The 127,969-nt window shown below is 39.3% G+C and overlaps 9 protein-coding genes across 11 annotated transcripts; 8 read left to right on the top strand and 1 right to left on the bottom strand.

The window, feature by feature from the left end:
- Positions 1-6,191: 6,191 nt before the first annotated feature.
- LOC121512017 (cytochrome P450 2J4-like) lies at positions 6,192-11,457 on the top strand. The gene is made up of 9 exons (XM_041790966.1): positions 6,192-6,453; positions 6,588-6,750; positions 7,010-7,159; positions 7,246-7,406; positions 7,490-7,666; positions 7,865-8,006; positions 9,202-9,389; positions 9,489-9,630; positions 11,232-11,457. The coding sequence occupies exons 1-9, from the start codon at positions 6,244-6,246 to the stop codon at positions 11,405-11,407; spliced, it is 1,509 nt and encodes a 502-aa protein (XP_041646900.1). The 5' UTR covers positions 6,192-6,243; the 3' UTR covers positions 11,408-11,457.
- Positions 11,458-13,794: 2,337 nt separating this feature from the next.
- LOC121512246 (cytochrome P450 2J4-like) lies at positions 13,795-18,555 on the top strand. Its single transcript, XM_041791416.1, has 9 exons — positions 13,795-13,998; positions 14,095-14,257; positions 14,600-14,749; positions 14,838-14,998; positions 15,164-15,340; positions 15,635-15,776; positions 16,217-16,404; positions 16,500-16,641; positions 18,380-18,555. The coding sequence occupies exons 1-9, from the start codon at positions 13,795-13,797 to the stop codon at positions 18,553-18,555; spliced, it is 1,503 nt and encodes a 500-aa protein (XP_041647350.1).
- Positions 18,556-23,197: 4,642 nt separating this feature from the next.
- On the top strand, positions 23,198-43,147 carry LOC121512018 (cytochrome P450 2J6-like). 2 transcript variants are annotated; one of them, XM_041790968.1, is made up of 9 exons: positions 23,198-23,435; positions 23,553-23,715; positions 26,962-27,111; positions 27,193-27,353; positions 28,799-28,975; positions 31,115-31,256; positions 31,518-31,705; positions 32,064-32,205; positions 43,084-43,147. In XM_041790968.1, exons 1-9 carry the CDS (start codon positions 23,232-23,234, stop codon positions 43,113-43,115), a joined length of 1,359 nt encoding a protein of 452 aa, XP_041646902.1. In that variant the 5' UTR covers positions 23,198-23,231; the 3' UTR covers positions 43,116-43,147. The 2 variants fall into 2 exon arrangements, with proteins under 2 accessions (XP_041646902.1, XP_041646901.1); XM_041790967.1 differs by lacking the exon at positions 43,084-43,147 and adding an exon at positions 35,792-36,078.
- Positions 43,148-43,716: 569 nt separating this feature from the next.
- Positions 43,717-50,748, top strand: LOC121511921 (cytochrome P450 2J4-like). Its single transcript, XM_041790783.1, has 9 exons — positions 43,717-43,920; positions 44,031-44,193; positions 44,416-44,565; positions 44,653-44,813; positions 45,074-45,250; positions 46,129-46,270; positions 46,496-46,683; positions 47,008-47,149; positions 50,093-50,748. The coding sequence occupies exons 1-9, from the start codon at positions 43,717-43,719 to the stop codon at positions 50,269-50,271; spliced, it is 1,506 nt and encodes a 501-aa protein (XP_041646717.1). The 3' UTR covers positions 50,272-50,748.
- Positions 50,749-54,821: 4,073 nt separating this feature from the next.
- Positions 54,822-65,422, top strand: LOC121511920 (cytochrome P450 2J6-like). Its single transcript, XM_041790782.1, has 9 exons — positions 54,822-55,104; positions 55,217-55,379; positions 55,638-55,787; positions 55,878-56,038; positions 56,291-56,467; positions 58,079-58,220; positions 58,527-58,714; positions 60,183-60,324; positions 63,875-65,422. The coding sequence occupies exons 1-9, from the start codon at positions 54,901-54,903 to the stop codon at positions 64,051-64,053; spliced, it is 1,506 nt and encodes a 501-aa protein (XP_041646716.1). The 5' UTR covers positions 54,822-54,900; the 3' UTR covers positions 64,054-65,422.
- Positions 65,423-71,403: 5,981 nt separating this feature from the next.
- Positions 71,404-81,736, top strand: LOC121512338 (cytochrome P450 2J6-like). Its single transcript, XM_041791559.1, has 9 exons — positions 71,404-71,802; positions 71,913-72,075; positions 72,859-73,008; positions 73,091-73,251; positions 73,504-73,680; positions 74,608-74,749; positions 75,005-75,192; positions 76,134-76,275; positions 79,272-81,736. Exons 1-9 carry the CDS (start codon positions 71,599-71,601, stop codon positions 79,448-79,450), a joined length of 1,506 nt encoding a protein of 501 aa, XP_041647493.1. The 5' UTR covers positions 71,404-71,598; the 3' UTR covers positions 79,451-81,736.
- LOC121512340 (cytochrome P450 2H2-like) lies at positions 81,706-100,751 on the top strand. Of its 2 annotated transcripts, none has more exons than XM_041791562.1 (9): positions 81,706-81,820; positions 85,335-85,439; positions 85,518-85,622; positions 87,380-87,492; positions 87,605-87,767; positions 88,026-88,175; positions 88,266-88,421; positions 88,673-88,849; positions 100,639-100,751. In XM_041791562.1, exons 1-6 carry the CDS (start codon positions 81,763-81,765, stop codon positions 88,169-88,171), a joined length of 690 nt encoding a protein of 229 aa, XP_041647496.1. In that variant the 5' UTR covers positions 81,706-81,762; the 3' UTR covers positions 88,172-88,175; positions 88,266-88,421; positions 88,673-88,849; positions 100,639-100,751. The 2 variants fall into 2 exon arrangements, with proteins under 2 accessions (XP_041647496.1, XP_041647495.1); XM_041791561.1 differs by having other exon boundaries at positions 88,261-88,421.
- Positions 100,548-109,522, top strand: LOC121512339 (cytochrome P450 2J6-like). Its single transcript, XM_041791560.1, has 9 exons — positions 100,548-100,751; positions 100,864-101,026; positions 101,277-101,426; positions 101,512-101,672; positions 101,924-102,100; positions 104,010-104,151; positions 105,670-105,857; positions 107,444-107,585; positions 108,661-109,522. The coding sequence occupies exons 1-9, from the start codon at positions 100,548-100,550 to the stop codon at positions 108,837-108,839; spliced, it is 1,506 nt and encodes a 501-aa protein (XP_041647494.1). The 3' UTR covers positions 108,840-109,522.
- Positions 109,523-110,255: 733 nt separating this feature from the next.
- Positions 110,256-127,102, bottom strand: si:ch211-221n20.8 (latent-transforming growth factor beta-binding protein 2). Its single transcript, XM_041792015.1, has 22 exons — positions 126,994-127,102; positions 125,290-125,430; positions 125,147-125,204; positions 124,893-125,072; positions 122,617-122,742; positions 122,336-122,476; positions 121,915-122,040; positions 120,621-120,743; positions 120,328-120,450; positions 120,036-120,158; positions 118,351-118,473; positions 118,058-118,180; positions 117,579-117,704; positions 117,223-117,351; positions 117,020-117,112; positions 116,525-116,620; positions 116,206-116,301; positions 115,889-115,984; positions 114,860-114,961; positions 114,672-114,777; positions 112,465-112,581; positions 110,256-110,620 (listed from the first exon to the last, which is right to left on the bottom strand). The coding sequence occupies exons 2-22, from the start codon at positions 125,419-125,421 to the stop codon at positions 110,542-110,544; spliced, it is 2,418 nt and encodes an 805-aa protein (XP_041647949.1). The 5' UTR covers positions 125,422-125,430; positions 126,994-127,102; the 3' UTR covers positions 110,256-110,541.
- Positions 127,103-127,969: the final 867 nt, after the last annotated feature.

The raw sequence follows: 127,969 nt of genomic DNA, 5'->3' as shown, positions 1-127,969 counted from the left end.
TTGAAACAGCAAACACACTTATGCTCTCATTGGTACCAGTTGGTTTGTGGATTTTAAAATAAGGAGGATGCAGAAATGTTTGATTTATAATAATTCTTACACATAATACACATGAATATTACTCACCTGAGTGAACAAACATTATGGCCTGTCAATGTTAATACAAACAGTCCTGTGCCCTTTACGCATGTATTACTGAACGCAGCCAGGGAACACCAGAAAAAATAAGAAAATTCCTGTTTTCAGCATTTGTTTGATGTTGAATTCACAATATTAATCAACACAAATCCTGTCTAGTTTTACAGTGGGTATGGAGATTTAATAAATAATAAAGTTAGTCTTTTGTTTGTAATGCAGGAATGCCTTAGACATCCCACAATTGTTGTGCACAACAAACCACAGACAGTGAGTTTCATGCAGTCGAACTAGAACCCTTAATAGTTTCCCTGCCTGGTGGCCTTTGTACCAGCAGCCTGCAGTCTCTCCATGCCAAAATAAACTCAACCATTCTGACATTTGTTGGTCTTTAAATCCTGCCTGAACCAAGGCCATCCATAATGGGGGACAAAGGGAAGAGCTTTTTGGGTCTAGCCAAATGGGGAGTCCATGGGGGTCAGGGAAATCCTGAACCATGGTAAAATTAATCTGTGATACCCATATTTCATTTTTAACCTGAATACTGATCACTCTTATCAGGGCAACGAAAATTAATTTTATTTACTAATGCTGTGATACAATATAGCCTTTTTCAAGATGTATACCCCTTTTCTTAAGACAGAATTATCTGTTTATTAGTGATGTTAATGTGGATGGACACACTGAACTAAATGATTAGGAAAATAATGTCAGACAGCAGGCTGCCAGAAAATTGTGAAGAGGAAAGTAAGGCAATTTTAGAGGCTAAATGATTACATTATTGCAAAATGATGGAAAGCTGAGCAACAAGTCATGGATTGGATTAAAAGTAGGTAAAAAGAAAGTGGCAAAACTGGTGAAAATGGGTTAATACTGAAAAAAGTGGCAAAAAGAGGTTAAAATTGGCAAAAGAAGAGGGGAAATAGGTTGAAAGTGGAAAAGATTAAAGAGTGATAAACTGGTGTTATAGGTGACAAAAAAGTGATGAGAGTGGACTAACAGTGGAAAAAAAATGACAGAAATGAGATAAAAGTGACCAGAAGCAATGAAGACCGGTTAAAACTGGTAAAACTGGTAAAAGTGGCAAACATTGGTCAATAAAGGTGCCAAAAGTGGTATTAATGGGTTTAAAGAGGCTGAAAATGGGGAAAAAAGGGTCTAAAAGTGGCAGAAAAAGTGAGGGAAAAAACGGAAAAAATCCTTCTGAAATGGCGTAAGAGTAGAGGTGTGACGAGATGAGATCCCGCAAGATCGAAACCAACAAGATGTCTCGTTGAGGTGAAAATCATCTTGCAAGATCAATATTGCCCAGGCCTCAGACACCAGGATCAGCAGCTCTCCTGACAGAAAACAATACCTAACTGGAATTTATAAAAGATCACAAAGATAGCGCAACAGGCCGTCGGATACTGCAGATATAGCAAAACAAAGTGTGTCTGAGCGCCATAGAGTCCACTGTTAGCTCCAAAAAGCAAAGTTCTAGCCCCAGTTAAATGTACTGTTTGTTGTCTGACAGCAGACGGAGCAGAGACACACACTCGCTCACCAACGCACACACATTAACGTTAACGCTCACCTGTGCATCATGTCCACCACTGTCATAGCTCATATGAGAAAAAAAAACACGAATGATAAGATAAGCTATTTCTCTAAACTACTGTAAAAAACAAACAAATGTATTATTGACAGAAATATTTCTTTTGAGTGTTTTAAATATGGATGTCTTTAAGGGGATGAGAAATAGTTTGATTTTATTGATGCAGCTCTTTATATTTCAGTCTGTTGTAAACAGTGCTTAAAGTACTTTCAAAATAATCTAAATGCCTTCATCATTATTGTAATTAAACAATGAGTGCGTAGTGTAGTAAAATAAAGATGACTTAAAATCAAAATTAAATGTCTGATTTGAAGAGCATTAAAATGTACAGTTTGAGTCAGAGTTAGACAAGACATATTATGTTAGCATTAATAGCCTATTCAGTACAAGAGGAGTTTAAACATTTCTGAATAGACCTGAATGCTTCGCAATAATGACTTCAGCTGTAAGGACATATTCCCCACTCATATATATTTTCCAAAATAAAATAAAAGTGTAAAATCTTGTCTCATCTTGTCTCGTCTCGCGGGATAAGCGTCTCGTCATACCCCTAGTTGAGAGTGGTCAACAAAGTGGAGAAAATTGGTTAAAAGTGGCAAAAATTGGCAAAAAGGATTAAAGTGGAAAAAGATAATAGAAGTGGCAAACATTTGTGAAAAGTGGCAAAAAGTGGCAATAAGTGACAAGATAAGCTGCACAAATGGGTTAAGAGTCTCAAGAAAGCAGAGAAAATGGGTTAAATGTGACAAAATGTGTTACCATTGGCAAAAGCATGGTGAATGGGGGTTATTGGAGGCAAAAATGGGTGGAAAGTGGTGAAAAAATGCCAAACAAAAGAAAAAAAATAAGTAGCATGATTAATCAATCTCTACATCAGACCCAATAACAGCTTGACACACTTTCCAGCTCCAAAATGAGGTCACTGTTTGTCAGGACGCTGGCACCAATACTGACCCAACAAACATACATTGACATTGTAGGGCAAATCCGCTTGGTTTTTCAGGAGCCCAGCAAATTCTGTGGGCAGGCCTGGCTGTAACTTCACTATATAATTTTCCTTTGAATGATCTTAACATTTCTTAAATAAAAACAATGTCTTTCCTGTGCAAACAACAAACTCTCAGAAAAAGAATATCCTTAGGATTCCCACTGATTGGTTCTGATGTAGTCGCAAAAGACCTACATACGGCACAATAGATGTAACTGCTGATGTTCATCTAAAGAGAAAGACTGAGTATGAAAAGGCACAAAGTTAAGTAGTGAACGACTTGTCCAGTGTATCTCATGAATTTCACCTCTTTTAACTCAAACAAAAGACAGCATAAGCACTGACTTCCAGCCATCATTTTAAAGTCCACTTTTGAATACTTCAAAGGATGGGGCTAAAAAGTACCAGGCACATTTGGAAGGTATCTGGATGGAGCACTTGATTTGGACAAGAGACGCGGCACCACTTGTGAAATGCAGGACCAGGGGTTGCTGTCAAACAACCTTCCCATAATTAGCTGTATGACAAGCAGATGCAAATAGTTTCAGTAAAAACCCAAATGAATCAAAAAGTTCCTCATGTAGCTGAGTAAATGTGGCTCTCAATAAACTTAGACGACCAAAAGAGTTTCCATTTGCTCACAGTGTTCTGTAGGAAGGCCAAATTCACTGCCACAGGGCAGTTTTAAAATTCACTAGGGGTCTTATGGGGAGGGGTGTGGAGAGGACCCTAGCATACTGAAAAGGACTTGGATGGTCAAAGGATGAAGCAGCTACAGTACTAGCTGGTACACTTGTCCAGCTTGCACTGCTAATGCCTGTCTCAACAACATTTGGCCAATGTATCTCCTTTTGCATGAAGTCAGCACCACCTTGTGCTGCTGGACACTATCCTTAAACCTCTGAAAACCTTCCTGTGATGTTCCACAACGCATGGTCTATTAGGGCATGTGCACTAGACAATCCATACTGTGTCCAAACATGCTCAAGCCCAAAAGCCTAGTTTGTTTGACCAGAGTGAGTGCAATACTGATCTCTGGTATGGTACACTTTGGCCTGAATTGGATGTAAGAGGTGAGATTCATTGTGGTATGATTTCTCAAGCATAGGTGTGCAGCATGAACTTGACATTGAATCGATGTGACTGTCCCTCATTTTTAAACAATGGCAGAGTTTCAGAGACTATCAAACTAAAACAACTCAAAAATAAGCCACTGAGTAAAGTCATGAATGTGTTATTTCCATTGTGCTAACTCTGTAAAGCTGAGTGTCTTGTATTTTGCATGCCATATTATGACATCCATGCCCAGGTGTGGGTTGACCTGGAGTAATGACCAGCAGGGAACTGGGGAGAATAAGTTTGCTTCAGCACAGTAGAGGGAAACTGGGTCTACTGCACATGTGCCCGTAGTCTCTGGAACTGGGGACTTGGTCTAGTGGATCAGGGCACAGATGAGTGTGGTGATAACAGACTGCTCACTCACATTGCAAAAGATACACAGAGAGCAGGACTGAGATACAACGGCTAAATTATTGACTCACTGTCAATGATTTAATGTTGGAGTGAATAGATGGATCAGAGTTCAGTTCAATCAGTAGACTTTTTTGGTGTTGCCAAGAGCCAATAAAAAGGTTTCTCCCTCACAATAAAGAGCAAGGTTACATTATACAGTTTACTGCAATACAGGACTTTTTTCTCATTGAAGAAGCACAGAATGCATCATAATATGTATTCATTAAGACATTCCTTTTTGCTTCGAAAGGTTTCTAAATGAGTGAAAAAACCCCAGAAGTATTTCAGTGCTGGCCATGATAAGGGCTTCTCTAAATGAGATGGAAAGGAGCCTCATTGCTTCCTTTATTATCTTCTTTAGCATAGGAAACACTGGACCACCTTTAACCGAAGCAGGGGAAAAAAGAGGACCCACAATTCTTTGTGAAGACTCAATTTAAAGTGACACACCTGTTGACTGTTCATCAAAACAAGTGATCATTATCGCTGTAACTTTACCTTCACTTAATTAAACAATAAATTCAATTGTCAAACTGATCATTCATGTGATAAATGTGGGAAAATAGGGATGTGCAGCAGAATGCAAGGCTGTCAAAAAGGGGGAATGAAGTTTCCTGGGGCCCAGCCAAACTTGGGGCCTATAGAGGTCAGCAAAATCCTGGTCCATAATAAAGTTAAGCTGTGATAACCATGTCTGTTTTTGACCTAAATTATAACCACTCTTGTCAAAGCAACAAAAAAAGAATTTAATTTATTTATGCTGTTGTCCAAAAGTGCCTTTTTCCAAAATGTAAACCCCTTTTTCTCAAAGATAAATCTCCTTTTTGTTATTGATGTAAACAATGTGGATGGGCAGATTGAACAAAAGGGTTAGGAGAGTAATGTCAGACTTCATAGAAATCATCTGCACAAATATCAGGATGCATAGCGTAGAAAAAACTGAGACGTTTTTGGAAAGGAATAGAAAAATTGTGAATAGAGAAGAAAAAGAGTAAAAAAAGAAGTGGCAACATGGGGTGATGAAATAGTCAAAAATGACATAAATGGATTAAAGGTGGCAAACGGGGCAAAAACGGAAAAAAAAAAGGTTGAAGAAATGGGTAAAAAGTGGCAAAATTGGTGCACATGCAGGTGGCCTAGTGGTTTAAGGTGCTCCCTGTGTACACGAGCAGCCCAGGTTCGAATTCAGACTGTGGAACTTTACCGGATGTCTCTCCTCAAATCTCTCATTACTGTTTACAATTCTCTCCACTATCCTCCTCTAACAATAAAAAGCATAAAAAACCCAAAAATAAATCTTAAAAAAAAAACAAACAAAAAAAACAAAAAAAAAAAAAAAACAAACAGAAAAAAAAACAAGTGGCCAAAAAACAGTGCAAAAAGGGGTTAAAGTAGCAAAAATTGTTTAAACAGCAAAAATAATGAAGATGGACAAAAATTCATTAAAGGCAGCAAAAATAAGGCATATTGCAAAAAGCTGCTGCAGAAATGGGAAAAATGGAAGAAATGCAAATATAATAAGACCTGTTTGTGGTTTATAGTGCTTCTCATTTTATAAACGCGTTAGAAGAAAGAAAGAATCAGAGTAGATTCTAATAATGAACAGCTTAGGGCTGTTAGAGAATAAAAAGTAATTGTTTTAAAAATAACAGGACCTGAAGATCATACTCAAACTGACTGAAGAGAGTTTAGATTAGAAGATATCCAACCTTTTAGCTGGTTTGGATGTTCACTTTCACTGCTGCTAAAAGCTGCTACAAAAACTTAATGAGCTCTTATTATCTCAAAGGTTTTCATGTTCGTTACTCTAACACAGACACACGGGGAACGCAAACATGTGACAGCCCCCCCCCCCCACCACGTCCCCCGGTTGTCCTTAGATGCCCTCTTTCTGCCCCCTTTGCTGGACCCTGTGACGTTTTTAAACAGGGTAACGAAAAAGAGAATTAGGAAGGGCTTGAGTGTTTACCTTTTCACTTTTCGGATGCATCCTTGAGCTCTGGTTTGCAGGATGGACTCGCTGTTTTCTGTAGTTGGAACTTATGTAAACTGGGATGTCAAAAGTCTGCTTGTTTTCATCACGATTTTTGTCCTCACTATAGATTACATAAAGAACCGCCGGTCGGCTAGCTTCCCTCCAGGACCCTGGGCTTTACCGATTCTTGGCAACTTGTTTTCTTTAGACCTTGACCGTAACGGGACTCATGAGAATCTGACGCAGGTAAATTCATAAGTGCAAAAAAAAACCCTTCAGATCTAAAAAAAAAAAAAAAAAAAAAAAAAAACCTCTCATATTTACGTCTTTCATGTAAATTGAGCGTTAAGGTGCCCCTCCTCTCTTAAATCCACTCACAGTTCGCAGAGAAATATGGAGACGTGTACAGCCTGAGAATGGGTCAGGAGTGGATGGTGGTCTTGAACGGCTTTGAGGTTTTGAAAGAGGCTCTTGTAAATCAAGGAGACTGTCTGGCTGACCGTCCACCCCTCCCTCTCTGCATTGATGCTTGCCATGGACTCGGTGAGTGCCCTTAACCACAACTACAGATCTACTAGATGGGTACTCTTTTTGCTTGTTGATGAGCATTTCATTTCAATATATGAAAAATACTGCGTGTATTTGGTCGACAAGTTCTGTGTAATTGTTCTTGTGTTATTGAAGAGCTCTGATTATGCATAAACAAACTGAACATTCTAAAGTCAGAAAAAATGTTGAAAAACTGCTGCCCTATTTTTTTTAACCATTTTCTTTTACTTCACTTTCATTTATCTTCCATCAGGTATCATTTTTAGTAATGGGCACTCCTGGAAGCAGCAGAGGCGTTTTGCTCTTTCAACCCTCAAATACTTTGGATTTGGAAGGAGGTCCCTTGAACCTGTGGTTTTGGATGAGTTAACATTTTGTTTAAAACAGCTAAAGAGCTTTAAAGGTATAAATCAAATACACTGTCACCTGATCTGTAAGAGAAAATGCCTTGCACAAAAATAACTTGACTTTATTTGTGTTACTGTGGAGGTAAACCCTTCAATCCACACCTTCCCATACACAATGCTGTCTCCAACATCATCTGCTCTCTGGTTTTTGGGCATCGCTTTGAGTACAATAATGAAAAATTCAGAAAACTGATAGGCTGGTTTGAGTCAGCTCTCCAGATTGAGGCCTCAATTTGGGCACAGGTAACAATTTTCCAAAGAATTTTCAAAATGAGGAAAAACTGTCAAAATTTTCTGCTGTCATCTCAATCTGCTCTGCTCTGCAGTTGTACAACTCATTCCCTTGGCTGATGAGATGTTTGCCAGGGCCACACAAGACAGTCCTGCAGATGTGGGAAGATGTACGAGAGTTCATAAGAGAAGAGCTGAAGGAGCACAAACAAAACTGGGACCCAGCTGACCCAAGAGACTACATCGACTGCTACCTGAAAGAGATAGAGATGGTGACTGACCCTTAAAAGGCTTTCATTGTTTACATGGTGCTGTTTAAGAAAATACAATTAATGCTGAGTATTGAAAGCCATACCTCCTTCGTTTTGTGTGGACTGACAGTGTGACATCTAACACACATACTGACATGCAACTGTTCTGCAGTTCTGCTGTTGTGTTTTTACAACAAATGCATTTGTACATATTTCCAGGCTAAGGGACAGTTTGACAGCACTTTTGATGAAGAAAACCTGGAGTTGTGTGTAATGGATCTTTTTGTGGCTGGTTCAGAGTCCACATCCACCACCCTCCGCTGGGCGTTTCTCTACATGGCAAAGTACCCAGAGATCCAGGGTAAGAGCTCTGATCAAGCCAGTTCTTACCCACCAATTTGACAATAGCAAACAAAGACTTAACTTTTAGTCCAAGCATTTATTCTCTTGACGAAATCTGGTACGAAGTCATGGTAGTGTGTTCTATGCACTCTGTCAAACCTGGGGTTCCTGCTTTCTACAGCTGAGAGGCAAAAAAGATACAGATGCAATGGGTTTTGAAAGATTTACCAACAGTGAAGAAATATCGATTTGGAATGTATGACAAAAACTATATTACATTGTAGTCTCGTTTAAGTCATCTTGACGAAAACTAAACATACTTTGTGTCGGTTTTAACTATGATAGATCTACATTTTTGACATAGTTTTAGCTGAGGATATTAACACTGCTCTCATAACTAAAATGCTTTAAAAATCAAAGCCATAAGCCAAATACATGACAAAGTGCCCCCACACACACATCCTCCATAAAACCATACATTTTATTGTCTTCTTAAGAAAAACAGCTAACTGCTGTAAATGTCATAGAATGGAATTTGCTCCTCCTCTGCATTAAATGAATATCTCCTCACTGCTCTCTTCAACACAAAATGAAATTAACATTCTCCACATCAGTCACATCTGCACTGTTAAGTGTAGTCTGTAGCAGTAGGAAATGCTGTTAATATTCCAAGTTAATATAAATTTGCTGTTAAAAGTAATATATTCTTTATTTGCACAGCAGGAAGTTTAACATCATAAAGAACAATTTCTCTTAGCCAATAACACACTTTCTGGAATATTGTAACAATAGCGGAGGAGCCTGTGTAGTAGTTGCATTTTTTGTTGTTTTTTTAGTGGGAGTGTGTGTGACATCTGCACATTTATCATTGATTTCCTATATTGATAGAGACAATACAGGATAAAAGTGTGCTGGGGGGTGTAAGAGCAGGATTATGATTGGCGAAAATTATTGTATTGGTATGGTCCAAAAGCGAAAAGAAAATAGGGTAAATAGCAGACACCAATTGTGCGCAAATCCATGTTCAATACATTCTTTGTGGAGCTGTCCATGTGAGTAACATAAACTCTTCTCAAAATCTATGGCCAACTTTGAGAGCAATAGTTAGGTAAACTGTTCTGGTCAGATAAATGTTACATAATTCTCTTAGGAAGTCTTTACTTTTAGCCTGCCAAGGAAATTCTTTGTCAATTCCCGTGTTTGCCCCCTCCCAGCAAAGGTCCAGGCTGAGATAGACGCAGTGATTGGTCAGTCCAGACCACCCTCAACAGAAGATCGTGTGAACCTGCCATATACAGACGCTGTCCTTCATGAGATCCAGAGAATTGGCAACGTAGCTCCTCTCAGCTTGCCTCATATGACCAACAAAGATCTCCAGCTGGGGGGCTACACAATCCCAAAGGTCACTTATCCCTGATACAGTCTGAATGTGGCAAACCCCACCATGTAGGTTCATTATACAGAATTGTGTTGTATTATATTATATTATTTTAATCAACAGGGTGTTATGATCATTCCAAATCTGACCTCAGTGCTTCTTAACAAGAAAGAGTGGGAGACGCCCTACACCTTCAACCCAGGACACTTCCTGAATAAGGAGGGCAAGTTTGTGAAGCCAGCTGCTTTCATGCCTTTCTCTGCAGGTGAAGATCCACACAGTTATTATGGTACCCTACAATGTTCTTCATTTTTTATGTCTTCACACAGCCAATGGCCTGTGCTGGATGCATTATGATTTGGGTTGTCCATCCATTCAGGTAATGATTGTGATATCTCACAATATGGGATACCTCAAGAATGTTGTAAGGGATTTTCTTCAGACTTTGTGCAAATGTATAAATGTCCACTTAGGAATTAAGTGAAAACATTTTAGAGGTCAGGGCCACTGTGATCTAAAATCTTGTGAACAACATCAATAAAAATGCAAAGAAGAAATTTCTTCAAACTTTGCACAAACCCACAATTGGACTACAGGTTGAACTGATTAGATTTTGGTGGTCAGAGGCCAATGGCACCTTGCACGTGTTAGATATAAAAGTGCATCTCAAAAAATTAGAATATCATGAAGAAGTGCAATATTTTTGTCACTCTTTTCTGAAAGTGAAACACATATATTATATAGACTTGTTACACGTAGAGTGAAATATTTCAAGCCTTTAGTTCTTGAAATGTTGATGATTATGGCTTACAGATAAGAAACCCCAAAATTCAGTGTCTCAAAAAATTAGAATATTACATGAGATCAATTTAAAAAAGGATATTTTAAACAGAAATGTCAGGCCTCTGAAAAGTATGTTCATTTTTATGCCTTCAATACTTGGTTGGGCCTCCTTTTGCATGAATTACTGCATCAGTGTGGCGTGGCATGGAGGCGATCAGCCTGTGGCACTGCTCAGGTGTAACGGAAGCCCAGGTTGCTTTAATAACGACCTTCAGGTCATCTGCATTGTTGGGTCTGGTGTCTCTCATCTTCCTCTTGACAATACCTCGTAGATTCTCTATGGGGTTCAGGTCAGGTGAGTTTGCTGGCCAATCAAGCACAGTAACACCATGGTCATTGAACCAGCTTTTGGTACCTTTGGCGGTGTGGGCAGGTGCCAAGTCCTGCGGGAAAATGAAATCAGCATCTCCATAAAGTGCTCTAAAATGTCCTTGTAGATGGCTGCATTGACTGTGATTTAGGCTGCCATGGCATCTGATGGTGTTGGTCCACTGTGTTTTCTGAAGTCCACAGTCAACGTAGCTACTACCAGGACATAGAGAAATACAAATGGCTGGGTGAAGACATCCACCATTGACAACTACTGTAGAGCAACTGGCAAAGCTTAGAACATTTATACAAATAGATTCTCAAAATGCTAAAGATTCTTGCACTCAAAAGCCATGCAAGGAGAAGCACAGAGAGCCTTTCACTATGGTGATATAATAAGTTAGCACAGTGCTGAAACCCAAGAGTATGCAGAATATAAAACCCGGCCAAACCTGGCCCCAATCGGGGCAGTAAGCAACATACACACCTGGCACTGCTATGAGATGGTACATTGAAATTTTTGCCTTAAAAGCCAATGTAACCGACAGAACAATAACATTTAATGAAAGAAAGCAAGTCATTATTACCTTTTATAAAGTCACCAATATGATCGAAATGAATCACTTGGTATTTTTTTCCTCTATTCTTTCAGGGCATTTGTACATAATCTTTTCCGATGGATATTCAAGGATTTTTTTTCTTCTCTTGTTTCAGGGAAGCGGATATGTCTTGGTGAGAACCTTGCAAAGATGGAACTTTTCCTCTTCTTCACCTCCTTCATGCAAAACTTCACCTTCTCCATGCCTGCTGGAGTGAAGCCAGTGTTGGACAGCTGCTTTGGTGTCACTCTGGCACCACATCCATATGAAATCTGTGCAACCTCACGTTAAGCAATAATCAGACTGTCACACATAACAAATAAAGACAAATTAATCAGTAATAAATTTGCACAACGTTCTCTGATATCTTATGAGCACTGATAATCCTTATAGTTTGTATCTGCCATTTCTATTTCATATGTGCTAGACTGAAAGCGTTGGAGGATTTGTCCATATAATGTTATTGATGTGCCTTTACTGCATTCATGAATCTACTCACTGAAAAAGACTCTAGATCAGTGATACTCAACATGTGGCTTTTGAGCCACATGTGACTCTGTCATGAAGACTTGTGGCTCTTGTAAGACTTGTAACATTTTGTAATTTTTTTTGTAATTTTTTTTAAATTGTTTTTTTGCATTTCCATCAGACTTGTGCAAGAAAGAACCTGCAAGATAAATATCACTGATTCTTGAGTAAAGTAGAGGGGTTTGGCTGTAGACCACTGATCTCTGACAGCCACTCTCACAGACCGTTGACACTGTATATCTCAGAGAGGAAGGGCCAAAATTTTCTGTTACTGGTATTTCCAGTTTTTGATTGTTTTTTAAATTAAACTTTACAGACTTTTCTCACATTACAGACTAAGCAATATTTTATAAATAAAATATGGAAAAAGGTCTAATTCAGGATTAAATAATGGATAGTGTGAGGGAATATTAATCATATTTTCTTGATGTTAAGGGTTTTTAGCCATGGGAGTTTTCAGGATGGTGGTCAGGACAGCAATTCACATGATGTGTGTACAACTGTATGTTGTAAAAGGTCGTAAAGACCACCCTGTGAGGAGATCACTATTGCATGTGGAGTTGTAAAAGTAAATAAGTGGCAGAAAATAGATGTATGATGGGGATGACCTTTTTTGGAGTGTGTTCAATGCCTATAAAAGGAGTTTTGTGAATGACAGCCGAGAGTGCTTGGGACTTTCTCTCCATCCTGCAGTGTGCGAATAAAGGAAGAGACTTGATTCATACACCGTGCTATTCATTTTTTGGAAAACCTTTCTGCCAGTTTTCCAGAGTTTAAGTAGACCTGTTTAAGAAGTAGTAACAGGAATGGTGGCTCGCTTAAACTTAATTATCTTTAGAGAAAGCTAACATAACTAAAGCTAATGTAGGTATGTAGATAATGTCTTTACATAGCTTGCTGCTTTGTGAGCTTAGCTTTGGAGGACGAGCATTTTCCTGTAAGCCAACTGTTTAGTCAGCTTTATTAAATGTTTTGTAATCAGATTTTGCAGGTCAGGCTTTAAATTTTTACCTTTTGGCATTCTTAATGCTACCTTAACTCATACCCCAACCCTATACAGAAGTTTAATCCAAGGAACAGATTTTTAATTTAATTTTTTTTCCAAATCATAATTTTTGTCATCTAACTTCATCAGACACAGTAAAATGTATTTCATTTTTATTTAATTGATTAAAGCTAAATGTCAAGTTTTCAGTTAGCTTATACTAGAAATCAGTAATGATATTTAGTAATAAAATACATTATTTTCACTTTTCGATTTATGTTTTCAATCAACTGAATTATCCTTTCTGATTTTCTAACTTTATCTTTAGTATTAACCATACTAAACAAATCTTTAAAAATAAATGAGTTATTATTGCACATAGATTATACGGTATTTTAGCAAATAAGCAGATTAAAATGAACAGAGAGTAATGCATTGTAAAAGAGTAATGGCTTAAACCAGTGCTGTAACTCAAATAATTGTGCTGTTACATGTTTTTATGTATTCTTACGTGTTCTATGTGGCTTGTGTGTTTCTTATGCTCCCCATATTTTTGCACACTGAATCGCCCTGACTGGGGACAAATAAAGTTCTTGATTGATTGTCTTCATTGACTACAGATAAAGAAAAATGATGAAAATAAAAGGTGGAACAAAGCTCACTGCCACTCTGATTTATATATATACACCTGTTTTAATAATCGTTTTTACACAGCCAGGTTTGGATTTCAGCTTTTGCAAAAGTACATTTTCAGCAATTTGGCTCCATGATTTTAGTACGCAGGGTTGAATGACACTATCCTAGATTCATCTCCTGGCTGATGACAGCAATGCAACACTATTTACTTATTTGTGCCCTTGTTACCTCCAGTTTAACCTTGAAAGAGCAGAGAACCTTTGAGGACACTATTTTTTCCAGTGGTAACCTTTGATGGCTTTTTTGTGGAAATACTTTCTATGGTGAGTGCAAATAAATTCTGTGAAAAACAGGCCATGGTCAGATGATGTAAGCTGCAAAAGTCAATATATATATCTCTAGTTTTACCTCACAGGAGAGAGAGAGAGAAGAGGGTGACAAAATCTTTGGTAACACAGCGCAAGCTTTTAGTATCCCAGGAGGAACAAGGAAAGCACTTGTTTTAGTTCGACACAGTTGTGCTCTTATGATGGAGTCAGTCTTGTTTAACATAGCATCTTATTGGGACTGGGATGCCAAAAGTCTGCTACTTTTTGCAGCAGTTTTTTTCCTTACTACTGATTATCTCATAAACTTCCATCCAGCAAGCTTCCCTCCAGGACCTCGGCCCTTTCCCATCGTGGGTAGCCTATTTTCTGTAGACCACAGCAGGACCCACGAGAGCATGATGCAGGTAAATCCAGAAGTGTTCAGACCAGAATGTACCTCATCATTCTATTATTTGGTGTGTTGAGCATAGTTTTTCCTCCTTTCTTGAATCCACTAACAGTTGGCAGGAAAATACGGAGATGTGTACAGCATGCGTATGGGCAAGGTGTGGGTTGTGGTTTTGAACGGATTCAAGAATTTTAAAGAAGCTCTTGTAAATCATGGACAAAGCCTGGTGGAGCGCCCAGTCCTCCCTATGATCTATGAACTAAACTCTGGAATGGGTGAGAGCATTTTTAGCTGCCAGAAAGCTTTTATTTCCACATTTCTTAACCTACTTTTACTCTGAATCCTGATTTTAATTTCGAGAATTGATTCTACAGGAAACCATGTGTTTGTAAAGTGTGTCTCAGTTCTGTGAATTCTTAAATATTGCTCATGTCTGCTTTATTTTAAAATCTCTAGTGTGAATGTTAACAAACTTTTCAGAACTTCCTTATTTCTTAAAATTGATAAAGATTTGGCTTGATTGTACATCTTAAATTTGAGATGTTACAGAATATTTCAGCAAATCCAAGGCTCCTTATCTCTTAATCATTGACTGCTTCTGATGTTTTTCCCATCAGGTATAATTGGCAGCAATGGGAACTTATGGAGGCAGCAGCGCCGTTTTGCCCTTTCAACCCTCAGAAATTTTGGACTTGGAAAGAGGTCTCTTGAACCAGTCATCTTGAATGAGTTCACCTATTGTTTAAAAGACTTTCAAAGCCTTAATGGTGATTATTAAAGGCATAGTGACAAATTTACAAAGCTCAACCATAACACGCTTACAATTATCATGTTATTTTCTGTGTAACCTTGGAGGTAAGCCATATAATCCACGCCTCATCATCAACAACGCTGTCTCCAATGTCATCTGCTCCATGGTTTTTGGCCATCGCTATGAGTACAGCAACGAGAGGTTCAGGAAACTGATAAGCTACTTTGAAACATCACTTCAGATTCAGATCTCACTTTGGTCATGGGTAAGGGATTTTTAAGCAATTATTTGTTTAAAAAAACACACATGGTTTCTCACAAATGGGATTGCAGTGTCAAGTATACATTGTTGCACACAGAGAATCTATTAAATTTTGGAAAATCCAAATGTCTCCCTATGTAATGCTGCTCCAATCTTCTCTACTTTGCAGTTTTATAACTCCTTCCCTCTGCTGATGAGATATTTACCTGGGCCACACTACACGCTACGACACATCTTTGATGATATTACAGCCTTCATCAGAGAAGAGCTCAAGGAGCACAAACAAAACTGGGATCCTTTAGTACAAAGAGACTACATCGACTGCTACCTGAATGAGATACAGATGGTGATGGCCACTAGATGAAGCTTTGGGATGCTAACAATGTGCAGTTTAGTTTGTGTGAAGCTCTCCATTGGCTTTGCCTTTTTTTTTTTGTACTGACATAATTCTTTATTATTGCATTACTCTCTTTATTGATTGTTGAAAGGTGCATTTTTGTGACTGCCTTTCCCTTACAGCATGTTTACAGCTATCTATCAAAATTAACCAGTTATGAGCTGATGAGGCACTTTTCTAAACACAAGTCTGTTAAAGAAAAACTAACTGTGCTTTCAAACATCTTTTTGGATTAATTCCCAGAGTGAGGTGCAGGCCAACAATACTTTCAGTGAGGAAAACCTGGTATTTTGTGTCTTGGATCTGTTTGTGGCTGGCACTGAAACCACGACCAGCACTCTGCTCTGGGCTTTCCTTTATATGGCACAGCATCCTGAAATCCAGGGTAGGCCAGCTCTACACTAATGTGCATACAGATGATACAAAAACAAAATGATTAGTCATATTTTTGTAGTTTAATAGATAAGCCGCACACAGTGCTTATGAAAGTATTTACCCCCTTGGATGCCCCCCCCCCCCAAAAAAGGCAAAACATCTAAGGGGTAAATACTTTTTATAGGCACTGTATATCACATAATTCCTTTTAGTCCAGGATGACAGAAACTGAGCCAAAACCGTTTTACCATTCACAACAAATTACGTGACGTTTACTGAAATACAAATAGGTTTGTGTTCATTGTTTTAAATACACAGAAACATTAATTTATTCATCCATTAATGTGAGCTATATCAGCTCCATGTCTCTGAAAGTCTTTGTTACCTGCTCTTGCAGCCTGTTGATGAAGTCTGTTTTAACTCCTGTGTATTCCCCTCCCTGTTGCACAGCTAAAGTACAAGCTGAGATAGATGAAATGATTGGACAGTCAAGACCGCCATCACTGGAAGATCGTGTGAATGTGCCCTACACTGACGCAGTCATTCATGAAGTCCAGAGAATGGGCAACACAGTTCCTCTCAGTTTGCCTCATTTCACAAACCAAGAGATCGAGCTGGGAGGATACACTATCCCAAAGGTCAGGAATCATGTTTTCAAATTTCATGTTTCATTAATCTCTAGACTTCATCATAACTCCAATAATTAAATTACATGAAATGCTCTTATTACTAGGGGATCACAGTCATTCCCAATTTGACCTCAGTGCTATACGACAAGAACGAGTGGGAGACGCCCTTCACCTTCAACCCAGGACACTTTCTGAACAAGGAGGGCAAGTTTGTGAAGCCAGCTGCTTTCCTCCCTTTCTCTGCAGGTGAGAAAGATCACAATGTTGTTTATGTAGTCTCTTATTTAATAGAAGCCTAGATCCTGGGCCAGCATACATACAGATCCTACAGATGCCCTGATGATTTCAAAACAGGCCAGAGGAAACTGACTAATCAGAAAAGCACAAACCTGAAGACAAGGATAGCAATTATTCAAGTAGATTACCGTCACTGATCACCGCAATGGCATTTGTGCACTAAGAGGCTGTCAGTTTTCATTAGTTATGGGAGAATGACACCGGAGCTCCAAAGCTTGTGCCGGTCTAATGAACCGCAGTGCTTCAGTATTTTGTGTTAAAGCCTGTTTCTAATGACAACTGTCATGTGACTGATGATGTTCGGAGCATTGAACGTTACTGGCACTTCATTAAGTATTACTTGGTGCCTTCATGTAATGCCTCAGTGGCAACTTTTTAATCAATTTTTGGCACTTTCATTTGTCACTTTTTATCCTTTTTTTTGGCACTTTCAGTCTATTTTTTTGCCACAATCCCTTTTCATCATTTTTTTTCCTGCTCATTTTGCCATGTTCAAATTCCCATTCATCACCTTTTCCTCCCATTTATGCAATGTTTAACTAACTTTTGCCGCTTTTGAACCCCTTCCCACCCCTTTTCCTGCCTGTTTTTGCCACTTTTAAAATCCCACTTCACCACTTGTTCTGCCCATTTTTGCCCCATTTAATCCATTTTTCACCACTTGTTATTTATTAATTTTTTCTTAAACGTGTCTCAGCTTCTTCTTCACCATTTTCTGGCATCCTGACATTTATGAACATCATGGCTTAGCAATGAAGTGTGAACTTACTTTCCAAATGGTTTAGTTTTATGTGCCCATCCACTTTGTTAACAATTTCAAAGAAAGGTCATTCTTTTTTTATTCATTTTTACATTTTTAAGAAGGCTATATACTACTGCATAGATAAAATAAAACACGTATTTGTTGCTTTGATAAGGGTGGGTATTATTCAGTTAAAAATAATATAAGGTTATCACATCTTAACTTTACAATGGACCATGATTTGCTGACCTCCATTGGCCCCCCAGTTTGGCTGGGCTACAGAAAGCTCTCCTCTCTATCCTCTCAAATGGGCAGCCATGATGTTGTGCCAGTGCTGTGGTCCCTCTACTGAACAGTGGCTGTTATTTTAGTATGCCACCAGATGTCACTGTTTTACTGAGAATGAACTCCCAAAGCTTTGAATTGATTGAAAAGGAAACCCCAATGCTTGATGAGGCTCCATCTGCCCATCACTAGCTTATCCAGACATCATCATTATGTTCTATTGGAAACTCCAAAACACTTTGGCCAGATTAGTCATTTCTGTTATGGATTCAAGAAGGTAATGTTGTTTTTGTAGCTTGTTTTTGACATAAACAAGGAAGACATTAAAATAGATAAGTAGTGGGAGCTGCTATTTAATAGGAAACTGCAAAAACTTTTTAACATTAAATCAATCCCTTTGACTAGTCCTTGTCATTTCATGGTGATCCATTTTCAAGGTGATTATTGTTCTTTTATTTGAAACGCCTCAAGAAGAGCTGGATTTTTTTACTATAATAGTTTTTCCATTTCATCACTACAAAACAAGAAACCTACCAAAAAAAGAGGAAAGGTCAGATTACATCTAATGCATATGAAATGTTTTATTAGTTTCATGGTATGCTTTTAGTGGTATTCATGCCAAAGCTAGTTTCAGCTTGTTTGTTTGTTCCCCTGTCTCAGGTAAGCGGCTGTGCCCAGGGGAAGGTCTAGCAAAGATGGAGCTTTTTCTCTTCTTCACCTCCTTCATGCAGCACTTCACCTTCTCCATGCCTCCTGGAACCAAGCCTGATATGAACTTTAATTTTAGCATTGTTCTGTCTCCACATAAGTATAATATCTGTGCCACCCCACACTAGGAGACACTCACAGGCTAAAAGAGCATTAACTTAATTTTCTGTTGTATTTATCTTTTCTTCTGTGAACAATCTATAGTATAGAGATCATATCAATATGGTATCTGACTATTATTATCAGTAGCATTGCATGGCGTTTTTGTACTGAAATTGTTTTAAGGCTGTGAAATGAATGTCTACCTATGATATTCAAATATTTATCTCCAACTGTTAACCAAAGTCTTTGATGTTTGACATCTCACAATTAATATGAGGTACATTTTGTTTATCTAAGACCTATTGTAGTATCAGTCACATAGTTATGTCTTGAACTAGGTGTATCTTAAAATAATTCCAATATAATTAGCATAGTGTGTTGTTAAGCTCACTCTGCCATCAAAAATTGATTAACATGTGTTTTTTAAAATCTAGAATTCTTAAGAGTTAGTGTTCTCTAGTTAGTGAATTTGACTTGAGGCTTGCAAAAGAACTGTACTCACATGTTTTGATAAGATAGCTAAACAGTTACTTAAAATGTCTACTTATGTGTTTCAGCCCTAAGCTTAATCCTAGAGATCCTACAGAGACCCTAACTCCCGCTGTCACTTCACCAGAGGTAATTTTGTACAGTTTGTGATAATAGATTTTAGAAGATATTTTTTCTGCCTTTAACATAAGAGCTGGCATCTCAAAAGTAGCCCTAAAAAGTCTGGATGATTTGGCCATAAACCTGGAGATTATTAATTCTCCCTTTGCTTTTGTGGTCAATCACCTAATCATTGAAGCTATTTGTTACTTTTCAATCTGAAGCAGGGCGTTTCAATTTCAAATTCAGCCGGGCCAAATTTCACAATTAAGAAATGTAGCTGGGCCAGATATGTCTGGCCTCCAATAAGCAGCTGGTAATGTCAAAATTTCAACCAATAAAGATCAATCTGATGAAAAATATGCACTTTTTATTCATGGTCTCCCTTTTAAATTTTGCAACATGACAAAAACACATGAAAAAGTGCATTAAATAAATAAATAAATTTAAAGAATGAAATTCTGTAAATAATGATTTTAGTCACATTTTAGGCATATCTTAAAGTGCATAAAAACTCAAATTGCACAGTTGTAGCTACAGTTGAGAAAAACACATTTTATACTTGGTATCTTGGAGCTACTTCTGTCAGCATCGCTAGCAACACAATGCATTGTAGGTAGACTGTTGCTAGGTTACGCAGCTGTTGCATTCACAGTCAGAAAGACTGTGGGAATTTAGGAAAATTTATGAAACCCTCTGCATCTCTGGCATGACCACAGGCTGGGCCACTTGGGGGTTGGTTCTGGGCCGAATGTGGCCTCCGGGCTGTTAATTGAATAGGCCTGATCTAAAGGCTAAAGAGCCAGCAAAACATCATAACCTGGAGTCTTTTAAAGATTAGGATAGTACAAAGCAGGCTTAATGAATTTACAAATAGACCTGAAGTAAAGCTGCAAAGATTGTTTCAGAATTGTTCCTTTTGGCTACCTGATATACAGTGCCGCATCCTGTATGAATTTATACTGAGATTATTGTGTTTTAAAGTAGCATGACAAGTCATTGGCAGCTCTGTTTGATCTGTATATAATAACAGAGAGAAGATATGTGTATTTTTTGTTTAAAAAAATACTGTTAAAAATAAATTCAATGTCCTCCATTGCAAAAATAGCTACATGTTCTTCTTATGGGAATTTATCCTGATTAACTACATATGTATCTGTCTGACTACTGTTAATATTCTTTTTCAAAATAAACTCAACCATTCAGCAGGTTATCATCTGTGTTTTGGTCGTTACCTCCTGCTTGAACTATGCTACATGGATTTCCCCAACAAATAATTAAGAACTAAAGGTTTCTTTAAAGGATCTTTAATCAAATTCATTTCTTTCCTGTGCAAACAAGGAACTTTCAAGATAAAAGAAAACTCTCAGTTTTCCTACTGCTTGGCATTGGCCACGGATATGCATAACATCTGTATAAGGCAAAACATATGTAACTGCTGACACTAATCTTACGAGAAAGACTGGGTATAAAAAGGCACAATGCCAATAGGGGAATAATAATAATAATAATAATAATTTGTATAACAGCTTTGTAAATAAACATACAAGTATGCAGGTCACGTCTCACAGAGATCGACAACCATCCAACCTTACTGTAAAGGATGCAGGGATGAGTGTTATCGGCATCACTTGTAATGAACCTTAGCACAGAATAGAAATCCACATCAAGGGTTTTAAAGTTGCAACTGAAGCATGCCTATGCAAAATTTCACCGTAATCCAGCACTGATAAAAAGTTGCCTCAACCTGGGTTTTTCTACAATGCAGAGGAAAATCTGACTTATTTCTGATGAAAAAGCCATTTTTAGAGACATGATTTTAAAATGTAATCTTGTCAATCCTAATGTCAAGATACACATGCTGTCATTTTTTCTCCAGTAGTAGGAACGACACTCTCAAAATCATAGGTTTTTTTTAGCTCTGGAAAAGAGCATACATTTTGTTTTCTCTGCATTCAGAACTAACCTGTGTTTTTATGAGAGCAACTTCCTAATCATAAAAGCAGCTCTGAAGATAACACACAGCAGACTGTACATTATCAGCAGTGTGATACAAAATTGTGTCATCTGCATAAAGATTAATTTTACAATTGGAAACCACTGACACAGTAACACATATTAAGAGTAAAAGGCCCTGGGCCAAGGACAGAGCCTTGTGGAACACCATTTGTGAGAGCAACAAATTCCGATTTTACATTTCCCATGAAAAGCCACATTGGGTCAACCTAACATTCCTTGGAGAAAATTTGGTACAAACCATGATGATAGTGATGCACTATATTATCTGCATGATAGAGGTATTGGTAGATATGGAAATGTCTAATGATGTTTACATGAATATACTGAACGACATAACTATATTGCCAAAAGTATTCACTCACCCATCCAAATAATTAAAACAAGGTGTTCCAATCACTTCCATGGCCACAGATGTATAAAATCAAGCACCTAGGCATGCAGACTGTTTCTACAAACATTTGTGAAAGAATGGGTCGCTCTCAGGAGCTCAGTGAATTCCAGCGTGGTACTGTGATAGGATGCCACATGTGCAATAAGTCCAGTCATGAAATTTCCTCGCTCCTAAATATTCCCCAGTCAACTGTCAGTGGTATCATAACAAAGTGGAAGCGACTGGGAACGACAGCAACTCAGCCACAAAGTGGTAGGCCACGTAAAATGATGGAGCGGGGTCAGTGGATGCTGAGGCGCATAGTGCGCAGAGGTCGCCAACTTTCTTCAGTCAATCGCTACAGACCTCCAAACTTCATGTGGCCTTCAGATTAGCTCAAGAACAGTGCATAGAGAGCTTCATGGAATGGGTTTTCATGGCTGAGCAGCTGCATCCAAGCCATACATCACCAAGTGCAATGCAAAGCGGCAGATGCAGTGGTGTAAAGCAGGCTGCCACTGGACTCTAGAGCAGTGGAGATGCAGTCTCTGTAGTGACGAATCGCGCTTCTCCATCTGGCAATCTGACAAGTCTGAGTTTGGCTGTTGCCAGGAGAACGGTACTTGCCTGACTGCATTGTGCCAAGTGTAAAGTTTGGTGGAGGGGAGATTATGGTGTGGGGTTGTTTTTCACTTGACTGACTGGCCTGCAGAGTCCTGACCTCAACCACATAGAACACCTTTGGGATGAATTAGAGCAGAGACTGAGAGCCACACCTTCTCGTCCAACATCAGTGTGTGACCTCACAAATGCGCTTCTGAAAAAATGGTCAAAAATTTCCATAAACACACTCCTAAACCTTGTGGAAAGCCTTCCCAGAAGAGTTGAAGCTGTTACAACTGCAACGGTTGAACTGACATCATATTAAACTCTATGGATTAAGAATTGGATGTCACTTAAGTTAATTTGCGAGTCAAGGCAGGTGAAATGAAATGAATTAAAATGTTACTTAAGTAGTGTTCCAGTGAATGCAATTCTAAGATGGCCAAGGGGGTGTCCATTTGCTCTCCATGTTTTGTAAAGCAAAATTCACTACCGCAGTGAAAAGGAATTTAACTGTGAGCAGCAATTCTCATGGATTTACATGCGTTTATAGGGCCCTGTGGAGAAGACCCTCGCATTCTGGATGAACATAAAGGTTGCTGCTGGATGCTGAACCTTGTCGCTTGCACCGTTAACACCTGTTCCTAAGAAAAGGCGGCCCAATGTGCCTCCATCTGCATTGAAGTCAGCATCACCTTATGCTGCTGGACACCATTTGTAAATCTTTACCTGTTGTTAACCCATATACACTGGGTCAGTGTGTACAGGCTCTCTGTACAAGTTTTTGGAACTGGCACATGCCAAAAGGCCTGCACAAGACAAAAGGAGGGTGTAGCATGGTGATAAAATATAAGACTTAGAGCAGGACTAAGACACACAGTGGAATTGCAGACTCTCTTTTAATGATTAACACTGCTGGATATTCCTTTTCAGTGAATAAATAGGTCAGAGCTCACTTTTAAGTAGAGGAACTTTGTGGTTTTCCATTAGCCAATCAAAAAAGGCCTCTCCCTCATAAAGGAGGGAAAGGTTACATAATGTGGTTCATGGCATTAGATGACTTGTTCTCATTGAAGAAGCAAGGAAAGCATATTCACTAAGACTTTAGCTCCGGTTTGCAGGATGGATATACTGTCTTCTGTAGTTGGAACTTATGTAAACTGGGATGTCAAAAGTCTGCTTCTCTTTATTGTAATTTTTATTCTCACTGTAGATTATATTAAGAACCGGCAACCGGCTAGCTTCCCTCCAGGACCATGGGCTCTACCTATCATTGGCAACATTTTCTCTGTAGACCACAGCAGGACCCATGAGAGTCTGACACAGGTAAGAGCAAGTCTTACATAAACAAACTATATGAAAAAGTTAACGCTGACACACATATTTCCGTTTTCCATGCAAATCCAAACTGAAGTTTTCCTCCTCTCCTAAATCCACTCACAGCTAGCAGGGAAATATGGAGATGTGTTCAGCCTGAGAATGGGTCAGGAGTGGATGGTGGTCTTAAATGGGCATGAGGTTCTGAGAGAGGCTCTTGTAAATCAGGGGGACAGTCTGGCTGACCGCCCACCCCTCCCTCTTTTAATGGACATGTGCCATGGTCTTGGTGAGTGCACATTGCAATAAAGGTAATACTGTATGGGAATCCCAAGATGGGTACTTTGCTAGTTGATGAACATTTCATTTTGATAACTAACAAAAACTACATGTAGCCTATTTGATCTACATCTTCTGTTTAATTGTTTTTTGAGTTAATCGAAGTTCTCCTGGAAATGATGACTGGAAAAAGGAAGAAAGATCCTAAATGGTCACTGAAATAACTTGAAACTGACAAAAGTAATAATTACAAATTACTTTAAATTAACAAATGAAAATCAGACATTGCTTTTGAATTTTAGGTCAACAAAATCAATTTTAAAACAAACTAATGAAACAGGCCTGGACAAAATTGATGGTACCGTTAATGTATTGCTAAACCTTTCCTGCTTCGGCGCCCCGACCATAGTCAGAACGCACAGGGGAGACTGAAGGCCCAAACCATAGACTGTAGAAAGAACTGGACAAACCCCGTGTGACATCAGTCGTCTGCTTACAATAGGCGGACTCAAATGGCTTTTGAAGCCAATCCATGGACACTTCCATATTGAAATCGCAATCTCAACCGAACTTTTGATCAACCTAATGGCCCGCCCACTAAGCGTGACTTCCTGTCAGCCTGCTAGCTAGCATTCCGGTTGACAGAAACAGAGCCTGCCGAGCTATCTGTCAATCAAATGAGATGCGCCAATCAGCTTTCATCCTAAATATAATCCAAACGATCGCAGTACAAAAAAATTCACCCCCGTACAGTGGGAGAACAATAAGACACTAGCTAATGAGACACGTTTGGTGTTTTGAACCAGGCTGTAAACCAGTTTAATTTGTGTGTCAAAACCGGCTGTTTGACATGTGTGCAGACGGAACTTCTGGTGTTCCTGCAGCCAGCCTCAAGTGGGCACTCGCGGTATAACAATTTTTTGCACTCCCGCATTGGCTTCAGTTTTTAGGACCGGAGGTTGCCGCTTGGCCCAAAAATACTCGGGCGGAACATACACAAAACGAACTCTGCGGAGGTCCGTGCAGACTCAAAGCGGACGTCCGCAATGCCCATGCGGTCAAAGCTCAAATTTTACGACCGCTAGGACTCCACTCCGCGTACTGGTGTCATACAAAACACTGCTTGGTATGTATTTTTCCAATCGACCTGCATTAAATATGACACCGACCTGCATTTTTTTCCTCTGTGCAGCGTTGACGGGTGAGCGGTGACTCCCAGAGTGGAGAAGGAGTGGGGCTAGGCGCCCAACTAGATCTTTTCATGTGTCATTCGGAAGTATTGAAAATGTTTTTCCACGTCAATACTTCGCATTTCACAGGAAACTTCTATGCGGCAGTGCGCTCAACCATGGAAGCTCTGATGACTGCGGACATTCCTCCGCTCACAGTACGCTTAAGTATGCTCGGGCCTTTAGTGGTCTGCAGCAGGACCGAGGCTAACATTAGCTCCGCAGTTAACTCCCTTCACTTTGTACTGGACAGCAGCAGAGGTAAGCAGACACAGGGAATCCGGCTGCATCTTTAGGAAGTTGGGGTTTTATTGTCAGCCACACTGAGCTCAAACAGTACATAAACAGCACTTTAACTGCTCCGGTATAAATAAACTCACACTCTGACATGACAGGACTCAGACCCGACTCAGACTGTACTCAACTAGCGCACCTTTCGCTATCGCTCTCTCTCTCTCTCTCTCACTCTCACTCGCCCCAACCACACATATGCACACAGCCATTCACAGACAGACATACGCCACTAGTTTAAGAGTATGGTTTGTTGCACAACCTTTTGAGGCAATCACTGCAATCAAGCGATTTCTATAACTGTCAATGAGACTTCTGCACCTGTCCACAGGTATTTTGGCCCACTTCTTTGAGAGCAAACTGCTCTAGGCTGTCTCAGGTTTGAAGACTGCATGTTTCTGCTCCTTCCATAAATGTTCAATAGTTTTTTGTTCAGGGCTTACAGAGTGCCACTTCAGAATAGTCCAGTTCTTTGTTCTTAGCCATTTTTGGGTGTTTTTAGCTGTGTTTTGGGTCGTTATCCTGTTGGAGGACCCATGACTTTGACTGAGATCAAACTTTCTCACACTGGGCAGCAAATTTCCTTCCAGAATGGCTCAATAGTCTTGAGAGTTCATTGTAGCCTGCAGACACCCTGTGCCAGATGCAGCAAAGCAGCCCCAGAACATAAACAAGATTCCTCCATGTTTCACAGTAGGTACAGTGCTCTTTTCTTTGTTCGCTTCATTTTTGCATCTGTGAACATAGAGCTGATGTCACTTGCCAAAAAGCCCCAGTTTTGTCTTATCTACCCTAAGGACATTCTCCCAGAAGTTTAGTTGCTTGTCAGTATGCATTTTGGCAAATTCCAGTCTTGTTGTGTGTTTTTTTTAATGATTTGCTCTCAACAGTGAAGTTGGACCTCTTACAGCCAAATCCAGGGAGGATGGCTGAAATTCCGTGGACCTTAAACTTCTAAATAATGTGCAACTATAGTCTCAGGAACTTCAGGCTGTTTGGAGATGGTCTTATAGCCTTTACCTTAAACGTGCTCATCTATTGGGGCTGCATGGTGGCGCAGGGGTTAGGTGTGAATGTATGCATGCCTGGTTGTCTGTCTCTATATGTCAGCCCTGTGATTAACTCCCAACCAGTCCAGGGTGTACCCTACCTCCTGCCCTATGACAGCTGGGATAGGATCCAGCCCCCTGCCAACCCCAGCGGGATAAGCGGTATAGAAAATGGATGGATGGATGGATGCTCGTCTTTCATTTTCTTTCTAATCTCCTGGGACAACTGTCTCCTTAGCTTTCTATGGTCCATGTTCAGTATAGTACACACCATGAAACTTAACAGCACAGTGACTACTTCTCACGCTTTAAATAGGCAGACTGACTGATTTCAAGTTTGAAGACACCTGTGATGCTAATTTTGGGACACACCTTAGTTTAACATGTCTCTGTGGTCAAACAATGTTTTCTTGGGGTACTATCAATTTTGTCCAGGCCAGTTTCGTTAGTTTGGTTTTTTAAAATGATTCTGTTGAACCTTAATTTTAAAACAATGTCTATTTTTCACTAGTTGAATTTCAATATTTTTTAATCTTTACTTTTGTCAGTTTCAAGTTATTTTAGTGACCATAAGGATACCTAAACATGTTCACGTGTGTATATAAAACTGATAGACTTATAATTACAACAGTTGTTCTGCAACCTTGCTTTTCTGTAATTTTTCTCCATTTCCTCACTTCCCATCAGGTGTTATTTTAAGTAATGGACACTTGTGGAAGCAGCAGAGGCGTTTCGCTCTTTCAACTCTCAGAAATTTTGGACTTGGCAAGAAGACACTTGAACCTGTGATTCTGGATGAATTAACATATTGTTTAAAGGAATTAAAGAGCAATGAAGGTACAAAATCAAATATAAAGTGGCTGATTCTGTAAGAAAAAATGCTTTAACAAAATTAACTTTTGACTTTTTTGTGTGGAGGTAAGCCTTTCAATCCACACCTCCCCATAAACAACGCTGTCTCCAACATCATCTGCTCTCTGGTTTTCGGGCATCGCTTTGAATACACTGATGAGAAGTTCAGGACACTGATAAGGGACTTTGAAATGCTGCTTCACTGTGAAACATCAATTGACTCACAGGTATCACATTTTCAAGCTTCTGCTGAAATATTCACATTCTGCACTGTTGTTTTTATATATTTCAGTGAATAATAATCATTGATGCAAATGGATTGATAATAATGAATTAAAATAAACAACTCCATCCATTCAACCATTTTCTATACGCTTATCCCGTTCAAGGTTGTGGGGGGGCTGGAGCCTGTCCCAGCTGTCATTGGGCAAGAGGAAGGGTACAACCTGGACTGGTCGTGGGTCAATCACAGAGCTGACATATAGAGACAGACAACAAGGCACGCTCACATTCACACCTACGATCAATTTAGAGTGATCAGTTAACCTAACAGGCAAGGAAGCTTGAGTACCTGGAGAGAACCCACGCATGCACGTGGAAAATTAAAATTATAATTTTAACTACTACTATTTACTTGCATTTTTGTTTGAGATAAATTAGTACAAGTATGGTATTTAAATGAAGAAATATTAAACAAACTAGAGTTTTTAAACTTATTTGTGGAGTGTCAGAGTGTCTTAATTTACTGAGCAATAATATTTACAAACTGCAAACGAGCCCAGCAGACAAACACATCAGGTACAAAATAACTTCTGCTGTAAAGTTAATGATCAGGTGTCTGTTACCCCGAGGTAGCTGTGTTTGCTGGCTGATGTCCAGTGGTCTCTCGTTAGTGTAATAAATGTAGCACGGGCCAGCTGCTCCACTTTGATGCCTTTTTAGCTGTCATGCAGTTCATGGATTCTTGTGACAGTAGTTCTCGTAGGTGTTTTGTGGTATGGGTCATCTGAGGTGACACGGGTGATGTCTTGAAGCCCCTTGTCATCAACGATGTCGATGATCTGAAGTATCTGGCGATCCATTAGTGATCGCTTTAATCAGCTTAGATGTTATCTTTTTGGGGAAAAATCCAGGTCTGCTGGACTGCGTCGGTGTCGCTTGGCTTTATGGCTTAGTCCCGTGTTGTTGTTAGCGTCTTTGCTAACATTAGCAAAGATGCGTTTTGCCCGGAGTTGGAACTTCAGACTTGTGCTTCAGCGTAAAGACAGTTCATCAATGCAGTATGTACATGTAACTTTTGTTTCATCCAGACTTCGGCAGCTTTTTAATGGAAATTTGCCCTGATGCAGACCTGGGTCTGTCTCCTCACTCGTCACTGCTTTTGACCCCGGTTTTAACCTTTTCACCCCAGGGATGTAAACATCTGTGCAGGAGGACTACGGGAGGAAGTTGTGGTCAAACTTAGTCATCTGATTAAATTGCCTTATTTTTCTTTTAATGCTTCAAGCTTTCCAGATTAATCACAAGCGTTAATGCGTTCATATTACCAGGCATAGTTTTTACGTGATTGAACTGTTTACAGACCCAATCTTAGACATTGCTTTTGATTTAAAACATGATAATGTTGAAATTTCTTCTCAATCTATTACATTTGATCTGCTGTCCTTTGCAGTTTTACAACTCATTCCCTAAGCTGATGAGATATATACCAGGGAAACATCAGACGTTCCTGAACTTGTGTAGTGATGTAAAGGCCTTCATAAGAGAAGAGCTTAAGGATCACAAGCAACACTGGGACCCTTCAGACCAACGAGACTACATCGACTGCTACCTGAATGAGATACAGATGGTGAGTGGTACTGAAGTATGTATCACTGGTTGATTTATAAAGATTTTAACTGTTCTTGTGAAGACCTGGGCCAATTTTTAAGACATAAGGTGTGGTAACCAGGATGGGTAGTACAATTTGATTATCCTGTTACGTCCTGCTAGTCGGGTGCAAATTCCAGTGCAAAGAGGGTGGAATAAATTACTTGACTGAGGATAGATGTGTTTTGGACATAATGTAAAGCAATCAGATCTCTCTCATTCCCTTTGAGAGACAAGTGCACCTGCATTGTCTGTACAGGGACATCGTTAGGCTGTTTTGGGGGGCTGAAGCCACCCTAAAATGTTCCTCAGCCCCCCTAACAATAATTACAGTAAAAACAGTGATGAAATTAAAAAAGGAATGCACCACAGCGTTATGTTACTCTCTGCTTAATGTATAGAGCAGAGCTACACAGACCATGGCTCTCCAGTCACCTGTGGCTCTTTAGTGCCAAGTCTAAATAAAAGCTTTTATTTACTTTCAATCTGTGTATTATTATCATCTGGTGCACGCAACGGAGGAACGTGCATAAGAGACCAGAGGAAGTCCGCTGGTGGTGCATCTCTTCAGTAAGGTCTTTCATTGAGGTATGCTGTCTTGTGTTCAAACTAAAACTTCTGTCCTCGTTTTAACAAGTTTCTTCAGTCTCTTCCTGCCCATGCTCTCCCACAATCATATTTCATGATGATCATTGCGATATGTGTCGTTGGTCATTAGTGACCCACACACACACGGATCACATGTTGAGATAACGTAATATCTGGTGAAACTTGTCCAAACGTGCATGTTTCACTTGATCTTTGATGCACTGATGATAATAAATACTGTCAAAGGAGCAGAAACAGGAAACCAAAGCTACAGAATGACCCGAAGTGGAACGATGTAGAGAGCTGAAGGTGTGAGGCAGGGCCGGTTTTAGTCATTTCGAGGCCCAGGGCAAAGACCAATATGAGGCCCCTCCACCTTTAGCTAAAAGCATCAATAATGAGTGGGGAAAAAATAGAAAACATCTCTTTTATGTTAACAAAACAACAGAACTATAATAAATGTCCCAATGTCAGAGATAAATATCCAAATAACCAACAGTAATTCATCAGCTCTCTGAAGCTCTCTCTCAGAGCTCAAACTAATATTTTAAAATGTCATTAGACCAAGTGGAACTTACATAAATGAAAAAAAAATGCTCTTTATTAGTAACATATCCTTTCCTCTAAACACTATAGACATCTTTATGTAGCCTATTGTATCCCATTTAATTACAGAATAATCCAACAATTCACGGTTTCATTTATTTCATCTATGGATCTTCTTACATCCCTGGTTTTGGACTGTGGCTCTTGCTGAAGTATTTTAAGACAGTGTGGCCCTTTGGTAGACTAAGGTTGAGGACCACTGGTATAGACTGTCTTCAGACACAGAGAAATATCAGTGACAGGCAGAGATAAACTAAATTAGTTTGATCTGGAAAGCATGAACAGCCTGAAAGAAGAAAGAGAGGAGTTTTGAGACTATATATTTTTAGATATTATAAACCACATTTGTATTTTAGTAAATGCATTAATGGATATGCTTACCAACATCTTTTCCATGAACTCACTCCAGCATATAGACCTTTAAATACCAACTCATAAACTCAAGCTGTTATTAGAAAAAAGGAAGACCTCCTGAAGGCTCAGGAAAGGACAGACTTCTAAAGAAAAGTGAGTGAGGCAGATTATAGGTCCTGATAAATGCTCTACAACTATTAATTAATTAATTAATTAATTAATTAATTAATTAATTAATTAATTAATTAATTAATTAATTAATTAATTAAGCATTTTAAGGTGTGGAGAAAAAAATTGGTATGTGCTCTATATGCCAAGCATTACCTGCAACCATTGGGACTAAGCCCCCCGTCTTTCATTCCTAGTGATGGCCCTGAGACTGTACTCCAGGATTTTTTCTATATTTTTTTGCATTTTTACCCTCTATCTTCACAAGCCTTCCAGGCCTGGTTGCAGAGAGGCATCCCCACACCATGATGCTGCCACCAACATGCTTCACAGTTAGCATGGTGTGTTTGATGGTTTTTTCTACACTGATTAATTTTTTACACTTTTCTTGTTATACTCTCAGAACAAGGGGAGGGCAGACAGCACTTTTGATGAAGAGAACTTGGTAGAATGTGTCTTAGATCTTTTTGTGGCCGGTTCTGAAACCACATCCACCACTCTCCGCTGGGCTTTCCTCTTCATGGCAAAATACCCTGAAGTCCAGGGTAAGAGTAATTTCTTTTAATGCAAAAAAACATTGTGCCAACACCAGTGCCCTTGATTTATACTTTATATATCCACTTTTCCCACAAGCATAAAAAAGAAATAGAAATGCTCATACAATTTTCTCTGTTAAATAAACAGAAACACATATTTCTTCATTCACTTATACTGCAAAAGCCAACCTCTTTCATCTCTCACTGAATCTTTGAAATTTTCTCTTGCAGTGGGATGATTAAATACTCATCTTTCTCTACTAATTACAGCTAGAGTCCAGGGTGAAATAGACAGAGTTATTGGACAGTCCAGGCCACCATCAATGGAAGATCGTGTAAACCTGCCCTATACTGAAGCAGTCATCCACGAGGTCCAGAGAATGGGCAACATAGTTCCTCTCAGTGTCCCACATATGACCAACAAAGATATTCAACTGAGAGGCTACACTATCCCAAAGGTATTGTTTACATAAATGTAATTTATATATAAATTATGATGGCACTACAGGTGTATTTCCTAAAACAAAAACTTTACATAATCCAGCATTTCCCGGCTCCCAATGCAATGACATTTACAAATTTATTAAACAACAAATCACAAAAACATATCAAAACACTTTATGTAAACATTATCAGACATTTTAGAAAAGATAATGGGAAAAATATATATCATGGAATAAAAACAGAAACTCACATTTTTTAAGACAGAAAGCATTCTGATCAGATTACATTAAAGCTATGAAATTATTTTTTGTTTTGTTGTGTCCTGTTGTATTTTCACCTTAAGAGAAATATCATTGTTGTTTGTATCAACAGGGGATCACAGTCATTCCCAATTTGACCTCAGTCCTATTTGACAAGAACGATTGGGAGACACCCTTCACCTTCAACCCCAGACACTTTCTGAATGAGGAGGGCAAGTTTGTAAAGAAAGCTGCTTTCATCCCTTTTTCTGCAGGTGAGGAACAACACAATGTTTTACTCTATTAATTCACTTCCTGCTATCACAGGAGCTGGATTTTGCGAACATGAAAACACTGTAATGGTCCTTACAGTTATTTCTATTGGCTGAGATTTGTGCCACTAGAAACTGAATTTGAATAATGATATTGAATTTGAATAGCATGATTTGAATTTGAATTTAATGTTTTGAAACAGGATTTAATGTTTTGAAATTTAATTTATTTGCTTTTAAACTGAATTTATTTTCTTTGAAATTGAATTTGTTGGCTATGAAATTGTATTTTATTCACTTGAGCATTCAACTCTATATATTCCTTTAATTCAAAAATAAAAAAAAAAATGTCAGTGCATTCAATTCAATTTCAGTTCAGCGTTGCACACCATATACGTCCATAGACATTATGTAGACGCCTCATTGACTGTTTGCCCGCTGCTGCTATAGTCAAGTGTCCGCCCTATTACCAGAGGAAAGACCGTTCCATAAACAATGTAAGTCAATGAGGGATGAAGGGTTTTGTGACTAAAAACACACAAGTTTACATTTAAGTGGTCGTTATGAGTCGTTTGTATATAATGTGGAATACCTCTGGCAAGATGGCGGCGGCATTGACGTACAGCCCATTGGCCAATGAGGCATCTACCTATATACTGTTTATCATATCTATAGAACACTAGATAAGCCAGCGCACTGTAGCAGCCCACTAAGCGATGTGCCTACGTGGCGGCCATCTTGGCAGGGGTGACGTTCTCATTAAAGGCAATGCATGTACATTGAAAATACATCATAACTTGCTCATTTCTCAACCAATTTTCATGTGGTTTGCTTTACTGTCAGCATCAAAACATCTGCTAATAATATAGACCATTTGATTAAAAAAAAAAAAAAAAAAACGGAAAAGGGCTTTCTACCAATGTAGCCTACAATTTTAGTTATTTTACTCTTTAAGTCCAGAGGTCTGGGAATCGTTTATGTTTAGCCATTATATATTTATAAATGTATATACATAGACATATAGTTTTATATATAAAAATAGAAAGATAAAGATAGACATATATAGAAAATATGTTCTTAGATCTAAAGATTTAATTGTAAAGGTAATCAAATAATCATTTATATTAATTTATTTGTCTCTCTCCCTCTCCTTATCTTTCTCTCACTCTCTCTCTCTCTATATATATATGTTTATAGAAACAAACACACTGTGGAGATAGAATAGAATAAAGTTTACTGCCATTTGTACAAGTTAGAAACAGGTACATTGAAATTGTTGTGCATGTCACTGAGTAAATAGTAACACTTCACTTCACCTTGGACTTAATACGTATATAACTTAATATGTATATAACTATACATATACTATAATGTATATAACTTATATAACTACTACTCGTAGTAGTGGTAGTACAACAACTACTACTGCTGATACTGGCACTGCTACTACAACTGGTTATACTATTACAAATGCTTTTAAACTTAAAATTATTCATATTTATCATCGTTTACAGGAAAAAAAAATACAATGTAAGTCCTAACATTACTGTAGCTATTGGAGCTAGCTACTAATATGGGTCAGCATAGCTTCAGTCAATATGACAGGGGTAGTTGGCTTACAGTATTTTCCTCCAGTGCATGTGATGCTCAGCTAGATTGAAGTAGAAGCCGGCTAGGGGAGGGTGGTAGAAATTGTTCCTCTCAAACGGCCAAGTTACCTTAATGTTACTTAAAATAGTTATTATTTTGCTATCCTGTGCTCTGTGTATGAATGAGGCTTTTAAATAATGACGGAGCGTAACGAGCGAGGAGTGCCCTGCCAGAGGAGACTGTTGGGTAGTTTATTGATCACGGAGAGAAAACTTTTATGAAATTAAGAAAAGTGCCCAGATGGTCGGCAAAAGTCCCTCTCAGGTATAATCGGTCACTGATGTGAGACCCTACGCTGTCAGATAGCCATTCCCCCTGTTCATGCTTACCTGTTCAGTAACAGGTGCTACTGCAGCTGTCCGACAGCCTGTCTGTCCCGTTTCCAAGGAAACAAGTGAGAGAGAGGAAACGAGTAAGAGAAAGATTTCAGCACGAGATTATGGTAACCGCACATAAAACGTTACATTCCCACAAGCCTGCTGCTCATATTGTGCCATCACACTCAAAAATCACTAGTAATTTTTGCACAGAAAGAAATGGGACAGACAGGCTGTCTGACAGCTGCAGTAGCACCTGTCACTGAACAGGTAAGCATGAACAGGGGGAATGGCTGTCTGACAGCGCAGACTGACTGAAGCTATGCTGAACCATATTAGTAGCTAGCTCCAATAGCTACAGTACTGTAAGGACTAACACTGTGTTATTTTTTTCCTGTAAACAATAATAAATATGAATAATTTTAAGTTTAATACAAACCTGATTATTGCGCCCTGGTCTTGAGACATCATGGAAAAGGCACCAGCTCCACTCAGTTGGTCTTCTTGTGTTTTAGGCAGTCCCACTCAGTTGAGAATCTGCGCTGGATTACTCTTCCTCATGGAAATGGATGATGTAAACGGTGTGCCACGCTGAACTAAAATTGAATTGTAGAAATGAATTTGAATTGAATGAATTGAAATTCAATTTTGATTTTTCAATTTGAGGAATATATAGAGTTGAATGCTCAAGTGATTAAAATACAATTTCAAAGCAAAAAAAAATTCAATTTCAAAGCAAAAAAATCCATCTCAAAGAAAATAAATTAATTTTCAAAGCAAATAAATTCAATTTCAAAACATTAAATTTAGTTTCAAAGCATTAAAAAATTCAATTTCAAAGAAAATAAACTAAGTTTCAAAGCCGTAAATTCAATTTCAAAACATTAAATTCAAATCATGCTATTCAAATTCAATATCATTTTTCAAATTCAGTTTCTAGTGGCACAAATCTCAGCCCATCTATTTATAAATGATGCTATCTAATGGTCAAGAACTGAACACCTCCATACAATAAATACTGTGAAAGTTTTTACATACTTTTCATCCATATTACATAAAACTACCACTGTGTGAAGTCTTAACCAATCAGATCAGGCCACTTTACTCCCCCCAGACTTGTGTGTAGGTGCCAGTCAGTCTGGTTGTGTCAAAGATTAAAACTAAGGATATTTCGTCTCCATTTATTATTTTATTTTAGTTAGTTTTGTAAGCGCACTATACAGTTTTAGTTTTAGTTTTTTTTTTTCTTTTTTTGGTAAAGCTTAGTTTTTATTTAGTTACAGTTAACTTAAATGATTTTTTAGTTTTAGTCTTAGTTATTTATCTAGTTTTAGTTAACTATGATAACCTTGGTTGGTACCACTTGTTCACTATGAACTAAGTAGAGTTCTTTGTCTGAACCAGCTTCTTAGTTTTTTTTAGTTTGTTTATTTAGCTTGAAGAGGTTCTCCTTCATAGTTATGCTATACATGTGGGCACAAGCATGTTTAAAAAGCTCACATTTACTGGAGGATTTAGACTTTTTTGGTCAGACCAAAAAATGGTCAGAGGGGGGAAAAAAACAGTTCAGCTTTCTATATAGACCTCATGAAAATGACTCTTAATTTATTTTCCTATTTCAGGAAAGCGGCAGTGTCTTGGTGAGAACCTTGCAAAGATGGAGCTTTTTCTTTTTTTCACCTCATTCATGCAGCACTTCACCTTCTCCATGCCTGCTGGGGTGAAACCAGTGCTGGACTTCGTCTTTGGGAGCACTCTGGCTCCATGTCATTATGAAATCTGTGCAACCCCACGCATATAAAAGATGTGGTTGACAAAGAATACCCCGCACACCATCTTGCTTTTTGTTTTTATTGAAACTAGGGCCATTAACATTAACGCATTAACGCCCGTGATTAATCTTGAAACCTTAACGTGTAAAATATACATATATATATAGATATATATATATATATATATATATATATATATATATATATATATATATATATATAGCAGTTTAATCATATGACTACGACTTCCTCCCGTAGTCCTCCAGCGCAGATGTTTACGTGTCTGGGGGTGAAGGGCAGGTCAGACACAACCATCAGTGATGAGTGAGGAGACAGACCCAGGTCTGCTTAAAGGCATTTTTCTTTTTGAAAAGCTGGCAAATGGAAGTTGAAATAAAACCATAATTGTTGATACATACTGCAGTGATGAGTTGTCTTTACACAAAGCACAACAAGTCTGAAGTATCAACTTCGGGCAAAGCACACCTTTGCTAATGTTAGCAAAGACGCTAACAACACGAGATCAAGCCATGGTTGTCAAGCTACACCGGCGGAGTCCAGCAGACCTGGATTTGTCCACACAACGTCTAAGCTACCTAATGCAATCAGTAATGGGTCGCCAAAGACTGCAGACCATCAACATCGTTGACGAAAAAGGGTTTCGAGACATCAGCCAGATTGCCTCAAATGACCCGTACTACAGAACACCTACGAGAAAAACTACAAGAATTCATGAACTGTATGGCAGCCAAAAGGCAAAGAAAATGGAGCAGCTGGCCCGAGCTACATTTATTACACTGATGAGAGATGACTGGACATTAGTCAGCAGCCATAGTTTCCTCAGGGTAACAGTACACCTGATCATTCACTATACAGCAGAAGTCATTTTGTACCTGATGTGTTTGTCTGCTGGGCTCTTTACAGTTTATAAGTATTATTGCTCAGAGAATTAAGACATTCTGATACAACTCAGCTGAATGTTAAATAAAGTTTAAAAACTACAGTTTATTATATCTAATATTAGATAGTTTATTTAATAAACACCACACTTGTAATTCTTTTATCTCAAACAAAAACGCAAGTAAATGGTAGTAATTTTTATGGATGGTTTCAAAATAAATAATATTTTTTCATAAAGATCTTTCAATGTGCTGTACATAGAATTAAAAGAATAAAAATAAAAAACTTGACAATAACACCTTTAAAAATCTGAAAACATAAAAATATACTTAAACTATAAAAAAATGCTGTGATTAATCATGATTAATCACAGTGAAGTGATATGATGAATTTCATTAATTTTTTTTAATCGAGTAACAGCAATAATTGAAACACATGATTTTGGTCTAACAGACCATCATCTGGTATGATGGCAGAATTCAAACAGTTCGGTATATATACAAACATGTTGGTAAAAACCGCAAGGAAACTAAAACAGACAATAAGTGAACACAGGAGTGTGATTGGCAGACATGACAGGGAATCCCTCTGCTTCTGTGGCATTAAACAGGTTTCACTACCACCTAGGAAAGAAGGGAGGTTTAGTGGATATTCACCTTATAGATGTTAGCTCCTAAGGGACTAGATGTTTTTCTGTTAAATGTAATGTCATGACATTTTAAATTTGTGGTTTTTAAAGGTGCAGTGTGTAATATTTAGCCTAGTAGCATTTAGCTGAACAAACTTGGTAAAATAAAGCAAAATTTCTAAAATTTCTAAGACGATCTATCTAAATAAATGTTTAGTCATCTAAATTCCAAAATAGCTATTTTGAAAAAAACAACTCAGAAAAAACCTTTAATTCATACATAGGGAGGGTCCCCTCCATGGATGCTGCCATCTTGGATTTTTACATGTTTCCATGGTAACATAGAAGAAAAAAAAGGAAAAAAGTATAAATAAAGTTATTGTGTTGTGTTGTATTGTATTGTATTCACATTACAGATACACATTAAATTCAACTGGCTGCCACAGTTTCCAGCAGAGAAATGCAATCTAGAACCCACTTCTAGATGTTGATATTCAGTTTTACACACTGCACCTTTAAGTGTATGGCTTAAGGCGATACATTTCCCAAAGGCAAGCATATAGAACACCTAATGTGGGACAAAACCAAGTTGGGGCATTCTCGTGTTGAAGATAAATATATATATGAAAATTACCCATTGAGCCTTACACTTTGTGCATCAATGTGACCAAACTGACTTTGAAACAATGGCTCATATTAACTACACTAGCATCAATAATGTTTGCTAAAGACTAGGTAGCTAATGCAAACATAGCCTATGTACCTATGCAAACTGTGAAGTTAACATTACTACATAAGCTATGGAGCTAATATTACTGCAAAAGCCAATTTAGCTTCATTACCTTTTTGACTGTTGCGTGGTCATAAGAGTAACTCTGTAAATGTTGAGAGGTCATCAGACTGACTTTGACTGTTGAGTGGTCATCAGATTACCTAAATTTCAACAAGTGTAGCTTTTCCAAATTCGTTCTCTAATATGATGGAGGAGACTTGTTTTGTAGAGTCGTAAAAGATATTTTGCTTTCTTATTTTCCTCTTTAAATCTTGTTGTTGTCTTATGCCCTGTTTACAAGACAACGTTTTCAGGTGAAAATGCAAGGCTTTTGTAGCGTTTTGGTTTGTTTACACAAGAACGGCGTTTTGGCACCTGAAATGGAACAATTTGGAAACAGGCTCCAGAGTGGAAGTTTTTCAAAACGCCCCCGTCTCTGTCTCCATGTAAACAGGGAAAACGAAACTTTCTGAAAACATACATGCGCACTACGCAGTCAGCTGTCAAGCGTGTCGCAGCACTCTGAAGCTTGCCATGGCAGCTTGATAGTGTTGTAGTTTACTGTGAGTCAGCTTGTCAGGTCACAGACAGCTGGATTTAGAAAAGGGGACATATTATTCTCATTTAGAGGGCTATCAATGTCATTTTTTTTTAGATAAAGTCATGCTATTAATTTTGGAAATGATTACTTTTACCTTTTTTATCGATCACCATGATAATCACCGTCATCATCATCGTAGTGAGGCAGAGAAATTTCACGGCTCATATTAATGCAAAAAAATGCTTTGCTAGATCAGTCTTGTTATAATGTAGATATCTGCTGAGAATAATTAATTCCCCACAGACAAGTTCAGCTCCTACAGCCTTTAACTTCTTGTGGATTTTCTCATAAAGCACAGCACTGCACATAAGTGCAGCTGGAGTCTTTATTTCAGAATGATATAATGATAGTATATATCTGCTTCTTGGAAATGATTTAAACTTTATCTTTTTTTCTTTAAGTTTCAATATCTAACTTCAGCCCGTAGACTCCCTTGTCTCCTCCTCCACCAGCTACATATAAGGCGCAGCTGATGGAGGAGACAGGATTAAAGCTTCCGTGTTAAGGTTAAAAAAAGCTAGTTAATCACTTCCAAGAAGCAGATAAAATCGAAAAAGGGGAGGTAGAAATATTGTTCTGAAAAGGCTATCATTCTTTTGCGGCGCTAAACGCAGGAAGCGCTGCACTTTTGAGAGAAAATCCAGGAGAAATCAAAGGCTTTAGGAGAAAAGTTTGTCCCTAGAAAATCAAAGAATCTTAACAGGATTTCATTATAATAAGGCTGGTCTTGCAATGTGATTTTGTGTTTATATGTGCCGTAAAATTTCGCTGCCGTGCTACGATGGTGATAAGGAGGAGGAATTAGTGATGAATTACTCTCATGCACATGTGTATGATAAAAATGTTACATATTCTCAAAAACACTGTCCTTGTTGTACAGACAGTTTTATTGTGCAGTAACCACCTTACTACAGCGTTTAAGTGTTTCCTGTGTTCTTGTGTAGACGGAGATTGTTTTCAAAATGATGCAATGTAAACGAGAAACTTTTTGGAAACGAAAACGGAAAACGAAGCAAAACGTTGTGTAAACAAGGCGTTAAACTCAACCATTCTGTAGGTTAACATCTGTGTTTTGGTCTTTGCCTCCTGCTTGACTACGCTACATGGATTTCACCAACAAATGATCAAGAATCAAAGGTTTTTTTAACAGATCTTTAGGTTGCAAGAACAAATTAATTTCTTTCCTGTGCAAACAAGGATGGATAAAGATTAAAAAAAATATCCTCTGCTTTCCTACTTATTGGTTTTCTCCATGGAGGTGCATAACATCTGCATAGGGGGAAACATACGTAACTGCTGATGCTTATCTTACAAGGACGACTGGGTATAGAAAAGGCAGCATGCCAGTTGGGACATGAAAAGCAATGTTATGTAAACCTAACAGTATAGGAGACACCTGGTACAAAACTTAATGTGCACCAAAAGCAGCAATCCTTTTCTCATTTAACTGATACAAAGTTACCATTTTCCAGTCCACTTCTTAACTAGTAGTTCAACAAATGGGGTTGAAAGAACATCAAGTACAGTAAAAGGTTCATGGATGGAATTTGTTGCTGAAACCAGGGTTTTTCAAACATTTCAGCCCAAGACCCCCAAAATAAAGGAGCCAGAGACAGGGGACCCCTAACTGTACCAGAAGGTGGTTGAAGACTGACATTTTAAGGATTTTTTAACATTATTTAGATTGAAGCATAAATCTCAAAGTAAGGACCATGCTTTTCATTTTACATTCAACTAAATATATGAATGTATTTTCATAAGAATGGGTAAAATACATAATTTGAAATACATTTAACATGTTGTGTTCTTTTTTTTGTTTTTTTTTTTTGGAAGGCATCTGGCGACTACCTCTCAGTGTTTCAATCCCCCAGGAGGTCCCAACCAATGTTATAATAGTTTGGGATTTTTTAATTAGTTTTAATTTTATTAATTTAGTTTTGCCCTTTGTTTAAAGTGGGGGTATAATGCCTTTTTTCAAAGCTTTACACCATCTTTCTGATACCCACGTAGTAGCATTACATGGTTTACTTCTCAAAAAACTCCTCACGTTTCTTACACTGGCGTCCTGAAAAAACCCTTATTTTAATCTCCGTCTGAAACGCTTCGTATTTGCTGGACCTGCTTTCCTCCGATTAGCCGATTTTCCAGAGGCTGGCCAGCGGCAGGATTCAATGTTTTGTGCCCGCCCCCTCTAATGCGGCTAATGTTGTTATGCTAGTAGTTTAAAACTACTAAACCCGTCCAACTGAGTAAAATATGGCGAATTTTGACATACATCCGTACATGTTAGACCCGAAGTCTGATCCTGATAGTTTGGAGAGAGGGGGGAAGAAAACCAGCAGCAACAAAGGATAGAGCAGACGTATCTGTTTGGTAAGTGTTTAATTACTGTGGTACTAAATGGTTAAATGGCTAAGAGGCCTTGTGGGGGCGGTCTGTTCCGCTTTGCCGGCAGCAGGGACAAACCTAGAACCAGTCAGGAGATAATATTGCGATGAGCTCATCAGTTTGCTCCATCAAAATCTCGTCTCGGGAGAATCTCAGAGAGATTTTCAACGAATCATTTTCATCAGTTTACATGCTAATTCCAATATTACTGCTGTATATGTTTATCTTGCAGTTTGAAAATTTGCATATGTGGAGTATGGACACCCAACATTGTGACTTTATATTTATGGTTTAAAAATTGGAAAAGTATAATACCCCCTCTTTAATATTTCAGTTTAGCTTTATTTAGATTTTGCTGCTGTTTAAGTTAGTTCAGTTTTTATTTTGCAAAAATGCTTTGTTTAGTTTAAGAGTTAGCTTTACGTTTTTTCTGCAATATGGGACACTTGTCAAGGGCAAGACCCAAAAGGGCTTGTCACTTTTTATTTTGTTTATTCAGTTTTAATGTTTGTATAGGCTATAACTCAAGACTAGGCCTGAACAATTTGCTAAAATAATCTGAGATTTTTTTCCCCAGTGTTGCAATTGGGATTTAATATGTGATTCTTGTTATGTTCCTCAACTTATGCAACAAATTCAAGCAAAAAATCATTCGATATCCTAACCTACAGTCAGTTAGGAACACTCATCATATATCTAACCATATTATTGCAAAATGGATAGAAATTTTAACTTGGTGAAGAAGGCTCTGCTCTAAAGATGCTCCCTGGGTTAGTCCAGCAGCGTGCTTTGAATGCTAGAAACCCCGTTTTGAATAAATACATAAATGACAATGTGCATGGAAAACAAATAAATTATTTTAGAAGCAATTAATCCACAGTAGTATGAATCTTAATATAAAGGTGCAACAAGCTTTAAGCTATAAAGGAGGCAGCTGGGGTGGTGGAGGTGAAGCTGGCTATCAGCTGACCACAGCTGGAATGAGCTGGTATGCAGCTGGGGTATGAACTAATGCCAAGCTTCATCAGTGTTAGATAAAATGAACCTGTTATTTCTGCTCATATTGCAAATTTGATACCTATTGGTTTATTGAAGGGTATTATCATTTTTACATCAGTCATTTTGACAAAAACAAAACATACATAAAACACCAAAAGGAGGATTCTTGTAAACCATTTTTAAAAATGCCACTTGAATTATTGCATAATGTGCATTAAATTTCTGGCGCTGCAAAAATGAATGTATTAAACAGCTATTTTGACAAATTTCAAGTTAAAGAAATATTGCTACTTGTTAATTGTCCAGCCCTACACACGACCTAAAATGACTACTGTATGAAGTCTTCTAACAAATCAGGCCATTTTATACTCACCAATCTTAAGTGTTCAAAAGGTCACCCACTCAGCATCCCCCATGCAGACGGTTCTCTTGTTCATGTGCAGCCTGTGCTAATTATGACACCTCTTCTGAACCAATCACCGACCTCAGAGTTTTGCTCCCATGCTGCCAATCATTCCAGTATCTTCGATGTGGATTGTTGGAGCAGAGAAGGCAGTTGCACTTTTTTCCTTGCTCCTCAGGACTTTGTTGTCCCATATTTCCGGGCTTTCATGAGAATGAAAGTAAATATCCCCTTTGTTCTGCTAAGTTTTTATTTTCTCGTCCGATGTCGGCCCTGTTACTGTTCCTTGCATCATGTACTGTAGGCTACAACATGCACACAGACGACCGCCCGGATTCTGCTGCACTATGACGAACTTATGCTAGCCTACTCCTTAGCTTGTTTCGGTTCATTTATATGCTTTTATGTAAAAGCCATAACTTACTGTTCATTAGTTTCGCTGTATTTTCAGTTTTGTTTATTGAGGATGGGGACCGTCACTAAATTCCTTGACTCTCACTTCGTGCGGGCTCGGCCAATAGAAATGTATAGCTGCTGCACAGAGTTGGTAAGTTGTTGACGATCCCTTAAAGCCAAGAGGCTCCTTTATGTCTATTATCCTCATAATGTTGCTTATTTGTTGTTTACGAACTTTATTGTGAGAAAGTATTTATCATCATTAGTATTTATCATTCATGCACATACTTTAATCTGTATTTAATTTTTTATTTGTAGAGTCCACACATACATATATCTAGGGGTGGAAAGTAACTAATGACATTTACTGAAATTACTCCAAAAATATGTGTTGAAATCTACTAATTATTAATATAATATTATTGTGGGTATTACTTGGATAGGTGTTTTTGACTTATTTTTAATTTGTAAGGGGTTAAAAGTGTCTGATATTTAATTTCAGTGATCAAACAGATCAGAGTTCAGTTTGACCAGAGGTGTTGCCAATAGCCAATTAAAAAGGTTTTGTAACCTTCCTCTCATGGGGGGGGGGGGGGGGTGTTACATAATATGATTTATGGCAAAACATTCTCAAAGAAAGAACAAGTAAAGCATAAACTTCACTAAGACTTGAGCTCTGGTTTGCAAGATGAATTCACAGTCTTTTGTATTTGGAACTTATGTGAGCTGGGATGTTAGAAGTCTGCTTCTCTTCATTACTATTTTTATCCTCACTACAGATTATATTAAGCACCGCCGGCCAGCCAGCTTCCCTCCAGGACCATGGGCTTTACCTGTCGTTGGCAACATCTTCTCTGTAGACCACAGCAGGGCCCATGAGAGTCTGACACAGGTGAGTGTTTAATACATAGAATCAACTCTAAAAAGCTTACATGGACACTTGTATTTATGTTTTTCACACAAATCAAAATCAAGTGTCTTCTCTCTTAAATCCACTCACAGTTAGCAGGGAAGTATGGAGATGTGTTCAGCCTGAGAATGGGTCAGGAGTGGATGGTGGTCTTGAATGGCTTTGAGGTTCTGAAAGAAGCTCTTGTAAATCAGGGGGGCAGTCTGGCTGACCGCCCACCTCTCCCTCTTCTAATGGACATGTGCCATGGTCTAGGTGAGTGCCCATGACAATAATTTAGGTAGTATGTAATGGCTATCTGCAAGTATTAACTCTGCACTCATGTAATTGTTTCTGTTTTAACTAGCGCTCTCATGGAAGTGATAATGAATGACCCAATATGACTCATGGACTCATAATTGGAAAAAAAAGTTCCCTGACAGCTTTTCTGAATTATATTCTTTCTTTTCTACTTCACTTTCCCATATCTGCCCTCAGGTGTTATTTTAAGTAGTGGACACTTGTGGAAGCAGCAGAGGCGTTTCGTTCTTTCAACCCTCAGAAATTTTGGACTTGGCAAGAAGACACTTGAGCCTGTGATTCTTGATGAATTAACATATTGTTTAAAGAAATTAAAAAGCTATGAAGGTATGACTTCAATATAAAGTGGCTGAGTGTGTAGGAGAAAATGGCTTAACAACATTAACTTCTGACTTTTTTTGTGTTACTGTGGAGGTAAGCCCTTCAATCCACACCTCTGCATAAACAGCGCTGCTTCCAACATCATCTGTTCTCTGGTTTTTGGGCGTCGCTTTGAGTACACTGATGAGAAGTTCAGGACACTGATAAGTGATTTGGAAATAGCGCTCCAATGTCAAACATCAGTTGGGGCCCAGGTATCTTGTTTTCAAGCTGTTGTTGGGATATTCATGTTCTGTACAGTTATTTTGTATAAATTTCAGTGAAAAATATTCACCTATGCAAATGATTTGATAATAATGTATTAAGATAAAGAACTGAAGCTCATAAATGTTTTTATGTGATTGATTTTTGTTTACAGACCCCGATCTTAGGAATTAAGGAATCTAAGTTAACAGTGGATAATGTTGAAATTCCTCACCAGTGTAAATTTATTTTAATCTGCTGTCCTTTGCAGTTTTACAACTCATTCCCTCTGCTGATGAGATACATACCAGGGAAACATCAGACATTCCTGAACATATGTTGTAATATAAAGGATTTCATAAGAGAAGAGCTTAAGGAACACAAGCAAAACTGGGACCCCTCAGACCCAAGAGACTACATCGACTGCTACCTGAATGAGATAGAGATGGTAAGTGTAACACTGGGATACACTTCGCATTTGTAACACTGAGCTATTTATAAAGATGTTAACTGTTCTTGTGAAGACCTGGGCCCTACATTGATGGCATAAGGTGTGGTCACTAGGATGGGTAGTGCAGTTTGACTTGCTGCTGCAGGTAACTTTCCATGGTGTCAGCTGTCAAGTATGGATACCCGCGCAAAGGTGAGCAAATGGTGAGAGGGAATGACATTCAGCTCGCATGTAGGGTGCGCTAGAAATATAAAACAAAAGGATTGAGCACTAGTCTCAAATCTCAAGTTCAGCTTGAGTCAAGAAGTCCTGCAAGTTAAGCCTGAGGACAGCCTGGCGCATACGCATTTGAACACACACACACCCCCACACACAAAAAAAACTCACTCACTCTCATTGCTCTGTGTAATAAGGTAGAATAACTCATGGCATGGACCAGGTCTCTTGTAGCGGGTGTAAACAGCCCTATGTTGAGTTAAGTTGGGTTTTTTTTGCTGACTTAGGCTGGCCACACACTACATGGTTTTAAGCCTGAACCGAGGCCAGATTTGTGTGTGTGTGTCAAGGGGGTTATATAATTTTAGGACCGGTAAAATATATGTCACTGCTCCAAATCCCATAGCAGCATCCCAGACCCTGAATCCTCAATATCAAACACGAGAAGCATCCCCACACCATGTTGCTGCCAGCACAGGGCTTCACATGGTGCATTTGTGGTGATGTGCAGTGTTTGACATCTGCCAAAAAATAGAAAAACATCTGTGCTATACACTCTTGGCCGAGTGTGATGGGGCCTGTATGTTCGTGGTGCTGTGTGAAACTGTTCTGTAATGTTTTGTTGTTGATTTTTTTACCTCTTTTTGTTATACTCTCAGAACAAGGGGAGGGCAGACAGCACTTTTGATGAAGAAAACTTGGTAGAATGTGTCTTAGATCTTTTTGTGGCTGGTTCAGAGACCACATCCACCACCCTCCGCTGGGCTTTCCTCTACATGGCAAAGTACACTGAGATCCAGGGTAAGATCTTACACCAGGACAGTTCCTACTCAAAAAGGTGACATACATTAAAAGAAATAGAAATGCTAAAATAACCTGTTCAGGCATTTGAATAATCAGAAACACACCTTTCATTTCCCTGTTTGTTTAATTGCAAAAGCCATTGTGCTTCATCTCTCACTGGATCTTTGAGATTTACTCTTCCAACCTGATGCTTAAATACTTGTCTTTCTCTATTGATCACAGCAAGTGTCCAGGCTGAAATAGACAGAGTAATCGGACAGTCCAGGCCACCATCAATGGAAGATCGTGTTAACCTGCCCTACGCTGACGCCGTCATCCATGAGATCCAGAGAATGGGCAACATAGCTCCTCTTAGTGTGCCACATATGACCAACAAAGATATTCAGCTGGGAGGATACACTATCCCAAAGGTAATTTGTACATAAATGTAAGGTCAGGTATGGTGGCACTACAGGTCTACTTAAACAAAATTCAGAAAAACATCATGATCTAACACAAAAGCTTACTTAGAGCCAGCATCTTCTGGCACTCAATGCAATGACTTTTACAGAACGTATCATCTAATGGATTACAATAACATGTCAGACATTTCAGAAAAGATAATAGCTAATGTATTACATAAAACACCAAAAGCATTTGTATCAGATTGCATTAAAGCCAGGAGATTACTTTTTTTATTATGTCCTGTTGTATTTTAACCTTAACAGCAGCAATGTTATTGTTCTAATCAACAGGGGATCACAGTCATCCCCAATTTGACCTCAGTGTTATTTGACAAGAATGACTGGGAGACACCCTTCACCTTCAACCCCAGACACTTTCTGAATGAGGAGGGAAAGTTTGTAAAGCAGTCTACTTTCATCCCTTTTTCTGCAGGTGAGAAACAACACAATCTTCCCTCGTTTCAACCTTTTTGACTAATATTACAGGAGCTGGCTTTTGCAAACCTGAAAACACTATAGTACTTCTTACAGTAATTTCTTAATGATGATTTCTTATGGTCAGAAACTGAAAACCTCTTAACAAGGTAAAGTAAAGTTCTCAGTGATGCAACACAACAAAGCTGATTTTTTAATCCAGACACACAAACTTCCACTAAAACATGTGATCTGAAGCCTTTTACTTTTTGCATGGAGACATGGAGAAGGTGGATGGCATTTTTATTTGTCAGTGAGCAAGAATGTTCATAATTTGATGCAATAAGCATCTTGGAGCCAGAGTGGCATATTTGGGTTGGTTTAAGACCAGTCATGAAGTTGCTGCATGGATAATCTCCAGAGCTCTGAATGTGAGTGCCTGCCAGTAGACAGTTGAGTATTGTTGCGTGATATGAGTGCCAGTACCAGGAGCTGCCTTTCCGGTGATTTTCCAACTTATGCCGAGTGAAGTAGTCCTTTTTATTCATCTTACTCTGTTTCTGAGGTAGCATCCAGTATGTAATCAAAATGAAATAGACATAAGAAATATTACAAAGATAAACAAATTAAAGTGTTGATGAGGGAGAGCACGTTTCAAAGACACAACTTACAACTTGTTTTCAAAAGTAAAAAAAAGTCAAATCTTGTTGAAAAATAAATCAATTCTGCAAAATATTAATATTCGACAGTATTTTGACATGACTTGGGATGAACTCCTAAAGAAGAGAAGTCTCAAGAAGGTAAACACTGTCTAGCTTATTTAAAGAATTAAATAAAAATATGAACTAAAATAATGGCTGTGATCTCTTAAAGTGCAGCGTGAATCGGAACCACATCAATCAAAATCCAATTCATCTGCTTTCTGACCTTAAAAAATAGCTTTTAGGGGCGCGCCAGTAGTCGAGTGGTTAAGGCGCGCACCGTGTACGCGGGCCGCCTGGGTTCAAGTCCAGCCTGTGGCACCATTTCCCGCATGTCTCTACCCGCTCTCTTCCCTGTTTCCGAGGCTATCGACTGTCCTCCTCTATCTAATAAAGGGATGAAAAGGCCAAAAGTATAAATCTTTAAAAAAAAAAAGCTTTTAAACATGTTCAGAATTCTTAAAATTTGAGAGGGGTCTTGCTGCAGACCATACATTTCTGATGGCCACTCTCACAGACCGTTCATCTGAGACAGGTATATCTCAGAATGCACCTGCTGTGATTTTCTGGTACAGCTTATTTCCAGTTTTAGATTTTTTTTAATCCAAAAAACAAAGTCTAGAATATATATATTCATGAAATAACTACATTGCAAAAAATTACAGACCGAGCAACATTTCAAAATAAAACAGAGAAAGAGATCAGAGGTCTAATCAGAGATTAAAACATGTATAGACCCGTTTTAGAAGTACTTACATGAACTGTGGCTTGCTTTAGCTTCGTTAGCTTTGCTAAAGTTAACATAGCTACACTAGTTATGTAAACAATATTACATAAGCCAGTGTTGCTAAGTTAGCTTAGAGTTTAGCAAATTAAGCTAAAATACAGCTTGCATAGCTGCTTTGTGAGCTTAGCTTTAGCCATGTTAGGCCATGTTAGCTACACAGCTACATTAGCTACGAAACTCCATCATCTCTTGCTAATCTAGCTAAACCTAACTTAGCTATGCAGATAACATAGACACAGCTTTATGAGCTTAGCTTTAGCTCCATTAGATATGTAGCTCCATTAGCTACGAAGCTCCATTATCTGTGTAGCTTACACAGCTGAAAGACCTTCATCGCTAGCTGCATTGGAATGTTTTCATTACGGACAAGCTATTAGCACACAAGCAGACTGTTTACTCAGTTTTATAAAACTTTTTTAAAATTAGGTTTCTCAGGTCAGATTTTTGTCTTTTAAATTCTGGTATCCTAACTGTTACCTCAACTCTTAACAGCAAGTCTAATCCGATTTTATGTTGAAAGTTTTAGCGTGTATTTCCTTTCTGAGGTATACGGCGTCTCAGGTCAACGGTCGTGAGAGTGGCCATCAGAAATGAATGGACTGCAATCAGACTGTCTTGTGAAATTTTTCATTTTATCTAGTTGCTAGCCTGAGTCCTTCAGAGGACTTGTTGCTGGAATGCACAAATGCTTTAAAACCTATTCCCAGATTGATTAACCACCTTTCAAGAGGCACCATCTCACTGTCTGCATTTCTGTGGACAAGGAGGCCTCCAGTACCCCATCTGTTGCCCCTTTAGGAGAAAAAGAAGCAGATATAGCTGCTGTAGTTAAATCACCTCAGGTTTTCAAAAAGCTGTCCAGTTTTTTCCTCACTTTCTTCAGTGGTATTTGTTCTCCTGACTTGGGGCTATGATCCAGAGGCAATTGCTGTGCTTGACCAGCCATCAAGGAACCATTCTCAAATACATTTCTTTGTTTTAATTCCTCTCCTGACTCACTATAAAAACATTTGGTATTACAGCTCTGATAAACATGTGTGGCCATACCCATAGTGCTGAGTTTGAAAATATGAATTTGTCATCATTTTTGTTAGTTCAGTTTGATTAAATCACAGGTTTGAGAGACTTTTAGCAGGATAAGCATTGTCTAGACAGAAGATAATTTCACATAGCCCCCACCTGAAGGTACACCGGTTAAGTCCCTCAGAGAATCCAGGTCTTTCCTCACAAACTCCTCCCATTCACATCTAGCCGTGATGGTGACTTACTGTAAAGGATGCTGTTTATCAAGGTGGCTAAAAAATTCTGACGGATTGACATCTGTAGTGCAAACCTTATCTGTGCAAACTTGAGGGTTTCTCTGCCCTGTTAGAGGCTACAAATTGGGTCAAAATATCAAATGGTCACTTGAAAAAAAAATACAGTTCTGCTTCATGAAGATGTAATGAAAATAACTTTTATTTTCCTGTTTCAGGAAAGCGGCAGTGTCCCGGTGAGAATCTTGCAAAGATGGAGCTTTTTCTTTTTTTCACCTCGTTCATGCAGCACTTCACCTTCTCTATGCCTGCTGGGGTTAAACCTGTGTTGGACTTTGTCTTTGGAAGCACTCTGGCTCCTTGTGATTATGAAATCTGTGTTACCCCACGCTTGTAAAAGCTATGATTGACAAAGAGAGTCTTTATTCTATGTTTTCACTGTTAACTGTATGCCAGCTCTCTGGGATTCAAAGATGATTTACACTGATATTTTGCTTTAAGTTTAGATTAGGAAAAACATTGTTGTCCCTGCTTACATCCCACACAGCAATTAATCTGTCATGACCTTCCCTTTTTGGGTTGTCGTACACGTCGCGTTCCTAGAGGGCATTTATTGGTAGTTACAACTGGGGATGGTCATAATTAGCCAGCTAAATGGTCAGAATTTGATTTCCTTGTAGTTAGCACAAGAATTATGTGTAAGTTAAACAAATTCTTAAATTTATTTCAACTTTCAACCAGTTCAGGCCCACAATCTTGGTCAAATGCTCAATCAAAATAGTAGCACAGCTGCCTGTCACTTGTCTTTAGCAATGGCTGACAATATTCAGCACAGGAATGTGGATGTTAACCAGCATAGAGGATGGAAGACCGGTGCCACTGGGACTGCTAAGACACAGTCTGCAAAACACCGTTATGGTGTGAAGTTGGGTTAACTTGACATTAGACTTGGTTTAATGCAACTTTAATTGGCTGTAACTGGATGTGAAATTACTTGCTTAGGAGCATTGCTAGATAGGATATTCATGCCTTCATTGGCTTAGGTTGGTGTACATACAGTCATGGACGAAAATATTGGCACCCCTGCAATTTTTCCAGAAAATACACCATTTCTCCCAGAAATTGTTGCAATTACAAATGTTTTTGGTATACACATGTTTATTTGGAGGTTCAAAGACGTTTTGGGGTTATTTTGCTGCCTCTGGCACTGGGTGCCTTGACTGTGTGCAAGGAATCATGAAATCTGGAGACTATCAAAAAAATTCGGGCCGCAACGTAGGGCTTAGTGTCAGAAAGCTAGGTTTGCGTCAGAGGTCATGGGTGTTCCAGCAGGACAACGACCTGAAACATACCTCAAAAAGCACCAAGAAATGGTTGGAGACAAAGCGCTGGAGAGTTCTGAAGTGGCCAGCAATGAGTCCAGACCTAAATCCCATTGAACACCTATGAAGAGATCTCAAAACTGCTGTTGCAAGAAGCACCCTTCATATCTGAGAGACCTGGAGCAGTTCGCAAAAGAATAGTGGTCCAAAATTCCAGTTGAGAGGTGTAAGAAGCTTGTTGATGGTTATAGGAAGCGATTGGTTTCAGTTATTTTTTTCTGAGGTTGTGCAACCAAATATGAAGTTGAGGGTGCCAATAATTTTGTCCGGCCTATTTTTTGAGTTTTGTGTAAAATTATGTCAATTTTGTCTTTTTCCTTCGGATTTTTTGTGTTGCTCCAATGCACATAAAGGCAATAAACACATGTATACCAAAAACATTTGTTGATTGCAACAATTTCTGGGAGAAATGATGTATTGTCTGGAAAAATTCCAGGGGTGTCAATATTTTCATCCATGACAGTATATTTTTTTTTAACTCACATTTACAAAAGACATTGATAATTTCCCTTCTGTCATTCAAGAAAATTTGCTAAATTCCAGTCCCCTTTCTTGGCTTTTTAGTGATGGTAGATTTTGAAAAAATACTTGCATTAAGACCTTGATTTCCTGTTTTGGCATTTTTGATATACATTTTAGATTGCACAGTCTCATTAAGGTTGGTGGCTGCTTTCTAAAATGTGTTTTCCAATACGAAGGAAGTGACATGAGTTGTATAGTTGTTAGAGATACTTTGCTTTCTTGTTTTCCTTTTAAAATCTTGTTGAATCCACTCAACACTGGCATGTATCTCACTAAATTCTCATGCAGAACCACAAATAAAGAGATTCTGGTATTGTTCAGTCATCATTATTGTCAGTGTAGGAAAAAGTGGCTATAAAAAGTATTCACTCTCTTGGATGTTTTACCCTTTTATTGATTTTATAAATCAATCATGGTCAAAATAATTCACCTTTTTTGTCAAATAACCTCTTTAATGTCAAATGAAAACAGATTCCCACAAAGTAATGTCAATTTAATAAAAATTTCTAAGGTAAAATAGGTGACTGCATAAATATTCAATCTCTTTAAAATGACTGACCAAATTCAACAGAATGAATGTGTCTCCACTGATTGTAGTATGAAGATACCTGTGTCTGGAAGGCCTAGTCACTGTTTCATTGGTATTCCTGGCTACCATTATGCCATGAACACAAAAGAACACTCCAAGCAAGTCAGAGGAAAAGTTACTGAAAGTATATGTCTGAGGATGGACAAAAAAAAAATCCAAGGCACTTAACACCCCCCAGAATTAAGTGAAATCAATCATCAAGAAGCGGAAGGAATATGGCACATGTGTAAATCTGCCTAGATCAAGCCATCCTCACAAACTGAGCAACCGTGCAAGAAGACAACTGAGAGGAAAGAAGACAGTTTAATAGTTGTTTTCCATTTGGGGCTTCTATGAAAATGTTCAGGGCTCACGTTGGGCCTTCTTGATACTGTAGCACCCTATGCAACCATAGATTCCTGATAGTATTTGCACCTTTGCCAATATTTAAGGCTGATATGTGATTTATACTGCTGACAGTGTTGGGAAGTAGCATCATTTTAAATAGTGTCATTATTAGCTTAACTACATTGTCAGAAGCTGTGTGGTGGTTGTTGTTTTCTGAATCAAATTGCTTTCAGTAGAAACATGTAAAAATCCAAGATGGCGGCATCTATGGAGGGGACCCTCCCTATGTATGAATTAAAGGTTCATTCAGAGTTGTTGTTTTTTTTTTTCAAAATAGTTATTTTTGAATTTAGATGACTAAACACTTATTTAGATAGACCGTCTTAGAAATGTTTTGCTTTATTTTACCAAGTTTGTTCAGCTAAATGCTACTAGGCTAAATATTACACACTGCACCTTTAACTACATTTTCAGAAGCTGTGAGGTAGTTGTTGTTTTCTGAATCAAATTGCTTTCAGCAGTCTGTCTATCAAAGGTTGAGGAAAAGGTACCAGTCGATACAAGGACATGCCTACAGAATGTACTGTTTTCTTCCACATGACATAATATTTAAGGCTGCAAAATGAATGTCTACCTATGATACTCAAATACTTATCCTCTTCTGTTGACAAAAGTCTTAGATATGTGACATCTCAAAATTAGTATGAGGCACATCTTGGATATCTAAGTCCTATACCTTAGTATTGATGGGACTCTTCAAGTAATGTCTTGAGTAAGGTGTATCTTTCACGTAATTCCGTTGTTAAGCTCAGTCTGTCTTCAATAAAGTTCATCAATTAACATAAGATTTTCACACCTTTTATGACATTATTTGGATTTCTTTAGAGTGAGTTGATTGCTGTCTAAATAATGCTGTATATGCATTGGGCGTCTAGTTTGCAACGGGCTTTCCTCACACGTTTTGATTAGCTAGCTAAACAAAAACCTTAAATTATGTCTACTTATGTAATATGTGTTTCCCCCCTAAGCTTAGACCTACAGGAGACCCAAACCCTTACTGTCACTCCACCAAAGATAATTTTATAGCAGTTTCTGATTTTTTTCTGCCTTTAACATACAGCTGACATCACAAAAGTAGCCCCGTGAATGTTTGGTTGAGTTTACCTCAGACTTTAGGATTATTAATCCTGCCTTTGGCCTTGTGGTCACGTCACTCGCAAATCTTTTTACTTAGGTTTAAGGTCAATCAGACATTCCTTGGAAAACACTCGGTACAAACCTTGATATTAGGGATGCAGCATATTATCAGCATGACATTGGTGTAAGACAATAATAGCCTACAAGGTGAAATATCAGTATCAGCAGAGGATATTTACATCTGGTATTTTGGCTATAAAGATTTACCATATCAGCTGTAAATAAAAAATTTGTGGAGCTTAAGACTTTTTTTTAAATCATTATTCCTTACACTGTAAATTGTGTCTTAATGACTGGAATTTGTACATTTATTCATTGTCAGACTTTTGTGTGTGTTAAGGACTGAGGTTTAAGTTCTGAACTACATTTAAATATCAATATCAGCAAAAATTAATTTTTAAATATCTGCATATTGGATTTCAGTAACAATCCATCATTGTGCATCCCTACTTGATGTACACAAAGCATAGATTGAGTGGAAACAGCAACAGTGCGAAGGCCTCTGGATGGAGCCAGGAGTTTAGACAAGGGAACTTTAAGGTGTGCACGCACTTGTGGAATGCAAGACCAAGGGTTGTCTATCTACATTTATGCCAGCAACACCTTATGCTGCTGGACACAATTGTAAACCTTTCCCTGGGGTGGGCCATATACGCTGGGTCAGTGTAGGCTTACTATCACTGTAGGAGTCTCTGGAACTGGGTCGGGGGGCAAGAGGACAGCACAAGAGAATAGGAGTGTGTAGCATGGAGACAAATGAGACTGCAAGCAGGACTGAGACACAGTCGTTGAATTGCTGACTCACCTTTAATGATTAACAGTGTTGGATATTCCCTTTCAGTGAATAAATAGATCAGAGTTCAATTTCACCAGTGGACCTCTGTTTTTTTCCAATAACCAATCGAAATAAAGCTTCACCCTCCCAAGTGGTTCATGGCAAAACAAGACTCATTCTCACTGAAGAAGCAAAGAAAGCATATTCACTGAGACCTGAGCTCTGGTTTGCAGGATGGATTCGCTGTCTTCTGTAGTTGGAGCTTATGTGACCTGGGATGTCAAAAGTCTGCTTCTCTTCATTGCAATGTTTATCCTCACTATAGATTATATTAAGAACCGCCAACCTGCAAGCTTCCCTCCAGGACCATGGGCTCTACCTATCGTTGGCAACATCTTCTCTTTAGACCACAACAGGACCCATGAGAGTATGACACAGGTGAGTGTTAAATAGATAAAAACAACTATAAAAAGTTTACACTGACAACTGTATTTATGTTTTCCACATAAAACAAACTCAAGTTTTCCTCCTCTCACAAATCCACTCACAGTTATCAGGGAAATATGGAGATGTGTTCAGCCTGAGAATGGGTCAGGAGTGGATGGTGGTCTTGAATGGCTTTGAGGTTCTGAAAGAAGCTCTTGTAAATCAGGGGGACAGTTTTTCTGACCGCCCACCCCTCCCTCTGTATATGGACATGTCCAATGGTCTAGGTGAGTGCCCACAACAACAATAAATGCACTAATGGATAGGAATACCTAGATGGGTACTTTGCTTGTTGATGAGCACTATGCTTCAATAACTGACAAAAACTGTATTTGATCTATATCTTCTTTTTGACTGTTTTTGAGTTCATTAGAGCTCTCTTGGTAGTGATAATTGTTGATTACACTGAACCGATAGACTCATAATCAGAAAAAATCTTCAACAGCCATGCTTTTCTGTGATTATTTTCCCATATCTCCCCTCAGGTGTTGTTTTAAGTAATGGACACTTGTGGAAGCAGCAGAGGCGTTTTGCTCTTTCAACCCTCAGAAATTTTGGACTTGGCAAGAAGACACTTGAGCCTGTGATTCTTGATGAATTAACATATTGTTTAAAGAAATTTAAGAGTTATGAAGGTATGAATTAAGTATAAAGTGGCTTATTATACAAAAGAAAATGGCTTTTAAAAAAATTAACTTTTAATTTTTTTTTATGTTACTGTGGAGGTAAGCCCTTCAATCCCCACCTCCACATAAACAACGCTGTCTCCAACATTATCTGCTCCATGGTTTTCGGGCATCGCTTTGAGTACACTGATAAGAAGTTCAGGACACTGATAGGTGACTTTGAGAAAGTGGTCGTGAGTCAAACATCAATTTGGGCACAGGTATGACAATTTCTATTGCTGAAATATAAATGTTCTGTACCACTGTTTTGCTATATATGTCAGTCAGAAATTATCATCTGTGCAAACTGGTTAATAAAGGCATTGCATTTAAATAAACAACTAGAGCTCACAACAGCTTACATGGTTATATGGTTGATTTTTGTTTTCAGACCCAATCTTAAGCATTGCTTTTAATAAAAACGGGCAATGTTGAAATTCCTTATATTCATTGTAATCTGCTGTCCTTTGCAGTTTTACAACTCATTCCCTAAGCTGATGAGATACATGCCAGGACAACATCATACATTCCTGAAGGTTTCTAGTGATATAAAGGACTTCATAAGAGAAGAGCTTAAGGATCACAAGCAACACTGGGATCCCTCAGACCAAAGAGACTACATTGACTGCTACCTGAATGAGATAGAGATGGTAAGTGGCATTGAAGGACACTCTTCATTAAAAACACTGGGCTATCTATGAAGTTAACTTTTCATGAAGAGAATGGCCTTATTTTGACAGCATTAGACGTGCCATCAACTATGGGTGGCGCAAAATGATTTGGTACTTAAATCCTACTTGGTTAATCTTGGTGCGAAGCCCAACCCAGTTGGATTTAGTTACTTAAATACATATAGGTTTGTTTTGGGCTTATCATCAACCAATCAGAACAATATCTCTACTTCTCTTTAGGATAAAGTGCGCCTGTAGGCTGATGTGTTGGTATTTATACTGACGATTTCAGCCCAGGCGGACCTCCAGCTGACCAGTTTAACTTCTTTCCTGTATGTGGTCTTTGAAAGAGAGAAAAGTCAGTTGCTCCTTGTTGCAACCTATAATGTAATAATTTCCTGAAAATGTAATACCTCCTGAAAATGTAATAAAATGTGCACTTAACTCAATCGAAAATGTAATAAAACCCAATAATGTAATAAAATATCCTGACTGATATTGTAATAACATTTTTACTGATAATGTAATACTTTATTAAATTATTGGGAATTTATTACATTTTCAGGTGGGTCTTTTTCTTTCAAAACTGATAATGTAATACTTGACAAATAATGTAATATATATGTTCATTTTCAGTTCAGAGTTCTACATTTTGTGTTTTAAGAATCCAAGAATGTTATATACACTTGATTTGAAACAACAGAATGACTATTGGGTTAAACTGCAGACCTTGAGTAGAATGAAGCCATATCCACATGTACAAATACTCAGGGACATGTAACTACATCCTGGTCTTACTGAGTGGGTGATGGACTTATCTCCTTGGGAGACCAGAATTCCAGCTCAGATTAGCTTCTGAGCAGCACTGGAGGCCCCAGGTAACTCTTCCTTAAATGTACCTCTTCACAGATTTCTAACAAATCACTACCTCATGAAAACAACCACAATCCAACAAAACAACTTTCAGTAAAACTTCATTTGATGAGGGTATACATAAGCATAACACATTAACACCTACATACACATTACATGACACCTGGCATAAACATAGGCCACTCATAAATGGTTATTATATCACTTTCACTGTCAAATTGATATCTTACTCTATGTCAAGTGGCATAATGGTCAGCTGACATACTGTCATAGTATATTATGAGATTCCCAATAATGTAATAAGGTATTACATTATCAGTAAATGTTATTACAAAATCAGTCAGGATATTTTATTACATTATTGGTGAAGTTATTATGTTATTGGGTTTTATTAAATTTTCGATCGACTTAAGTGCACATTTTTTTTACATTTTCAGGAAAGTATTACATTAAAGGGTGTTCCACTCCTTCATGGAAGTTGAGACTGATGGTCGGTGTTATGCTGGGTTGATCATCTTGTTCCACACCACATGCTATACGAACAAAACAATTAAACCTGTAGTTATATGGCTTGTTCATTTGCTATTAGATCAACATCAGTGCTGGGCATTAAAATGACAACTGCATCAGCTAGAAACAGTAAAACACCTGCGCTGTGGTGCTGTATGAAATTGTTCTCAGTATTCTTTCTTAACATGCATTGTTTTATACTCTCAGAACAAGGGGAAGGCTGACAGCACTTTTGATGAAGAGAACTTGGTAGAATGTGTCTGGGATCTTTTCTTGGCTGGTTCAGAGACCACATCCACCACCCTCCGCTGGGCTTTCCTCTACATGGCAAAGTACCCTGAGATCCAGGGTAAGATTTTTCACAAGGACTGTTTTTACTCAAAGAGTGGTATACATTAATTGGTGTTCATTTTTTAACAAAGAAGATCAGCACTTAAAACAATGCAATTGTATTACAGACACCATTGTCCTTCACTTATACTTTATGCCACAAACATAATAAAATATGCTCACATGACTTGTTCAAGCTTTAGTAAATAGAAACACATCTTTCAATCCACTTAAACTGCAAAAGCCAATGTGCTTCCTCTCTTTCCAGATCTTCTATATTTACTCTTGGTGATGAATTACTTTTGTCCATTTCCATTCCTCACAGCAAAAGTCCAGGCTGAAATAGACAGAGTTATTGGACAGTCCAGGCCACCATCAACGGAAGATCGTGTTAACCTGCCCTATACTGAGGCGGTCATCCATGAGGTCCAGAGAATGAGCAACATAGTTCCTCTCAGTGTGCCACATATGACCAACAGAGATGTCCAGCTGAGAGGCTACACTATCCCAAAGGTAGATTTTTTGAAATAAAAATGTGGACAAAATTGTTGATACCCTTATGTTGAAGAAAGAATGACCTACAATGGCCTCTGAAATAACTTGAAACTGACAAGAGAAATAATAAAAAAGAATTTACTGAAAATTAACTCATGAAAATCAGACATTGCTTTTGAATTGTGGTTCAAAAACAAACTAATGAAACTGGCCTGGATAAAATTGATGGTGTCTCTTCAAAAGATTGAATATAATTTGACCAAAGGGTCATGTTAAGCTAAGGTGTTTACTGTATTTAGCATCACAGATGTCTTCAAACTTGTAATCAGTCATTCTGCCTATTTAAAGGGGGAAATGTAGTCTCTGTACTGTTTGGTATCATGGTGTGTACCACTCTGAACATGGACCACAGAGAGCTAAGGAGACAGTTGTCCCAGGAGATAAGAAAGAAAATTATAGACATGCATATTAAAGGGAAAGGCTATAAGACCAGCTTGACATTCCTGTGACTACAGTTGCAGATATTATTCAGAAGTTTAAGGTCCACAGGACTGTAGCCAACCTCCCTGGACGCGGCTGCAAGAAGAAAACTGTTGACAAATCAAAGCAACTGATAATACAAATGGTAACCAAAGAGCCAAGAACAACTATCAGAGATAAGAGGTAAACTCCAAGGTACATCAGTGTCAGGATCCATCCATCACTGTTTGAGCCAAAGTGGCCTTAATGGAAGACAACAGGGGAAGATTCCACTGTTGAAAGCAAAATATAAAAAAGCCAGACTGGAATTAGCCAAAATGCATACTGATAAGCCACAAAGCTTCTGGGAGAATATCCTGTAAAAATCTCTAAGACCAAACACATTTGGATTGTACAGAAGAGTATTAGGGCCACTGAAAAAAAAAAAATTTGAGACGAATTTTTTTTTTTCACTTGTGAGAAAAAAGTCAGAGTTCTGAGATTAAAGTCAGAATTCTGACTTTAATCTCAGAATTCTGAAAAAAAAAATTGAGACTTTTTTTCATTTAAAGAATAAAGTCAGAATTCTGATTTTTTTTTCTCAAAATTCTGACTTTAATCTCAGAGTTCTGACTTTAATCTCAGAATTCTGACTTTTTTCTCAGAATTCTGACTTTTTTCTCAGAATTCTGACTTTAATCTCAGAATTCTGACTTTAATCTCAGAATTCTGACTCAGAATTCTGACTTTAATCTCAGAATTCTGACTTTTTTCTCAGGATTCTGACTTTAATCTCAGAATCCTGACTTTTTTCTCAGAATTCTGACTTTAATCTCAGAATTCTGACTTTTTTCTCACAAGTGAAAAAAAAATTTTCGTCTCAAAAATTTTTTTTTTCAGTGGCCCCAATACTCTTTCGTAGGATTGGATTACATTACAGCTCGAAAAGACTTATCTTAATTGGTAATTATATCCTGTTGTATTTTGACCTAAAGAGTGACAATGTGATCATAATCCTAATCAACAGGGGATCACAGTCATTCCCAATTTGACCACAGTCCTGTTTGACAAGAATGAATGGGAGACACCCTTCACCTTCAACCCCAGACACTTTCTGAATGAGGAGGGCAAGTTTGTGAAGCAGGCTGCTTTCATCCCTTTCTCTGCAGGTAAGGAGCAACACAGCCATTTTTCATCAATATCATTAATTGCTATTACAGGAGCCTGAGGCCTGGTTTTTGCAAACATAAATAACTAAGATGGTCTTTGTCAATATTCTTGAATGACACACTCAAGAACTGGGCGCCTCTGTACTTTACATAAGTGAAAAGCTTTACTGATGGCACAAAAGACAGACCAACTTCCACTGTTTAAAACTCATGTGATCTGCAAATCTGTACATTTTTTTTACATGATTGGGGACAAATTTACTGGAAACATTGCTAACTTAGAGTTTTGTCATGGAGGCAAAGCAATGTGTCATCCAACAGTAGTGCATAGTAGGCAGGAGGAGTGTAAATGTGGAGAAGGGGGTTCAGGTAGGCCAGGGCCATTTTTGAAGCAGTTTGTCAGCCAGCAGCAAAGTTCTGAATTTGATGCAACTAGCAACTTGGAGCCAGAGTGACATGTGCTGTTCTGGGTTTAGTCAAGACAAATCACAATATGTTGCATCTTACTACTATAATTGGAGAGCTGTCTGTCCATATGTATTTATGTATGTATGTATGTGTTTATGGATGTCTTGATTTGCAAACCCCCCTGTTACTCTGATTGTCATTCATACCTCTCAGAGGACTTCTTGAGTATACTGGTTCCAGACTAACCTTGCAAAGCAGATGGATTCACCCGTTTCCGTGTTTCTTACTGGCAAATCCATCTTGCAAAGCTCCTATCTGAACCGTTTGGGCCCAGTTAGAAAGTGACAGGACCAATCAGCGTCGAGGGGCAGTACTTTAGGGTGCGGCAGCGAGAAGAGGCCAGTGCAATTATGGCGGAAGACATTAGCCTGGATGCTGCTAAAGCACAAGTTTTATCAGAACTTGACGACATTTCTTAATTTTCTTAATTTCTTTAAAGAAGAACAAAGAACAGAATTGAATTGTTTTCTTTTCAAAAACGACAAAAGTCATGTACGGACATGTCTACAGTCACCGTGGTTCGCATTATGCAGCTCTCTATGGAGTTTACTCCTCGGGGGCTCACCTTGGTAATGGCCACGTCACTTGTTTTCTTGCTATGATTGTCCTGTAAAGATGTAACAGAGAGAACATTCATCCAGTCACCCTCTGAGTTTTTTTTTTCAAAGGCTCTGCCCTTTCCCAAACGCCATCTATGGAAGGTTTACCATCTGGCGTGCCAGGTTAGTTCGAGACTGGAACCATACCAACTTCATAAATATCTTTTGTATAAAATTCAAAACTTGCCGTTTTCCTGCTTCAGTTTGTTCCCACTCATGTCCCCATCCACCACACGGCTGACGTGCGGTCAGCGTATTGCGTCACTTCCTCTTTGCTGTTTTTGTGACTTTTCTGAGGGTCCATGATGGCGTTGAACGAGCTCCTGTTTTTACTCTTTGTACTTCTAATCACAACTACTTTATAGCTGTTGTGTGCTTATGCATACACATAGTTAACAACACACACCCTTGCGGTTTAGCTGCTTTTCACTTAGCCTCCCTTTCTGCTTTTACCACAACTTAGCCTAGCTTAGCCTCAGCTGCTCTGCTTCTTCTCGATGTGCCAGATGTTCAGGTTTTCTCCGTCCTCCTACAGTACATACATTCACTTATTAATTTGTACGGTAATAGATTCATTAATGCAAGTGTGCATATGAGATAAGACATTTCTCCACAGTGATTTACATTACAGTTAGTATAATCTATTAGTGCAAATGTGCATGTGAGATCAGCCATTTTACCACAGTAATTTCAGTTATAGTTAGTAGATTACTTCGTGTGCATATGCATGTGACATGAGGCATTTACCACAGTAACTTAGGTTACAGGTGGGAGGTGAATTTGTGCAAATGTGCATCTGAGATGAGTGAGATGTACCACTGATACTACAGAAGTCAGCAGGCATACTGAGGTCCTGGGGTCAGAGTGGCCTTGAAATCACAATCAGCTTTTTATATACTTACGCAACAAGGAATTTGACTCTGGTTTGCTTTCCTCTCAATGTACTGGAATAACACATTAAATACAAAAAAACATCGACTTGCAAAGTGTCATAATTATGATTTAGATATGTACAAACTTTTGTTGGTATTAATTCTAGTTCTGGATAATCTGCAGAGCTCCAAATGTGCATCCCTAACAGTCAGGAGCTGCTGTGGTCAATATGTGATATCAAGACAGCCTGTGCCCAGTGCAACTGGTACTGATGAAGAATGTTTACAAGGATAAGACATCAAATACACTGCTAACATTACCTTTGGTTTAAAAAACTGTGAACAGTGCCAAGGGGACTTTGCACTACAGCAACATCAAGCGTATCAAGTCAGTCCATTCACTTCATTTTGTTTTTAAGGTAGCACTGAGTCTGTAACCAATATTTACTTTATATATTAACACGTGATGAATTAGTTTACAGATTTATCAACAGAATTCAGCACAATGTTAATTTTGATTCCAATTGCCTTTTATCTACACTGTGTGTTCCTGCTGTAGTTTTTTTTCCATGTCAATGTGTGTTTTAATCCAGGATTGTTGTTAATAACCTACTTATCATTAAAAGGAACAAATCATTAATTATTAAAGACACTATTCCTTTTTCTAACATGTTTTTTCTTCCTATGATCTGATTTTGTTGGTTCTTTGTGCTCCATCCTTGAATTAAAGGCATTCTACAAATAAAACTGACTTACCAATGTAAGGATGAAGTCAGTGCCCCAAGCACTGCAGACAGTCCACCTGATCATTGTTAGTCATGTGGTTCTCTTTAGATCCCCAGCATTCAAGAGTTTCCCTCAAGCCTTAGAGCTTCTCATGTGATTTATTGAGAAGTGTGTTGTTTAAAGACATGCTGTAAATCTTCTTATTGCCAATTAAATGAATGGTAGGGTGTGTAAGTGTGACCATAGAAAACGTGCGTTTTAAACTTTCTACGTTCTATATTGTTAAGGTGGAATTTGGAGTACAGATGCAATTAAAAAGTATTTGCATCTGTATAATCTGTGTCTTGGATCAACTATGTTGAGCAGTCTTATTTCCTCAGTTTTAACAGGAGTCATATCCTTTGCAAGGCAAAATTTAACTGCTTCAGCTACCACTTTACAAGTGAGTGTATATATAACATGTCTTTGTTAAAGATGCTTGTTTTCCTTCTGCTGACTACAATGCGGCCAATCCCCTTGCTCTTTGACCTCAGCATGCTGTTAATGCCAAGGTGCAATATTTCTCAATCTACAGTGCCAACATTATCCATGCAAACTATGCACCTTGTTTTAATCACTTGTTCACTATAGCCAGAGTAGAGTTCTTTGTCTTGACTAACTCCTGAAGTCCCCCTTCTTAGATAATCTGTATTTTTAAAATTTCTGGTGCATGTAGGCACCAGAAATCTTAAAGAGTTCACTTTTAACTGGTAATTTAGGGGTTTCTCTGACCCTTTTGGTCAGGCCACACAGTTAATCAAAATTACTAATGTCACAAGAAAAATAGCAAGTCCAGCTTCTAAAGACCTCATGAAAATGACTTTTTCTTTTGTTTTCTCATTTCAGGAAAGCGGCTGTGCCTTGGTGAGAACCTGGCAAAGATGGAGCTTTTTCTTTTTTTCACCTCGTTCATGCAACACTTCACCTTCTCCATGCCTGCTGGGGTGAAACCAGTGCTGGACTTCATCTATGGGATCACTCTGGCTCCATGTCATTATGAAATCTGTGCAACCCCACGCATGTAGAAGCTGTGGTTGACAAAGAGAATCCAGAACAAATCCGTTGTCATTGTTTACTGTACTGTAAACTTGTTGTATGCCAGACTTCTAGGGTTTAAAGATTACTGACAAACTGATATTTTTGCTTTAAACAGATGTTGTCCCTGCTAACATCCCATACTGCAGTAAGTCTGTTATGACCTTCCCTTTTTGGGTTTTGTCATACACATCACGTTCCTAGAAAGCATTTAATGGTAGTTATGACTGGGGATGGTCATAATTAGCCAGCTAAATGGTTCAAATTTGATTTCTTTGTAGTTGGCACTAGAATTATGAGTTAGTTAAACAAATTCTCAATTTTATTTCAACTTATAAACATTTCAGGCCCACAGTCTTGATCAAACGCTCAATCAAAACCGTGGCTGTCACTTGTCGCCACTGTAGCTGTTCTTAATTATGACTGCCTTGCTACCTAAGTGCTCCATAACCAAATGTAAACAACTTGATAGCTGGTAGCATCAATAGCAACATAGTTTTGCATTATTTAGATCTAGGAAACAAGGATACACATTCAGATGCAGTGTCAGGTTATACTCACATAAAACCTTAGCAATGGCTGACGATATTCAGCACAGGAATGTGGATGTTAACCTGCATAGAGGATGGAAGACCAGTGCTACTGGGACTGCTAAAAATAGACACAGTCTGCAAAACACCGTTATGGTGTGAAATTGTGTTAACTCGACATTAGACTTGGTTTAATGCAACTTTAATTGGCTGTAACCGGATGTGAAATTACTTGCTTAGGAGCATCGCTAGATAGGATATTCATGTCCTCCTTGGCTCAGGTTGGTATATACAGTAAATTTTTTAACTCACATTTACAAAAAGACATTGATAATTTGCCTTCTGTCATTCAAGAAAATATACTAAATTCCAGTCTCCTTCCTTGGATTTTTAGTGATGGTAGATTTTGAAAAATTACTTGCATTAAGACCTTGATTTCCTTTTTTGGCATTTTTAATATACCTTTTAGATTGCACAGTCTCATTAAGGTTGGTGGCTGCTTTCAAAAATGTATTTTCTAATATGAAGGAGGTGACATGAGTAGTATAGTTGTTAGAGATACTTTGCTTTCTTGTTTTCCTTTTAAAATCTTGTTGAATCAACTCCACACTGTCATGTATCTCACTAAATTCTCATGCAGAACCACAAACAAAGAGATATTGGTATTGTTCAGTCATCATTATTGTCAGTATAGTATACAGTGAAGATAAAAAATATTCACTCCCTTGGATGTTTTATCCTTTTATTGATTTTATAAATCAATCATGGTCAAAATAATTTAGCTTTTTTTGTCAAAAAAACCCCCAAAACTATTTAATGTCAAATGAAAACAGATTCCCACAAAGTAATGTCAATTTAATAAAAAATTCTAAGGTAAATTAAGTGACTGCATAATTATTCACCCTCTTTAAAATGACTGACCAAATTCAACAGAGGTCCAGCCAGTTGGTGTTAGTAGTCTCAAAATTAGTGAAATGGGGATCACCTGAGTGCAATGAATGTGTCTCCACTGATTGTAGTATAAAGATACCTGTGTCTGGAAGGCCCAGTCACTGGTAAATCAGTATTCCTGGCTACCATTACACTGTGAAGTCAAAAGAACACTCCAGGCAACCCAGAGAAAAGGTTACTGAAAGTATACGTCAGAGTATGGACACACACACACACACAAAAATCAGAGGTACTGTACATCCCCCAGAGTTCTATTAAATCCATCATTAAGAAACGGAAGGAATGTGGCACATGTGTAAATCTGCCGACATCAGGCTGTCCTCACATACTGAGCGACCATGCAAGAAGAAGACTAGGGTTAAAGGAAACTAGACAGTCTAATTGTTTTTTCCATTTGGGCAAAGTATTCAACTCCAGTACTTGAGTCAAAGTATTGATACTCGTGGTCAAATCTTACTCAAGTACAAGTAATAGTTGCTCCGGAAATTTTACTCAAGTTAAAGTACTAAAGTACTTACTTTTAAAAATACATTAGTATTCAAAAGTACATGCATTTAAAAATACTTAAGTATTCAAAAGTACATGCATTTAAAAATACTTAAGTATTCAAAAGTGCAAAGTACATTTTCTAATATCAGTACATTGCTGTATTGTTTTCTCAATGCTTTTACAGAACCTTGTAACTCTCTGAAACCACCTAATGATGTACTGACTTATATGTAGAACCACTCTGCTACAAAAAGTCTATAAAAACATCTGTAAAAACTTCACCATAAAAATGCAATCAAAAACAATAGGGACAACTAGACAGACAGACATGCAGTGTGCGAAATACCTGGCCTTAATCGGGGGGTCCACCCTAACTCATGCTCCAGTATTAGGCTGAAGTCTTACACAACATGCAGTATACAGGACCACAAGTAATGCATACACGCACATTAAACACACATCACCCAGTCTAGCATCATTATCAACAAAGCTGCACAAAGCTGCAGGTAAGGACCACAGAACAACTCTGCCTTTGTGACCAAACAGGACACTCGTGCGTCCCTCTTGTGCGGGCGCACACTCACACATACACAAGCATACGTGCACATATGAACCCAAAATATGGCGAAATATATATTTCAGTATGAAGCACAGCAGGTCTATCACAATCAGTTAATTAAGTCTGGGTTTAATAGATTTTTTTTTTGGAGACCCCAACTCACCAGTAGATATGCTAGTAGCTGCCTCACCAGAATTAGCTCGGGATGTCTCTGCGCCATCTTCATCACTGTTTCAGTTTAGTCTTTTAGATGTGAATCCAAAGTTTTCAAGCAAAGAACTTTGCTTTCTCTTTGACATATTTCGCTGAATTTAAGCTCACTGAGTCCACAATTTCAGGAGAGTAACCAAAGCGGTAAGAAATACACAAGCTGTATGGCAGGGTTACGCGAGGTCATTGTTGCAGAGCATTTGAAACAGCGCCCCCCATGTTTGGAAGCTTTATCAGAGACATTATTCTTCCGTATTCTTATATGTGAATAAATTCTTTACAATGAACTTAATTAAAACAAACATGACGTGCTTTCAAATGGCATTTGTAGTGACAATAGCAAGTGAAAAATGACATTATAAATACTTCTCAAGAGACCCCCCTAAATTTTGCAGTTGAGGGTTTCAAGGGGTCTCTTGTGTCAATTAAGGGGTCTCAGACCCCCCTAGACCCCCGTATTTCGCACAGTGCAGACACGTATAACTCACACAAACCATAGTTGTTAGTCCATCCCCTCTTCCAACAACCTTCACCTCTGGTGCGGTCAAAAACAAATCCTTAATTCATCGCGTGTAAAGAGTCTGACTCTTCCAGCGTTTTTCCTTTCACCCACCACCAAGCTTAGTGCACTGATGGTCTGCTGCATTTCAACCATCGGTCATCGCATTAAACCACAACTACTTTAACCTCAGACAACTTCAATTAAAATGTTTATCTGGAGTGAAAAATAACGTCTGTTTGTGTACCTCAGTGTGCTTTCTCAGGTCAGACGGTGAGTCCTTGAATGCAGAAATGTAGTTTGTTCGTGGTGTACACAGAAGACATTTGAAATGATATGAATCATTCCTCATTTCTGAAATCTCAAACATCGAGCTGAGGTATGGCCATGGGTGTCGCTGGTTTTTCAGCTTGAGTTTCTCCTGCCATCTCCATTGCCGAGTTTTGTTAAATTGAAGGTGGGAGAGCTTGCTACACAGAGCGACGATGACGTAGCCTATTTCCAAATCCATCCCAAGTGTGAGCGGTGTGATTTGTTCCCTTCTGTGAGGAGCACAGCATGTGGCCAATTGCATTTTAGGAAAGAAAAACACCAACATCTGACTACAAAGTTATGCTGAACCTAAAAGGAACGAGTAACAACAAGCTTCCTAGAAATGTAGTGGAGTTGAAAGTACAATATTTGTCTTTGAAATGTAGTAGAGTGAAAGTCATAAGTTTCCAAAAAAACAAATACTCAAGTACAAATACTGAAAAAATGTACTTAACCACAGTACTCAAGTAAATGTACTCTGTTACTGTGTACCACCGCATTTGGGGCTTCTCTCAAAATGTTCAGGACTCACGTTGGGCCTTCTTGATACTGTAGCACCCTATGCAACCATAGATTCCTGATGGTATTTGCACCTTTGCCTATATTTAAGGCTGATATGTGATTTATATCGATGACAGTTTTGGGAAGTAGCATCAGTCCAAATGGCTTCATTATCAGCTTCACTACATTTTCAGAAGCTATGTGGTAGTTGTTGTTTTCTGAATCAAATTGCTTTCACCAGTCTGTCTTTCAAAGGTTGAGGAAAAGGTACCAGTCGCTACAAGGGCATGACTACAGAACATACGTACATGACGGTGACATCACTGTCTAATCCTTAAGGCTGCAAAATGAATGTCTACCTATGATACTCAAATACTTATCCTCTTCTGTTGACAAAAGTCTTAGATATGTGACATCTCAAAATTAGTATGAGGTACATCTTGGATATCTAAGTCCTATACCTTAGTATTGATGGGACCCTTCAAGTAATGTCTTGAGTAAGGTGTATCTTTCACGTAATTCCATTGTTAAGCTCAGTCTGTCTTCAATAAAGTTCATCAATTAACATAAGATTCTTACACCTTTTATGACATCTGGATTTCTTTTAGAGCGAGTTGATTGCTGTATGAATAATGCTGTAGTTTGGATTGTGTCTAGCTTGCAATGGGCTTTCCTCACACATTTTGATTAGCTAGCGAAACAAATATTATTCTGCCTTTGGCCTTGTGGTCATGTCACTCGCAAATCTTTTGACTTAGGTTTAAGGTCAACCAGACATTGCTTGGGGACAACTTGGTACAAACCTTCATGTTAGTGATGCACAATATTATCTGCATGATATTGATATTGGAAGATAATAGCTTACAAGGTGAAATATCCATATCAGCAGAGGATATTTACATCTGATGTTTTGGCTGAAAGATTTGCTATATCAGCTGTGTATAACTGTACGAACAGGGTCCAAAACTAATACTCACCACATGCCAATTATGGGTAGATTTTGTCTCTGGCTGATAAATTTTTAAGACCACTCACCACTCTGGCGAGTTATTTTTTCATCAGCGAAAAATTCATTTTTTTGTTACTAGAGAACAATGCTTGTATCGGCTGGTTTCCTGGCAGAGTAATGTGTATTTCAGGCCAAGATGATCTTTGGTCACATAATTGCATCAGTCATGACATCATTCACAGCGCACCGAGGTGGATATCTGGTTGTTACTGTACCTGTACCTCCTTGCTTGCAGTGTTGCCAACTTAGTGACTTTGTCACTATATTTAGTGAGTTTTCAGACCCCTCTAGCGACTCTTTTTCAAAAAAGCGACTGGCGACAAATTTAGCGACTTTTTCTGGTGTCACTGGAGACTTTAGGAGACTGACGTGAAAGCACGTATCGTTCATGCTCCTCTCAATGAGCAGCGGGCGCTGCTGTGGGCCCCTCCCCATCCCAAAGCTCTCACAGGCCCACCCTCGTGCAGCATTCCCTCTCAGCTGTAGGCAGAGCAGCAGATGTTCACCCCTTCACGTCCAGACTGCAATTTAACCGCGTCATGAAGCCACCTTGACAGTTTTTTTCCAATCGTCTCCGTTTGGATTGTTAATGTAGTTTGTATATATATAAAAAAAACGTTAAGAATGTCATGGTTAAAAGTTGTCAGCCAGCAGGCATTTCTTGGCATACTTTGTCCACCACTGGTCAGACATTCATGTTTATATAGGGCTGTTGCAGTCTGGTCGCACTAAAATCTTATGTCTCAACTGTCCAAAGGAGACTGAAGTCAGTGATTCAGGTAAAATTCCTTACTGAAAGATTCTTTTTGCACTGTAGTAAGAATACTACAGAATTCATAAACCAAAATATCACACTTAACTTTTGAAACAGTTATTCATATTTTAGCATACATTATTGCTAGTATTAGTGCAGACTATTAAAATATTGATTGAGAATCGCATACAAGACCCAAATGACATGTTAAATTATACTGATCACAAATTAAAACACTTAAAAGCTATTTTTATTTGGTTGGCTGGTAAAATATCTGCCTGGCTGGTAAGTGAAAATGTTAGTTTTGGACTCAATGTACGAACATATAAGTTTGTGGAGCTGAAGCCTTTTTCTTTATCATCATTCTTTACACTGTAAATTGTGTTGTAAGCAGGGCTTGACATTAACTTTTTTGCTCACCAGCTACAGTAGCTAGTGGTTCTGCAAACTTACTAGCCACTCAGTATTTCCATTAGCCACAACTTTGGTGTCTGGTAACTCCGAGCTATATGCCAAAATTGGTACAAAGGGTATGATATGACACACAGCTCTACTTTCCCTCACCAATATGATCAATATCAGCTCTCCTCTTAATAAAGCACCTCTCCCTGTACATATGAAACAGCACACTACTGAGATATGGGTCAGACTGTTAGAGACAGTCATCTAAGAATCAAAACTCTTAGATTTTTATTTTCTTAATGGGTATCAGGTTTATGCTAAAATTAAAATACTGTTAACCGGCTGTTTATTAGAAAAAGCTACAGCAGATTACAAGAACATCTCTCATTTTCACTCTGACAAATCTCCACCAGAGAACATTAAGTGTCCAACTTCTCCTGTCCTCTGCTCTATACTGTATGTAGGACATGTTTTCATGCGTGTGTCTAATACTAATTAAAATATCCCACCACGGCCGAAATCCACCCGCATTTGGCTAGTTGGCGGGTGTTAATGTCAAGCCCTGGTTGTAAGGATTGAAATTTGTAAAATTTTTTATCTTCAGACTTAAAGTTATGTGTTGAGGACTGAGCTTTAAGTTCTGAATAACATTTAAATATCAATACCAGCTTAGGCTTTATCAATTTGTAAATATCATCATATTTTATTTCAGTAACAATCTATTATTGTGCATCCCTACGTGATGTACACAAAGCATAGATTGAGTTGAAAGGGCAAGAGTGCAAAGGCCCCTGGATGGAGCCAGTAGTTTAGATAAGGGAACTTTAAGGTGTGTGCCATTTGTGAAACGCAAGACCAAGGGTTGTCGATCTGCATATATGCCAGCAACACCTTATGCTGCTGGACACCATTTGTAAACCTTTCCCCGTGGTGATCCCATAAACACTGGGTCAGTGTAGGCTTACTATCACTGTAGGAGTCTCTGGAACTGAGTTAGGGGCCAACAGGACAGCACAAGAGAATAGGAGGGTGTAGCATGGAGACAAAATACCAGAAAAGAGACTGCGAGCAGGATAGAGACACAGTCGTTGAATTGCTGACTCACCTTTAATGATTAACTGTGTTGGATATTCCCTTTCAGTGAATAAATAGATCAGAGTTCAGTTTATCCAGAGGACCTTTGTTGTTATCCAATAACCAATCAAAACAAGGCTTTACCCTCCCAGGTTACTCAATATGGTTCAAGGCAAAACAAGACTTATTCTCACTGAAGAAGCAAAGAAAGCATATTCACTGAGACCTGAGCTCTGGTTTGCAGGATGGATTCACTGTCTTCTGTAGTTGGAGCTTATGTGACCTGGGATGTCAAAAGTTTGCTTCTCTTCATTGCAATGTTTATCCTCACTATAGATTATATTAAGAACCGCCGACCTGCAAGCTTCCCTCCAGGACCACGGGCTCTACCTATCGTTGGCAACATCTTCTCTGTAGACCACAGCAGGACCCATGAGAGTCTGACACAGGTGAGTGTTAAATAGATAAAAACAACTATAAAAAAGTTTAAACTGACAACTGTATTTATGTTTTCCACACATCATAACTGAGTTTTCCTCCTCTCTTAAATTCCACACAGTTATCAGAGAAATATGGAGATGTGTTCAGCCTGAGAATGGGTCAGGAGTGGATGGTGGTCTTGAATGGCTTTGAGGTTCTGAAAGAAGCTCTTGTAAATCAGGGGGACAGTTTGTCTGACCGCCCACCCCTTTCTCTGTATATGGACATGTCCAATGGTCTAGGTGAGTGCTCATGACAATTATTAAGGCACTGTTTTGCTAGTTGATAAGCATTATTTTAATAACTGACAAAAACTGTATTTGATCAACATCTTCTGTTTGACTAACCTTCCAAAGCAGATGGATATGCCAATTTCCATGTTTCTCACCGGCGAGTCCATCTAGCAAAGCTCTCGTCTGAACTGTTTGGGCCCAGTTAGAAAGTGGCAAGACCAATCATTGATGAGGGGCAATACTTTTGGGCGCGGCGGAGTCGTGATGTAAGCAAGCAGCAACAAGAGGCCAGTGCAGTTATGGTAGAAAACGTTAGCATGGATGCTGCTATAGCGCCAGTTTTTTCAGAACTTGACCACATTTCTTCATTAAAAGAACAAAGAACAGCATTGAGTTGTTTTCTTTCTTTCTGACAAAAACATGTCTACAGTTGCCATGGTTCGCATTATGCAGCTCTCTATGGAGTTTACTCCTTGGTAACGGCTACACCACATGTTTTGTTGCTCTGATTGGCCTGTAAAGATGTGACAGACAGAATGTTAATCCAGTCACCCCCAGAGCTTTTTACAAAGGCTCTGCCCTTTCCCAGTCGCTGTCTATGAGTGGTTTACCAGATGGATGTGTAAAACACATCCATCTGGGGTGCCAGGTTACTGTTTGACTGTTTTTGAGTTCATTAGAGCTCTCTTGGTAGTGATAATTGCTGAACACACTGGACTGATAGACTCATAATCAGAAAAAATCATCAACAGCCATGTTTGTCTGTAATTATTTTCCCATATTTCCCATCAGGTGTTATCTTAAGCAATGGACACTTGTGGAAGCAGCAGAGACGTTTTGCTCTTTCAACCCTCAGAAATTTTGGACTTGGCAAGAAGACACTTGAGCCTGTGATTCTTGATGAATTAACATATTGTTTAAAGAAATTAAAGAGTTATGAAGGTATGAATTAAGTACAAAGTGGTTTATTCTACAAAAGAAAATGGCTTAAAAATATAACTTGATTTTTTGTGTTACTGTGGAGGTAAGCCCTTCAATCCCCACCTCCACATAAACAACGCTGTCTCCAACATTATCTGCTCCATGGTTTTCGGGCATCGCTTTGAGTACACTGATAAGAAGTTCAGGACGCTGATAGGTGACTTTGAAAAAGTGATTGTGATTCAGACATCAATTTGGGCACAGGTATGACAATTTCTATTGCTGAAATATAAATGTTCTGTACCACTGTTTTGCTATATATGTCAGTCAGAAATTATCATCTGTGCAAACTGGTTAATAAAGGCATTGCATTTGAATAAACAACTAGAGCTCACAACAGCTTACATGGTTATATGGTTGATTTTTGTTTTCAGACTCAATATTAAGCATAGTTTTTAATAAAAACAGACAATGCTGAAATTCCTTATACTCGTTTTAATCTGCTGTCCTTTGCAGTTTTACAACTCATTCCCTAAACTGATGAGATACATGCCAGGGAAACATCATACATTCCTGAAAGTTTGTAGTGATATAAAGGACTTCATAAGAGAAGAGCTTAAGGATCACAGGCAACACTGGGATCCCTCAGACCAAAGAGACTACATCGACTGCTACCTGAATGAGATAGAGATGGTAAGTGGTATTGAAGGACACTTTTCATTTACAGAACTGGTCAGTCTATGAAGTTAACTTTTCATGAAGAGAATGGCCTTATTTTGACAGCATTAGTCATGCCATCAACTATGGGTGGCACAAAAATGATTTGGTACTAAAATCCTACTTGTCAACAAAAAATCTTTGTGCAAAGCCCAGCCCAGTTGGATTTAGTTACTTAATTACATATAGGTGTGTTTTGGGTTTAACATCAACCAACCAGAACATCATCTCTAATTTTCTTAAGAAGAAAATGCACCTGTAGGCTGGTGCATTAGTATTTATACTGCCAATTTCAGTCCATATTCTTAACAGGCTGACCTCCAGCTGGCCAATTTAACTTCTTTCCTGTATGTGGTCTATGAAAGACAGAATAGTCTTAAGATCTTCAGCTAGTACCACTTTGATTTTGCATCAGGAGCTTGTAGACTATACAATATATATTTTAGTACTTCTTAGTCCATTTCTAATAACACTGTATGAGAGATATTCTCTCTCAGTTGCAGTATTTTAATCTGGTAGGAATTGAGAACTGGCTGGTTCAAGTTACTGTCTGACCAAGTATTGGTCTGGTAGCTAAAGCAGTTTCAGTTCACATACTGAGTACTGTGAGGTCCCCCGAGCAAGAGTATATTCCCTCGTCGTTTGGTGAGTGCTCCTTCATGGAAGTTGAGACTGATGGTCGGTGTTATGCTGGGCTGGTCATCTTGTTCCACACCACATGCTGTACGAACAAAACAATTAAACCTGTAGTTATATGGCTTGTTCATTTGCCATTAGATCAACATAAGTGCTGGGCATAAAAATGACAACTGCATCAGGTAGAAACAGTAAGACACCTGCACTGTGGTGCTGTGTGAAATTGTTCTTAGTATTCTTTCTTAACATGCATTGTTTTATACTCAGAACAAGGGGAAGGCTGACAGCACTTTTGATGAAGAGAACTTGGTAGAATGTGTCTTGGATCTTTTCTTGGCTGGTTCAGAGACCACATCCACCACCCTCCGCTGGGCTTTCCTCTACATGGCAAAGTACCCTGAGATCCAGGGTAAGATTTTTCACCAGGACAGTTTTTACTCAAAGAGTGGTATACATCAATTGGTGGTCAATTTTTAACAAAGATCAGCACTTAAAACATTGCAATTGTATTACAGACACCATTATCCTTCACTTATACTTTATGCCACAAACATAAAAAAAATATATATATGCTCACATGACTTGTTCAAGCTTCCTCTCTTTCCAGATCTTATATATTTACTCTTGGTGATGAATTACTTTTGTCTATTTCCATTCCTCACAGCAAAAGTCCAGGCTGAAATAGACAGAGTTATTGGACAGTCCAGGCCACCATCAATGGAAGATCGTGTTAACCTGCCCTATACCGAGGCGGTCATCCATGAGGTCCAGAGAATGGGCAACATAGTTCCTCTCAGTGTGCCACATATGACCAACAGAGATGTCCAGCTGAGAGGCTACACCATCCCAAAGGTAGTTCTCTGAAATACAAATGATACACACAAGTGATACCCTTCTGCTGAACAAAAGAAAAACCCACAATGGTCTCTGAAATAACTTGAAACTGACAAGAGTAATAATAAATAAGAATTTACTGAAAATTAATTCATAAAATCAGACATTGTTTTTGAATTGTGGTTCAAAAACAAGCTAATGAAACTGGCCTGGACAAAATTGATGGTGTCTCTTGTAAAGATAAAATATAATTTGACCAAAGGGACGTGTTAAACTAAGGTGTTTACTGTATCTAGCATCACAGGTGTCTTCAAAGTTGTTATCAGTCAGTCTGCTTATTTAAAGGGTGAAATGTAGTCTCTGTGCTGTTTGTTGTCATTGCTTGTACCACACTGAACATGGACCACAGAGAGCTAAGGAGACAGTTGTCCCAGGAGATTAGAAAGAAAGCTATAGACGAGCATGTTAAAGGTAAAGACTATAAGACCAGCTTGACATTCCTGTGACTACATTTGCACATATTATTCAGAAGTTTAAGGTCCACAGGGCTGTAGCCAACCTCCCTGGATGTGGCCACAAGTGGAAAATTGATGACAAATTGAAGAGACTGATAATACAAATGGTAACCAAAGAGCCAAGAACAACTTCCAGAGATTAGAGGTAAACTCCAAGGTACATCAGTGCCATCCATTGCTGTTTCAGCCAAAGTGGACTTAATGGAAGACAACTGAGAAAGACTCCACTGTTAAAAGCAAATCATATAAAAGTCAGACTGGAATTAGCCAAAATGCATACTGACAAGCCACAAAGCTTCTGGGAGAATGTCCTGTAAAAATCAGACCAAACACATTTGGGTTGGATTACGTTACAGCTTAAAAATTACTTATCTTAATTAGTGATTGTGTCCTGTTGTATTTTGACCTAAAGAGTGACAATGTGATCATAATCCTAATCAACAGGGGATCACAGTCATTCCCAATTTGACCACAGCCCTATTTGACAAGAATGAATGGGAGACACCCTTCACCTTCAACCCCAGACACTTTCTGAATGAGGAGGGCAAGTTTGTGAAGCAGGCTGCTTTCATCCCTTTCTCTGCAGGTAAGGAGCAACACAGCCATTTTTCATCAATATCTTTAATTGCTATTACAGGGGCCTGAGGCCTGGTTTTTGCTAACATAAATAACTAAGATGGTCCTTATCAATATTCTTGAATGACACACTCTCTGAGCACCTCTATACTTTAAATAAGTGAAAAGCTTTAGTGATGGCACAAAAGACAGATCAACTTCCACTGTTTAAAACTCATGTGATCTGCAGATCTGTACATTTTTTTTACATGATGAGGACAAATTGACAGGCAATTTTGCTAACTTAGAGTTTTGTTACTGAGCCAAAGCAATGTGTCATCCATCAGTAGTGCATAGTATGCAGGAGGGAGTGTAAATATGGAGAAGGGGGTTCAGGTAGGCCAGGGCCATTTTTGAAGCAGTTTGTCAGCCAGCAGCAAAGTTCTGAATTTGATGCAACTAGCAACTTGGAGCCAGAGTGACATGTGCTGTTTTGGGTTTGGTCAAGACATGTCACAATGTTGCATCTTACTACTATAATTGGAGAGCTGTCTGTCTGTATGTATGGATGGGAGTATTTATGGATGTCTCAATTTGCAAACCCCCCTGTTACTCTGATTGTCATTCATACCTCTCAGAGGACTTCTTGAGTATACTGGTTCCAGACTAACCTTGCAAAGCAGATGAATTCGCCCGTTTCCGTGTTTCTTACTGGCAAATCCATCTTGCAATGCTCCCGTCTTAACTGTTTTGGCCCGGTTAGAAAGGACCAATCAGCATCGAGGGGCAGTACTTTAGGGTGCGGCAGTGAGAAGAGGCCGTTGCAATTATGGCAGAAGACATTAGCATGGAATCTGCTGAAGCGCAAGTTTTATCAGAACTTGACAACATTTCTTCGTTGTAATAAGAACAAAGAACAGAACTGAATTGTTTTCTTTTCAAAAACGACAAAAATTGTGTACTGACATGTATACAGATGCCATGGTTTGCGTTGTGCAGCTTTCTATGGAGTTTACTCCTCGGTAGGGGCTCACCTCGATAGCGGCTCAGTTTGAGACTTGAACCATAACACCATCATAAATAGGTCTAGATTTTGTATAAAACTCAAAATTTGCAGTTTTTCCGCTTCAGTTTGTTCCCACTCACGTCCCCATTCACCACACGGCTGACATGCGGTCAGCGTATTGTGTCACTTTGTCTTTGCTGTTTTTGTGACTTTCTGAGGGTCCATCAGGGCATTGAATGAGCTCCTGTTTTTACTCTTTGTACTTCTAATCACAATTGCTTTAAAGCTGTTGTGTGCTTATGCATACACATAGTTAACAACACACACCCTTGCGGTTTAGCTGCTTTTCACTTAGCCTCCCTTTCTGCTTTTACCGCAACTTAGCCTAGCTTAGCCTCAGCTGCTCTGCCTCGTCTCAATGTGCCAGATGTTCAGTTTTTCTCCGTCCTCCTACAGTACATACATTCACTTATTAATTTATACGGTAATAGATTCATTAATGCAAGTGTGCATATGAGATAAGACATTTCTCCACAGTGATTTACATTACAGTTAGTATAATCTATTAGTGCAAATGTGCATGTGAGATCAGCCATTTTACCACAGTAATTTCAGTTATAGTTAGTAGATTACTTCGTGTGCATATGCATGTGACATGAGGCATTTACCACAGTAACTTAGGTTACAGGTGGGAGGTGAATTTGTGCAAATGCGATGAGTGAGATGTACCACTGATACTACAGAAGTCAGCAGGCATACTGAGGTCCTGGGGTCAGAGTGGCCTTGAAATCACAATCAGCTTTTTATACACTTACGCAACAAGGAATTTGACTCTGGTTTGCTTTCCTCTCAATGTACTGAAATTACACATTAAATACAAAAAAACATTGACTTGCAACATATCATAATTATGATTTAGATATGTACAAGCTTTTGTTGGTATTAATTCTAGTTCTGGATAATCTGCAGAGCTCCAAATGTGCATCCCTAACAGTAAGGAGCTGCTGTGGTCAATATGTGATATCAAGACAGCCTGTGCCCAGTGCAACTGGTACTGATTAAGAATGTTTACACGGATAAGACTTCAAATACACTGCTAACATTACCTTTGGTTTAAAAAACTGTGAACAGTGCCAAGGGGACTTTGCACTACAGCAACATCAAGCGTATCAAGTCAGTCCATTCACTTCACTTTGTTTTTAAGGTAGCACTGAGTCTGTAACCAATATTTACTTTATATATTAACACGTGATGAATTAGTTTATAGATTTATCAGTAGAATTCAGCACAATGTTAATTTTGATTCCAATTGCCTTTTATCTACGCTGTGTGTTCCTGTTTTTTTTTTTCCCTGTTTTTTGTAGTTTTTTTCCATGTCAATGCGTGTTTTAATCCAGTATTGTTGTTAATAACTTACTTACCATTAAAAGGAACAAATAATTAATTATTAAAGATCTTATTCCTTTTTCTAACATGTTTTTTCTTCCTATGATCAGGTTTTGTTGGTTCTCCATGCTCCATCCTTGAATTAAAAGCATTATACAAATAACACTGACTCACCAATGTCAGGACGAAGTCAGTGCCCCAAGCACTGCAGACAGTCCACCTGATCATTGTTAGTCATGTGGTTCTCTTTAGCTCTCCAGCATTCAAGAGTTTCCTTCAAGCCTTAGAGCTTCTCATGTGATTTACTGAGAACCGGTCATTTAAAGACTTATGCTGTAAAGCTTCTTATTGCCAATTAAATGAATGGTAGGGCGTGTAAGTGTGACCATAGAAAATGTGCATTTTAAACTTTGTATGTTCTATATTGTTAAGGCGGAATTTGGAGTACAGATGCGATTAAAAAGTATTTGCATCTGTATAATCTGTGTCTTTGATCAACTATGCTGAACAGTCTTGTTTCCACAGTTTCAACAGGAGTCTTATCCTTACTAATTACTAACGATCACAAGAAAAATAGCAAGTCCAGCTTCTAAAGACCTCATGAAAATGTCTTTTCTTTTGCTTTCCCGTTTCAGGAAAGCGGCTGTGTCTTGGTGAGAACCTGGCAAAGATGGAGCTTTTTCTTTTTTTCACCTCATTCATGCAACACTTCACCTTCTCCATGCCTGCTGGGGTGAAACCAGTGCTGGACTTCATCTATGGGATCACTCTGGCTCCATGTCATTATGAAATCTGTGCAACCCCTCGCATGTAGAAGCTGTGGTTGACAAAGAACACCAAAAACAATGGTGTTCATTCTGGTGTCACTGCTTTACTGCATTTCTGTCTTGATGGGTTTATAGATCATTTACAAACTGATATTTTCCTTTAATTTTGGATCAAATTGCTCATAGGGCCCCTGCTAATACCTCTTCAATGCAGTAAGTGTGTTATAACGTTCCTTTTCTAAGGCATCATTTACAGGACAACGTTTTCAAGTGAAAAGGCAAAGTTTTGTAGCGTTTTTGCTGTCCGTTTACACAGCAATGGCGTTTTGGTGCCTGAAAACGAAACTTTTTGGAAACGGGCTCCAGAGTGGAAGTTTTTCAAAATGGCCCCATCTCCATCTCCGTGTAAACAGGGAAACCGGCAGTTTATGAAAACGGACATGTGCACTGCGGTTGCAGTAAATATCCATGCGTGAGTAGGCTTATAATGCATGCGCGAATGGGATGCCCAAAACAAAGATGGCTGACACCAGTGTACTGTTTTTGCTCCTCGCTCTTTTGAATTTAACTGTACTTCTCCAACAAAGTGTTGATTTACTTCACAATCACTTGGATCAGTGGAGATGTATTTCGTGCCTGCACCAGATTCTGACTCAGCCCACATGCCGTCAAAGTGCAGCCCGAAAATCACACCGCCATCTACTGGCATGGCATGTATACGACATCGTTTTTGGTGTTTCCCGCAGTCTGGTGTGAACTGCGATCGTATTAAAAATGTTGCCGTCTGAACGTGGAACTTTTTGGAAATGAAAACGGAAAACAAAGCAAAACATTGTCGTATAAACAAAGCCTACGTTTTGTTGTACACAGTCTATGGAGGCTTTAAACCGTAGTTTCAAGTCTAGTTTTTGTCTACCTTCGCTCAAGCTGGAATTTTATTTTTTAAACTCACATTTATGACCAAGACATTAATGATGTTTCTTCTATTTTCCTTGTAAAATTTGCTCAATTTCAATCCCCTTTCTTGGCCTTTTGGTCTGCCCCACCCTTTATTAATGATTGATTTTATGCTACTGGTTTGTACTGTGACCCTGAATCCCTTTAACGCCATTCATTTTCTAGGGTTGTTCTGATTTTGATACCAGTATCGGGAATACGTCCGATACTGCTTAAAATGCTGGTATTGGTATAGGCGAGTACATGATCATGCACAAATCTGATACCATTTGGTTAAACTTTATATTTTGTTACTTTAGCCATGCTAAATGTTAGCGCTATAAACTGGAAATCAATTCTTCTTCGCTGTCATGGTATGAACGGGCTTCTGTTTTTAGCGCAGCGAAGAGGAACCAAGGGACCCGCTGCGTGACATTTTTTCTCTGAACGTGATCATTAAAACGCTTTCCAGACCGTCACTGTCGTACTAGACAAGAAGTGACACAGTTTATCAAAAGTTAAGTAACTTTTGAACCATAAATCATTGCCTCTTACTTGTTTTTCCTCTTGAAGCTAGCCGTTGTGTTTTCCCATTGACGCCATTGACGCTATTGAATCCCTTGGGGAGGCATTTTAGGTGAGCCCTGATCTCATGTGACTTTTGGGGACTTAAATGATTGAATCCACACCATTAAACCCGATATTGAATGTCTTTTTATCCATTTTAATCAAATTATGATCATTTATTACTGCTAGCTCGAATGCTAACCGCCATATTGTTTCTCTGTGAGTATCTGTCAGCCAATAGCAGGCTGTTCTGTAATCACGTGATGCTTCCCAAAATAGCACAAAGGAGAGATAAAGTTCAAGGCACTTGATTTATACAGCTGTATATGTAAGGCAGTAACTAAAACACAATGCTAGGTGGTGCTGTAGCACTGCATGTTGTTCTGCTGAGCCAAGCAATTCTAGCTGTTTGTCCTTTCCGGGACACCATAGTTTGCAATTGTTCTGCGGGGGGCGCTATGTTTCGCTAAGTATTATCTTTTTTCAGTGTTGTTGAAGGTAAGCAGTGCTCCTGGCAGCCCACATTTTGCACAAAATATATAAGTTAAACTGCAGTGAAACAATTAATCTCTTTGAAATACGTTTCTGTGAAATGATAAGTAGTGTTTAGTCTGATTTTAAGGACTGTGTTGAGGATTACAGCCTAAATGACCTTTTATAGTGTGTGCTAATGTTTTGTTAATCTCAGCCAGTTTATTAACAGTGTAGAGAAACCATTTACAGTGAATGTTAACACAGACAAAGTGTTCTCTTTTTTCACTGTTGTTGAAGGTTGTACGTGCAAGAACAGTTGGCAACAATTAAAACCAGAGTCTCCATCACAACTACAACCCTTGCTGTCTGATCTTCTCCTTGCATGACACCCTGCACCCAATACAGCAAGAGACACAATGCCGAGCTACACAGGGTTTGTGGTGAGGCACACCACACATAGCAGACATGCAGAACCTTTGGGTTACATATACATTAAGTACATACCTGTACACAACAATTGTTAATATGCGGGTTGTAAGTTTTATATTATATTTGGGAGAGTGCAATAAAGTTTGTATTAAAAAAGAGAGAGATAATATTGTATTATTGCTATTTCAATATTTAGCAGTAAAACTCAATAATCAGCAGGAAGACAACTTTAGGGTCACAGAGACGCTGTACATTATGATTCTATTTGTTGAGCCAGGTTCTGTGTCAAATATAGGTCTAAAATAAATTGCTAGTCTGAACAGTCAGTTCAGAAAGTTCAGACTGGTATCGGATCTGTACTCGGTATCGGCCAATACCCAGCACTTTGATATTGGAATCATATCGGGAAAGAAAAAAATGGTATAGGAACATCCCTGTCATTTTCTCTAAAAATTTTACTCTTAAAAATGCACTGTCTCATAAAGCTCAATAATGGTTGTTTTTAGAAATGTGTTTTCTGATGTGATTGAAGTGACTTGTTTGGTGATTAAAGATGCTTTGCAAGGTCTTGTTCTCGTCATCACATACAATTCTCGAACAGACTCACAAACGGAGATTCTGGTATTGTTCAGTTGTCATTGTTGTCAGTGTAGTATAAAAATATCTGCTCAACTTTGCAGCAGGCTTTTTGCCCTTGTGTACCACATTAATAGCCTTGCAAAGCTGATGGATTTCCCCGTTTCTGTGTTTATCACTGGTGAATCCATCTTGCAAAGCTCCCGTCTGAACCGTTTAGGCCTGGTTAGAAAGTGACAGGACCAATCAGCAAAGAGGGGCAGTACTTTCGGGCGCAGCAGAGTCAAGACGTAAGCAAGCAGCAACAAGAGGCCGTTGCAATTATGGCAGAAAAGATTAGCGTGGATGCTGCTAAAGCGCCAGTTTTATCAGAACTTGATGACATTTCTTTGTTGAAAAAGGAAAAAAGAGCATCAGTGAGTTGTTTTCTTTTCAAAAACGACAAAAGTTGTGTACCGATGTCTAGAGTCACCATGGTTCACGTTATGCAGCTCTCTATGGAGAGTAATTTCCTCCGTGGTGGTGAGCCTCGGTAGCGGCTACGTCATGTGTTTTGTTGTTCCGATTGGCCTGTAAAGATTTGACAGAATGTTCATCCAATCACCCTCTGAGTTTTTTTTAAAGGCTCTGCCCTTTCCCAAACGCTGTATATGAGTGGTTTACCAGATGGATGTGTGAAACAAATCCACCTGGCGTGTCAGGTTACCACTTGAACCCATTTTTTAAATTTATTGTTCTTTTGGTCCATTCTTTATGTTATTTTTAACCCATTTTCCTGCTTTTTACCCTCATTTGCCGATTCTTTCTGCTACTTCTAATCTATTTTTGCTACCTTTCACCCATCTTTGCCATTTTTTTTTTTTTTTTTTTTTTTCTTTTTGTTACTGTAAGCAATTTTTGCAGCAACTTTATTTTCTGGCATCCTGATGTTTGTGCACATCATAGCTTAGCTCTGAAGTCTGACATTACTTCCCTAATCATGTTTTTCAGTGTGCCCATACACATTGTTGGCATTATCAATATAAAGGTAATTTTATACTAAGAAAATGTGTTTACATTTGGAAAAAGCTGAATTTAAGTACAGTATTAATAAATGAAATTGATGTTCTTTTGTTGTTGCTTTGTTTAGCGTGGCTTTTATTCAGTTTAAAATAAACTATGGGAAGTAAAAGTTTAAACTCCACTTTTACTTGTCTTTCCTTTAAATCATAACTTAAAGCGGTGTTGTGAGCACAAAAAGGACTGAAATATTTGTCATCTGTCCATTTTTGGGTTACAAAGACAGGGAACTACAGGACATACCCAAAGGTGAAATCTGAATACCCAAACATCAGCTCTTAGAGAGCATCAGAACTCCAACTCAGCACATCCTAATATTTGAACATGTCTCTAGTCTTTATAAAAATAGATGCCCATTATCAGGGACACTCTTCTGACAAAAACAAGAGGTTTGGATTTCTTACTCCATTTTACCACACAGTAATCCACCAATTCATAGTTCCAGTGGCCATCATTTATTGAGGTGAGTGACACTGTGACACATTTTATCTTTATTGAGATCAATCCATTGTGATCTGCTGCCTATGACCTTGCAAGTAGATTTTATTTTGGACAATCACTGACTAAAGTTCACAGACAGTATAAATAAAAAAAGTTCACAGTCCGCCATTTTGTGAAATAGATTACATTTAATAACTATTAGCTGCCAAACACAAATTGACCAATAATGAAACCAAACATGTTCTATACTTTGAAATCTTTAAATTATAATGTTCACAAAATACTTAAGTGTACAAAAACGATTCAAACGTCATTTATCCTAGAACACCAAACATGCTTGAGGCAAAGGACTTAGAGGAGCAGTAACACTTTTTCAACTCTACAGAGACCGCAGAGAGTGCATGTGAAGATTGTCATTGCCAAGCCTCGTGATGTTGCATGGTTGTTATCTGTTGGCTGATGTTTCCTCCTGGCAAGTAGCATATTGTTTAACTGCTCTTCTGTTGACACTGGATTTTGTAGCCGACCCTGTAGGCCTGGAGGTACACACATGCCTGGTTTATCCTGGAAGCAGAGATAGCTTTATTATATTGAACATCATCTGTAATAAAACTCAATAAAGTGCCCTAATATGCTAAAAACGTGGTTTACATATTCTGACATGATTCAAAACCCTGCTTAAACCAAAGCATTTGACTAGATCTTAAACGACTGTTCCCAAACAGGATATTTGATTTATTACAATTTATTGTTGTATGTTTATTGTTGTATGTTCATCACATTGGTAATATAACACCACACTCAAATTATTATGCATGACAGCCCCAAAAATTACATACATTTAAAATACGTCTCTGTATTGCCCCCTTGTGGGTATTTGTAGTATAGGCAAGTAGAAGGATTTATCTTACCTTTGAACACAACAACTGCATATAAAAAGTGCAATTACACTTGATAGCTAGTTAAAAGGTAACCAGATGAACTGATGAACAGAAAATCCACAAGGTGCAACATCTGCTATAACTACAATATTAACTGAAACAAAATCATTTGTGGATAGCAGGGGACACAGCATTTGTGTGCAACTGAAGAATGACAACTAATAACTCTGGAATAATCCAATGTCTACTGAGCAATCTCTGGCATATTTTTCTTTTTCTGTTTCCATTCCGTTTCCAAACTGTGTTCAAGTGGCACTGGATCATTTACACGATGTTATCATATGCACATTTTCATCACGATGTTGACATTTTAATTTTTTAATATCACAATTATCGTCAATATCGGTGTATCACGACAGCCCTAATTTCAAGAAAGACAATTATGTCCAGCACCGTCATTGTAAAAGATAAAGAAGAAGTAAAAGGGAAAAAAAGGGATTCAAACTGCAGAACAACCAGTTAGAGGAAGCATTCAGGGGATGATTATATATTTTTTTCTTTTCTCCAGCAGAACCTGTGGTATGTCACAAACCTTATAAGAAAGGTGGAGCTTGTGTGGGCCTAAACAGGTGCCAGTGTGCTAAAGGATTTACTGGAGGCCAGTGTGAAACAGGTTAGTCTGTTTGTATTTTTGTGTTTAACTTTATAGTATATTTATTATTAAGACTCTTGCTGTGTGCAATGTTTACAGCTGTGACCACCCCCTGTGTACCACTTTGCCAACACGGGCCACCTGCAGTCCTCACAACACCTATACTTGTCCTGAGGGCACTGCAGGCCTGCGCTGTGAGAAACTGTATGTATGAGCATTCAAAACACTTCAACAATGAGAGCCTATGCATATATAACTCAAATTTAACGTCATGTACAGCCTGTGTGCAGCTGTCCTTTGATTATCCTTTTCAGTAACGTCATCTTCATTGAATTAATCTATTCATACTGTTTATACATTATCTATGGACTAAACTGAAAGATCTAAAAGGCAGTGGTTCTCAAACTGGGGTCTGGGGACCCCTGGGGCTCCACAAGCCACAGCTCAGGGGTCCATGAAATTATTCAAAATAAATTATTAAAGTAATGCCATGTCATTGAAAAGCAAATAAATACATATGGGGACCACTGCACCATAAAACAACCATACTTAGCCAATGACTCCCACAGAAGTCAGCTTTGGACCAATAAAAACTTAGATATGATTGTAAGAAATCATGTAAATCTATCCCTTGTCATGCATCAGTCACTTTACTCAGGATACATTTGGTGTGCAGGTCCAGCTAGCAACAAGGGATAAAAATTTAAGCCCCTCCACTTCATCAAGTGATGCTAGGCCGAACCAGCTAAACTGAGAAAATATGATGACAGCTATCACAAATTTGGTTTTATTGCGAACAGAACAAGACCAAAATGTGTTGTGTGTTTTCATGTGAAGCCATGAAGCCCGCCAGGTTAAGCGTCCTCTGATAACACAGCATGTAAAGTTTAAGGACAAAACAAAAGATTTTTTTCTGGTGAAAGGGTGAGGAATACATCATATGGTGAACCTGACCACCACCTCAGAAAAAGCACAGAGGGCTTCTTATTTCACTACTCAAAGGATCACAAAAAGTAAGAAGCCACACTCAACTGAACAAGAGCTTTTATTCAGCTTACAAGAGTTTAAAATACAACATCTAGGAGTACAAATGACAGTTAACATGTATAATCAGTGTGAGGGTTATGTGGGGGTCCTTAGAAAATTTGCTGCTCTATTAGCCCTGAGAAGTTTGAGAACCTCTGCTGTAGACTTCAGTTTGTTGCAGCACTTTTTTTCCAAGTATCTTGAAGGGAAAACTCAGTGTGATCTACAAAAGAAAAGAAACATAGAAGAGGAGATTTGTTTGGAAACAACATCTGGCTCTGAATTTCTGTACACAGTGCTTGAAGAACCCCATGTTGATAGACATTGGGTATTTGAAGTTGAGTCAAAGCAGAAACACATCCTTGTAGTTCCATTGGAAAATATAAAGTATTTTAAGATACATCATTATCTTAGCTAAATAAAATTAGATGTGGAACCGTGTGAAGTTGATCACACTTAAGAGTCAGTGAGTACTCCTCCTTTGGTGTGTGGTGAGCCCATAAACAATGGGTCAATGTTTATGGGCTCACTGCCACTGTAGGAGTCTCTGGAACTGGGTCAGGGGGGCAAGAGGACAGCACAAGAGAATAGGAGTGTGTAGCATGGAGACCAAAAAGAGACTGAGAGCAGGATTGAGACATAGTAGTAAAATTGCTGACTCACCTTTAATGACAGCGTTGGATATTCCTTCTCAGTGAATAAATAGATCAGAGTTCAATTTCACCAGTGGACCTCTGTGAAATAAAGCTTCACCCTCCCAAATAGTTCATGGCAAAACAAGACTTGTTCTCATTGAAGAAGCAAGGAAAGCATATTCACTGAGACCTGAGCTCTAGTTTGCAGGATGGATTCACTGTCTTCTGTTGTTGGCGCTTATGTGACCTGGGATGTCAAAAGTCTGCTTTTCTTCATTGCAATGTTTATCCTCACTATAGATTATATTAAGAACCGCCAGCAAGCCAGCTTCCCTCCAGGACCACGGGCTCTACCTATCGTTGGCAACATCTTCTCTGTAGACCACAGCAGGACCCATGAGAGTATGACACAGGTGAGTGTTTAATACATAAAAACAACTATAAAAAGTTTACACTGACAACTGTATTTATGTTTTCCACACAAATCAAACTCAAGTTTTCCTCCTCTCTCAAATCCACTCACAGTTATCAGGGAAATATGGAGATGTGTTCAGCCTGAGAATGGGTCAGAAGTGGATGGTGGTCTTGAATGGCTTTGGGGTTCTGAAAGAAGCTCTTGTAAATCAGGGGGACAGTTTTTCTGACCGTCCACCCCTCCCTCTGTATATGGACATTTTCAATGGTCTAGGTGAGTGTCCACAACAACAATAAATGCACTAATGGATGGGAATACCTAGATGGGTACTTTGCTAGTTGATGAGCACTATGCTTCAATAAGTGACAAAAACTGTATTTGATCTATATCTTCTTTTTGACTGTTTTTGAGTTCATTAGAGCTCTCTTGGTAGTGATAATTGCTGACAACACTGAACTGATAGACTCATAATCAGAAAAAATCTTCAACAGCCATGCTTTTCTGTAATTACTTTCCCATATCTCCCGTCAGGTGTTGTTTTAAGTAACGGACACTTGTGGAAGCAGCAGAGACGTTTTGCTCTTTCAACCCTCAGAAATTTTGGACTTGGCAAGAAGACACTTGAGCCTGTGATTCTTGATGAATTAACATATCGTTTAAAGAAATTAAAGAGCTAAGAAGGTATGAATTAAGTATAAAACAGCTTATTTTGCAAGAGAAAATGGCTTTAAAAAATTAACTTCTGATTTTTTGTGTTACTGTGGAGGTAAGCCCTTCAATCCCCACCTCCACATAAACAACGCTGTCTCCAACATTATCTGCTCCATGGTTTTCGGGCATCGCTTTGAGTACACTGATAAGAAGTTCAGGACACTGATAGGCGACTTCCAAAAATTTTTTGTGAGTCAGACATCAATTTGGACACAGGTATGACAATTTCTATTGCTGAAATATAAATGTTCTGTACCATTGTTTTGCTATATATGTCAGTCAGAAATTATCATCTGTGCAAACTGGTTAATAAAGGCATTGCATTTGAATAAACAACTAGAGCTCACAAAAGCTTACATGGTTATATGGTTGATTTTTGTTTTCAGACCCAATCTTAAGCATTGCTTTTAATGAAAATGGACAATGTTGAAATTCCTTATATTCATTGAATCTGCTGTCCTTTGCAGTTTTACAACTCATTCCCTAAGCTGATGAGATACATACCAGGGCAACATCCGACATTCCTGAAGGTTTCTAGTGATATAAAGGACTTCATAAGAGAAGAGCTTAAGGATCACAAGCAGCACTGGGATCCCTCAGACCAAAGGGACTACATCGACTGCTACCTGAATGAGATAGAGATGGTAAGTGGCATTGAAGGACATTTTGCATTAATAACACTGGTCTATCTATGAAGCTGTTAACTTTTCATGAAGATTTTGGCCCTATTCTGTAGTGGTGGGAATCACTAGTGGCCCCACGATACGATATTATCACAATACTCATGTCACAATTCAATATTATTGCAATTCTAAACATTTTGCAATACCATTTATTGCAATATATTCCATGTTGTTCGTGCCCTGCTTGCATTCCTAATGTCCTTTCCCTGGTGCTGCCATATTGGTTGTACTAACTTTCTCCTGCTGTACCTCTGCTGACCACACTGGTCAAAGGGCTCCACAGCATCAAGTAGACAGAAAATCAACTGATGCAGTTCATATGAGCAAATAATCTGACAAAAAAGATACCTGGCAGATGATACGATTGGATAATCACTGTGCAAAATATTGCAATACTTTGCTGTATTGATTTTTTCCCTCACCTCTACTATTTTGACAGCATTACACATGCCATCAGCTATGGGTAGCGCAGTATGATTTGGTACTAAAATCCTACTTGTCAACAAATAATCTTTGTGCGAAGCCCAGCCAAGTTGGATTTAGTTACTTAATTACATATAGGTGTGTTTTGGGCTTAACATCAACCAATCAGAACAACATCTTTAATTCTCTTTAGGAGAAAGTGCGCCTGCAGGCTGGTGCGTTGGTATTCATACTGCCAATTTCAGTCCATATTCTTAAACAGGCTGACCTCCAGCTGGCCAATTCAACTTCTTTCCTTTCATGGTGCCACTGAACACACAGAAATCACCAAAGACACAGATGAAGGTTTAAGTTCTATTTTGTTCTTACAAAAGCAATAAAATAAGTGGTGAATAATTCTGCATCTGGCACAAAAGTATGACAGATGCTTCCTGCCAGCTGGGGCACTGATAGATAGGGCCTCAGTATCATGTTAACCACCAGTAATAACACTGTATTTGGTCTATGAAAGACAAGATCTTTAGCTAGTGACACTATGATTTTGCATCAGGAGCTTGTAGACTATACCATGAGTTTTGATACTTCTAAGTCCATTTCTAATAACAGTGTATGAGAGATATTCTCTCTCAGTGGCAGTACCTCAGTCTGGTAGGAATTGAGGGATGGCTGGTTCAAGTCTCTGTTGGACCAAGTGTTGGTCTGGTAGCTGGACCAGTTTTAGTTCACTTCCTGAGTACTGTGAGGTCCCCCTGAGCAAGAGCTTATTCCCTCGCCATTTGGTGAGTGCTCCTTCATATTTTTTTGACTGGTAGCTGGTGAACAGAATCTATTAGTGTGTATTATGCTGTGTTGATCAACTCATTCAACACCACACCCTATAGGAACAAAACAATTAAACCTGTTGTAGATGAAGACGAAATACCATAGATTAGGGAGAAGCCAGTAAAGAGCTTAGGGAGACGGTAATGAAGACCTTAATGACAGTGAAGAGGTGGAGCAGTTTAGAAAAGATGTATTGGAGGGATTAGGGAGGACTGATAAATCAGGGCTCCTGGGGAGGTGGAAGTTATAGTGTTTGCAGTTTGGGCTATTTCCTAGACTGATGTGGCCCATGTCAGTTTATGAGATACCAATATCGAAGGTAGAGAAGCTGGAAAGAGTAATTAACTCATATATAAGGAAGTAGTTGGGCGTTCCTCGGTGCTTTAGCAGTGTGGCACTGTATGGCAAAGGGACAGTCCAACTCCCAATCACTAGCTTGACAGGGTTGAAAGGTTAGAAGAGAGTTGCTGTTAGCAGGGAGCAAAGATAGAATAATTAGCAGCGTAGTTCCAAATCCAACTAGAGGAAGGAAATGGAACCCAAGACAGGCAGTACAGGAGGCAGAGGCAACTCTTCGGCATGCTAAGATTGTAGGCAATGTACAGATAGGTTGGGGAGGCCCGGGAGGCCCCATGATTCTGTGGAGGAAGCTTATGAAAGGAAGAAGCTGAGCTATGCGGATTTAGGAGGACAGCAAGGATGGAAAGTTAGGAGAGTGATACCCAACACGTTGATATTGGAATCGTATCAGGAAAGAAAAAGTGGTATTGGAACATCCCTGTCATTTTCAATTACTTTTAAAATTGCACTGTCTCATAAAGCTCAACAATGGTTGTTTTTAGAAATGTGTTTTCTGATGTGATTGAAGTGACTTGTTTGGTGATTAAAGATGCTTTGCAAGGTCTTGTTCTCGTCATCACATACAATTCTCAAACAGACTTACAAACGGAGATTCTGGTATTGTTCAGTTGTCATTGTTGTCAGTGTAGTATAAAAATATCTGCTCACCTTTGCAGCAGGCTTTTTGCCCTTGTGTACCACATTAATTACCTTGCAAAGCAGATGGATTTTCCCGTTTCTGTGTTTATCACTGGTGAATCCATCTTGCAAAGCTCCCGTCTGAACTGTTTAGAAAGTGACAGGACCAATCAGCAACAAGGGGCAGTACTTTCAGGTGCTGCAGTCATGACGAAAACAAGCAGCAACAAGAGGCTATTGCAATTATGGCAGAAGAGATTAGCATGGATGCTGCTAAAGTGCCAGTTTTATCAGAACTTGATGACATTTCTTCGTTGAAAAAGGAACAAAGAGCATCAGTGAGTTGTTTTCTTTTCAAAAATGACAAAAGTTGTGTATTGACATGTCTACAGTTGCCATGGTTCACGTTATAGTAAGTAAAAGTTTAAACTCCACTTTTACTTGTCTTTCCTTTAAATCATTACTTAAAGCAGTGTTGTGAGCACAAAAAGGACTGAAATATTTGTAATCTGTCCATTTTATGAATTAAAATAAATAATAATTACATTTTTTATTTGAATATAGGGATTGATATCTAAGTACTTGTTTCTTTAAATATCTTAAACTTTACATCATTATGAAAAATGCACAGAAATCTCCACTAACACTTTTTAGTCTAGGAGAAAAGTATTAAGCACATTTTTTCCTCTTATTATTTTTTCATTCGTTTAAAAAAATGATGTTTAACAGCATTAAACACACATTTAACACAGGACATTTGGGATGAAAATGGGGAACAGATTGCGTACTGAATCATAACGGGACGTTGCATCAAATACAGGACGATTCTGTATTTTATGGGACGAGTGGCATTTTACTGATGCGCAGGGATGGTTGCAGTCATTTGAAGGGCCCAAGGAAAAGACCAGTATGGGACCCTTCCCTATTTTGCCCAAACCAATCATAGCAAGTGAACAAGAATGTTTACAAGCATCCTTTTTGGGTTACAAAGACAGGGAACTACAGGACATACCCAAAGGTGAAATCTGAATACCCAAACATCAGCTCTTAGAGAGCATCAGAACTCCAACTCAGCACATCCTAATATTTGAACATGTCTCTAGTCTTTATAAAAATAGATGCCCATTATCAGGGACACTCTTCTGACAAAAACAAGAGGTTTGGATTTCTTACTCCATTTTACCACACAGTAATCCACCAATTCATAGTTCCAGTGGCCATCATTTATTGAGGTGAGTGACACTGTGACACATTTTATCTTTATTGAGATCAATCCATTGTGATCTGCTGCCTATGACCTTGCAAGTAGATTTTATTTTGGACAATCACTGACTAAAGTTCACAGACAGTATAAATAAAAAAAGTTCACAGTCCGCCATTTTGTGAAATAGATTACATTTAATAACTATTAGCTGCCAAACACAAATTGACCAATAATGAAACCAAACATGTTCTATACTTTGAAATCTTTAAATTATAATGTTCACAAAATACTTAAGTGTACAAAAACGATTCAAACGTCATTTATCCTAGAACACCAAACATGCTTGAGGCAAAGGACTTAGAGGAGCAGTAACACTTTTTCAACTCTACAGAGACCGCAGAGAGTGCATGTGAAGATTGTCATTGCCAAGCCTCGTGATGTTGCATGGTTGTTATCTGTTGGCTGATGTTTCCTCCTGGCAAGTAGCATATTGTTTAACTGCTCTTCTGTTGACACTGGATTTTGTAGCCGACCCTGTAGGCCTGGAGGTACACACATGCCTGGTTTATCCTGGAAGCAGAGATAGCTTTATTATATTGAACATCATCTGTAATAAAACTCAATAAAGTGCCCTAATATGCTAAAAACGTGGTTCACATATTCTGACATGATTCAAAACCCTGCTTAAACCAAAGCATTTGACTAGATCTTAAACGACTGTTCCCAAACAGGATATTTGATTTATTACAATTTATTGTTGTATGTTTATTGTTATATGTTCATCACATTGGTAATATAACACCACACTCAAATTATTATGCATGACAGCCCCAAAAATTACATACATTTAAAATACGTCTCTGTATTGCCCCCTTGTGGCTCTGATAACACAGCATGTAAAGTTTAAGGACAAAACAAAAGATTTTTTTCTGGTGAAAGGGTGAGGAATACATCGAATAGTGAACCTGACCACCACCTCAGAAAAAGCACAGAGGGCTTCTTATTTCACTACTCAATGTTGTGTGGGTGTAATGGTAGGACTCAGGATGCGGAGACGATGGAGCAGATTTAACAGATTTATTGTGCAGGTAAGTGACGAAGGGAGGGGGGATCTCAGGAGTCCAAGGGATAGTGAGAGTGTGCTGGAGCTGGCTGCGGTGATCAGGGCAGGAGGCACTGGAAAGAAGAGGGAGAGGCACGTTAACAACAGGAAGCAAAATACAAGCACTGGAAATTACTCAAAAAGGTTCTTCAAAAAGAGCACTGGAAACTTCTCTAGGAGATCTTGAGAGAAGGAGCCTGGAGCTGACGTTTACCGTAAGGTAAGGTTGGCGAGACTCAGGCGCTGAAGAGAGCTGCAGCAGGTCCTAAATAGTGATCCTCAATGAGTGATTCGCTGCAGGTGTGCGCTCTCCACAGCACCAGGGGGGGAGGGGTGAATGCCTCAGGGAAAGCAAAGAAAGTTAGCAGCCAGAAACAGCCTCCGGAACCGGAAGCTAACCAAAATAAGATAATAAAACGACAAAAAACACCACAGTACCCCCCTCTCAACGGACGCCTCCTGGCGTCCTACCAGGCTTGTCCGGGTGGTCCCTGTAGAAATCTCGTAATAAGCTGTCGTCCAAAATCAGTCTCCTGAAGATCCAGGAACGTTCCTCCGGACCATACCCTTCCCAGTCCACCAGGAATTGGTAGCCCCGGCCTCGTGGCCGAACATCCAGGATCTTGGAGACAGTAAAGGCAGGGTGGTCATCGATGATCCAGGGGGGTGGAGGGGCGACGGTTGGAGGGCTCAGGTCACTGGTGGATACAGGTTTCAATAATGACACATGGAATGTGGGGTGGATCTTCATCGACTCGGGGAGTTTGAGCTGTACAGCAGAGGGGTTTATGATCTTGGTGATCTCGAACGGTCCAACGAAGCGCGGGGTCAATTTCCTGGATTCGGTCTGCAGAGGTAGGTCCTTAGATGAGAGCCAAACCTTCTGGCCCAGATGGTATTCGGGGGCAGGCGTGCGGTGTGCGTCAGCCAATCTTCAGTTACGCTCCGTCGTGCATGAGAGCGCAGCCTTGGCTGTCCGCCACACCTCTCTGACGCGTTGAAGATGTTGCTGCACAGATGGTAGGGACACGGAGACCTCTTGTTCAGGAAACAGGGGGGGCTGGTAACCGAGGCAACACATGAAAGGAGACATGCCGGTAGCAGCGCAAGTGAGAGAGTTGTGAGCATATTCAATCCATGGTAGGTGAGAGCTCCAGGAGGTGGGGTGATGAGCAGCAACACAACGGAGAGCAGCTTCGAGGCTCTGATTGGCTCTCTCCGACTGGCCGTTGCTCTGCGGGTGGTAACCAGACGAGAGACTGACCGTGGCACCCAGCTCACTGCAGAACTCCTTCCACACACGAGAAACAAACTGTGGTCTGCGGTCCGAGACAATGTCACAGGGAATGCCATGAAGTTTGAAGACATGAAGGACGAGAAGGTGAGCGGTCTCCAGGGCAGAAGGGAGCTTGGGGAGTGGGACGTAGTGTACGCCCTTGGAAAACCGATCCACTACAGTGAGTATGACAGTATTCCCATCAGAGGGCGGTAGGCCGGTGACGAAATCCAAGGCGATATGAGACCAAGGACGACCAGGAGTGGAAAGGGGGTGCAGCAAACCAGCTGGGGGTTGATGGGAGGATTTTCCTCGGGCGCAGATGGAGCAAGCAGCCACGAACTCCCGGGTGTCCTTCGTCATACCAGGCCACCAGAAGCTTTGCTGGAGGAAACTGAGGGTTCTTTGAAAACCGGGGTGGCATGTAAGTTTGGAAGCGTGGGCCCACTGGAGCACTGGAGAGCGAACCGAGTCTGGAACGTAAAGACGCCCCGGGGGACCGGTACCGGGATCCGGCTGGATTCTCTGGGCATCCTTCACCGTCTGTATGACGTCCCAGGTGGCAGCTCCGACGATGCAGGACAGGGGAAGGATGAAGTCAGGCTCGCGGTCTTCACAAGAGGGAGAGTCCACACGAGATAGGGTGTCCGGTTTCGTGTTCCGGGATCCTGGTCTGTAGGAGAGGGTGAAGTGGAAGCGGCTGAGGAAAAGGGCCCACCGAGCCTGACGAGGGTTCAGCCTGCGCGCTGTGCGCAGGTAGGCGAGGTTCTTGTGGTCCGTCCATATTATGAAAGGGTGCTGCGTGCCCTCCAGCCAGTGCCTCCACTCCTGTAGTGCCCACACCACAGCCAGCAACTCTCTATTCCCGACGTCATAGTTTCTCTCAGAAGGGGACAGCCGACGAGAAAAGAAAGCACACGGGTGAAGCTTCTGGGTCTTGGGGTCTCTTTGAGAAAGCACCGCCCCAGCTCCGGTCTCAGAGGCGTCCACCTCAACCACGAACTGGAGGGATGAGTCAGGGTGCTTGAGGACGGGGGCAGAGGTGAACAGAGTCTTTAGGCGGGAGAAAGCCTCAGCAGCCTCTGGGGACCACCGATAGGGGGAGCTGGAGGAGGTGAGTCTAGTGAGGGGAGCAGCCACCCTACTATAATCCCTAATGAATCTCCTATAAAAATTAGCAAACCCTAGGAATCTCTGGAGCTCTTTGCGGGTGCTAGGGATGGGCCACTCAGTAACCGCCCGGATTTTAGCCGGGTCAGGCTGTAACTGTCCTTGGGCGATGATGAACCCTAGAAAACTCACTGAAGGGGTGTGAAATTCACACTTCTCAGGCTTGACAAATAACTTGTTCTCTAGTAATCTCTGAAGTACTAGCCTGACATGTTGTTGATGCTCCTGGAGAGAACGAGAGTAGATCAGAATGTCGTCTAGATAGACAAACACGAACCGGTTTAACATGTCCCTGAGCACATCGTTAATGAGGGCCTGAAAAACTGCGGGGGCGTTAGTGAGTCCAAAGGGCATGACTAGGTACTTGAAGTGGCCAATGGGGGTCTTAAAGGCAGTTTTCCATTCGTCCCCCTCCTTAATCCTGATGAGGTGATACGCGTTTCTAAGATCTAACTTAGAAAACACTTGGGCGGAGCAGAGAGGCTCAAAGGAGGGGTCGATCAAAGGGAGAGAGTATTTATTCTTGACGGTGATGTCATTAAGGCCTCTGAAGTCGATACAGGGACGCAGAGTGGAGTCCTTCTTTTTAACAAAAAAGAATCCAGCCCCGAGTGGGGACGAGGAGGGGCGAATGAGACCTGTAGCCAGGGAATCATGAATGTACGTCTCCATGGCCGATTTCTCAGGGGCGGAGAGGTTATAGAGGCGACTGCTAGGCAGGGATGCACCAGGGAGTAAATCAATCGCACAGTCGTAAGGACGATGCGGGGGAAGAGAGACGGCTAACTCCTTGCTAAAGACCTGTGCTAAGTCATGGTACTCGGGGGGAACATTGGACAGATCGGGGGGAGCAGGAGCGACAGGGGAGCGACTAACTGAGGGGATAGCAGACCGGAGGCAGTGGGAGTGACAATGGACGCTCCAGTTGGTAATGGTAGCGTTTTTCCAATTGATCTGAGGGTTATGTAACTGAAGCCAGGGGAGACCTAACACAATGGGAGCATGAGGAGAAGGGATAACAAAAAGTTGGATACTCTCACGGTGATTACCAGAAATAATGAGGGTTATCGGAACAGTCCGGTGAGTAACTCTGGCAATGAGTCGGCCGTCTAAGGCGGTGACGTTCTTGGGAGCAGACAGGGGTTCTAGGGGGAGTTGGAGCTGTTGAACTAGGCTGTCCTGAATGAAATTATCATCTGCTCCTGAATCAACTAGTGCTTGTATGGGGACGGAATCGCGCCCCCAAAGGACACTGGAGGGAACAGCTATGCGCAGGGGAGGGCTAGAGGAAGAGGAGGTCTGGCTCACACGAGTGCCCTCGGTCACGGGTGAGCCTTCTCTTTTGGCGTCTGGGGACAATTGGCAAGAAAATGGCCCGCTTGACCACAATAAATGCATAATCTAAGATTAAAACGCCTTTGGTGTTCACTAGGGGTTAACCTGGCGCGACCTAACTGCATGGGCTCGTCTTCAGGGGTAGTGGAAAACTCACTGGGAGGTCTCAGTCTTACAGGAGAGGGAGAAGTGGCGTGACCAGAAGGGGGTGCTACAGGATGGGGCCTGAATGACCTGCGCTGACTCCTTTCCCTCTGCCTTTCCCTCAAGCGATTGTCAATGCGAATGGCTAAAGATATAAGACCCTCGAGGGAGTCGGGCTCATCCCGAGAGGCTAGTTCGTCTTTAAGTTCTTCTGAAAGGCTTCTCAAAAACACACCCTTAAGTTCCACCTCCCCCCACCCGCTCTCTGAAGCAACAATGCGAAAATCAATAGAAAAATCTGCCACAGACTTAGAACCCTGGGAGAGGGAAAATAAGCATTTAGCTGATTCTTGGCCCTGAAGGGGATGGTCAAAGATGCGACATAATTCACTAGAAAAGTCAGAATAAGAGGCTAACACTGGGGATTCACTATGCCACACTGCAGTGGCCCAGTGGGAGGCCTTCCCGCGTAACAAGTTCATAACGAAAGCAATCTTAGCTCTGTCAGTGGGGTAACTCAAGGGTTGCTGGTCAAACACTAGGGAACAACGTAACAAAAAACCTCTAGCGCTACCAGTCTCTCCTGAAAAAAAATCTGGGTGAGGGACTTGAGGCTCTCTAAAGTGGGGGAGGGGAGGTGAAGGTGAAGGATCTACTGAGGGTGGCTGATTGTTAACAGGTGGAGGCTCTGGTGAAGGGTGGTGAGGCTGAGTGGCTGAGAGTAACTGTTCTGAGATGTTGGAGACCTGGGAGTTGAGGGTTTGTAGAGATTGCATGATACCTTTGAGAATGGATTCGTGCTGGCCGAGACGTTGTCCTTGGTGAGTGATTGCTGTTTTCAGGGTGTCCGAGTCCGCTGAGTCCATTTCTGGCCTGAGTCTTCTGTTGTATGGGTGTAATGGTAGGACTCAGGATGCGGAGACAATGGAGCAGATTTAACAGATTTATTGTGCAGGTAAGTGACGAAGGGAGGGGGGATCTCAGGAGTCCAAGGGATAGTGAGAGTGTGCTGGAGCTGGCTGCGGTGATCAGGGCAGGAGGCACTGGAAAGAAGAGGGAGAGGCACGTTAACAACAGGAAGCAAAATACAAGCACTGGAAATTACTCAAAAAGGTTCTTCAAAAAGAGCACTGGAAACTTCTCTGGGAGATCTCGAGAGAAGGAGCCTGGAGCTGACGTTTACCGTAAGGTAAGGTTGGCGAGACTCAGGCGCTGAAGAGAGCTGCAGCAGGTCCTAAATAGTGATCCTCAATGAGTGATTCGCTGCAGGTGTGCGCTCTCCACAGCACCAGGGGGGGAGGGGTGAATGCCTCAGGGAAAGCAAAGAAAGTTAGCAGCCAGAAACAGCCTCCGGAACCGGAAGCTAACCAAAATAAGATAATAAAACGACAAAAAACACCACACTCAAAGGATCACAAAAAGTAAGAAGCCACACTCAACTGGACAAGAGCTTTTATTCAGCTTACAAGAGTTTAAAATACAACATCTAGGAGTACAAATGACAGTTAACATGTATAATCAGTGTGAGGGTTATGTGGGGGTCCTTAGAAAATTTGCTGCTCTATTAGCCCTGAGAAGTTTGAGAACCTCTGCTGTAGACTTCAGTTTGTTGCAGCACTTTTTTTCCAAGTATCTTGAAGGGAAAACTCAGTGTGATCTACAAAAGAAAAGAAACATAGAAGAGGAGATTTGTTTGGAAACAACATCTGGCTCTGAATTTCTGTACACAGTGCTTGAAGAACCCCATGTTGATAGACATTGGGTATTTGAAGTTGAGTCAAAGCAGAAACACGTCCTTGTAGTTCCATTGGAAAATATAAAGTATTTTAAGTTACATCATTATCTTAGCTAAATAAAATTAGATGTGGAACCGTGTGAAGTTGATCACACTTAAGAGTTAGTGAGTAATTCCCCTTTAGTGTTCCTGGCTGAAATCTTTGGCTTTGGCGCCCCATAGTGGTACTGCAGAAAAAGACACTGAGGCAACCCTTAGTGCAGAGGAAGGTACTTAATCTTTCTGACAACAAAAGCATGTGACACAATAAGGAGAATGAACATTAAAGTAACAGTTCATCACCACAGGATATATGACAGAATACTTCTGCTGCACAGGATTGGACTGTGTGGTTACTGACAAGAAAAAACCCACCTCTGCAAAACATATGTGGGCCAAATTGTAACCAGATGCATTCTGCCATACCTTCAGTATCAGTGGGAATTTCTTCTCAGGCTCGTCTTTGTGAGAGAACACTTGACCCTGTTAACAGTTGGCATTGTCCTTAGAGAGGCCTGGCTTTGTAACAGTTCAGACATGGCTTTTGTAAACTTGGGTCAGATTTGGATCGTTACTCACCTCTGAATGTGGGCCATATCTTTGCCGTTAATTTGGCTCAACATCCATCCATTTGGACCATCCAAACCGAAGAGAAATTTGCTATGCAGGATTTTTTTTAATATAAGACTTTCAAGGCTAACTGGCACATGGTACTTTCAGATACCAGCAGTGTGCATCAAGAAGCAAGGAATAACACTGGTTTTGGCAAAAATCATTATAAGGATATTTCTGCTTGATATTGAGGTCATAATTATTCATTGATTTTAAAACATCCAAAGCATCTATCCAACCCAGCATCCATCATCAAATATATCAATCTTATAAGTGAAAAAATAATATACAATGATAATAACAATAACAACGACAACAACAGATAACATTGATAAAACATACAGTTTAGACAAGGAAATTTTAAGGTGTGTGCCACTTGTGAAACGCAAGACCAAGGGTTGTATATCTACATTTATGCACGCACCACCCTATACTGCTGGATACCATTTGTAAACCTTTCCCTGTGGTGAGCCCATAAACATTGACCCAGTGTTTATGGGCTCACTGCAACTGTAGGAGTCTCTGGAACTGGGTCAGGGGGGCAAGAGGACAGCACAAGAGAATAGGAGTGTGTAGCATGGAGACCAAAAAGAGACTGAGAGCAGGATTGAGACATAGTAGTAAAATTGCTGACTCACCTTTAATGACAGCGTTGGATATTCCTTTTCAGTGAATAAATAGATCAGAGTTCAATTTCACCAGTGGACCTCTGTGAAATAAAGCTTCACCCTCCCAAATAGTTCATGGCAAAACAAGACTTGTTCTCATTGAAGAAGCAAGGAAAGCATATTCACTGAGACCTGAGCTCTGGTTTGCAGGATGGATTCACTGTCTTCTGTTGTTGGCGCTTATGTGACCTGGGATGTCAAAATTCTACTTTTCTTCATTGCAATGTTTATCCTCACTATAGATTATATTAAGAACCGCCAGCCAGCCAGCTTCCCTCCAGGACCATGGGCTCTACCTATCGTTGGCAACATCTTCTCTGTAGACCACAGCAGGACCCATGAGAGTATGACACAGGTGAGTGTTTAATACATAAAAACAACTATAAAAAGTTTACACTGACAACTGTATTTATGTTTTCCACACAAATCAAACTCAAGTTTTCCTCCTCTCTCAAATCCACTCACAGTTATCAGGGAAATATGGAGATGTGTTCAGCCTGAGAATGGGTCAGAAGTGGATGGTGGTCTTGAATGGCTTTGGGGTTCTGAAAGAAGCTCTTGTAAATCAGGGGGGCAGTTTTTCTGACCGTCCACCCCTCCCTCTGTATATGGACATGTCCAATGGTCTAGGTGAGTGTCCACAACAACAATAAATGCACTAATGGATGGGAATACCTAGATGGGTACTTTGCTAGTTGATGAGCACTATGCGTCAATAACTGACAAAAACTGTATTTGATCTATATCTTCTTTTTGACTGTTTTTGAGTTCATTAGAGCTCTCTTGGTAGTGACAATTGCTGACAACACTGAACTGATAATCAGAAAAAATCTTCAACAGCCATGCTTTTCTGTAATTACTTTCCCATATCTCCCGTCAGGTGTTGTTTTAAGTAATGGACACTTGTGGAAGCAGCAGAGACGTTTTGCTCTTTCAACCCTCAGAAATTTTGGACTTGGCAAGAAGACACTTGAGCCTGTGATTCTTGATGAATTAACATATTGTTTAAAGAAATTAAAGAGCTATGAAGGTATGAATTAAGTATAAAACAGCTTATTCTGCAAGAGAAAATGGCTTTAAAAAATTAACTTCTGATTTTTTGTGTTACTGTGGAGGTAAGCCCTTCAATCCCCACCTCCACATAAACAACGCTGTCTCCAACATTATCTGCTCCATGGTTTTCGGGCATCGCTTTGCATACACTGATAAGAAGTTCAGGACGCTGATAGGCGACTTCCAAAAATTTTTTGTGAGTCAGACATCAATTTGGGCACAGGTATGACAATTTCTATTGCTTAAATATAAGTGTTCTGTACCATTGTTTTGCTATATATGTCAGTCAGAAATTATCATCTGTGCAAACTGGTTAATAAAGGCATTGCATTTGAATAAACAACTAGAGCTCACAAAAGCTTACATGGTTATATGGTTGATTTTTGTTTTCAAACCCAATCTTAAGCATTGCTTTTAATGAAAATGGACAATGTTGAAATTCCTTATATTCATTGAATCTGCTGTCCTTTGCAGTTTTACAACTCATTCCCTAAGCTGATGAGATACATACCAGGGCAACATCAGACATTCCTGAAGGTTTCTAGTGATATAAAGGACTTCATAAGAGAAGAGCTTAAGGATCACAAGCAGCACTGGGATCCCTCAGACCAAAGGGACTACATCGACTGCTACCTGAATGAGATAGAGATGGTAAGTGGCATTGAAGGACATTTTGCATTAATAACACTGGTCTATCTATGAAGCTGTTAACTTTTCATGAAGATTTTGGCCCTATTCTGTAGTGGTGGGAATCACTAGTGGCCCCACGATACGATATTATCACAATACTCATGTCACAATTCAATATTATTGCAATTCTAAACATTTTGCATTACACGGAGTAATACCATATATTGTGAAATATTCCATGTTGTTCGTGCCCTGCTTGCATTCCTAATGTCCTTTCCCTGGTGCTGCCATATTGGTTGTACTAACTTTCTCCTGCTGTACCTCTGCTGACCACATTGGTCAAAGGGCTCCACAGCATCAAGTAGACAGAAAATCAACTGATGCAGTTCATATGAGCAAATGAGCAGTTTAGAAAAGATGTATTGGAGGGATTAGGGAGGATTGATAAATCAGGGCTCCTGGGGAGGTGGAAGTTATGGTGTTTGCAGTTTGGGCTATTTCTTAGACTGATGTGGCCCAAGTCAGTTTATGAGATACCAATATGGTACAGCTGTGGCTCAGGCTAAGCAGAGACAGTGGATGAACTGGGAGAGTGTAGAGAAGAGGAAGCTGAGTCGGTGAGACCTATGGAGTATGGATGATAGGTGGATCAAATTCCTGTTAGGGTCTACCTATGACATCCTACCATCACCCCAGAACCTAAAGTGCTGAGTTGACAGGGACCCATCATGTCCTTTGAGCTCCGAGACAGTAACCTAGAGGCACATTTTGACAGGATGTAAGATCAGTCTGTCACAAGGTAGATATACATAGAGGCATGACAGGGTTTTGAAAAGTCTAGCATCAGGAATTGAAAACAGAAGGCGACAGGTGAATGCAGGATGTAATCAGGAATGAGGATGATCCAGTTTGTCCAAGAAGGAGAGAAGGTTAAAGGAGGCAGGTTTTTAGGTAGGCACCAGTCAGGCCAGTCAAAGGATGCTAAGGACTGGTAGATGCAGTTAGATTTAGGGAAACTTGTTGTGCCACAGGACATAGCACCAATCTTAGGCCTGACATAGTGCTATGGTCTGCCAGTCAGCGCATTGTTTATTTTATAGAGCTGACGGTTCCTTGGGAGATTCTGTGGAGGAAGCTTATGAAAGGAAGAAGCTGAGATATGCAGATTTAGGAGCAGAAGCTGAACAGCAAGGATGGAAAGTTAGGAGAGCGCAAAGCCACGCCAGGCGGGGGTCTGTGTTAGCCCACGTCAGGGTACCACACCCTTAGCTCTGCCTCCCCCACCCTATTGCTAAGCTTGCTCTCTCTCTCTCTCTCTCTCTCTCTCTCTCTCTCTCCTATCTTCTAGTCTTTCTCATTTCCCCCTTATTTTTTCTCTTATTTATATGTAATGTTTGTACTATAATTGCTGCACTGTAATCATGAGTGGTGCTAAGGAAGGTAGCATCAGCATTGTCACTACCTGGAGCTTGCATGTACAGAGCCTGGGTCTGTTGAAGGTGGCATGCTGTTGAGGCTGTGTGGGCCATGTGGTTTGATAGGTAAGATGATGTGTTGGCATGGGGGATGGTGAGAGCCAGCATGGGGGCGGGTGGCTCTGGGACGCTGGAGATCACTGTTCAGCTCTCTGGAGGTGTTGAGGGAATAACTGGACGAAACCTTCTTTCTACCCATCAGTCGGCACGGTTGACTTGTGAAGGCAACTAGTAATGGATTATGGATTTCTTCACTGAACGCTGATCCTCTTTATAGGGCACAAGTATCGTGTGTTTTATTCAGAATGGCTTGTTCATTTGCTTATAGATCAAAATCAGTACTGGGCATAAAAATGACAACTGCATCAGGTAGAAACAGTAAGACACCTGTGTTGTTGTGCTGTGTGAAATTGTTCTCAATATTTATTTTGACATGTTTTGTTTTATACTCTCAGAACAAGGGGAGGAATGACAGCACTTTTGATGAAGAGAACTTGGTAGAATGTGTCTTGGATCTTTTCTTGGCTGGTTCTGAGACCACATCCACCACCCTCCGCTGGGCTTTCCTCCACATGGCAAAGTACCCTGAGATCCAGAGTAAGATTTTTTTTTTTTTTTTTTTTTTTGTACAAGGACAGTTCTGGCATACCATACCATTCTGGCAAGGGTGCCATAAATTAATTGGTGGTCTTTTTTTTCCGCAACAAAAATCAGCTATCAAAACAATGCAATTGTATTAGAGACACCAATGTCCTTGACTTATACTTTATGCCACAAACATAAAAAAGATATGATCACATGACTTGTTTGATAAAAAGAAACACGTCTCTCAATCCACTTAAACTGCAAAAGCCAATGTGTTTATGTTGTACCCTTAAAAAGGGAATCTTAGTTGTGAGTAAAGAACCAGGAAACACACGTGTGACTGCCTTCTTCACTCATCATAAACATGTACATTTCCAGACATAGCATCACAGTAACACAATATTCATCATCTGTGCTGAGCTACAATAATGTAGGTTTTACACTGCAACAGAAAAGTACAATATTTACCTTAAAAAGGAAATACTAGCAGTGGGTAAAGAACCAAGAAACACACGTGCGACTGCCTTGTTCATTCATCTGTATTACATGAAGAAATAGAGCGTGATCCCCCCTGTAGAAAGAACTTGACAAACCCTGTGTGATGTCAGTCTTAAAATAGGCGGACTCAAACAGCTCTTGAAACCAAATCACAGCGGCTTCCATGTTGAAATCGTGGTCTCAACCAAACTTTAGATCAACCTAACAGCCCACCCACTAAGCGCGACTTCCTGTCAGCCAGCCAGCTAGTATTCTGGTTGACAGAATCGTAGTTTCTGCCTGTCAAGTTCTCTGTCAATCAAATTAGATGCTATCTCCCAATGGTACAGAATCCTTTAAAAAAATGCTGGATCCAGATGGTGATCCGGATCACTCCCAAAATCTAATCAGTTCTTCCTTATGCCATTTCTGACATTTCCTGAAAAATTTCATCAAAATCCATCCAGAACTTTTTGAGTTATGTTGCTAACAAACAAACTAACTAACAAACAAACCCTGCCCATCACATAACCTCCTTGGTGGAGGTAATGAGACACATTTGGTTTTTTGAACTAAGCTGCAAAACAGTTTATTTCTAGTGTAAAAACCCTCTGTTTAACATGTGTCCAGACAGGAATTCTGGCGTTCCTGCAGCCAGCCTTAAGTGGGCACTGGCAGTATTGCAAATTTTTTGCACTTCCGCATTGGCTTTATTTTTTAGGACGGGAGGTTGCCGCTTGATCTCCCCACACTGCAGCCCCTAGGCTGAAGCAATGATCACCAAAAAGTCAACACATACAATGAAGCTCTAAACGAACTTTTACCATTCTTTTGTTGTTAACACTGACAAAATAATCTCAAGACAAATACTAGTGCACATAAACACTGAAAAATGGTAAAACTGTTACAAATGCAGTTACAGGAGAAAGAGATGAATGATTAGTTATGCCTGGCATATACAACCCCTCACACTTAATCTCTTTCCAGATCTTATATATCTTATATATTTACTCTTGGTGATGAAATACTGTTGTCCATTTCAATTCCTCACAGCAAAAGTCCAGGCTGAAATAGACAGAGTTATTGGACAGTCCAGGCCACCATCAATGGAAGATCGTGTAAACCTGCCCTATACTGAAGCAGTCATCCATGAGGTCCAGAGGATGAGCAACATAGTTCCTCTCAATTTGCCACATATGACCAACAAAGATGTCCAGCTGAGAGGCTACACTATCCCAAAGGTAATTTATTTGAAATACAAACGATATTCACACGTGGACAACATTACTGATACCCTTCTGTTGAAGAAAGAATAACCCACAATGCTCTCTGAAATAACTTGAAACTGACAAGAGAAATGATAAAAAAGAATTTACTGAAAATTAACTCATGAAAATCAGACATTGCTTTTGAATTGTGGTTCAAAAACAAACTAATGAAACTGGCCTGGATAAAATGGATGGTACCCCTACAAAAGATTGAATATAATTTGACCAAAGGGTCATGTTAAGCTAAGGTGTTTACTGTATCTAGCATCACAGATGTCTTCAAACTTGTAATCAGTCATTCTGCCTATTTAAAGGGGGAAATGTAGTCTCTGTACTGTTTGGTATCATGGTGTGTACCACTCTGAACATGGACCACAGAGAGCTAAGGAGACAGTTGTCCCAGGAGATAAGAAAGAAAATTATAGATAAGCATGTTAAAGGTAGAGGCTATAAGACCAGCTTGACGTTCCTGTGACTACAGTTGCAGATATTATTCAGAAGTTTAAGGTCTAGAGGGCTGTAGCCAACCTCCCTGGACGTGGCTGCAAGAGGAAAATTTTTGACAAATTGAAGAGACTGATAATACGAATGGTAACCAAAGAGCCAAGAACAACTTCCAAAGAAATTGGAAATGAACTCCAAGGTACATCAGTGTCAGAACACACCATCCATCGCTGTTTGAGCCAAAGTGGACTTAATAGAAGACAATAGGGCTGTCACGATATCAGATTTTCACTTCACGATTATCATGAGCAAAAAATGTCTCAATAACGATATTATCACGATATCACTAAAAATTTAAATAATAATGGGACAATCAATCAAATTTATCTTTAACTTTATTTATGTTGTGTTCTCTCTTTTGACAGATGACTTACACTCAAAATACCTGTCTAAGGAGGTACTGAGACAATATGAAAACAGTAACTGTACAACTGCATATATAAAAGTGCAATTGCACTCGATAGCTAGTTAAAAGGTAACCAAATGAACTGATAAACAGAAAAGGTGCAACAAGGTGCAACATCTGCTATAACTACAATATTAACTGAAACAAAATCATTTGTGGTTAGCAGGGGACGCATTTGTGTGCAACTGAAGAATGACAACTAATAACTCTGGAATAATCCAATGTCTACTGAACAATCCCTGGCATATTTTTCTTTTTCTGTTTCCATTCTGTTTCCAAACTGTGTTCAAGTGGCACTGGATCATTTACACGATGTTATCATATGCACATTTTTAACATGATATTGAAATTTTATTTTTTGATATCACGATTATCATCAATATCGGTATATTGCGACAGCCCTAGAAGACAACAGAGGAAGACTCCACTGTTAAAAGCAAATCATAAAAAAAGCCAGACTGGAATTAGCCAAAATGCATACTGACAAGCCACAAAGCTTCTGGGAGAATGTCCTGTAAAAATTTCAAAGACCAAACACGTTTGGATTGGATTACATTACAGCTCGAAAATTACTTATCTTAATTGCTGATTATGTCCTGTTGTATTTTGACCTTAAAAGTGACAATGTGATCATAATCCTAATCAACAGGGGATTACAGTCATTCCCAATTTGACCACGGCCCTATTTGACAAGAATGAATGGGAGACACCCTTCACCTTCAACCCCAGACACTTTCTGAATGAGGAGGGCAAGTTTGTGAAGCAGGCTGCTTTCATCCCTTTCTCTGCAGGTAAGGAGCAACACAGCCATTCTTCATCAATATCTTTAATTGCTATAACAGGGGCCTGAGGCCTGGTTTTTGCTAACATTAATGACTAAGATGGTCTTTATCAATATTCTTGAATGACACACTCAAGAACTGGGCGCCTCTATACTTTAAATAAGTGAAAAGTTTTACTGATGGCGCAAAAGACAGACCAACTTCCACTGTTTAAAACACATGTGATCTGCAGATCTGTAAATTTTTTAACATGATTGAAGACAAATTGACAGGCAATATTGCTAACTTAGAGTTTTGTTATGGAGGCAAAGCAGGGTGTCTTTCATCAATAGTGCATAGTAGGCAGGAGGGAGTGTAAACGTGGAGAAGGGGGTTCAGGTAGGTGAGGGCCACTTTTGTAGTGGTTTGTCAGCCAGCAGCAAAGTTCTGAATTTGATGCAACTAGCAACTTGGAGCCAACTTGGAGTGATATGTGTTATTTATGGCTTGGTCAAGACTACTGTAGTCACACTGTTGCATTATGGGTAATCTGCAGAGCTCATAATGTGCATCCCCACCCTTAATGAGTTTCTGTTGTCAGCATGTGATATCAAGAGAGCCTGTGCTCAGTGCAAATGGTACTGATTAAGAATGTTTACAAGAATAAGACTTCAAATATACTCTTTACATTAGCATTGGTTTAAAAAACTGTGAACAATGCCAAAAGGGCTTTGCACTCCAGCAACATCAAGCGTATCAAGTCAGTCCATTCACTTCACTTTGTTTTTAAGTTAGCACCGAGTCTGTGACCAATATTTACTTTATATCTTTTTAACAGGTGATGAATCAGTTTACAGATTTATCAATAGAATTCAGCACAGTGTTAATTTGATTCCAGTTGCCTTTTATCTACGCTGTGTTCCTGCTGTAGTTTTTTCCCGTGATATAATCCAGTATTATTGTTAATAACCTACAAATCCATCTGCTTTGGAAGGTTAGGTCAGACCACAAAGTTGATCAAAATTACAAATGGTCACGAGAAAAATAGTAAGTCTAGCTTCTAAAGACCTCATGAAAATGACTTTCTTTTGTTTACCCATTTTAGGAAAGCGGCTGTGTCTTGGTGAGAACCTGGCAAAGATGGAGCTTTTTCTTTTTTTCACCTCATTCATGCAGCACTTCACCTTTTCCATGCCTGCTGGGGTGAAACCAGTGCTGGACTTCATCTATGGGATCACTCTGGCTCCATGTCATTATGAAATCTGTGCAACGCCACGCATGTAGAAGCTGTGATTGACAAAGAATCCCCAAAAGCAATAGTCTCATTTCTTTGGTATCACTGAAGGGTTTAAAGACCATTTACAAACTGATATTTTCCTTATATTTTGGATCAAATTATTCGCAGAGCCCCTGCTAATACCCCTTTAAAGGAGTAAGTGTGTTATAACTTTCCCTTTCTGAGTTTTGTTGTGCACCTTCACTGTCCAGGTGGGCTTTAAAACATAGTTTTAAATCTAGTTTTTTTTTTTTCTACCTTCGCTCAAGCTGGAATTTTATTCTTTAAACTCATATTTAAAATCAAGAAATTAATGATTTGTCTTCTGTTTTCCTTGGAAAATTAGCTCAATTTCAATCCCCTTCTTTGGCCTTTTGGTCTGCCATAAACTTTAATAATGATAGATTTAAAGCACTGGTTTGTACTGTGACCCTGAATCCCTTTAATGTCATTTTAATTTACTTTTTAAATTGCGCTGTCTCATAAAGCTCAATAATGGTTGTTTTTATAAATGTGTTTTCTGATGTGATTGAAGTGACTTGTGTAGTTTGGTGATTAAAGATACTTGGCAAGGTCTTGTTCTCATTATAACATTAAATTCTCAAACAGACTCACAAACGGAGATTCTGGTAATGTTCAGTTGACATTATTGTCAGTGTAACATAAAAATATCTGCTCCCTTTTGCAGCAGCCTTGTTAGCCACTTTTTGCCACTTAAACCAGTTTTGTTTCCATTTTTCTGCTTTTTGCCCTCATTTGCCAATCCTTATTGCCACTTTAAGCCAATTTTTGCTGGCTTTCACTTATTTTTTTCTACTTTGAGCAGTTTTTGCAGCTTTTTGCCCATTTTTGTCTCTTTTTCCACAATTATTTCTTTGCAATTAAAATTGTCCTCTACTTTATTTTCTGGCATCTTGATGTTTGTACACATCATGGCTTAGCTCTTAAGTCTGACATTACTTCCCTGTCCATCCACATTGCTGACATTATCAATATAAAGATAATTCTAGTCAGAAAGCACTTGCATGGAGTGGTACATGGGTTTTGAGAAGTTTAAAAATGCTTGAAAAAAAATATGTCTCTCTGGTGCCTTCAAGTGTGGGACCTTCATCAGGGCAGTTTACTGTCCCAATTAAGGGCTGTATGGCTGAATCATGTTGGTTGTTTACAAAGAAGTTTTGGTCAAAAGTCTAAAACAGTGACCTTAAACTAGAGGTGAGTGACACTGTGACACATCTTATCTTTATTGAGATCAATCCATGAAGTGATCTGCTGACTATGACCTTACACATAGATTTTATTTTGGACAATCATTGACAAAAGTTCACTGACAGTAAAAAAATAAAAATGAAAATTTAAATAAAGTTCCCAGTCACACCATTTGTGAAATAGAACCAAAAACATTTAATAACTATTAGCTGCCACACACAAAATGACCAATAATGAAACCAAACATGTTCTATACTTTGAAGTATTTAAATTACATTGTTAAAAATATTTTGAGTGTAAAAAAAGATTCAAACATCATTTATCCTAGATCATCAAACATGCTAGAGGCAAAGGAACTTAGAGGAGCAGTAACACTTTTTCAAATATATAGAGACTGCTGAGAGTGCATGTGAAGATTGTCATTTGGTTGTGCCAAGCCTCATGATGTTGCTTGATTGTTATCTGTTGGCTGATGTTTGCTCTCAGCAAGTAACATATTGTTTATCTGCCCTTCTTCTGTTGACACTGGATTTTGTAGCCAACCCTGTAGGCCTGGAGGTACACACGTGCCTGGTTTATCCTGGAAGCAGAGACAGCTTTATAAAATTACAAATCTTCTTTAATAAAACTGTAATATTTATTTTATTATATTTTATATATGAATCATATGTACAGTGCCATGGAAAAAAAGTGTTTTCCCCCTTTCTGATTCCTGATTATTTTGCATATTTATCACACTTCGGATCATCAAAGCAATTGTAACATCTCACAAAGACAACCCAAGTAAATAGAAAATGCAGTTTCTAAATAATGATTTTATTTATCAAGGGAAAAAAATCCAAACCTATCCGGCCCTGTGTGAAAAACTAACTGCCCCCCAGAGGTGGACCTGCTGGTATATTGGTAAGATGTCAAGATGTTCTTTGGCAAAGGTGGGATGAGCCTTGTGTAGTTTTTTGTCATCAGTGGTTTGGCCTTGGAACTCTTCCATGATGCCATTTTTGCCCAGTGTCTTTCTTATGATTGAGTCATGAATTCTGACCTGAACTGAGGCCAGTGAGGCCGGCAGGTCTTTGGATGTGGTTCTGGGTTCTTTTGTGACCTCCTGGATGAGTTGTCATTGCACTCTTTGAGTAATTATGGTTGGCCGATCACTCCTGGGAAGGTTCACCAATGTTCCAAGTTTTCTCCATTTGTGGATAATGGATCTGACCGTGGTTTGCTCAAGTCCCAAAGCCTTAGAAATGGCTTTGTAACCTTTTCCAGACTGATAGATTTCAATTTGTTTCTCATTTGTTCTTGAATTTCTTTTCTCAGGATCATGGCATGATGCGTTTCTTTTTGAGATCTTGTAGCCTACTTCACTTTGTCTGACAGCTTCTATTTAAGTGATTTCTTGATTCAACAAATCTGGCTGTAAAAAGGCCTGGGTGTGGCCAATGAAACTGAACTCAGCCTTCCAAGAACCATGGTTGGCCACAGTTAACTTGTGATTTAACAAGGTGGACAATTACTTTTTCACACAGGGCCAGATACACTGCCTGGCCTAAAAAAAAAAAGAAAAAAAAAAAAAAGTCGCCTCCTGGATTTAACTAAGCACATAGGTATGAGCCTCCTATTGGAAAATTACTGCATGGGCAATTATCTTTCAGCTGGCAACAAGTTATTTAACCCCAGCTGATGCAATGAGTAACTTCTCATTTCTTAAAAAATTGATTTTTTCTTCCCCAATGGCACAGGTATATTCCAAGATGACAATGCCAGGATTCATCGGGCTTAAACTGTGAAAGAGTGGTTCAGGGAGCATGAGACATTATTTTCACACATGGATTGGCCACCACAGAGTCCAGACCTTAACCCCATTGAGAATCTTTGGGATGTGCTGGAGAAGGCTTTGCGCAGTGGTCAGACTCTCCCATCAACAATATTAAAACTAATGCAACACTGGATGGAAATAAATCTTGTGACACTGCAGAAGCTTATCGAAACAATGCCACAGCGAATGCGTGCTGTAATCAAAACTAAAGGCGGTCCAACGAAATATTAGAGTATGTGACCTTATTTGGTGGCGACTTTTTTTTTTTTTTTTTCGGCCAGGCAGTGTAGGTTTAGATTTTCCCCCCTTAATAAATAAAATCATCATTTAGAAACTGCATTTTGTATTAACTTGGGTTGTCTTTGTGAGATATCTAAATTGGTTTGGTTATCCAAAACATTTAAGTGCGATAAATATGAAAAGAAATCAGGAATCAGAAAGGGGGCAAATTCTTTTTCATGGCACTACACACATTATTTAGGAAAAAAACTAAACTTTTCTACCAGTCTTTGGAAGTTCACTGAATTTCTGATGACCAAAGCTTTGTAATGAATTTCTATCTTTGTAAAGATACAGATCAAAGACACAAACTTAAGATAACCTGTTACCTGTATTTAGTGCAGAGCTGAACTCCAAGGGGGCCACACCTGTCCACATAACTTTCCCTAAAAGCCTTTCTTACAGCTCGAGCCATACTGACCACAGTGGTCACCACAGGGCAAGTCCTAGGACACACAACATGAATGCTCAAATCAATGACATTGGGGTACAGTATCTTATTTACATGTGTGGATGTGGAATGTCATTAGTTAGTTAGTTAGTTAGTTAGTTAGTTAGTTAGTTAGTCAGTCAGTCAGTCAGTCAGTCAGTCAGTATGTCAGTCAGTCAGTCAGTTAGTTAGTTAGTTAGTTAGTCAGTCAGTCAGTCAGTTAGTTAGTTGAAACTGATTCTCTCATATTTAGGACCAAAAAAAGGAAATGTAAATGCAGCAGTGTTTAACCTTTTTTTCATCTTGTGCTGACTTTAGCTGTTGTAGATTTTCAGTCCATTTTTCATTCTCTTCACGTTAAAAAACTTAAAAATGTACGTCAAACAACACAGCGGATTACAGCAGAAATATTCAAACTGATCTTTCACTGAATTAGTGCATTAACATGAACAGGATTATAGCTAATTGGGATATTAAACTGGACAAATTTTCCTGTTCCAGTATATACGAACATTACCTGACATGCCAGAAGGACTTTCACATATCAAATATATGGGATATATTTCATAGCTATCTGGGCAACCGTCCATAGATAGTATTAAGGAGGGGTAGAACCTTTCTCAAGGGTGACTGGATGAACCTTCTGTTTGTCACATTTATTATAGACCAATCAGAGAGATTAAACATAGAAGCACAGCCCAGAGGGTAAACTACACAACCTGAGCTTGACAGACAGCCATTTTTGTTGTTATCTATCAGTGGAGCCAGTTTATGAATGAAACTCATGCCAAAGCTGGACAGAAAAAGAGCATATTTTCCACACACTGTTTTACTTTCAGTACAAACATGCAGAAAGAGAAAGATAAATGCCAAATCTTTTATGGTAGTAACCACAGGCAATCAATAACACCTGTTCCACTGATGTGTGTACATGCAAAAGTAAATTAATCTTCTAATTTATTACCCAGGTGTTTCAGTCTAACTTTAAGAAATTAATTTAAGTACAATTTCAACTGGACTAACATAGCTCTGCCAAAAAATGAGGCTCTAAGCAGACTTGTACAAGCATCCCTCACTGTGTATCTGCTTCAGGGACTTACTCAGCAGCACACTTAATCAAATCACCCTAAGACCTAAGTTGTCAGTCTTTGTATTCTTTTTTGGGATTATTTTTGGGCTTTTTCCCATGATATATAGGACAATTGAGAAAGAGACAGGAGATGTGAGGAGATAGATGGGGGGACACGTGTATCGAACACAGCTGGGATTGGAATTTGAACCCGCGACTAGTCTTTGAGGACCATAACCTTTATGGGTGCCAGCTCTTTCAACTGAGTTGACCTGGTGCCACGCTGACCTGATTTTAAAACAGCTGATTGTGAGTTTGATGTTTATAACGACTCATATAAAAATGATCAGAACCAGAGCAGAAACTTTACAATAGATGATAAAATCACTAACAACTCACTAGCCACGAGTTGATGGAGAGGTTTTACAACAAGAGGATTTACAGGAGAAATGTGATGAGGGTTTTTCTGTGCATGTGTGTCTTTGTCACATGGAGCAGCAGAAAAGGGCAGAGTATGCTGACACTGCGTTCCTAATGATTGTTCACGGATCACACTGGACTTCAAAAAATAAACAAATGGAGCATTAATTTGGCAAAATGTGATGCTTGGGTCAAGTTTACGTCAAGTTAATGTTGTATGTTCATTACCTTGGTAATATTATAATACAAACATCAGTCTGATGAGTAAAAAAGACCTATGGAGATAATTGAGGGAATACACATGATCTGCGTTTAGGGTGTGGCATGCCTGCTCAAACACATTTAAAAAGTCCAATTAAGTCCATGAAAAATAAGTAAGGCACCATTAGATGAGTCCCAAAATCTTTCACTATTGTTGTGATTGCCCAAATCCCTTATAGATAATTCAATTTAGTCCATAAATGATGTATGAACAGTACGAATAGATTAACTCAATGAAGATGGCTACTGAAAAGGATCATCAAAGGACAGCTGTACACAGGCTGTACATGATGTTAAATTGGAGTTATATATGCATAGGCTCTCATTGTTGAAGTGTTTTGAATGCTCATACATACAGTTTCTCACAGCGCAGGCCTGCAGTGCCCTCAGGACAAGTACAGGTGTTGTGAGGACTGCAGGTGGCCCCATGTTGGCAGGGTGGTACACAGGGGGTGGTCACAGCTGTAAACATTGCACACAGCAAGCATCTGAATGATAAATATACTCAGTAAAAAGGTAAACACACAAATCCACATAGACTAACCTGTTTCACACTGGCCTCCAGTAAATCCTTTAGCACACTGGCACCTGTTTAGGCCCACACAAACTCCACCGTTCTTACAAGGTTTGTGACATACCACAGGTTCTATTGGAGAAAAGAAAAAATATATAATCATCCCCTGAATGCTTCCTCTAACTGGTTGTACTGCAGTTTGAATCCCTTTTTTTCTACTTCTTCTTTATCTTTTACAATGACAGTGCTGGACATATTTGCCTTTCTTGAGATATCACATTCAACTACATTTCTACAAAGGTCAGCTTTTTTTGACTGACACAGTGGGGACTTGAATTTTAAACAAGCTAAAATAAAATAAAAAGTTTGGTCTAGTTAAAAATATGGTCACAATGTTTTCTTCAAAATTGTATGTTAATTTTAGCCTTCGAAGATAAATCCTTATACTTGCCTATACTACAAATAGCCACAAGGGGGCAATACAGAAATGTATTTTAAATGTTTATTTCTTGGGTTGTCATGCCATCCATCACTTGGTTGGTTGCTGGTGAAAAACACATGCAGGACACAGATGTTTTACTTATCAGCCCATTCTTTAATTAAGAATGGGCTGATAAGTATGAGTGTTTGGACAGGTTTGTCAAATCCATAATCCAATTAAAACCTCCATGTTCTCAAACCTTGCACACCGAGTCCGATGCAAATATTTTTCTGTTCATTGCAAAAATATGCAAACACAGAATATTTTCAAAAGCAAATATAAATTACTGTGTTGAGTAAGCATATAGGGAACGGAAGCTGGGAGCTGATAAAAATCCACACTTCATTAAATAAAAAGCCATTTAGATCTATTAATTCAGTTCAGCGTGAGTTAGTAGCTATACTTAAACATCTTTAAAGACTTTAATTTGATGATAATGTGTTAAGGATCACGATATTACTCCAGTAATAAGTAGCTCTGTTTTAAAATGTAGGGGCCCTGTATGTACAATGCATGCTACATGGCAATTTAAATTTTACATCAATGGCTAGCTATAGTTACAATAGGTGTAGTCTCACCTATCTGGCAACGAGCACCTTGCCATCCACCAACACACGTGCATTTGTTGACATCCACGCATCTCCCCCCATTTTGACAGGCAGGAGTGCACAGAGCTGCATAAAATGTACACAAAGATAAAAGCATGAGCATGGGAGTTAAGTAAACACTGAGATTTTGTTTTTCCAGTTTCCTTTTAGAGTATAGCCCATATTTGACCAGGCAGTGTACCAACAACAAAGAGACAGGGAGGTGGGAAGGACCTTCTGCCCCACAAAAATGTCTGCCTGTCTTGTATAACTAATGCCACATGTGTTTGAGGGTTTTTATCACTCACGCAGGAGGCACTGGGGGCCGGTGTAGTCAGAGGGACACTGGCAGGTATTTGGCCCCACACAGCGTCCGCCGTTTGCACAAGGCAGCTCACAAACCGCTGAGCATTCACAGACAAATTGAAATGTAGAAAAGCAAGATAAATGAGAATGGAAATGATGAAAGATGATAAAATATGTGAAGAAATCTATAAATAAAAGAAAACAAAACAGCAGCCAGGGGCCGAGTCTTCAGAAGACACAAAATACAACCATCGCATGCTAAAGGTTTTTCATCTACAGGTTGTGCAGACTTCAGTAACATCCATACTAGAAGTAATGTACCTGTGTGGCAGCCTGCTCCAGTCCAGCCTGAGGGACACAGGCACCTGTTCCAGCGCATACAGGTACCTCCATGAGCACAGGGCGGGGAGCACATAGCTAAAAACACACAATCACCTAGGTCTTGTTCATCTATATCTCACAATAGTGTTACATTTTGCATTTATGATGAAATACAGAATGTTAAGATATTCACAGACATGATATTTGATTTGTTTTTGTTTGTAGAGTATTTATTATTTTATTTCTTGTCTCTTTAATATTTATCCCATTCCTGAAACTAGATTACAGTTAAATGTATTTTCATACCTTTCTCTCATGGTGTGTACCCCTTATGCATGTACAGGGATGATATTTACTGCCCTTAATGCAGTGTGGATTAAATTTGATACAATGGTGATATAAAGCATTGAAATGAATGCTGCCCTCATTGCCTATTTATATTTTATATCTCAAAAATTGCAAACAGTGGTGTACCAAACAGTTTTACACCTGTACCTGAGCAACCAAGTCCAGGGTAACCTGGAGGACAGTCACAGCTGTTTGGGGCCACACACAGGCCATAGTTTTGACAGGGAGGGTCACACACAGCTGAAAAGGAACATGGGAAAAGAGGCATCATTTTATTTTTATAAAGCTGAATAAACTCGGTATTAGTCATACTGTTTATGGTTGTTGGACATGTTGGATGATTGACTTACGCTGACACTTGGTGAGGTCATCAGTTCGTGGTTGATACCCCGCTCTGCAGGAGCAGTTGAATTCGCCTGGATGGTTCAAACAGAGCTGCTCACAGCCACCATTTGTGAAGCTGTCACACTCGTTTACATCTTATGACAAAAGACAGAAACATAAGCCTGGTCAACAGGTGGGCATTGTAACTAACCCAAACAAGCTTAAAAACCATCCACACAGTGCTTTCTTTTTCTTTAAAGGGAGAGTTGCCACCAGACAAATTTGACTGTGTCTTCAAAAAACATAAATTGTTGAAAAGCAGTTAAACCTCTAATCAGCTGCCAGAAGACTATCAGATTATTTTGATTTTTGCCAGGCTCACCCACACAGCTCCTTTGGTCCTCGCCCAACTTCCAGCCTTTTTGACAGCTACACTGGACGTGTCCCTCAGCCTGCACCGTACATACATGGTCACAACCACCATTTCTGAGGTTGCAGGATGTCACATCTGTTTAGAAGATGAAAAAGGGGACAATATTTACAAGTTTAACTACGAAAAGATTAAAAAAATCAAAGACTAACTTAACTGACTTAACATCAGCTAAAGTCTTCTTTGTTCATCTTCATTTTAAAAGTTGAATCTGTGTTTAAAGGGCTGAAGTTTGTTTCTTTGTTCATCCTTAAACTTTAAAGTGCATTTGAAAGACTGAAATTTTAAGTCTGAACTACATTTATTGGAATGGATATCTGTACTGGCTAAAATAAACTGAGACATATCAGCAATTATACTGCTTAAGACCTTTCCATTTATTTCAACAAGACTCTGACATTGCAAAATCGTATCTGTGTTAAGCGACGTACTGCTGCAGGTCAGGTTGTCTGTGTCGAGCAGCAGAGGAGGAGGGCAGTGGCATGTGTGTCCTCCTGGAGAGTTGCTGCAGGTGTGAGAGCAGCCGCCATTCTGGAGTTTACATTCGTCAATGTCTGCACACAAACACAGAGACAGGAGGTAAAAACACAATAATTCTAAGACTTACTCAAAGCCTCTCTAAGTCTCTGCTGCATGCTGATAACCCATCCTGCTTAAATGACTGAAATGAGCAGGTAAACAGCCATAAGTGGTGAAGTATCAGAGTGTTTGCTGAGTGACTGACCCACACAGGTGTGACCATCGATGTGCAGCTGGTAGCCGGGCCTGCAGGAGCACTGAAATGATCCCTGAGTGTTCATGCAAATGTGCTCACAGGTCCTGTTTGGTGCCAAACACTCGTCCACATCTGTGTGATCAGACATGTTCAGTTAACTAATAGCAAATCACACCTCAACATTATGTAAGGGATCATGTTGACTTCAGTTTGTTGCAGCACTTTTTTTCCAAGTATCTTGAAGGGAAAACTCAGTGTGATCCACAACAGAAAAGAAACCTATAAGAGGAGATTTGTTTGAAAACATCTGACTCTGACTTTCTGTTATTACATGGTGCTTGAAGAACTCCATGTTGATAAACATTAGGTATTTGAAGTTGTGTCAAAGGAGAAACACATCCTTGTAGTTTCATCTGAAAATATATAGTATTGTATGATAAACGAATATCTTAGTTGAATAAAATTAGATGTGGAACCTTGTGAAGTTGATCACACTTAAGAGTTAGTGAGTAATCACCTCTGATGTTCCTGGCTAAAATCTTTGGCTTTGGCGCCCCATAGTGGTACTGCAGAAAAAGACACTGAGGTAACCTTTAGTGCAGAGGAAGGTACTTAATAAGAATTAGAAGTAAGAAGGCACAACCTCAATCACCTCACCCTGAGACGTGGTAACAGAAGGCAGGTTCAAGGATTTTCTCTTTGAGTTTGAAAACATCATCAGTTTGGTTTTGTCAGGATTTAGAACCAATTTTAACTCACTCAAAGTGTCCTGTACAATATCAAAAGCTTCCTGTAGGCGACAGAGAGCCTGATGCTGTGTAGGAGCAGAGCAATAAATGACAGTGTCATCAGCATATAAATGAACGTTTGCATTGGGAACATTTTGACCGACACTGTTGGTATAAAGTGTAAACAACAGCGGTCCCAAGACTGAGCCCTGAGGCACTCCATATAACAATAAACACTGAAATATTCACCTTATGTGACAAAACCTTTGGAAAGTAAATGTTTGATCTGAATTATGTTGTTTTTATCATTATGGAATACATGAGTTTTAAATAAAACTTAAATTTCAATTGAAACTAGGGCTGTTAAAAGATTAAAAGTTTGAGTCATGATTAATCTCATAATTTCTGTGTTTTATCACAATTAATTGCTTTTTTAAATTTTGAAATTCCTCTATTTTGCATTTTTCCCTTTCATTTTGGATTTTTGTTCTGTCTTAACTTGCAGGTAACTGACTTCCTTTTAAGATACACACTTAGCTTTATTTTGGAAGAAAGTGAGGATCCTCAGGTAGATCAATGATTAAGACATGAACCACATAAAAAGAAACTTGTTATGGAGAAAAATAAACACTGGAATGGTAAAGGGTAAATATCTGATTATACTACAAAGTGCAAATGACTTTTGACTTGTCCACTGAGCTGTCTGAGCTGTTTTTTGCTGAAAAGGGAATATAAAGCATGTGATCAATGTGGTTAAAAAAATGAATGTACTAATTATGGACCTTAATTAATAATGAGTAATGCATTAATCCTGACAGGCTTTAAGGGTTACATATTTTGTTAGAAAAGCCTGAAAAGTGTATTTTGCATAATATGTGACCTTTAATGTAACTAAAACTTGATTAACTTCCCAGTGCTATTGGCATTATGAGTGCCTTGATCACTGCCCTCTTGCTGAGCTTTTACCTGTGCAGTTGTGTCCATCCTTGTCCAGCTGAAAGCCTGCGCTACACTGGCAGCTGTACCCTCCTTGTTCATTGGAGCAGTTGTGTGCACAGTGGCCGTTGTTCAGAGTGCACTCATCGATGTCTATAAACAAGGAAAAGCCCAGCAGGCCAGCGTTTGGTGAGTGGTGTGTGCCCAAGTGCTGCTGGCACACATCAGCTTGTTAGAATGAAAATGGCCGACACTCAGCGACATCTGAGATCCATTAGAGGCACACACATTTGGAAAGCACACACACGCACTGCTTACCCACCAAAACAAGAGTGGCCATCTCCATTGAAGCCGTGGTAGCACTGGCAGAAATACGAGCCAATGATGTTGCCACAGCGAGCGTTTGTGTCACAGCCGTGATTACCGGATGCACACTCGTTCTCATCTGGAAACAGAGAAATCTGTTTGAAAGTTGTTTAATTTCTATTTGGGATCCAGCCACTCAGGATCATTATAATGGAATGCTAGCTTTAAAAGACGCATAGACAGGGAAGCTGACCCTAACTACTGGATAAAAAAAGTTTTCATTGAAGGACGTCAGTGCTAATTGCTTACCCTCGCAGTGTGTGCCGTTTCCGCGGTAACCCGGTCGGCAAACACACTTGTAGCTCCCAAGCGTGTTTTCACACACACCCTGACCATCACACACCTCAGGACTCTCAGCGCATTCATCTACATCTGGGACAAGGACGAACAACACAGACAGATAATTTGACCACATCCACAATAATGTATAATTATTTTAATTACTTTTCACGCTAAAATAAAACCTTTCATTGATGGTTAAAATGTTTTTATGCATGACGTCTCTCATTCTTATAAAGCTCTTGAACTTCAACGTTATTTTTATATCACCTAGCCCCAAGGTATGGAAGCCCATCTCTGCCACTTAAAAAAGAAAAAATATGAAAGTCAGGCAATTCTGAAAAATTCTACCATAATTTCTGCTTTTTATCTTATCTGATGATGTTTTTTCTCACATAAATATGACTCACTATCTCCTAATTTCAATTTTTATCTCCTAATTTAGACTTTTCATCTCCTAACTTCAGCTTTTTATTGCAGAATTTTAACATTTTATCTAATAACTATTCCTTTAAACTGGTCATTTCAAATTTTTATCTCATAATCATTGCTTTTTATCTCAGAATTCAGATTTATCTAATAATAATGGCTTTTTATCTAATAATTATGCATTGTTATCCTATAATTATGACTTTTAAACTAATAATAATGAGTTACTATCTCATAATTTCAATGTTTCATCTCATTATTTCAACTCTTTTCACGTAATTTTGGATTTTAATCTCATAGTTCTGCCGTTTTTCTCATTATAACTTTTATCTCATAATTTTTTTATCCTATAATTTTGACTTTTCCTCTCATCATTTTGAAGTTTTGTCACAGAACGCATATAATTTTGTTGTTATGCTTACAGTTCAAACCCTAACAAAGCAAGCAGCAGCATGGGTTAAGCATGAAAGCAAACATACCTTGACACACTGTGTAGTCTGGACAGACAGGACCTGAGACCAAGGGGCAGAAAAGTTACAGAGAAAAGAGAAGGGATGTTAAGAAAGCAGGCTAAGAGTCAAAAAGAAATAAGTTATCAAATGAAATGTTAAGAAGAGGAGATAGAAACATGGGAACAAAAACAAATAGTAGCAAAGTAGGAAGGCAGCAAAGCAACAGACGTCTGCCCTAACTCCTGCCAAGCCTTCCTCCCTGTCAGTGGGAGTTATTAAATCTGGGGCAAATCAAGCGAAATATGAGAAACCCACAACACCGGATCAAATCTGGACACTAGTGTTCATTCTCCAGCTGTGGAGAAGCTTAAAGACAAACTTGCCAATACAGGCGGGGGCTTCTGCTCTGAAGCCTGGCTGGCACTGACACACAAAGCTTCCTGGAGTGTTTACACACACGTTTCCCAGCTCACGACGGCACTGCTCCTCGAAGGTGCACTCATCCACATCTGGAAGGGAGAATCAAAGATGTAACAGCTCAGTGAGGACAAATCTGTACGGCAATGCTGTGGTTGTAGATATTTTTACAATAGCTATCTTTTTTTACAGTGCCATTTTATTTTTTTGTCTGTTTACTCTTTATATGTGCGCTTTTTAAGAGACAACTTTGACATCCAGTCAGAAAGTTCCTAAAGAAGATGGCTTCAACTAAGCAAACACGTTTGTATGCTGGAAGAAAATGATTCCAGCATATATATGAACATGTCTTATTTTTCATGCATTTCATGTCAACATTAGCCTCACCCACACAGCTTCGTCCATTAAGAGCCATTACATATCCACGAGGACAGGAGCATATGAAGGATCCAGGGGTGTTTGTGCACTCTGCATCCCCTTGACAGGCTTGTAGGCCCGTCACTTCAGCCAGAGCACACTCATCTACATCTGGAAATCCCAAAAGGCACAAATGCATAATTACCATACCGCTGATCATCTGATGAGTACAGTTAACCATTGCCAGAATTAATATGCTCTCTCACACACAGTACATCCTTCCTCTCACACACACACAGATGCTGACAAACCCTGACATCCTCCAGCACCCATAAGGTAACCACGGAGACAGCTACAGGAGTAAGAGCCACGGGTATTAGTGCAGCTGGCGTGGAGACTGCATGGTCCAGGCTGCTCTCCTTCACACTCGTCAACATCTGTCAAGGAGAGACAAAAGAGTATAGCACATAAAGCTTGGTTTGCTGCAATCAATCAACATGTATGGTAAATTAATGGGTACTTTAGCTAAACTCAACTTTATTAATAGAGTACCTTTCATGCATATAAGTATACGGTTAAAAGAAGTGGAGGTAGTTTCATATTTAGTTGTGTCTTCAGACATTACTGCTTTCTTTATCTTTTGTTATTTAATGGCAGACAGCAAACAGCACTCAGACTCATTACAGTAACCATCAAATGGTACGACCTTATGGGACCAGGCAATGGTAAAATAAACAGAAAAAATGTAGGTATAAATGAGATAATAGTTGCATCAAAATTTCTGGTTTATTTGGAAAAAAATGATTGAATATCTGAAAACATTGCCCATCCCTTACTTCACCATATAAGGCAAACATTACCATAAAATATGGTGGATGAGCCACATTTTAACACCTATTACCTCATTTAAAAAGTTGGCTGTGGCTTATATAACTGGGGCGACCTGAAAACCAGTAGAAAGTGCTGGGACATTTGATGCCATTACTGCAAATGTGGTACTGCATAACACCTATCGTGATTGAAAATGAATCCCCAATCACTGTGTGTTAAAAGTAGCTGTCAGCTTCACTGCTCAGAAAGTGCTGGAATACATAAGAACATAAACCATACCAGTGGGGGGCTGGCACAGTCTTCCTGCCTCTTTGGGTCATAACCATGCATTTGAAGAAAATAAGGACTATACTGTTCCCATTGAAGGGTGGCTTCCCCTTATAACAGATTCTGTCTGTGATTTTCATGGACAGGATCTCAAGTCTCTAGTTTTTGCAGATGATGTGGTTCTGTTGGCTTCCTCAGCTGGGACCTCCAGCAGGAACTGGGACAGTTTGTAGCTGAGTGCAAAGTAGTCGAGATGAGGGTAAGCACCTTCAAGTCCGAGGCTATGGTTCTCTGATGGAAAAAACGGTGGATTGCTCCCTCAGTGTGTGTGTGTGGGGGGGGGGGGGTCGAGGGAGTCTTTGCCTCAGGTGAAGGAGTTCAAGTAACTCATAAAAGGGAAGACAAAGTTGGATTAGTGCAGCAGGTGTTGTGCCAGTCTGTTGTAGTAAAGAGGTAGCTGAGCCAAAAAGATTTTTTTTTCGATTTAACGGTCAATCTACCTCCAAATCTTCCCCTATGATCATGAACTCTGGGTAATGACCGAAAGAATTAGATCGCGGATATAAGCAGCCGGAGTTTTCTCTGTGGGGTGGCTGGGCACAGCCTTAGAGATAGGGTGAGGAGTTCAGACATCTGGAGAGAGCAAGGAGTAGAGCTGCTGCTCCTTCACATCTAAAAGAGCCAGTTGAGGTTGTTCAGGCATCTGATCAGAATGCTTCCTGGCCGCCTCCCTTTGGAGGTCTTCCAGACATATCCAGTTGGTAAGAGAACTCTGGGAAAACCCAGAACGTGCTGGAGGGATTATATATCCTGTCTGGTCTGGGAACACCTTGGGATCCCCCAGAAGGAGCTGGAAAGGATGTCTGGGTTAACTTGCTCAGCCTGCAGCACCCAGCACTGGATAAGTGGAAAAAGTTCCTACTGTTTGCATTTTATGCCAGAGAATAAAGTAGCATGGTTATCTCACATAGCTTGGCTTTAAGCTGCTCCTGACTAGTGCTTCTTAACTGGAAGGAGTTAAAGCTGGTGTGCTTTATGAAGAAATCATAGTGGTTAGAGTGCATTGACCTGCTTTACGTGGTGGGAACAGCTAGTTTGATCAAAGACAGTGATGGGGTCTAAGTGGGGAATGGGAACTTCTGCGATGTTAGCCGCTCTTGATTATATTGTCAATAATTGTTCTCTTTACACAAGTCAGTCTTCATGTTAGTTTGTATGACTCCGAATCCTGAGACTTGGGCAAAACTTCATGCCCCCAACTTAGTGATTTGTTTATCCACTGGTTTGTTTGCGTTCTTGTTTTATGTGTAGTTTGTGCAATCTAAATGAAAAAATAAATACTAAAAAGAATATTAACTATATTTATCCCAATATTAAAAGAAAAAACTAGTTCAATTGGCTTAGAAAAGTGTAGCCTTTTTCTTAAAGACTAGTTCTTCTACTAAATGAACAACATCTTTGCCCCCCCGCCCCCTACCACCACCACCACCTTCACATCGTGCAGCTCCCTCCAGGGTGAAGCCCACAGGACAGGTACAGTTGTCTCCATCCTTCACCATGCCATTTGGACAGCTGCAGTGCGTGCTGTTCTCGAGCATCATCTGGTTTCCTGGACATCTAGGAGCAGGAATGGAGCTAAGGGAAACTGCTGTAGTCAAAGGAGCTGCTGCTGTGTAAGAAAACAGACGGACTTTAGGAGAAACTGACAGGAAAATGAAAGAAATCAGAGAAACAAAGACTCACATGTTGTTGGTATGTTGCTTTGTGTTTCACTCAGGTTTCCAATGGCATTTTCAGTCTCCTGATTCAACAAAAGAAAAAAACATACAAAACTGATATCGATTCATTAAATGCATCAAATTCAATATAGGTTTGACACCACTAACCTGGCTCTCTGTGAGCTCCAACTCTGTGTATTTCAGGACTTCATTATCATGGTCCTCTGAGCTGTTCAGAGCTTCGGCCACAGATAAAAGCAGCAGCAGGACTTTGACAAAGGTCCAGAGGTGCGTCATCATCACCTGAGTCTGTGTGCAGAGAAAAAGACATAAAGTCATTATATCAGCAGACCATAGAGAAAGATACTATGATGAGACTAGAAAGATATCAGGTTTTTATGATATGTTGATATAATTTCAAAGGAGATAATGGGAAAGAAAAATATTGTTGAAATCAGTATAGCTCAAGCTGATGTTGATTCAAAACAATAAATAGATGTCAGTCCTATAATGCTCAGTAAAAAGATTGTACATAGAAAGAACTGCTTACAGCGCTATGCTTAGTGACCCCAAGATGGTTGAGAAATAATTACCATTACCCTTTTTTATTTTGGAGCATTTGTGTTATACATTAAAAAAAAAAAAGTCTAACCTGTTTGATTCAGTGGCAAAAAATAGAAGTCCTAGATACACAGCATTGATAAATGTATTATTTTCAAGTATCAAAAACTGCAGGCAAAGATCTTGTATTTACCCGCTTTGATGTTTACCTTTTATTGATTTTATAAATCAAGCATGGTCAATATAATTTTTTTTTTTTTTTTTGACAAAAAGAAAAAAACTCTTCAATGTCAAAGTGAAAAAAGATTTATACAAAGTCATGTTAATTAAACAAAAATATGTAAGGTAAAATAAGTTACTATATAATTATTCACCCCTTTTAAAATTAATTCTAACCAGCCAAATCACATGGACCTTGACTGATTTATACAATCAATAAAAGGGCAACTATCCAAGGGGATGAAAGTCTTATAGACACTATGTTAGCAACAGAAAAATCCAAATGTTGCCAGAATATTAGTTCAGTTTTTGACAGTGTTCTTGCTCCTGGTTAAATTATGACTTCAGACCATCAAATTTCTGTACTTTTTGATACTGTACATAATGCCATGGTTTGTGATATTAAGATTTTGAAAATCTTAAATGTTATCAATGTTTTTGTACTATTCAACCAGTGTGTAGGAGTTTTTGTTCAACTGTTAATGACTGAAAATGAAAAATTGTCCAATATTTTGTGACTAGGGCTTTTACCATTATTGCAGAGGAATCAAACAAGTTTCAATATGGTTTTATTTTTAGTATAGAATCAAATCAAAGTTGATCATTCTGGTCTCGTGAGAACAACTTTTTTTTATTTCGTTGCAGATAAATATCGATACAGTCCATATTTTGTATCCCCACTAAGCTTAAAAAACATAGAAATTTGAGTTTTGGTCAATATCGCCCTGATGTTTCAATAAACAAAGATTATTGAGAGTAATATGACAGTAAATCTTAACAGTGAACTGTGTGCAGAAACACACTAAACATGCATGTCTAGGCAGGCCAAACAACACAGAGGTTAGAGCAGCCTGTAATTACGATAACATCACCCCCCTGGGCTGCCTCCACAGAACAATAGAAACTCACAGAAACACATTACGTTCCTTTCTTTAAGGCAATTCATCTAAATATTCAGCTCTCAAAACGTGCTTGTACCGAATACTTTATCGATAACAAACTCCATTAAATTCAGAGCAGTGGGACTAACTTTCCACGTATTAAAGTGATAACAGCGCGTGGGTGTAACACAACTCGTTTTAGCCGACTTACCCGGGTAACTCTTGCTTTAAAAGCAGCAGAGAAGACTCCAGTCCAGATGCCAGAAATGTGCTTCCTGTCTTCTCCAGATGCGGGCTCGTGCAGCAGTGAGCCAGCGTTGTGTCAGTATGGTGAGAGGTGGGGTGTGGGGGTGTGGGGGCTGTATCCTACATTACAGCACTGACTCTATATCCTGCCCAGGAATTCAGCACTTCCCATTCCTCTACTCCCAGAACACCACTAAAAGGGGGCAGTTAGACCTGCAGGCTGCTCCGGCATACCCCTGCTTTGAACCCTAACATGCGGGTCATAAAGTAGTCTGTAGGCTCGTTCGGCCAGAGGACATGGGACACTTCACAAGGCAAAAACACCGAGGTGTTAAACAAGCGATCCCAAAGTCACATCAAAGAGGGACTTTGGAAAGACCACATGAGGGCAGCAGGTGACTTTTCTGATGAAAAGCAGGCATTCCTTTCTGCAGCAAAAATGGCTTCACGCTTTAAATTATTTTCTCCAAGTACGATTTATGGTTGTTTTATGAAGTTTGACAAACGAATGTACTTACTTCAGGACATTCTGTCCTACTTTTCTAAGACACACTTGGAGGGTGTACTGCTGCTGTCCTTGTCCTTTCAGCAGGGCACAAATGTTATGTTTACTTGAATTGTTGACTGTTTGAAGCTGCTATTGATGATTCGTTTTCCTACTAGAAAGTCAGAAAAAGTTCCAACACATGTTGCATCATTAATTCAGTGATTGTAAAACAATAACTTTTTAAGATACTTTCTTCCTTTGTACGTTTGATTAACAATGCAGTTTCTTATTAGAAACAATTAGACAGGACAGTATAGTTAGAAACTAGGAAGACAGTGGGGAATAATATGCTAGAGGGGAGCCATAAACCTAAGACAGTCTAGCTAGACCGTTCATCTCTGACAGCCACTCTCACAGACTGTTCATCTGAGACATCATCTATCCTAGAACAGAA

This window comes from Cheilinus undulatus, linkage group 7, assembly GCF_018320785.1.
Source record: "Cheilinus undulatus linkage group 7, ASM1832078v1, whole genome shotgun sequence".
Classification (NCBI taxonomy): domain Eukaryota; kingdom Metazoa; phylum Chordata; class Actinopteri; order Labriformes; family Labridae; genus Cheilinus; species Cheilinus undulatus.
Note: the sequence above shows the minus strand (reverse complement) of the source record. Positions and strands in the feature narration are given on the sequence as shown.

Coding starts and splice junctions, on each gene's coding strand:
- LOC121512017 (XM_041790966.1), top strand. CDS start 6,244: ATGGACTCGCTGTTTTCTGTAGTTGGAACTTATGTAAACTGGGATGTC. Junction 7,407..7,489: donor AGGCCTCAATTTGGGCACAG/GTAACAATTTTC, acceptor TCTGCTCTGCAG/TTGTACAACTCATTCCCTTG. Junction 7,667..7,864: donor ACCTGAAAGAGATAGAGATG/GTGACTGACCCT, acceptor ACATATTTCCAG/GCTAAGGGACAGTTTGACAG.
- LOC121512246 (XM_041791416.1), top strand. CDS start 13,795: ATGGAGTCAGTCTTGTTTAACATAGCATCTTATTGGGACTGGGATGCC. Junction 13,999..14,094: donor CCCACGAGAGCATGATGCAG/GTAAATCCAGAA, acceptor ATCCACTAACAG/TTGGCAGGAAAATACGGAGA. Junction 14,750..14,837: donor AGACTTTCAAAGCCTTAATG/GTGATTATTAAA, acceptor GTAACCTTGGAG/GTAAGCCATATAATCCACGC.
- LOC121512018 (XM_041790967.1), top strand. CDS start 23,232: ATGGATATACTGTCTTCTGTAGTTGGAACTTATGTAAACTGGGATGTC. Junction 23,716..26,961: donor GGACATGTGCCATGGTCTTG/GTGAGTGCACAT, acceptor ACTTCCCATCAG/GTGTTATTTTAAGTAATGGA. Junction 28,976..31,114: donor ACCTGAATGAGATACAGATG/GTGAGTGGTACT, acceptor TTATACTCTCAG/AACAAGGGGAGGGCAGACAG.
- LOC121511921 (XM_041790783.1), top strand. CDS start 43,717: ATGAATTCACAGTCTTTTGTATTTGGAACTTATGTGAGCTGGGATGTT. Junction 46,271..46,495: donor AAAGTACACTGAGATCCAGG/GTAAGATCTTAC, acceptor TATTGATCACAG/CAAGTGTCCAGGCTGAAATA. Junction 46,684..47,007: donor GAGGATACACTATCCCAAAG/GTAATTTGTACA, acceptor TCTAATCAACAG/GGGATCACAGTCATCCCCAA.
- LOC121511920 (XM_041790782.1), top strand. CDS start 54,901: ATGGATTCGCTGTCTTCTGTAGTTGGAGCTTATGTGACCTGGGATGTC. Junction 55,788..55,877: donor GAAATTTAAGAGTTATGAAG/GTATGAATTAAG, acceptor GTTACTGTGGAG/GTAAGCCCTTCAATCCCCAC. Junction 60,325..63,874: donor TTTCATCCCTTTCTCTGCAG/GTAAGGAGCAAC, acceptor TTCTCATTTCAG/GAAAGCGGCTGTGCCTTGGT.
- LOC121512338 (XM_041791559.1), top strand. CDS start 71,599: ATGGATTCACTGTCTTCTGTAGTTGGAGCTTATGTGACCTGGGATGTC. Junction 71,803..71,912: donor CCCATGAGAGTCTGACACAG/GTGAGTGTTAAA, acceptor AATTCCACACAG/TTATCAGAGAAATATGGAGA. Junction 73,009..73,090: donor GAAATTAAAGAGTTATGAAG/GTATGAATTAAG, acceptor GTTACTGTGGAG/GTAAGCCCTTCAATCCCCAC.
- LOC121512340 (XM_041791562.1), top strand. CDS start 81,763: ATGACACCCTGCACCCAATACAGCAAGAGACACAATGCCGAGCTACAC. Junction 81,821..85,334: donor CGAGCTACACAGGGTTTGTG/GTGAGGCACACC, acceptor TCTTTTCTCCAG/CAGAACCTGTGGTATGTCAC. Junction 85,440..85,517: donor TGGAGGCCAGTGTGAAACAG/GTTAGTCTGTTT, acceptor CAATGTTTACAG/CTGTGACCACCCCCTGTGTA.
- LOC121512339 (XM_041791560.1), top strand. CDS start 100,548: ATGGATTCACTGTCTTCTGTTGTTGGCGCTTATGTGACCTGGGATGTC. Junction 100,752..100,863: donor CCCATGAGAGTATGACACAG/GTGAGTGTTTAA, acceptor ATCCACTCACAG/TTATCAGGGAAATATGGAGA. Junction 107,586..108,660: donor TTTCATCCCTTTCTCTGCAG/GTAAGGAGCAAC, acceptor TACCCATTTTAG/GAAAGCGGCTGTGTCTTGGT.
- si:ch211-221n20.8 (XM_041792015.1), bottom strand. CDS start 125,421: ATGATGACGCACCTCTGGACCTTTGTCAAAGTCCTGCTGCTGCTTTTA. Junction 122,041..122,335: donor TAATGGACGAAGCTGTGTGG/GTGAGGCTAATG, acceptor TCTCCCTTCCAG/ATGTGGATGAGTGCACCTTC. Junction 118,181..118,350: donor CGATGGTCACACCTGTGTGG/GTCAGTCACTCA, acceptor GTTTGTGTGCAG/ACATTGACGAATGTAAACTC.